The sequence below is a fragment of the Anomaloglossus baeobatrachus genome, chromosome 10 (assembly GCF_048569485.1).
Source record: "Anomaloglossus baeobatrachus isolate aAnoBae1 chromosome 10, aAnoBae1.hap1, whole genome shotgun sequence".
In the NCBI taxonomy this organism is placed as follows: Eukaryota; Metazoa; Chordata; class Amphibia; order Anura; family Aromobatidae; genus Anomaloglossus; species Anomaloglossus baeobatrachus.
In genome coordinates this window covers 48039835-48184013 of record NC_134362.1, presented here as the reverse complement: position 1 = coordinate 48184013, position 144179 = coordinate 48039835, and the positions used below count along the sequence as shown (strand labels likewise).

At 47.9% G+C, this 144179-nt stretch overlaps 1 protein-coding gene across 1 annotated transcript; it reads right to left on the bottom strand.

Annotated features, from left to right (window-relative positions):
* Window positions 1-36268: 36268 nt before the first annotated feature.
* LOC142255116 (ribosomal protein S6 kinase alpha-4-like) lies at window positions 36269-140303 on the bottom strand. The gene is made up of 17 exons (XM_075326568.1): window positions 140114-140303; window positions 125487-125558; window positions 121375-121593; window positions 108224-108339; window positions 108036-108143; window positions 107876-107956; window positions 107674-107777; window positions 106168-106312; window positions 105894-106055; window positions 99006-99125; window positions 98789-98922; window positions 92002-92095; window positions 89922-90092; window positions 89640-89831; window positions 83974-84133; window positions 71032-71195; window positions 36269-48912 (listed from the first exon to the last, which is right to left on the bottom strand). The coding sequence occupies exons 1-17, from the start codon at window positions 140160-140162 to the stop codon at window positions 48697-48699; spliced, it is 2307 nt and encodes a 768-aa protein (XP_075182683.1). The 5' UTR covers window positions 140163-140303; the 3' UTR covers window positions 36269-48696.
* Window positions 140304-144179: the final 3876 nt, after the last annotated feature.

The window sequence follows — 144179 nt, the reverse complement described above, 5'->3', positions numbered from 1 at the left end:
GTTTGCAATTACAGCTAATAATCGTCTTTTAGAAGACCTGATCAGGCCGGCACAGGTCTCTGGAGTTATCTTGGCCCACTCCTCCATGCAGATCTTCTCCAAGTTATCTAGGTTCTTTGGGTGTCTCATGTGGACTTTAATCTTGAGCTCCTTCCACAAGTTTTCAATTGGGTTAAGGTCAGGAGACTGACTAGGCCACTGCAACACCTTGATTTTTTACCCTCTTGAACCAGGCCTTGGTTTTCTTGGCTGTGTGCTTTGGGTCGTTGTCTTGTTGGAAGATGAAATGACGACCCATCTTAAGATCCTTGATGGAGGAGCGGAGGTTCTTGGCCAAAATCTCCAGGTAGGCCGTGCTATCCATCTTCCCATGGATGCGGACCAGGTGGTCAGGCCCCTTAGCTGAGAAACAGCCCCACAGCATGATGCTGCCACCACCATGCTTGACTGTAGGGATGGTATTCTTGGGGTCGTATGCAGTGCCATCCAGTCTCCAAACGTCACGTGTGTGGTTGGCACCAAAGATCTCGATCTTGGTCTCATCAGACCAGAGAACCTTGAACCAGTCTGTCTCAGAGTCCTCCAAGTGATCATGAGCAAACTGTAGACGAGCCTTGACATCACGCTTTGAAAGTAAAGGTACCTTACGTGCTCGTCTGGAACGGAGAACATTGCGGTGGAGTACGTTACTTATGATATTGACTGAAACCAATGTCCCCACTGCCATGAGATCTTCCCGGAGCTCCTTCCTTGTTGTCCTTGGGTTAGCCTTGACTCTTCGGACAAGCCTGGCCTCGGTACGGGTGGAAACTTTCAAAGGCTGTCCAGGCCGTGGAAGGCTAACAGTAGTTCCATAAGCCTTCCACTTCCGGATGATGCTCCCAACAGTGGAGACAGGTAGGCCCAACTCCTTGGAAAGGGTTTTGTACCCCTTGCCAGCCTTGTGACCCTCCACGATCTTGTCTCTGATGGCCTTGGAATGCTCCTTTGTCTTTCCCATGTTGACCTAGTATGAGTGCTGTTCACAAGTTTGGGGAGGGTCTTAATTAGTCAGAAAAGGCTGGAAAAAGAGATAATTAATCCAAACATGTGAAGCTCATTGTCCTTTGTGCCTGAAATACTTCTTAATACTTTAGGGCAACCAAACAGAATTCTTGTGGTTTGAGGGGGTTGAATAATAAATGACCCTCTGAATAAACTTTTCACAATTTAAAAAAAAAAAATAAAAAAAGAAATAACATTCTTTTTTGCTGCAGTGCATTTCACACTTCCAGGCTGATCTACAGTCCAAATGTCACAATGCCAAGTTAATTCCGAATGTGTAAACCTGCTAAATCTGCAGGGGGTTGAATACTACTTGTAGGCACTGTATATAGCTCTTTCCAAGTCAAGTCCAGCAATATCATTACAGGGCCAGTCCGTTCCTCCGTTACTGCGAAATCAGCGCTTGAATTAATATGCAAAGAGGCTAAAGATCTATGCATAGATCTGAAGCCTCCGTCACTCCACCTCTATTCCCTGCCCAGCGCCGCCTCCTGCTTGACTGGTGAATCCTTTGCCTGAAGTCACAGCATAGAGGCCGTCAGTCATACAGGAGGAGGCGGCGGCGCTGTTATGGGAAATAGAGCTGGAGTGACAGAGGCTCCAGATCTACACATAGCTTTTCAGCTTAATTTGCAATCAAACACTGCTTTCTCAGTAATGGAGGAAAGGACTGGTTATGTATAAACATTTCTCGACTTGTGCATATAAATAGTTTTTTGGGAAACCCCTTTTAAATTAGCTGGTGCTACATATATTTTTAGAACACGGAGCAATATTTTTCTTTTTTCATATATTGATCTTCATTAAAAAAAAAAAAAAAAATATTGGTAATGTCAATTTTCATGCTGGCAGCAGTTTTTTATTTTAACATTTATTTATTTTTTTATATTTTAATATTTTTTTATATTTTATTTTTTTAACATTTATTTTTTTTATTTTAACATTGTTTAAGTTTGAGTTTTTAGCACACTTCTTATCATCAGAGGCAGGATTATAATGACAGTTTAAGATAACGCAGCATCCACCAATCACAAAGGGCGATATCACAGCTGACACCTCTCCCCCTCTCTTCACAATGCCTTTTGCACACGCCCATTAGATGCTTCTTCAATAGAAAAGATAGGATGGAATCTGACCATTGTGGCTAATGTACATGTGTTGTTTCCTGGAACAACAGGAAGCTACAGTCTAAAATAGCCCAAGTGTCCAGTGGGAAAATGGCAAGATTTATAATTTTTATTTTTAATACAGATTATGACTTGAGATTAAAAAAAAAAAAATCATGTTTTAAACACTTTTAAATACAAAAACCTGTCAGCGAAGCTCAGGATTTGATTTACAAACCCTTGGTATACGGACCAAAAAAGTCCTCTCCCTGCAGTTACCATGAATCCGGATTTTCAGGCAGCCATACACTGACACCTGGAAATCCTGCTCTACCAGGCAGACATGTAGGCTAAACGCTCTGCCATCTAGTGGCAGAACGGAAAACTTCATACAAGAATTTTCTATACATAATCATGACAAAGCAAAATAAAAAACATATGGTTATCGACACGTAAAGAGTTGCAAATATTTCCCAGTAACAATCAGCCCACTTTCGCAGCCATGATGAAATTCTCCAAATCGTAGAAACTAACCGAACAGATGTCACGCTAAGTACCAAGCGAAAGGAAAACCCTGTGTCTAGGGAAGGGGAAGATGGTGACCCCTGACGAAACCTACTGCTGGTCCCTGGGGTCCCTCACCACCCTAGATAGGTTCTGCACCCATGCACCAAACCGGATACCTAACCCTAGGTATCCCTAGTGCTGGACCCTGAATAGGGAACGGATGGGGTGAGCTCTTCATCAACTCCAGTAAACACTTTAGAAGACACAAGCGGGACACATAGGAGAAAAGCATGAGCTACTTATCTACAGATGATACCGGCAAAAGCTCAGCAAAGTTTGCAGCAATGAGACCACAGAGGAGTACAAGCCACCTGCTTGCAACCAGAGCTTGAATGAGCTGAAAAATATCACCAGTACCAGTCCAAGGAAGGAAGGGGCATATAAGCACCAAGAGAATACTGATGATCAACAGCTGGGTGGAAGTCGAGCTCCTGCTGGGTCCAAAAGGGGGAAAGATTAATCCAGCTGGAAAGCTACCTATACCAATGAATACTGACAGCAGGAACAATGGAAAGTCAGGGAGAATTCTGTACAGCCAAACACTGACCTTCTATGGCCAGAAACCACATGTCCCTCTGTCCCCTGTGACACCAGGGTTAAAGGGGTTTTCTCATCATCTAATATGGGTAAATTTGCAGTGTCAAGAAAAACTTCTCCTGCGTGTAAGATGCTCTGCTATACCACACCATCACATCTATACCGAACAGCAATCTAATTTATCTATAGATCTCAAGGTGACTTTGACAGTGTCACCATCTTAAAGGCATATCCCTACACAATAATCTATTGTGTCTGATGAAGACTCAAATATAGGGTCGAAACTTTACATTTTACATTTTTTTATTGCCTGTATAAAAAAGTCCTTATATTCAATTTTGGTGTGCCAGGTTCTCTTGTATCAAGAAAAACGATTAAAGATCTTCTCCGTTATCAAGAATGATTTTTTTTTTTCTTTACTGCTACTGTCACAGGTGTGTCATGGGTGACAGCCAGCCATGTGGTTTCTGCTAATAGAAGGTCACAACGTCTGGCTGCACAGAATGCTCCCTGACTTTCCATTGTTCCTGCTGTCAGTATTTATTGGTATAGGTAGCTTTCCTGCTGGATTCATCGCTCTCCCTTTTGGACCCAGCAGGAGCTCGCCTTCTACCCAGCTGCTGATCATCAGTATTCTCTTGGTGCTAAAATACTCCCTTCTTACCTGGACTGGTGCTGGTGATATTGTTCAGTTTATTCTAGCTCTGGTTGCAAGCAGGTGGCTTATACTCATCTGTAGTATTGTTGCTGAAGCTTTGCTGAACTTCTACCTGGCTCATCTGTGGATAGGTAGTTCATGTGTTTTCCCTGTGTGTCCCCCTTGTGTCGTCTATAGTGTTTAGTGGGGTTGACGAAGAGCTCATCCCACCTGTTCCCTATTTAGGGTCCAGAACTAGGGATCACTACGGTCAGGTAACTTCCTTGGTTCATAGGTATAGAACCTATCTAGCTGGTTAGGGTCCCCAGGGACCAGCTATATGTTTGGTCAGGGGTCACCATCTCTCCCTTCCCTAGACATGGGGGTCCCCTTCCCTTACCCTTTGGTACTTTGTTGTATCTAGCGTGAAAGCAACCAGACACCTCTGCTGTGTATCAGCGATGGTCAGTCTCTTAGACAAGGAGCGCAGCACTTACCAGCTCTTTTCTATAGATCTTTTAAGCGCTGCTCTAAAGCCAACTATATCAATGGATCTCATCTTCAGTGTCCCTACGCGCATGACAGATCCCCTTATTGGAACGTGTCTGTGTACTGAACGTATTGTACACATGCGGATTATAAAAATCTATCCTAGTCATATGTGGATCACATAGGTGCATTGTTTATTACCATATAGTTATCAGAGCCCTCTCTTGAAATGAGCTGTGAATCTGTAATCACATGACATACAGTTTTAAGCACCGTGGCTGAAGAAAAAAAAAATTGCCATAGAAAGCTCAGGCAACATATTTATTTCTGCAAATTTAAATAAAAAAAGCCCAGAATTCTAGAGATGTTCCTGGTGACAAAAACTGCCACCTAATAAACCTGTTATTCAGCAAAGGTGTATTGCTAAAGTTTTGCCATCTAGTGGCAAATATAAAAACTGCAGTCACATATGAATATTATGTGCATAATCATGACCAAGCAAAATGAAGAAATATTCGCTAGTAATACAAATAATTGTAAATATTTACATTTTAATCAATCATGATGTATTTGTCAAAACCATATAAGATTGGTTACCAGATTGAGAAAGGTTTAGGGGGTGGGAGCATATTTATTTTTCACTAAGTGTTTGTCGTTTTGGGCTAAAAATATATTTTGCATTTGGGTCCCACTAAAAAGTTTACACTATTTAACTTTTATAGTGTCTACATTGTGTCACTATTGCTGGCTGCAGAATGAGTTAACTTACAATCACTTAGGCTAAGTTCACATGAGGGCTATGTGTGGCCCATTCTGTATGGAGGGCTATGTGTGGCCCATTCTGTATGGAGGGCTATGTGGGGTCCATTATTCTGTATGGAGGGCTATGTGTGGCCCATTATTCTGTATGGAGGACTATGTGTGGCCCATTCTGTATGGAGGACTATGTGGGGTCCATTATTCTGTATGGAGGGCTATGTGTGGCCCATTCTGTATGGAGGGCTATGTGTGGCCCATTCTGTATGGAGGACTATGTGGGGCTCATTATTCTGTATGGAGGGCTATGTGGGGCCCATTATTCTGTATGGAGGACTATGTGGGGCCCATTATTCTGTATGGAGGACTATGTGGGCCCATTATTCTGTATGGAGGGCTATGTGTGGCCCATTCTGTATGGAGGGCTATGTGGGGCCCATTATTCTGTATGGAGGACTATGTGGGCCCATTATTCTGTATGGAGGGCTATGTGGGGCTCATTATTCTATATGGAGGACTATGTGGGGCCCATTATTCTGTATGGAGGACTATGTGGGGCTCATTATTCTGTATGGAGGGCTATGTGTGGCCCATTCTGTATGGAGGGCTATGTGGGGCCCATTATTCTGTATGGAGGGCTATGTGTGGCCCATTCTGTATGGAGGGCTATGTGGGGCCCATTATTCTGTATGGAGGACTATGTGGGCCCATTATTCTGTATGGAGGACTATGTGGGGCACATTATTCTGTATGGAGGGCTATGTGAGGCCCATTATTCTGTATGGAGGGCTATGTGGGGCCCATTATTCTGTATGGAGGACTATGTGTGGCCCATTATTCTGTATGGAGGGCTATGTGGGGCCCATTATTCTGTATGGAGGGCTATGTGGGGCCCATTATTCTGTATGGAGGGCTATGTGGGGCCATTATTCTGTATGGAGGACTATGTGGGGCCCATTATTCTGTATGGAGGGCTATGTGGGGCCCATTATTCTGTATGGAGGGCTATGTGGGGCCATTATTCTCTATGGAGGACTATGTGGGGCCCATTATTCTGTATGGAGGGCTATGTGGGGCCCATTATTCTGTATGGAGGGCTATGTGGGGCCCATTATTCTGTATGGAGGACTATGTGGGCCCATTATTCTGTATGGAGGACTATGTGGGGCACATTATTCTGTATGGAGGGCTATGTGAGGCCCATTATTCTGTATGGAGGACTATGTGGGGCCCATTATTCTGTATGGAGGACTATGTGGGCCCATTATTCTGTATGGAGGGCTATGTGGGGCCCATTATTCTGTATGGAGGGCTATGTGGGGCCCATTATTCTGTATGGAGGGCTATGTGGGGCCCATTATTCTGTATGGAGGACTATGTGGGGCCCATTATTCTGTATGGAGGACTATGTGGGCCCATTATTCTGTATGGAGGACTATGTGGGGCACATTATTCTGTATGGAGGGCTATGTGGGGCCCATTATTCTGTATGGAGGGCTATGTGGGGCCCATTATTCTGTATGGAGGGCTATGTGGGGCCCATTATTCTGTATGGAGGGCTATGTGGGGCCCATTATTCTGTATGGAGGACTATGTGGGGCCCATTATTCTGTATGGAGGACTATGTGGGCCCATTATTCTGTATGGAGGACTATGTGGGGCACATTATTCTGTATGGAGGGCTATGTGAGGCCCATTATTCTGTATGGAGGGCTATGTGGGGCCCATTATTCTGTATGGAGGGCTATGTGGGGCCCATTATTCTGTATGGAGGGCTATGTGGGGCCCATTATTCTGTATGGAGGGCTATGTGGGGCCCATTATTCTGTATGGAGGGCTATGTGGGGCCATTATTCTGTATGGAGGACTATGTGGGGCCCATTATTCTGTATGGAGGGCTATGTGGGGCCCATTATTCTGTATGGAGGGCTATGTGGGGCCCATTATTCTGTATGGAGGGCTATGTGGGGCCATTATTCTGTATGGAGGACTATGTGGGGCCCATTATTCTGTATGGAAGGCTATGTGGGGCCCATTATTCTGTATGGAGGGCTATGTGGGGCCCATTATTCTGTATGGAGGGCTATGTGGGGCCCATTATTCTGTATGGAGGGCTATGTGGGGCCCATTATTCTGTATGGAGGGCTATGTGGGGCCCATTATTCTGTATGGAGGGCTATGTGGGGCCCATTATTCTGTATGGAGGGCTATGTGGGGCCCATTATTCTGTATGGAGGACCATGTGGGGCCCATTATTCTGCATGGAGGACTATGTGTGGCCCATTCTGTATGGAGGGCTATGTGTGGCCTATTATTCTGTATGGAGGACTATGTGGGGCCATTATTCTGTATGAAGGGCTATGTGGGGCCCATTATTCTGTATGGAGGACTATGTGGGGCCCATTATTCTGCATGGAGGGCTATGTGGGGCCCATTATTCTGTATGGAGGACTATGTGGGGCCCATTATTCTGCATGGAGGGCTATGTGGGGCACATTATTCTGTATGGAGGGCTATGTGGGGTTCATTATTCTGTATGGAGGGCTATGTGGGGCCATTATTCTGTATGTAGCACTATGTGTGGCCCATTATTCTGTATGGAGGGCTATGTGTGGCCCATTATTCTGTATGGAGGGCTATGTGGGGCCCATTATTCTGTATGGAGGGCTATGTGGGGCCCATTACTCTGTATGGAGGACTATGTGTGGCCCATTATTCTGTATGGAGGGCTATGTGGGGCCCATTAATCTGTATGGAGGGCTATGTGGGGTTCATTATTCTGTATGGAGGACTATGTGGGACCCATTATTCTGTATGGTGGGCTATGTGGGGCCCATTATTCTGTATGGAGGATTATGTGGGGCCCATTATTCTGTATGGAGGACTATGTGTGGCCCATTATTCTGTATGGAGGACTATGTGTGGCCCATTATTCTGTATGGAGGGCTATGTGGGGCCCATTATTCTGTATGGAGGGCTATGTGGGGCCCATTATTCTGTATGGAGGACTATGTGGGGCCCATTATTCTGTATGGAGGGCTATGTGGGGCACATTATTCTGTATGGAGGACTATGTGTGGCCCATTATTCTGTATGGAGGGCTATGTGGGGCCCATTATTCTGTATGGAGGGCTATGTGGGGCCCATTATTCTGTATGGAGGGCTATGTGGGGCCCATTATTCTGTATGGAGGGCTATGTGAGGCCCATTATTCTGTATGGAGGGTTATGTGGGGCCCATTATTCTGTATGGAGGACTATGTGGGGCCCATTATTCTGTATGGAGGACTATGTGGGGCCCATTATTCTGTATGGAGGGCTATGTGGGGCTCATTATTCTGTATGGAGGGCTATGTGGAGCCCATTATTCTGTAAGGAGCACTATGTGGGGCCCATTATTCTGTATGGATGGCTATGTGGGGCCCATTATTCTGTATGGAGGGTTATGTGGGGCCCATTATTCTGTATGGAGGGCTATGTGGGGCCCATTCTGTATGGAGGGCTATGTGGGGCACATTACTCTATATGGAGGTCTATGTGAGGCCCATTATTCTGTATGGAGGACTATGTGGGGCCCATTATTCTGTATGGAGGACTATGTGGGGCCCATTATTCTGTATGGAGGACTATGTGGGGCCCATTATTCTGTATGGAGGGTTATGTGGGGCCCATTATTCTGTATGGAGGGCTATGTGGGGCACATTATTCTGTATGGAGGGCTATGTGGGGCCCATTATTCTGTATGGAGGACTATGTGTGGGCCCATTATTCTGTATGGAGGGCTATGTGGGGCCCATTATTCTGTATGGAGGACTATGTGGGGCCCATTATTCTGTATGGAGGGCTATGTGGGGCTCATTATTCTGTATGGAGGGCTATGTGGGGCCCATTATTCTGTATGGAGGGATATGTGGGGCTCATTATTCTGTATGGAGGACTATGTGGGGCCCATTATTCTGTATGGAGGACTATGTGGGGCCCATTATTCTGTATGGAGGACTATGTGGGGCCCATTATTCTGTATGGAGGACTATGTGGGGCCCATTATTCTGTATGGAGGGCTATGTGGGGCCATTATTCTGTATGGAGGACTATGTGGGGCCCATTATTCTGTATGGAGGGCTATGTGGGGCCCATTATTCTGTATGGAGGGCTATGTGGGGCCCATTATTCTGTATGGAGGGCTATGTGGGGCCATTATTCTGTATGGAGGACTATGTGGGGCCCATTATTCTGTATGGAAGGCTATGTGGGGCCCATTATTCTGTATGGAGGGCTATGTGGGGCCCATTATTCTGTATGGAGGGCTATGTGGGGCCCATTATTCTGTATGGAGGGCTATGTGGGGCCCATTATTCTGTATGGAGGGCTATGTGGGGCCCATTATTCTGTATGGAGGGCTATGTGGGGCCCATTATTCTGTATGGAGGGCTATGTGGGGCCCATTATTCTGTATGGAGGACTATGTGGGGCCCATTATTCTGCATGGAGGACTATGTGTGGCCCATTCTGTATGGAGGGCTATGTGTGGCCTATTATTCTGTATGGAGGACTATGTGGGGCCATTATTCTGTATGAAGGGCTATGTGGGGCCCATTATTCTGTATGGAGGACTATGTGGGGCCCATTATTCTGCATGGAGGGCTATGTGGGGCCCATTATTCTGTATGGAGGACTATGTGGGGCCCATTATTCTGCATGGAGGGCTATGTGGGGCACATTGTTCTGTATGGAGGGCTATGTGGGGTTCATTATTCTGTATGGAGGGCTATGTGGGGCCATTATTCTGTATGTAGCACTATGTGTGGCCCATTATTCTGTATGGAGGGCTATGTGTGGCCCATTATTCTGTATGGAGGGCTATGTGGGGCCCATTATTCTGTATGGAGGGCTATGTGGGGCCCATTACTCTGTATGGAGGACTATGTGTGGCCCATTATTCTGTATGGAGGGCTATGTGGGGCCCATTAATCTGTATGGAGGGCTATGTGGGGTTCATTATTCTGTATGGAGGACTATGTGGGACCCATTATTCTGTATGGTGGGCTATGTGGGGCCCATTATTCTGTATGGAGGATTATGTGGGGCCCATTATTCTGTATGGAGGACTATGTGTGGCCCATTATTCTGTATGGAGGACTATGTGTGGCCCATTATTCTGTATGGAGGGCTATGTGGGGCCCATTATTCTGTATGGAGGGCTATGTGGGGCCCATTATTCTGTATAGAGGGCTATGTGGGGCCCATTATTCTGTATGGAGGGCTATGTGAGGCCCATTATTCTGTATGGAGGGTTATGTGGGGCCCATTATTCTGTATGGAGGACTATGTGGGGCCCATTATTCTGTATGGAGGACTATGTGGGGCCCATTATTCTGTATGGAGGGCTATGTGGGGCTCATTATTCTGTATGGAGGGCTATGTGGAGCCCATTATTCTGTAAGGAGCACTATGTGGGGCCCATTATTCTGTATGGATGGCTATGTGGGGCCCATTATTCTGTATGGAGGGCTATGTGGGGCCCATTATTCTGTATGGAGGGCTATGTGGGGCCCATTCTGTATGGAGGGCTATGTGGGGCACATTACTCTGTATGGAGGTCTATGTGAGGCCCATTATTCTGTATGGAGGACTATGTGGGGCCCATTATTCTGTATGGAGGACTATGTGGGGCCCATTATTCTGTATGGAGGACTATGTGGGGCCCATTATTCTGTATGGAGGGTTATGTGGGGCCCATTATTCTGTATGGAGGGCTATGTGGGGCACATTATTCTGTATGGAGGGCTATGTGGGGCCCATTATTCTGTATGGAGGACTATGTGTGGGCCCATTATTCTGTATGGAGGGCTATGTGGGGCCCATTATTCTGTATGGAGGACTATGTGGGGCCCATTATTCTGTATGGAGGGCTATGTGGGGCTCATTATTCTGTATGGAGGGCTATGTGGGGCCCATTATTCTGTATGGAGGGATATGTGGGGCTCATTATTCTGTATGGAGGACTATGTGGGGCCCATTATTCTGTAAGGAGGACTATGTGGGGCCCATTATTCTGTATGGAGGACTATGTGGGGCCCATTATTCTGTATGGAGGACTATGTGGGGCTCATTCTGTATGGAGCGCTATGTGGGGTGCATTATTCTGTATGGAGGAGTATGTGGGGCCCATTATTCTGTATGGAGGGCTATGTGGGGCCCATTATTCTGTATGGAGGGCTATGTGGGGCCCATTATTCTGTATGGAGGGCTATGTGGGGCCATTATTCTGTATGGAGGACTATGTGGGGCCCATTATTCTGTATGGAAGGCTATGTGGGGCCCATTATTCTGTATGGAGGGCTATGTGGGGCCCATTATTCTGTATGGAGGGCTATGTGGGGCCCATTATTCTGTATGGAGGGCTATGTGGGGCCCATTATTCTGTATGGAGGGCTATGTGGGGCCCATTATTCTGTATGGAGGGCTATGTGGGGCCCATTATTCTGTATGGAGGGCTATGTGGGGCCCATTATTCTGTATGGAGGACTATGTGGGGCCCATTATTCTGCATGGAGGACTATGTGTGGCCCATTCTGTATGGAGGGCTATGTGTGGCCTATTATTCTGTATGGAGGACTATGTGGGGCCATTATTCTGTATGAAGGGCTATGTGGGGCCCATTATTCTGTATGGAGGACTATGTGGGGCCCATTATTCTGCATGGAGGGCTATGTGGGGCCCATTATTCTGTATGGAGGACTATGTGGGGCCCATTATTCTGCATGGAGGGCTATGTGGGGCACATTATTCTGTATGGAGGGCTATGTGGGGTTCATTATTCTGTATGGAGGGCTATGTGGGGCCATTATTCTGTATGTAGCACTATGTGTGGCCCATTATTCTGTATGGAGGGCTATGTGTGGCCCATTATTCTGTATGGAGGGCTATGTGGGGCCCATTATTCTGTATGGAGGGCTATGTGGGGCCCATTACTCTGTATGGAGGACTATGTGTGGCCCATTATTCTGTATGGAGGGCTATGTGGGGCCCATTAATCTGTATGGAGGGCTATGTGGGGTTCATTATTCTGTATGGAGGACTATGTGGGACCCATTATTCTGTATGGTGGGCTATGTGGGGCCCATTATTCTGTATGGAGGATTATGTGGGGCCCATTATTCTGTATGGAGGACTATGTGTGGCCCATTATTCTGTATGGAGGACTATGTGTGGCCCATTATTCTGTATGGAGGGCTATGTGGGGCCCATTATTCTGTATGGAGGGCTATGTGGGGCCCATTATTCTGTATGGAGGGCTATGTGGGGCCCATTATTCTGTATGGAGGGCTATGTGAGGCCCATTATTCTGTATGGAGGGTTATGTGGGGCCCATTATTCTGTATGGAGGACTATGTGGGGCCCATTATTCTGTATGGAGGACTATGTGGGGCCCATTATTCTGTATGGAGGGCTATGTGGGGCTCATTATTCTGTATGGAGGGCTATGTGGAGCCCATTATTCTGTAAGGAGCACTATGTGGGGCCCATTATTCTGTATGGATGGCTATGTGGGGCCCATTATTCTGTATGGAGGGCTATGTGGGGCCCATTATTCTGTATGGAGGGCTATGTGGGGCCCATTCTGTATGGAGGGCTATGTGGGGCACATTACTCTGTATGGAGGTCTATGTGAGGCCCATTATTCTGTATGGAGGACTATGTGGGGCCCATTATTCTGTATGGAGGACTATGTGGGGCCCATTATTCTGTATGGAGGACTATGTGGGGCCCATTATTCTGTATGGAGGGTTATGCGGGGCCCATTATTCTGTATGGAGGGCTATGTGGGGCACATTATTCTGTATGGAGGGCTATGTGGGGCCCATTTTTCTGTATGGAGGACTATGTGTGGGCCCATTATTCTGTATGGAGGGCTATGTGGGGCCCATTATTCTGTATGGAGGACTATGTGGGGCCCATTATTCTGTATGGAGGGCTATGTGGGGCTCATTATTCTGTATGGAGGGCTATGTGGGGCCCATTATTCTGTATGGAGGGATATGTGGGGCTCATTATTCTGTATGGAGGACTATGTGGGGCCCATTATTCTGTATGGAGGACTATGTGGGGCCCATTATTCTGTATGGAGGACTATGTGGGGCCCATTATTCTGTATGGAGGACTATGTGGGGCCCATTATTCTGTATGGAGGGCTATGTGGGGCCATTATTCTGTATGGAGGACTATGTGGGGCCCATTATTCTGTATGGAGGGCTATGTGGGGCCCATTATTCTGTATGGAGGGCTATGTGGGGCCCATTATTCTGTATGGAGGGCTATGTGGGGCCATTATTCTGTATGGAGGACTATGTGGGGCCCATTATTCTGTATGGAAGGCTATGTGGGGCCCATTATTCTGTATGGAGGGCTATGTGGGGCCCATTATTCTGTATGGAGGGCTATGTGGGGCCCATTATTCTGTATGGAGGGCTATGTGGGGCCCATTATTCTGTATGGAGGGCTATGTGGGGCCCATTATTCTGTATGGAGGGCTATGTGGGGCCCATTATTCTGTATGGAGGGCTATGTGGGGCCCATTATTCTGTATGGAGGGCTATGTGGGGCCCATTATTCTGTAAGGAGGACTATGTGGGGCCCATTATTCTGCATGGAGGACTATGTGTGGCCCATTCTGTATGGAGGGCTATGTGTGGCCTATTATTCTGTATGGAGGACTATGTGGGGCCATTATTTTGTATGAAGGGCTATGTGGGGCCCATTATTCTGTATGGAGGACTATGTGGGGCCCATTATTCTGCATGGAGGGCTATGTGGGGCCCATTATTCTGTATGGAGGACTATGTGGGGCCCATTATTCTGCATGGAGGGCTATGTGGGGCACATTATTCTGTATGGAGGGCTATGTGGGGTTCATTATTCTGTATGGAGGGCTATGTGGGGCCATTATTCTGTATGTAGCACTATGTGTGGCCCATTATTCTGTATGGAGGGCTATGTGTGGCCCATTATTCTGTATGGAGGGCTATGTGGGGCCCATTATTCTGTATGGAGGGCTATGTGGGGCCCATTACTCTGTATGGAGGACTATGTGTGGCCCATTATTCTGTATGGAGGGCTATGTGGGGCCCATTAATCTGTATGGAGGGCTATGTGGGGTTCATTATTCTGTATGGAGGACTATGTGGGACCCATTATTCTGTATGGTGGGCTATGTGGGGCCCATTATTCTGTATGGAGGATTATGTGGGGCCCATTATTCTGTATGGAGGACTATGTGTGGCCCATTATTCTGTATGGAGGACTATGTGTGGCCCATTATTCTGTATGGAGGGCTATGTGGGGCCCATTATTCTGTATGGAGGGCTATGTGGGGCCCATTATTCTGTATAGAGGGCTATGTGGGGCCCATTATTCTGTATGGAGGGCTATGTGAGGCCCATTATTCTGTATGGAGGGTTATGTGGGGCCCATTATTCTGTATGGAGGACTATGTGGGGCCCATTATTCTGTATGGAGGACTATGTGGGGCCCATTATTCTGTATGGAGGGCTATGTGGGGCTCATTATTCTGTATGGAGGGCTATGTGGAGCCCATTATTCTGTAAGGAGCACTATGTGGGGCCCATTATTCTGTATGGATGGCTATGTGGGGCCCATTATTCTGTATGGAGGGCTATGTGGGGCCCATTATTCTGTATGGAGGGCTATGTGGGGCCCATTCTGTATGGAGGGCTATGTGGGGCACATTACTCTGTATGGAGGTCTATGTGAGGCCCATTATTCTGTATGGAGGACTATGTGGGGCCCATTATTCTGTATGGAGGACTATGTGGGGCCCATTATTCTGTATGGAGGACTATGTGGGGCCCATTATTCTGTATGGAGGGTTATGTGGGGCCCATTATTCTGTATGGAGGGCTATGTGGGGCACATTATTCTGTATGGAGGGCTATGTGGGGCCCATTATTCTGTATGGAGGACTATGTGTGGGCCCATTATTCTGTATGGAGGGCTATGTGGGGCCCATTATTCTGTATGGAGGACTATGTGGGGCCCATTATTCTGTATGGAGGGCTATGTGGGGCTCATTATTCTGTATGGAGGGCTATGTGGGGCCCATTATTCTGTATGGAGGGATATGTGGGGCTCATTATTCTGTATGGAGGACTATGTGGGGCCCATTATTCTGTAAGGAGGACTATGTGGGGCCCATTATTCTGTATGGAGGACTATGTGGGACCCATTATTCTGTATGGAGGACTATGTGGGGCTCATTCTGTATGGAGCGCTATGTGGGGTGCATTATTCTGTATGGAGGAGTATGTGGGGCCCATTATTCTGTATGGAGGGCTATGTGGGGCCCATTATTCTGTATGGAGGGCTATGTGGGGCCCATTATTCTGTATGGAGGGCTATGTGGGGCCCATTATTCTGTATGGAGGACTATGTGGGGCCCATTATTCTGTATGGAGGGCTATGTGTGGCCCATTATTCTGTATGGAGGGCTATGTGGGGCCCATTATTCTGTATGGAGGGATATGTGGGGCTCATTATTCTGTATGGAGGACTATGTGGGGCCCATTATTCTGTATGGAGGAGTATGTGGGGCCCATTATTCTGCATGGAGGGCTATGTGGGGCCCATTATTCTGTATGGAGGGCTATGTGGGGCCCATTATTCTGTATGGAGGACTATGTGGGGCCCATTATTCTGTATGGAGGGCTATGTGTGGCCCATTATTCTGTATGGAGGGCTATGTGGGGCCCATTATTCTGTATGGAGGGCTATGTGGGGCCCATTATTCTGTATGGAGGACTATGTGGGGCCCATTATTCTGTATGGAGGGCTATGTGGGGCCCATTATTCTGTATGGAGGACTATGTGGGGCCCATTATTCTGTATGGAGGGCTATGTGGGGCCCATTATTCTGTATGGAGGGCTATGTGGGGCACATTATTCTGTATGGAGGGCTATGTGGGGCCCATTATTCTGTTTGGAGAACTATGTGGGGCCCATTATTCTGTATGGAGGGCTATGTGGGGCCCATTCTGTATGGAGCGCTATGTGGGGCACATTATTCTGTATGGAGGGCTATGTGGGGCACATTATTCTGTATGGAGGACTATGTCGGGCCCATTATTCTGTATGGAGGACTATGTGGGGCCCATTATTCTGTATGGAGGACTATGTGGGGCCCATTATTCTGTATGGAGGGCTATGTGGGGTCCATTATTCTGTGTGGAGGGCTATGTGGGGTCCATTATTCTGTGTGGAGGGCTATGTGGGGTCCATTATTCTGTGTGGAGGACTATGTGTGGCCCATTATTCTGTATGGAGGGCTATGTGGGGCCATTATTCTGTATGGAGGACTATGTGGGGCCCATTATTCTGTATGTAGGACTATGTGGGGCCCATTATTCTGCATGGAGGACTATGTGGGGCCCATTATTCTGTATGGAGGACTATGTGTGGCCCATTATTCTGTATGGAGGGCTATGTGTGGCCATTATTCTGTATGGAGGGCTATGTGGGGCCCATTATTCTGTATGTAGGACTATGTGGGGCCCATTATTCTGCATGGAGGACTATGTGGGGCCCATTATTCTGTATGTAGGACTATGTGGGGCCCATTATTCTGCATGGAGGACTATGTGGGGCCCATTATTCTGTATGGAGGACTATGTGTGGCCCATTATTCTGTATGGAGGGCTATGTGGGGCCCATTATTCTGTATGGAGGGCTATGTGGGGTCCATTATTCTGTATGGAGGACTATGTGGGGCCCATTATTCTGTATGGAGGGCTATGTGGGGCCCGTTATTCTGTATGGAGGGCTATGTGGGGCCCATTATTCTGTATGGAGGACTATGTGGGGCCCATTATTCTGTATGGAGGGCTATGTGGGGCCCATTATTCTGTATGGGGACTATGTGGGGCCCATTATTCTGTATGGAGGACTATGTGGGGCCCATTATTCTGTATGGAGGACTATGTGGGGCCCATTATTCTGTATGGAGGGCTATGTGGGGCACATTATTCTGTATGGAGGGCTATGTGGGGCTCATTCTGTATGGAGGGCTATGTGGGGCTCATTATTCTGTAAGGAGGGCTATGTGGGGCCCATTATTCTGTATGGAGGACTATGTGGGGCCCATTATTCTGTATGGAGGGCTATGTGGGGCCAATTATTCTGCATGGAGGACTATGTGGGGCCCATTTTTCTGTATGGAGGACTATGTGGGGCCCATTATTCTGTATGGAGGGCTATGTGGGGCCCATTATTCTGTATGGAGGACTATGTGGAGCCCATTATTCTGTATGGAGGACTATGTGGAGCCCATTATTCTGTATGGAGGACTATGTGGGGCCCATTATTCTGTATGGAGGGCTATGTAGGGCCCATTATTCTGTATGGAGGGCTATGTGGGGCCCATTATTCTGTATGGAGGACTATGTGGGGCCCATTATTCTGTATGGAGGGCTATGTGGGGCCCATTATTCTGTATGGAGGGCTATGTGGGGCCTATTATTCTGTATGGAGGGCTATGTGGGGCCCATTATTCTGTATGGAGGACTATGTGGGGCCCATTATTCTGCATGGAGGACTATGTGTGGCCCATTCTGTATGGAGGGCTATGTGTGGCCTATTATTCTGTATGGAGGACTATGTGGGGCCATTATTCTGTATGAAGGGCTATGTGGGGCCCATTATTCTGTATGGAGGACTATGTGGGGCCCATTATTCTGCATGGAGGGCTATGTGGGGCCCATTATTCTGTATGGAGGACTATGTGGGGCCCATTATTCTGCATGGAGGGCTATGTGGGGCACATTATTCTGTATGGAGGGCTATGTGGGGGTTCATTATTCTGTATGGAGGGCTATGTGGGGCCATTATTCTGTATGTAGCACTATGTGTGGCCCATTATTCTGTATGGAGGGCTATGTGTGGCCCATTATTCTGTATGGAGGGCTATGTGGGGCCCATTACTCTGTATGGAGGACTATGTGTGGCCCATTATTCTGTATGGAGGGCTATGTGGGGCCCATTAATCTGTATGGAGGGCTATGTGGGGTTCATTATTCTGTATGGAGGACTATGTGGGACCCATTATTCTGTATGGTGGGCTATGTGGGGCCCATTATTCTGTATGGAGGATTATGTGGGGCCCATTATTCTGTATGGAGGACTATGTGTGGCCCATTATTCTGTATGGAGGACTATGTGTGGCCCATTATTCTGTATGGAGGGCTATGTGGGGCCCATTATTCTGTATGGAGGGCTATGTGGGGCCCATTATTCTGTATGGAGGGCTATGTGGGGCCCATTATTCTGTATGGAGGGCTATGTGAGGCCCATTATTCTGTATGGAGGGTTATGTGGGGCCCATTATTCTGTATGGAGGACTATGTGGGGCCCATTATTCTGTATGGAGGACTATGTGGGGCCCATTATTCTGTATGGAGGACTATGTGGGGCTCATTCTGTATGGAGCGCTATGTGGGGTGCATTATTCTGTATGGAGGAGTATGTGGGGCCCATTATTCTGTATGGAGGGCTATGTGGGGCCAATTATTCTGCATGGAGGACTATGTGGGGCCCATTTTTCTGTATGGAGGACTATGTGGGGCCCATTATTCTGTATGGAGGGCTATGTGGGGCCCATTATTCTGTATGGAGGACTATGTGGAGCCCATTATTCTGTATGGAGGACTATGTGGAGCCCATTATTCTGTATGGAGGACTATGTGGGGCCCATTATTCTGTATGGAGGGCTATGTAGGGCCCATTATTCTGTATGGAGGGCTATGTGGGGCCCATTATTCTGTATGGAGGACTATGTGGGGCCCATTATTCTGTATGGAGGGCTATGTGGGGCCCATTATTCTGTATGGAGGGCTATGTGGGGCCCATTATTCTGTATGGAGGGCTATGTGGGGCCCATTATTCTGTATGGAGGGCTATGTGGGGCCCATTATTCTGTATGGAGGGCTATGTGAGGCCCATTATTCTGTATGGAGGGTTATGTGGGGCCCATTATTCTGTATGGAGGACTATGTGGGGCCCATTATTCTGTATGGAGGACTATGTGGGGCCCATTATTCTGTATGGAGGGCTATGTGGGGCTCATTATTCTGTATGGAGGGCTATGTGGAGCCCATTATTCTGTAAGGAGGGATATGTGGGGCTCATTATTCTGTATGGAGGACTATGTGGGGCCCATTATTCTGTATGGAGGACTATGTGGGGCCCATTATTCTGTATGGAGGACTATGTGGGGCCCATTATTCTGTATGGAGGACTATGTGGGGCTCATTCTGTATGGAGCGCTATGTGGGGTGCATTATTCTGTATGGAGGAGTATGTGGGGCCCATTATTCTGTATGGAGGGCTATGTGGGGCCCATTATTCTGTATGGAGGGCTATGTGGGGCCCATTATTCTGTATGGAGGGCTATGTGGGGCCCATTATTCTGTATGGAGGACTATGTGGGGCCCATTATTCTGTATGGAGGGCTATGTGTGGCCCATTATTCTGTATGGAGGGCTATGTGGGGCCCATTATTCTGTATGGAGGGATATGTGGGGCTCATTATTCTGTATGGAGGACTATGTGGGGCCCATTATTCTGTATGGAGGAGTATGTGGGGCCCATTATTCTGCATGGAGGGCTATGTGGGGCCCATTATTCTGTATGGAGGGCTATGTGGGGCCCATTATTCTGTATGGAGGACTATGTGGGGCCCATTATTCTGTATGGAGGGCTATGTGTGGCCCATTATTCTGTATGGAGGGCTATGTGGGGCCCATTATTCTGTATGGAGGGCTATGTGGGGCCCATTATTCTGTATGGAGGACTATGTGGGGCCCATTATTCTGTATGGAGGGCTATGTGGGGCCCATTATTCTGTATGGAGGACTATGTGGGGCCCATTATTCTGTATGGAGGGCTATGTGGGGCCCATTATTCTGTATGGAGGGCTATGTGGGGCACATTATTCTGTATGGAGGGCTATGTGGGGCACATTATTCTGTTTGGAGAACTATGTGGGGCCCATTATTCTGTATGGAGGGCTATGTGGGGCCCATTCTGTATGGAGCGCTATGTGGGGCACATTATTCTGTATGGAGGGCTATGTGGGGCACATTATTCTGTATGGAGGACTATGTCGGGCCCATTATTCTGTATGGAGGACTATGTGTGGCCCATTATTCTGTATGGAGGACTATGTGTGGCCCATTATTCTGTATGGAGGGCTATGTGGGGCCCATTATTCTGTATGGAGGACTATGTGGGGTCCATTATTCTGTATGGAGGGCTATGTGGGGCCCATTATTCTGTATGGAGGGCTATGTGGGGCCCATTATTCTGTATGGAGGGCTATGTGGGGCCCATTATTCTGTATGGAGCGCTATGTGGGGTGCATTATTCTGTATGGAGGGCTATGTGGGGCCCATTATTCTGTATGGAGGGCTATGTGGGGCCCATTATTCTGTATGGAGGACTATGTGGGGCCCATTATTCTGTATGGAGGGCTATGTGGGGCCCATTATTCTGTATGGAGGACTATGTGGAGCCCATTATTCTGTATGGAGGACTATGTGGAGCCCATTATTCTGTATGGAGGGCTATGTGGGGCCCATTATTCTGTATGGAGGACTATGTGGAGCCCATTATTCTGTATGGAGGACTATGTGGAGCCCATTATTCTGTATGGAGGACTATGTGGGGCCCATTATTCTGTATGGACGGCTATGTAGGGCCCATTATTCTGTATGGAGGGCTATGTGGGGCCCATTATTCTGTATGGAGGACTATGTGGGGCCCATTATTCTGTATGGAGGGCTATGTGGGGCCCATTATTCTGTATGGAGGGCTATGTGGGGCACATTATTCTGTATGGAGGGCTATGTGGGGCCCATTATTCTGTATGGAGGGCTATGTGGGGCACATTATTCTGTATGGAGGACTATGTGGGGCCCATTATTCTGTATGGAGGGCTATGTGGGGCCCATTATTCTGTATGGAGGACTATGTGGGGCCCATTATATTGTATGGAGGGCTATGTGGGGCCCATTATTCTGTATGGAGGGCTATGTGGGGCACATTATTCTGTATGGAGGGCTATGTGGGGCACATTATTCTGTATGGAGGGCTATGTGGGGCACATTATTCTGTATGGAGAACTATGTGGGGCCCATTATTCTGTATGGAGGGCTATGTGGGGCCCATTCTGTATGGAGCGCTATGTGGGGTGCATTATTCTGTATGGAGCGCTATGTTGGGCCCATTCTGTATGGAGCGCTATGTGGGGTGCATTATTCTGTATGGAGGGCTATGTGGGGCCCATTATTCTGTATGGAGGGCTATGTGGGGCCCATTATTCTGTATGGAGGGCTATGTGGGGCCCATTATTCTGTATGGAGGGCTATGTGGGGCCCATTATTCTGTATGGAGCGCGATGTGGGGCACATTAGTCTGTATGGAGGGCTATGTGTGGCCATTATTCTGTATGGAGGGCTATGTGGGGCCCATTATTCTGTATGGAGGACTATGTGGGGCCCATTATTCTGTATGGAGGATGTCAGGGCCAGGTGGACGGGTAGACCCAGGAGGTGGATCCACTGGGCCGAACTCCTAGATGGTGGTAAGGGGTCCGGTAGCTGGAGCACTATAGGCAGCTGAACAGTCCGTGCATATGAGTTTAACGGAGAAGTCCCTGGGACTACGGAGTCACTGTAGGTAGTCCGGGTGACGTAGCTCAGGTTCGGAAGCCGAGAAGATGTCAGGCGGGGTCCGGAACCTTCGGAGCGAGATGACGGGTCACCGCAGGGATCCGAGATGGTACGGACTGTCAGGATGGCAGATGGACAGCGTTCGGGGTTCGGGATTCGGCAGGACAGGATGGCGAGGCAGGCACGGCTCTACAAGAGAGATAGGTGAGTATATCATATAGACACCAGGAGACCTGACTCCTAGCTTGGGAAACATGAAGATCAGGCCCCGCCCCCTTGGACATTAAACCCCTTTATACCCTGTACCTGTTTGCATCATTTCCTGTTAATGGACGCTGGCCCTTTAAGAAAGGGTCAATGACCGCGCGCGCGCCCTAATGCGCATGCGCGCGGCCCGAGTGCCAGAAGCCAGGGCAGGAAGCTGCGAGGAGGAAGCAGCAGGGCTGGGCTGGGGCTGAGAAGCCGACGGGCGCCGGGAGCGGGGACCAGGACGCCGGGGACGGGCTGGCAATGGATGCTGAAGAGCGGGGAGCGGCGGTGACCGGACCAAGGAACCGGGAAGCGAGGCAGGGGAGCCGGGACGCGTGACAGGTGAGCCGGGGGACAGCGCAGGGGACCCGGGGAGCGTGACAGTACCCCCCCCCCACGCCCCCCTCCCCGCAACCGGGACAGGAAGGCACGGATCAGCGGAGTACCCACATTCTCCCGGGGCTCCCAGGATCTATCCTCAGGACCATACCCTGCCCAGTCCACCAGGAAGAACTGTCGACCCCGGACGGTTTTCATGGCCACGATATCCCTTACCGCATATATGTCGTCATCGGCAATAGGAGGAGGAGCCGAACTGGCAGCAGCGGAGAAGGGACCAAGGACAACCGGCTTGAGCAGGGAGACGTGGAAGGAATTGGGTATCCTCATCGTGGCCGGGAGCTGTAGCTTGTAGGAGACCTCATTGATCTTGTTGAGGACTTTAAACGGCCCGATGTAGCGAGGACCCAGCTTGTAGGATGGTATCTTCAATCGGACGTACTTGGAAGCAAGCCAGACTAGATCTCCAGGAGAGAAACACGGAGGGTCCAGACGTCTCTTGTCTGCGTGTCTCTTCATCCGTAGGGAAGCACGCCCAAGGGACGCCTTGACAGAGTCCCAAATGGTTGCAAAGTCACGGGCTACAGTATCGGCAGCAGGGACATCCGAAGAAGGGGATACAGGCAATGGGACGGAGGGCTGAAGTCCGTAAACGACATGGAAGGGAGAACTGGAGGAGGACTCACTGATGTGGTGGTTATGGGAGAATTCAGCCCAAGGAAGAAGCTTAGACCAGTCGTCGTGATGGGCGTTGACATAGTGACGTAAGAAGGAGGTCAAGATTTGATTGACCCTCTCCACTTGGCCATTAGACTGAGGATGATAAGCAGAAGAAAAGTCCAGAGTCACTCCCAGATGTTTGCAGAGCGCCCTCCAGAAGCGGGAGGTGAACTGAGTTCCTCTGTCGGATACGATGTGTGATGGAAAGCCATGCAGGCGGAAAATGTGATGTATATAGGCGTCCGCGAGTTCCTGAGCAGAGGGCAGTCCAGTCATAGGGACGAAATGTGCCATTTTAGAGAAACGATCCACCACGACCCATATGACTGTGTGTCCGGAGGACAATGGCAAGTCCGTAATAAAGTCCATCGCTATGTGTTGCCACGGAACTGAGGGTATCGGCAGAGGCAGAAGACGGCCATATGGCAGGTGTTTGGGCGTCTTGTTCCTGGCACAAGAGGAGCAGGCAGAGACAAAAGCAGCGACGTCCGTGCGAAGAGATGGCCACCAGTAGTGACGTACAATCGTGCTCCATGTTCTCTTTTGACCAGCATGACCGGCTGTTTTCGAGGCATGGCCCCAGTGTAACACCTTTTGCCTGTTAGTCTCAGAGACATAGGTCTTCCCGGGCGGTATCTGGGCCAGGGTGACAGGGGCCACCGGAATGATTTTGCTAGGACAGATGATGGGTTGGGTAGTCTCCTCCTCCTGCTCCATGGGCATGAAAGACCTGGACAAGGCATCAGCGCGTACATTCTTGTCCGCAGGTCGGAAATGGAGCTGGAAATCAAACCTGGCAAAGAATAAGGACCACCTGGCTTGCCGTGGGTTCAGTCGCTGAGCGGACCGCAGGTATTCCAGGTTCTTGTGGTCCGTGTAAATAATCACGGGGTACACTGCTCCCTCCAGAAGGTAGCGCCATTCCTCCAGAGCCAGTTTGACTGCCAAGAGCTCTCGGTCACCGATGGTGTAGTTGCGTTCAGGCGCAGAGAAGCTCTTGGAGAAGAAACCGCAAGTCACCATCTTCCCGGAGGAGGACTTCTGCATGAGGACTGCTCCGGCTCCCGAGGAGGAGGCATCCACCTCCAAGGTGAACTGGCGGTTTAACTCCGGACGGTGGAGTACCGGAGAGGAGGCAAATGCCCGCTTCAGAGAGCAAAACGCGGCGTCGGCCGCAGGTGACCAGTCCTTTGGATTAGCCTCCTTCTTGGTCAAAGCGGAGAGAGGTGCAGTCAGAGCAGAGAAGTGAGGGATAAACTGGCGGTAGTAGTTGGCAAATCCCAGGAAACGTTGGATTGCCTTCAGTCCAGAAGGAGGAGGCCAGTTGAGAATGGAGGAGACCTTCTTTGGATCCATCTGCAGTCCGGTATCAGAGATGATGTACCCCAGGAAGGGGAGAGAGGACTGCTCAAAGACACACTTCTCGTACTTGGCGTACAGACGATTCTCTCTCAGTCTTTGTAGAACCAGCTGTACGTTCTCTCTGTGGGTCTGGAGGTCCGGAGAGAAGACAAGGATGTCATCCAGATACACTACCACACAGACGTAGAGAAGGTCCCGGAAAACGTCGTTCACCAGTTCTTGGAAGACGGCTGGGGCGTTACACAGGCCGAAGGGCATCACGCAGTATTCATAGTGCCCATCGCGAGTATTGAACGCAGTCTTCCATTCGTCCCCAGAGCGGATGCGTACCAGATTGTAAGCACCCCGAAGATCCAGCTTGGTGAACACACGAGCTCCCCTAAGCCGGTCAAACAATTCGGGGATGAGCGGCAGAGGGTACTTGTTTTTCACGGTGATCTGGTTCAATCCCCGGTAGTCTATACATGGGCGTAGGTCGCCTTCTTTCTTCTTCACGAAGAAGAAGCCTGCTCCAGCAGGAGAGGAGGATCTCCGAATGAATCCCCTTGCCAGGCTCTCTGTGATGTAAGTAGACATGGCCCTTGTTTCGGCTGGAGACAATGGATATATCCGTCCTCGAGGTGGTGTTGTTCCTGGGAGCAGGTCAATGGCACAATCGTAAGGACGATGTGGCGGAAGTACCTCAGACTCCTTTTTATCAAAGACGTCTGCGAAGGACCAATAGGCCGAGGGCAGTCCCGGTAGGTTCTCTGGAACCGGAGGCCGTCGGATGGGTTGTATGGACTTCAGACACTTCTCATGGCACGAAGAGCCCCATCGGGTGATTTTGCCAGTGCCCCAGCTGACTGATGGTTCGTGTGTCCGCAACCAGGGAAGTCCCAGCAGGATCTGATGGGACATGCGTGGAAGGACATAGAGAGCGATGTTCTCGGTGTGCAGGGCACCGATACGCAGTTCGACCGGCCTGGTGACCCAGGAGATGGTGTCAGAGAGGGGTCTCCCATCCACAGAGGCAATCACTAGGGGCTTGTCGAGTGGAGTAACAGGCACCTGGTACTTGTCCACCGTGGCCTGCTGGATGAAATTGCCTGCTGCCCCGGAATCGAGGTATGCTTCAGCCGTGAACCGCGTCTCTCCCGTTGTCACTTGCACAGTCCACGTAACCGGGTCTGAGAGAGTCCCAGCACCTAGGGTGGCCTCTCCTACCAACCCTAGGCTTTGGAGTTTCCCGGCCTCTCTGGACAGGAGCGTAGCAGGTGTGTGCCCTCTCCGCAGTAAAAGCAGAGACCCTTGGCGAGCCGCTCTGCTCGACGTTGTTCAGATTGCCGCACTCGGTCGATCTGCATGGGCTCGTGGACGGGGGCCCCAGCTGTCGATGACTGAAGTACGGAGTACTTCTGCGGAGGAGAGGAATGCCGTACCGGTCGTCTCTCACGGGACACTTCCTTGGCTCGCTCCTGAAAGCGAATGTCTACTCGTGTCGCTAGGGCAATCAGGGCATCCAGGGTGGTCGGTACGTCACGACCCGCCAGCTCATCTTTAATTCGCCCCGAGAGTCCTTCCCAGAAGGCGGCGGTTAGGGCCTCGTTGTTCCAGCCGAGTTCCGAAGCCAGGGTGCGAAACCGGACTGCGTACTGACCCACCGTCAGAGTCCCCTGACGCAACCGGAGAAGAGACGAAGCAGACGCGGAGGCGCGTCCGGGCTCATCAAAGGTGCCACGGAATGCCTGCAGGAACTCTTGGATGTTCGTGGTCACAGGATCCCCCTTCTCCCACAAGGGGTTCATCCACGCCAGTGCCTCACCCTCTAGATGGGACATGATGAAGGCGACCTTGGCTTGGTCGGAGGCAAACAAATGCGGCAGCTGCGTGAAATGGAGGGAGCATTGGTTTAAGAATCCCCTGCAGGTCTTGGGGTCTCCGGCGTACCGGGGTGGTGAGGCCAAACGAAGTCTGGAAGTATCTGACGAAGTCGCCACGGGAGCTGGAGCCGTGGCTTGACTAGTGGAAGCCCGGGATGTTGAAGACGCAACTGCTGCTTGTAGCGTGTTCAGGCGGGCGTCCACAGAAGACATGAACTGCAGCATGCGGGTCTGAGTCTCACGCTGGCGTGTGAGTTCCTCCTGTACGGCTGCTAGTGCTGCAGCGGGATCCATGGCCTGATCTTACTGTCAGGGCCAGGTGGACGGGTAGACCCAGGAGGTGGATCCACTGGGCCGAACTCCTAGATGGTGGTAAGGGGTCCGGTAGCTGGAGCACTATAGGCAGCTGAACAGTCCGTGCATATGAGTTTAACGGAGAAGTCCCTGGGACTACGGAGTCACTGTAGGTAGTCCGGGTGACGTAGCTCAGGTTCGGAAGCCGAGAAGATGTCAGGCGGGGTCCGGAACCTTCGGAGCGAGATGACGGGTCACCGCAGGGATCCGAGATGGTACGGACTGTCAGGATGGCAGATGGACAGCGTTCGGGGTTCGGGATTCGGCAGGACCGGATGGCGAGGCAGGCACGGCTCTACAAGAGAGATAGGTGAGTATATCATATAGACACCAGGAGACCTGACTCCTAGCTTGGGAAACACGAAGATCAGGCCCCGCCCCCTTGGACATTAAACCCCTTTATACCCTGTACCTGTTTGCATCATTTCCTGTTAATGGACGCTGGCCCTTTAAGAAAGGGTCAATGACCGCGCGCGCGTCCTAATGCGCATGCGCGCAGCCCGAGTGCCAGAAGCCAGGGCAGGAAGCTGCGAGGAGGAAGCAGCAGGGCTGGGCTGGGGCTGAGAAGCCGACGGGCGCCGGGAGCGGGGACCAGGACGCCGGGGACGGGCTGGCAATGGATGCTGAAGAGCGGGGAGCGGCGGTGACCGGACCAAGGAACCGGGAAGCGAGGCAGGGGAGCCGGGACGCGTGACAGGTGAGCCGGGGGACAGCGCAGGGGACCCGGGGAGCGTGACAGAGGAATATGTGGGGCTCATTATTCTGTATGGAGGACTATGTGCAGCCCATTATTCTGTATGGACTATGTGGGGCCCATTATTCTGTATGGAGGGCTATCTGTGGCCCATTATTCTGTATGGAGGGCTATGTGGGGCCCATTATTCTGTATGGAGGGCTATGTGGGGTCCATTATTCTGTATGGAGGACTATGTGGGGCCCGTTATTCTGTATGGAGGGCTATGTGGGGCCTATTATTCTGTATGGAGGACTATGTGGGGCCCATTATTCTATATGGAGGGCTATGTGGGGCCCATTATTCTGTATGGAGGACTATGTGGGGCCCATTATTCTGTATGGAGGACTATGTGGGGCCCATTATTCTGTATGGGGACTATGTGGGGCCCATTATTCTGTATGGAGGACTATGTGGGGCCCATTATTCTGTATGGAGGACTATGTGGGGCCCATTATTCTGTATGGAGGGCTATGTGGGGCACATTATTCTGTATGGAGGGCTATGTGGGGCTCATTCTGTATGGAGGGCTATGTGGGGCTCATTATTCTGTATGGAGGACTATGTGGGGCCCATTATTCTGTATGGAGGGCTATGTGGGGCCCATTATTCTGTATGGAGGACTATGTGGGGCCCATTATATTGTATGGAGGGCTATGTGGGGCCCATTATTCTGTATGGAGGGCTATGTGGGGCACATTATTCTGTATGGAGGGCTATGTGGGGCACATTATTCTGTATGGAGGGCTATGTGGGGCCCATTATTCTGTATGGAGAACTATGTGGGGCCCATTATTCTGTATGGAGGGCTATGTGGGGCCCATTCTGTATGGAGCGCTATGTGGGGTGCATTATTCTGTATGGAGCGCTATGTGGGGCCCATTCTGTATGGAGAGCTATGTGGGGTGCATTATTCTGTATGGAGGGCTATGTGGGGCCCATTATTCTGTATGGAGGGATATGTGGGGCTCATTATTCTGTATGGAGGACTATGTGGGGCCCATTATTCTGTATGGAGGACTATGTGGGGCCCATTATTCTGTATGGAGGGCTATGTGGGGCCCATTATTCTGTATGGAGGACTATGTGGGGCCCATTATTCTGTATGGAGGACTATGTGGGGCCCATTATTCTGTATGGAGGGCTATGTGGGGCACATTATTCTGTATGGAGGGCTATGTGGGGCCCATTATTCTGTATGGAGAACTATGTGGGGTCCATTATTCTGTATGGAGTTCTATGTGGGGCCCATTATTCTGTATGGAGGACTATGTGGGGCCCATTATTCTGTATGGAGGGCTATGTGGGGCCATTATTCTGTATGGAGGACTATGTGGGGCACATTATTCTGTATGGAGGGCTATGTGAGGCCCATTATTCTGTATGGAGGACTATGTGTGGCCCATTATTCTGTATGGAGGACTATGTGTGGCCCATTATTCTGTATGGAGGGCTATGTGGGGCCCATTATTCTGTATGGAGGACTATGTGTGGCCCATTATTCTGTATGGAGGGCTATGTGGGGCCCATTATTCTGTATGGAGGGCTATGTGGGACCCATTATTCTGTATGGAGGGCTATGTGGGGCCCATTATTCTGTATGGAGCGCTATGTGGGGTGCATTATTCTGTATGGAGGGCTATGTGGGGCCCATTATTCTGTATGGAGGGCTATGTGGGGCCCATTATTCTGTATGGAGGACTATGTGGAGCCCATTATTCTGTATGGAGGACTATGTGGAGCCCATTATTCTGTATGGAGGACTATGTGGGGCCCATTATTCTGTATGGAGGGCTATGTAGGGCCCATTATTCTGTATGGAGGGCTATGTGGGGCCCAATATTCTGTATGGAGGACTATGTGGGGCCCATTATTCTGTATGGAGGGCTATGTGGGGCCCATTATTCTGTATGGAGGACTATGTGGGGCACATTATTCTGTATGGAGGGCTATGTGGGGCCCATTATTCTGTATGGAGGGCTATGTGGGGCCCATTATTCTGTATGGAGGACTATGTGGGGCCCATTATTCTGTATGGAGGGCTATGTGGGGCCCATTATTCTGTATGGAGGACTATGTGGGGCCCATTATATTGTATGGAGGGCTATGTGGGGCCCATTATTCTGTATGGAGGGCTATGTGGGGCACATTATTCTGTATGGAGGGCTATGTGGGGCACATTATTCTGTATGGAGGGCTATGTGGGGCACATTATTCTGTATGGAGAACTATGTGGGGCCCATTATTCTGTATGGAGGGCTATGTGGGGCCCATTCTGTATGGAGCGCTATGTGGGGTGCATTATTCTGTATGGAGCGCTATGTTGGGCCCATTCTGTATGGAGCGCTATGTGGGGTGCATTATTCTGTATGGAGGGCTATGTGGGGCCCATTATTCTGTATGGAGGGCTATGTGGGGCCCATTATTCTGTATGGAGGGCTATGTGGGGCCCATTATTCTGTATGGAGGACTATGTGGGGCCCATTATTCTGTATGGAGGACTATGTGGGGCCCATTATTCTGTATGGAGGAATATGTGGGGCCCATTATTCTGTATGGAGGACTATGTGCAGCCCATTATTCTGTATGGACTATGTGGGGCTCATTATTCTGTATGGAGGGCTATCTGTGGCCCATTATTCTGTATGGAGGGCTATGTGGGGCCCATTATTCTGTATGGAGGGCTATGTGGGGTCCATTATTCTGTATGGAGGACTATGTGGGGCCCATTATTCTGTATGGAGGGCTATGTGGGGCCCGTTATTCTGTATGGAGGGCTATGTGGGGCCCATTATTCTGTATGGAGGACTATGTGGGGCCCATTATTCTGTATGGAGGGCTATGTGGGGCCCATTATTCTGTATGGAGGACTATGTGGGGCCCATTATTCTGTATGGAGGACTATGTGGGGCCCATTATTCTGTATGGGGACTATGTGGGGCCCATTATTCTGTATGGAGGACTATGTGGGGCCCATTATTCTGTATGGAGGACTATGTGGGGCCCATTATTCTGTATGGAGGGCTATGTGGGGCACATTATTCTGTATGGAGGGCTATGTGGGGCTCATTCTGTATGGAGGGCTATGTGGGGCTCATTATTCTGTATGGAGGCCTATGTGGGGCCCATTATTCTGTATGGAGGGCTATGTGGGGCCCATTATTCTGTATGGAGGACTATGTGGGGCCCATTATATTGTATGGAGGGCTATGTGGGGCCCATTATTCTGTATGGAGGGCTATGTGGGGCACATTATTCTGTATGGAGGGCTATGTGGGGCACATTATTCTGTATGGAGGGCTATGTGGGGCACATTATTCTGTATGGAGAACTATGTGGGGCCCATTATTCTGTATGGAGGGCTATGTGGGGCCCATTCTGTATGGAGCGCTATGTGGGGTGCATTATTCTGTATGGAGCGCTATGTTGGGCCCATTCTGTATGGAGCGCTATGTGGGGTGCATTATTCTGTATGGAGGGCTATGTGGGGCCCATTATTCTGTATGGAGGGCTATGTGGGGCCCATTATTCTGTATGGAGGGCTATGTGGGGCCCATTATTCTGTAAGGAGGGCTATGTGGGGCCCATTATTTTGTATGGAGCGCGATGTGGGGCACATTATTCTGTATGGAGGGCTATGTGTGGCCATTATTCTGTATGGAGGGCTATGTGGGGCCCATTATTCTGTATGGAGGACTATGTGGGGCCCATTATTCTGTATGGAGGACTATGTGGGGCCCATTATTCTGTATGGAGGAATATGTGGGGCCCATTATTCTGTATGGAGGACTATGTGCAGCCCATTATTCTGTATGGACTATGTGGGGCCCATTATTCTGTATGGAGGGCTATCTGTGGCCCATTATTCTGTATGGAGGGCTATGTGGGGCCCATTATTCTGTATGGAGGGCTATGTGGGGTCCATTATTCTGTATGGAGGACTATGTGGGGCCCATTATTCTGTATGGAGGGCTATGTGGGGCCCGTTATTCTGTATGGAGGGCTATGTGGGGCCCATTATTCTGTATGGAGGACTATGTGGGGCCCATTATTCTGTATGGAGGGCTATGTGGGGCCCATTATTCTGTATGGAGGACTATGTGGGGCCCATTATTCTGTATGGAGGACTATGTGGGGCCCATTATTCTGTATGGGGACTATGTGGGGCCCATTATTCTGTATGGAGGACTATGTGGGGCCCATTATTCTGTATGGAAGACTATGTGGGGCCCATTATTCTGTATGGAGGGCTATGTGGGGCACATTATTCTGTATGGAGGGCTATGTGGGGCTCATTCTGTATGGAGGGCTATGTGGGGCTCATTATTCTGTAAGGAGGGCTATGTGGGGCCCATTATTCTGTATGGAGGACTATGTGGGGCCCATTATTCTGTATGGAGGGCTATGTGGGGCCCATTATTCTGCATGGAGGACTATGTGGGGCCCATTATTCTGTATGGAGGACTATGTGTGGCCATTATTCTGTATGGAGGGCTATGTGTGGCCATTATTCTGTATGGAGGGCTATGTGGGGCCCATTATTCTGTATTGAGGACTATGTGGGGCCCATTATTCTGTATGGAGGAATATGTGGGGCCCATTATTTTGTATGGAGGGCTATGTGGGGCCATTATTCTGTATGGAGGGCTATGTAGGGCACATTATTCTGTATGGAGGGCTATGTGAGGCCCATTATTCTGTATGGAGGACTATGTGTGGCCCATTATTCTATATGGAGGACTATGTGTGGCCCATTATTCTGTATGGAGGGCTATGTGGGGCCCATTATTCTGTATGGAGGACAATGTGTGGCCCATTATTCTGTATGGAGGGCTATGTGGGGCCCATTATTCTGTATGGAGGGCTATGTGGGGCCCATTATTCTGTATGGAGGGCTATGTGGGGCCCATTCTGTATGGAGCGCTATGTGGGGTGCATTATTCTGTATGGAGGGCTATGTGGGGCCCATTATTCTGTATGGAGGGCTATGTGGGGCCCATTATTCTGTATGGAGGACTATGTGGGGCCCATTATTCTGTATGGAGGGCTATGTGGGGCCCATTATTCTGTATGGAGGACTATGTGGAGCCCATTATTCTGTATGGTGGACTATGTGGAGCCCATTATTCTGTATGGAAGACTATGTGGGGCCCATTATTCTGTATGGAGGGCTATGTAGGGCCCATTATTCTGTATGGAGGGCTATGTGGGGCCCATTATTCTGTATGGAGGACTATGTGGGGCCCATTATTCTGTATGGAGGGCTATGTGGGGCCCATTATTCTGTATGGAGGGCTATGTGGGGCACATTATTCTGTATGGAGGGCTATGTGGGGCCCATTATTCTGTATGGAGGGCTATGTGGGGCCCATTATTCTGTATGGAGGACTATGTGGGGCCCATTATTCTGTATGGAGGGCTATGTGGGGCCCATTATTCTGTATGGAGGACTATGTGGGGCCCATTATTCTGTATGGAGGGCTATGTGGGGCCCATTATTCTGTATGGAGGGCTATGTGGGGCACATTATTCTGTATGGAGGGCTATGTGGGGCACATTATTCTGTATGGAGGGCTATGTGGGGCCCATTATTCTGTATGGAGGGCTATGTGGGGCCCATTCTGTATGGAGCGCTATGTGGGGTGCATTATTCTGTATGGAGCGCTATGTGGGGCCCATTCTGTATGGAGCGCTATGTGGGGTGCATTATTCTGTATGGAGGGCTATGTGGGGCCCATTATTCTGTATGGAGGGCTATGTGGGGCCCATTATTCTGTATGGAGGGCTATGTGGGGCCCATTATTCTGTATGGAGGGCTATGTGGGGCCCATTATTCTGTATGGAGCGCTATGTGGGGCCCATTATTCTGTATGGAGGGCTATGTGGGGCCCATTATTCTGTATGGAGGGCTATGTGGGGCCCATTATTCTGTATGGAGGGCTATGTGGGGCCCATTATTCTGTATGGAGGGCTATGTGGGGCCCATTATTCTGTATGGAGGGCTATGTGGGGCCCATTATTCTGTATGGAGGGCTATGTGGGGCCCATTATTCTGTATGGAGGACTATGTGGGGCCCATTATTCTGTATGGAGGACTATGTGGGGCCCATTATTCTGTATGGAGGACTATGTGGGGCCCATTATTCTGTATGGAGGGCTATGGGGGGGTCCATTATTCTGTGTGGAGGGCTATGTGGGGTCCATTATTCTGTGTGGAGGACTATGTGTGGCCCATTATTCTGTGTGGAGGACTATGTGGGGCCCATTATTCTGTATGGAGGGCTATGTGGGGTCCATTATTCTGTGTGGAGGGCTATGTGGGGTCCATTATTCTGTGTGGAGGACTATGTGTGGCCCATTATTCTGTATGGAGGACTATGTGGGGCCATTATTCTGTATGGAGGACTATGTGGGGCCCATTATTCTGTATGTAGGACTATGTGGGGCCCATTATTCTGCATGGAGGACTATGTGGGGCCCATTATTCTGTATGGAGGACTATGTGTGGCCATTATTCTGTATGGAGGGCTATGTGGGGCCCATTATTCTGTATGGAGGACTATGTGGGGCCCATTATTCTGTATGGAGGAATATGTGGGGCCCATTATTCTGTATGGAGGACTATGTGGAGCATATTATTCTGTATGGACTATGTGGGGCCCATTACTCTGTATGGAGGGCTATGTGTGGCCCATTATTCTGTATGGAGGGCTATGTGGGGCCCATTATTCTGTATGGAGGGCTATGTGGGGTCCATTATTCTGTATGGAGGACTATGTGGGGCCCATTATTCTGTATGGAGGGCTATGTGGGGCCCGTTATTCTGTATGGAGGGCTATGTGGGGCCCATTATTCTGTATGGAGGACTATGTGGGGCCCATTATTCTGTATGGAGGGCTATGTGGGGCCCATTATTCTGTATGGAGGACTATGTGGGGCCCATTATTCTGTATGGAGGACTATGTGGGGCCCATTATTCTGTATGGGGACTATGTGGGGCCCATTATTCTGTATGGAGGACTAGGTGGGGCCCATTATTCTGTATGGAGGACTATGTGGGGCCCATTATTCTGTATGGAGGGCTATGTGGGGCACATTATTCTGTATGGAGGGCTATGTGGGGCTCATTCTGTATGGAGGGCTATGTGGGGCTCATTATTCTGTAAGGAGGGCTATGTGGGGCCCATTATTCTGTATGGAGGACTATGTGGGGCCCATTATTCTGTATGGAGGGCTATGTGGGGCCCATTATTCTGCATGGAGGACTATGTGGGGCCCATTATTCTGTATGGAGGGTTATGTGGGGCCCATTATTCTGTATGGAGGGCTATGTGTGCCCCATTATTCTGTATGGAGGGCTATGTGGGGCCCATTATTCTGTATTGAGGACTATGTGGGGCCCATTATTCTGTATGGAGGAATATGTGGGGCCCATTATTCTGTATGGAGGACTATGTGGGACCCATTATTCTGTATGGAGGACTATGTGGGGCCCATTATTCTGTATGGAGGGCTATGTGGGGCTCATTATTCTGTATGGAGGACTATGTGGGATCCATTATTCTGTATGGAGGACTATGTGGGACCCATTATACTGTATGGAGGGCTATGTGGGGCCCATTATTCTGTATGGAGGACTATGTGGGGCCCATTATTCTGTATGGAGGACTATGTGGGGCCCATTATTCTGTATGGAGGACTATGTGGGGCCCATTATTCTGTATGGAGGACTATGTGGGGCCCATTATTCTGTATGGAGGACTATGTGGGGCCCATTCTGTATGGAGGACTATGTGGGGCTCATTATTCTGTATGGAGGACTATGTGGGGCCCATTATTCTGTATGGAGGACTATGTGGGACCCATTATTCTGTATGGAGGACTATGTGGGGCCCATTATTCTGTATGGAGGTCTATCTGGGGCCCATTATTCTGTATGGAGGGCTATGTGGGACCCATTATTCTGTATGGAGGGCTATGTGGGGCCCATTATTCTGTATGGAGGGCTATGTGGGGCCCATTATTCTTTATGGAGGGCTATGTGGGGCCCATTATTCTGTATGGAGGGCTATGTGAGGCCCATTATTCTGTATGGAGGAATATGTGGGGCCCATTATTCTGTATGGATGACTATGTGGGGCCCATTATTCTGTATGGAGGACCATGTGGCGCCCATTATTCTGTATTTAGGGCTATGTGGGGCCCATTATTCTGTATGGAGGGCTATATGGGGCCCATTATTCTGTATGCAGGACTATGTGGGGCCCAGTATTCTGTATGCAGGACTATGTGGGGCCCAGTATTCTGTATGCAGGACTATGTGGGGCCCATTATTCTATATGCAGGACTATATGGGGCCTATTATTCCGTATGGAGGACTATGTGGGGCCCAGTATTCTGTATGCAGGACTATGTGGGGCCCAGTATTCTGTATGGAGGGCTATGTGGGGCCCAGTATTCTGTATGCAGGACTATGTGGGGCCCATTATTCTGTATGTAGGACTATGTGGGGCCCAGTATTCTGTATGGAGGGCTATGTGGGGACCATTATTCTGTATGCAGGACTATGTGGGGCCTATTATTCTGTATGTAGGACTATGTGGGGCCCAGTATTCTGTATTGAGAACTGTGTGGCCCGGAATTTGGTGGTTCCACGACTTTGTCCAAGTTTTTAACTTTGCCCTTTTGAGTATTTCAGGTTGACATCCTTGCTATAGAAGAAGAGCAAAATATATTGAGTCTGCCAATGAAAACAAGAGCACCAGGTCACAGTCATTGTGGAAAAAAAAGTTTATTCCATAAAAACAAGACATCTTAAATAATACATTCTGGCTCCGAGTTCATTGCACAATGCTTTATTATGGTATATTGGCTAATGTCCATGTTTAGCACGATAGGTGATCAGATCTATGAAAATCTGAACCACACTATGTGACAGTCAGAGAGACATTGCCAATTACATTCAAGAGATGCCCCTCATGACACCATATCACGGCCATTACATTGTAAATAATATCCCTCAACCGTTACATTTCCTACAATTTTTCAGTCTAGATATAGAGAAAAATGCGAATGACCCAACTCTTCAAAATGTATCTCAAGTCACAAAAAGTAAATGCTACCTCTGTATTGTTAGCCATCTGCCTAGAAAAGTGCTTGTAAGGCAAAATCACCAGCAAAATGACTAGTGATACCATGTAAGAAATAGCTACGCTGATGGCCAAGCGTTTGGAGACACATTTTGGTTTTCACACTTTGCTGTTTGTGTTTTTAGATCGTTTAGTTGAATGTTTCTATTGTTACTGAAATACAATTATCAGCATTTCAGAAGTCTATAAAAACTTTCATTGACAAAATAAATTAAGTGTCAATATCTAAAGTGTTGTCCCTCATTTTTTCTTCTCCCCTTCGCAGCTAGATATCATTTTCTCGGCCAAATCTTGACTAATGGCCCATTCTTGTCTAACCAGTGCTTGGAGTTTTTTGTGCTTTTTTTTGTCCTCCCACTCTTTGAGGATTGACCAAAGGTTCTCCAAGGATTTGAGACGTTGGGAGTCTCCGAGCCACAAACCTAAAAATGTATTGTTTTGTTCACGGAGCCACTTAGTGATCACTTTTGCCTTTGTGGCGTGGTCTCCATCGAGTTGGAAAAAGCATTGTTCATCACCAGATTGCTCCTGGATTGTTGGGAGAAATTTCTCTTGGAGGCCGAATAGATATGAATAGTGAATTGTATCACTGTCCTTTGAAGGAAAAGCCCCCGTACATGAAGTTTAAAAGCTTATGAAATGCTTAGAATCTTACATACAAGGAAAAGATCTAAAGTCACTTAAAAGGGAACCTGTCACCAGATTTGTCCCCTATAAGCTGTGGCCACCACCAGTAAGCTTCTATATACAGCATACTAGAATACTGTATATAAGTAACCAGGCCGCTCTGTTTACGTAAAAAAGACCTTTTATTATACTCACCTGTGGGCTGTTCTGGTCCAATGGTTGTTGCTGGTCTGGGTTCAGCGCCTCCCCTCTTCCATCACTGTCCTTTTTCCCGTGGATGACGTGTCCTACGTCATCCACATAGAGGGCTCTGTTGCGCTCCTGAGCATGCACATTTTTCTCATTGAGGGTAGAGCAAACTATTGTACTGCGCATGCGCGGGTGGTCTTTGACCTTTCCCCGCACCTGCGTATTACAGTACTTTGCTCTGCCCCCAGCAGTGCAGAAAGAAGTGCACATGCGCAGGAGGACAATGGAGGCCTCTGTGTGGATGACATAGGACGCGTCATGCTCATGGAGCTGGGAAGGAGGACGGCGACTGCACAAGAGAAAGGAGGATAATAAAGAAAGAACTCCGGCACACTACCCCAACTACTACTTTGGGGTAGTGTGCCGGAGTTCTCTCTTTATTATGGTATGATTTTATAGTCACTTTTTCCTTAATAAAAATTATACTTTTTTTTTTTTTACATATGCAAATCAGGGTGCAAGTGCACTGGGGGCGAGTGAATGCATTGGGGCGTGTCAGTGCACTGGGGGCGTGTCAGTGCACTGGGGCTGATTCTTCCAAGTGCATTGACACCCCCTGTGCACTTTCAGCATAAACTGAATTTGGCTTTCATGCAAGATTTCTCATGACTGCCACATCAGATCTCTATAAAGGTATCATTTTCATAAGGGGCTATGTGCCTACACAACCATACCACTATTTCCATATACCAAGTTCCCTTTAACAGTTTACTGACCTAGTACATACATCCCATAGGAGAAACCCGATAAGCAGCTCTCTATATAGATGTTTCTGCTTGAGAAAGTGCAAATTAGTAGCAATAGGATCCCTTCTGCAAGGCCCACTGGTATAGTAAGTCTCTATAAACCTTTCCTGGGGGGCTCTAAGGCCGGTTTCACACTGTGTCCCGATCTCCGTTCAGTGGTCCAGTCAGGGCTTGTGCCCAAACCTCCCGCAAAACGGGTTTCGGATGTATGCGCCGACAGGGCCATTGACTATAATGGTGCAGACGGAGTCACCGTGTGCTCTGTTGTGCACCATTTTCAGTAGTGTACGTTTTTCGGAAGTGGACACCTAGGCACTGTCTACTACGGTTTTGGATGTATGTGCAGACGGGCCATTGACTATAATGATGCAGACGGAGTCACCGTGTGCTCTGTTGTGCACCATTTTCAGTAGTGTACGTTTTTCGGAAGTGGACACCTAGGCACTGTCTACTACGGTTTTGGATGTATGTGCAGATGGCCCATTGACTATAATGATGCAGACGGAGTCACCGTGTGCTCTGTCATGCACCATTTTCGGGAGTGACTCCAAATGGATCCCTGCATGGTGATATGGTTGGTCTCCTAAAACAAAGAGGTGAGCTGGACACACCCTTGTATATGCTCCTGTACATGTTTTGGACGTATGCGCCGACAGAGCCATTGACTATAATGGTGCAGAGGGAGTCACCGTGTGCTCTGTTATGCACCATTTTCAGGAGTATACTGGAGACGGACACCCAGGCGCAGTCTACAACATCTGGGTGTCTGCCTCCAGTAAGCGTATACTCCCGAAACTGGTGCACAACACAGCACTCGGTGACTCTGTTTGCACCATTATAGTCAATGGCCCCGTTGGCGCATACATCCGAAACCTGTTTTGCGGGTGGTTTGGACGGAGGCTGTAACGGGACCACTGAACGAAGATCGGAACGCAGTGTGAAAGCGGCCTAAGTGACATTGTGTTACTTTACATAGCGGGTAGATAAAATTTGCCGATGCAACAAGTCTCATAAGACACAATATCACCAATACCACACTAAATATCTATATGGAGAGACACATATGCAGCTTGTAGCTCCAAAAATATTAATGCAAGATGGTTCACAAGTGGCGTGTGCCAAAAAGACCAAGCAGCCGCGCCGATTTTACAGTAATTAAGTTTATGACACCCCTTGAAAAGTAAAGCGAAGTAACTAAAAGGAGTGTGTTCTGCCTGGTGCAAGTGCTGCACCAGATTTACTAGGCTAATACATACATGTTACTGTGCATAATATTGATATAAAAGAACGTCACCAAATGTACTAAGTCGTCTGTAACATTTAATTACACTAGTTGCAATTTGCGTATTTGCAATATGTCTTTCCCAAGGTGCTATGGATAAACGTGGCCAAATATATTCATTGCTACAATACATTTTTTCTCGCATGTAACCAGAATACAATTCCGGATACAATTGGAGTCTGCGTAGAATTAATAGCAGCAGTGATAACTTTTCAGCACCGCACAGTAATTTATTCTGCCATTCTTATGGGTTTCTTATAATAATACGTGAAGTAAGCTCCTTCCTATTAAATAAAAATCTGTTCCTGGAAGCATAGGTGACTCTGGAATAACACCACTCACCGCGAAAACGAAATTAGCTAGTGCATGGTGCAGTCTCCATGATATATGGTTACTAGATTCTGCTTTGGCTACAAACTGTTGCAGTCGGATCTTTCACTCTCTTAGAGAATACAAACTATGGGGGGAAAATGGATCAGTTTATGCCAGAAGACTAGAACATAAAAGTCGTAACATTTCTAGTTGCCTCCATCTTTATTAAGGGGGTTTGCTGTGTCCTGCTTTTGTATTAGTTTCTGTGACGTGGGCAGGTACAGTAAATACTGTTGCCCTTTTTTGCGGTGTCAATTACCGTATTTTTCATTTTATAAGACGCGCCAGATTATAAGATGCACCCCAGCAGCAGTGGTGGAGTGGGGTCACAGGAGGCTGGAGTAGGGCGATGTGGCGAGTGTCTCGGATGCTCGCTGTGAGGCAGGAGGAGCATTAAGAAACAGTCGGCAGGGCGGACTTCAAAGAAATGGTGCCCAAGTCGGTGCATGCGTAAATTGAGCTATCGGCTAAATGACGAGCCGAGATCTCATCTACGCATGCGCCAACTCCGGGTGCCATTATCCTTAAGTCTACTGCTTGGAAATCAATGGACCGTAAGCAGAGCATGTGCAGATGAGATCTTGAGGCAAGAGCTGAATCTGCACACGTACCGACTCTAGACGCCATTATCTGAAGCCCGCACCGCTGACATTTTCAGGATGGCTCCTACCTCACCCCCTGCAGTGAGCTCAGCCCAACATCAGCACCGCCTACAGAACGGTGCACAGCCCGCCTCATCGCCCCTGCCTCCTGTGACCCTTCTCCACCATCCCCCGGTAAGCTATATTCGAATTCAAAGAGGCACTCCCATTTTCCTCACAAATTTTTGAGAGGAAAGGTGCATCTTATAATCTGAACAATACAGTATTTTTGGGGGGAATTTTTAATTCCTATTGCTGTGGTTTTGCTTTTAATTTTAGTGTAGGAATGCGCAAGAGAGTGAGCACCCTTGACGTGAGTTACAAGCTTGCGTAGTTTGGACAAAATATTAACCAATACCTCATATAATTGCACGTGATCTTTTTATGTAGCGTATAGCCGAGCCCTTTAATGTTTCCCGTGTAAATTTAGGGTGTCTGTCCCGGTGGGGTGCACTTATATAATGCCGGACAGCCCACCTAGTATAATGGTATGTGCATCACTAATAGGCTGTAAGCCAGACACGGGGTACCTACACGTGTGAACTTCACCCTATACAAGCCTTTTTGTGTGCAATTTTAATACTAAGCAATCACCCCCTCCATAAATTGGTAGGTTGCGAGAGGTTGTCTCATCAATATTTTGCCTCCATCTTTAAGGGTTTGCGTCCTGTTAGTGCATTAGTTTCTGTGACCGGGCAGGTCAATACTGTTGCTCTATATTGCTGTGTTAAGATGTAGTTGTACAAACTTTTTGCAGCTTTGGTATTGATATTATTTGAAAAGTGGGGGAAATTTGTGGCAATGGGCATGGTCAACCGGCGCGCAACTGATTCCCTATAATTTACACTAGAAAGTGTCCTAATTTGTATAAGAAATCTACGCCTGCTGCTGAACAAAGAACATTTGTTGACTCTGGCACATAGGCAACATTGATTAGTGTAGAAGATTAGCTAAAGGAATTGTCTCAGGATCTTCCAGAGCACACTGTTCCCCTGCCTCCAGGCTTCCTACTTACAGGGGGGCGGTGTGCTCCTGAATGATTAACAGTTCAGATCAGTGACACGCTCGCATCTCTGGTCTCAATTGTGTGCAAGCAGCATAGGAGAAGCGCAGGGGCACTGAAGACGGCCGGATACAGCAATCTGTTTGCTCCAAAGCAGCACTTGCAAACTGTTTAGCCAAAAGTTTGAAAATTGTCACTGCTTTCATCTAGGATCTGATACACGGCAGAGACCTAGGCAATTAGCATTAACTTCTAGAATTAAAAATCCATCCAAATTATTAAGGGAATTTTTAATAAGAGGTCAATTGCAAAGTTGCTAGTTTTTACAATTGCAATTTTATCAATTAATGAAGATAAGGCAACCCCTTTAACGTGAAGGAAGATTAACAAATTCCTAAAAGTTGGCTTTCAGTCACAGATTTATTCTTATAGTTAACGGGATCGGTTATTCTCCATGATCTATGCAGCAGCAAGAAAACAATGTGCTGCCTAAAAAAAAAAAAATACCGATAGTCTACATCTCTTTGGTTTGTAAGAGGCAAAAAAGATGCATTACTGGGTTTCCATCAGATATAGAGATTAGAGATGAGCACTGAGATTCTAACAATCCTGATCCGGCCTCCACTTTGACACTCAAGTGCAGTGTGAACTTCCACGGTCGGCACTCGAAACCCAACATCCTAAGGGCCTCTTGCAATTCCAAGATCATCAAGACGTCTTGTGAGGCCTGAGGACAAAGTCGCATTTGTGACTCCATAGCGTTGCAAGAGCATAGTTATTGTTAGAACACTTGAGTGTTCGCCAAGGAAATCTGCACTGCCCTGGTTTGGCCACGGAAGCCAATGGATACCTCGGATGGAAGCCTGTGATATCTGCCAGAGTTTAGTCATACAGTAGCATAAATCAGCCATTGACTTCCATTGTTAAAAAAAAAAAACCTCTTATGGCGAATGCTACCTATTTTTTATGTGTAGTTCTGTATAGGAAGCTGTAGTAGACTATCATATGTTATGATATAGGAAAAAAAGAGATGCTGAAGCATACCGTCCTTGTGTATGCCAAAAGGGCCACTTTTGGCACATGCTGGTTGTATGGGGGCCTATAAAATGTTTAGCATTTGCGCTTTCTTGTACATGTACATGTTAGGCTGCTTTCACACTACGTTTTTTTAGCATGCGTCATGAATGGTTTTTTGCTGCAAAAGCGGATCCTGTTTTTGCAAAGAAAAACGCATGCAAACGCATGTGTTATTTTGCAGGATCCTGTCACTTTAAGTTTATGGGCGGGCATTGGAGTCATGTGATCGGGAGTGAGGGGAACTGAACGTGAAAGACGGATAGCCGACATCTGCGGAGGCTCGTAACCAAGGTAAACATCGGGTAACTTGCTTGGATACCCGATATTTACCTTGGTTACGAGCATCTGCAGCTGCTAGGAGCCGGGCTCCCTGCTCCCTGCACACGTAACCAAGGTAAACATCGGGTAACTAAGCCTGCGGTTACCCGATATTCACCTTGGTTACGAGCGTCCTCCACTCTCAGGTGGGGGAGAGAGGAGAGAGAGGGAGGGGGAGAGAGGGACGGGGAGAGAGGGAGGGGCAGAGAGGGACGGAGAGGGAGGGAGGGAGGGAGAGAGAGGGAGGGGGAAAGAGAGACTGATCACGTGAGGCTGGTTTCTGGGCATGCTCAGTAGAGCAAGCAGGATCCTGTCTATCAGCATGCCAGCGTTCACATGCGTTTGCGTGCAGTATAGTCAGGATCCAGCAATTTGCAGTATTTGGATGCAGCTCAAAAAAGCTACAAGTAGCGTTTTTGAAAAAAGTTAAAAAACTGCAAGTCGCTGGATCCGCACTATAACGCACGCAAACGCAGGTGAACGCATGATGACGCGAGTCCATTGCAAATGCATTGAAATGAAAACGCATTTGCACTGGATCCGTTTTTGCGTTAAAAAAAGTTCATGACGCATGTTAAAAAAACGAAGTGTGAAAGCCGCCTTAAGTTAAAACAAAATGTAAAAAAAGCTGTAGACTAACGGGGAATTGAGTCAACCGTAATAAACGGTTTGTGTATGGATTGTGATGCAGGTAGGGGCCACAGGTCTCTTAACTTCATATGACAGCCTCAAGACATATATGAGAGTGCTGAGTTCAGGCCGGGAGACCCATGGCTAGTCCATGCATCATTGTCTGATTGGCTCTGTACCTTGTAGACCGGTCACATCGGCAAATTGTGGACAAAACTAGCTCTGTGTCCAACTCTGGGCGCTCTTCCACATAGTGGATGGGTATAGGAGCTGCCTACTATGTACATGCATTACTAGATTAGGCTGTGATTTTTTTTCCATGTCGGCCTGAGGTCCATGAAGAAAATAGACCTGGCACTTAAGATAACATTGATCTTTTGTACAGACAGTCCGAAAATACACCTGTATGATTGAGGATAGAAATAATATGATCTGCAGATAGTAAGATTAATGCGGAGTACTAACTAGTGATGGGCAAGCGTGCTCGGCACTACTCAGCACTCAATCGAGTATCAGGATGCTCGGCACTACTTGGTACTCAATCGTGTATCAGTGTACTCGGCACTCGACCGAGTATCAGGATGCACAGCAATGCTCGGTACTCAATCGAGTATGGTGCTCGGCACTGCTCGGTACTCATTTGAGTATGAGGGTGCTCGGCACTGCTCAGTAGTTGAGCATCAGGGTGCTCGGTACTCAATTGAGTATCAGGGTGCTCTGCAATGCTCAGTACTCAATCGAGTATCAGGGTGCACGGCACTGCTCGGTACTCAATAGAGTATGAAGCTCGGCACGGCTCGGTATTCAATTGAGTATCAGGGTGCTCGGTACTCAATCGAGTATCATGATGCTTGGCAATGCTCCGTACTCAATCGAGTATCAGGGTGCTCAGCAATGCGCGGTACTCGATCAAGTATCAGGGTGCTCAGTGTTCGATCAAGTATCAGAGTGCTCGGTATTCGATTAAGTATCAGGGTGCTCGGCACTGCATCGAGTATCAGGGTGCTCAGCTATGGTCGGTACTCAATTGAGTATCAGGGTGTTCGGCAATGCTCGATACTCGATCAAGTATCAGGGTGCTCGGTATTCGATCAAGTATCAGGGTGCTCGGCACTGTTCGGTACTCAATCGAGTATGATGCTCGGCACTGCTCGGTATTCAATTGAGTATCAGGGTGCTCGGCACTGCTCAGTACTTGAGTATCAGGGTGCTCGGTACTCAATCGAGTATCAGGGTGTTCGGCACTGCTCGGTACTCGATCAAGTATCGGTGCTCAGTATTCGATCAAGTATCAGGGTGCTCGGTATTCGATCAAGAATCAGGGTGCTTGGCACTACTCAGCACTCAATCGAGTATCAGCTTGCTCAGCTATGCTCAGTACTCAATTGAGTATCAGGGTGTTTGGCACTGTATGATCGAGTATAGTGCGGGTGCTTGATTTTCTGGCTGGTATATTCTCTTTCATTTTTCCGGAAGCCCCCTAACAGAATGGAAGTGAGAGAGAGAGATCTCTCGTCCACGGCCCTCCTGTTAGGGGTTTCTGGAAAAATGCTTGAGTTTCCCATTGACTTCCATTATGTTCATTACTTGAGTCAAGCCTATCTGGTGTCCAACCTGCTCGATTCGAGTGCTGAGCATTTTAGTGCTCGCTCATCATTACTCCTGACATAATGTCCTGAAGGCATGGTGGGGTGATCTTCTGCAGTGCTCGGCCTGAATATTTAGGGTGTTCTGCCACATATAAAATAAAATGGAGCAATCTTGATGCCCCAAATGTGATAACAGTCACTGTGCTTACTAGTAGCGAGGATATCCTCCCAATAGTAAACCTTTACGTTCCAAGCATAGATAATCTGCAATGCTGCGTTGCATTAAAATACATATACTGTACATTTCAGTTACTATATACAATACATCTGTGTCTTCCTATTAGTAAGTGCTCAGTTTATACACTGAATATGAGCCAACACGAGATCTATCTATAGACCGCACAATGATATATAATGCTCTGCATATCTATACAATGGCCTGCACCCAACTCCGGACAAACACAGCTCTGCAAAGAGAGATGCAGGCATGGATCCGGGGCTTCACATGATACATACATCGCTCATCAAATCTAGAAATAACAGTATCCTCAAAATGGATAGCAAAAACACACACTCCATGCATGCAGAGGACACAACGTAAAAACAGCCGGATAAACAAGAAATAGAGAAATAATAAAGAAGTCACAGTTTGTATATAGAGGTGGCCTGCTGAGGCTCGGTGACGTTGGGGCAATCTGATATGTAATGCCCTCGACTTCGGTTGTGGGTAAGACCATGATCACACAGTAAAATTTCGGAGCCAATGGGTGGGAAGACCACAGTACGAACTCCTGGTGGGGCTTCAAGATGTTCTGCCAAGAAACCATCAAACATGGTCCATAGAAATGAAGACATTTAAAGGGCTTGTCCATTGGCAGAAATATATATATTTTTTCTTGATAATGGATTTGTCTAATCTTAAAGGGATTGTCCACTACTAGGAAAACCCCTTCTCATTCTCCATGTTTACCCTATTAAAATAAAAAAGCTTATACTCCCTTCCAGTGCCAGAGCCATCCAGCGATGCCAATAGGCTTCCTTGATTTTAATGGGGACAAACAAGGGTAATGAGAAGGGGTAAAATTGCAAAGTGCTTGTAAAATCGAGCAACCTCTTAATTTACCACTTATTAAAAATCCTTTCTGTTATCAAGAACTGAGGGATTTTTAATTATTTAGGTAGCTCATTACCTATGTTTCTAGCCACTGAAGTCTCAGTGTGGCCGGTTACCTAGGCTTGAAGGCTCTTTGGTTGACAGCCAGCCAGTGATGCTCTTCAGCTGACCAGATCACTAGATCCAGACAAGTTCAGAATCCCTGCTCCTCTCCGATACTATTGGGATCAGTGGTGCAGCAATATCACTGGACTGGACTGTCAATCATCAGGAGTGAGCCGCCCCCTTCCCCCAGGCAAACAGGAAGTCGGGAGGCAGAGGAGCAGTGCGCTCCTGAAGAATCAACTGGAGACAAACCCTTCAATAAAAGAACCACATCTGACATTTATGGCATATACTATCGATAGGTGATAAATGCCCCAAAATGGAAATAAGTCAGATACTAAAATGGTACAACACCAATGGCCACTTTAAGGGCAAACTCCAGAAAAGAAACTGAAAATTCCCCCATGTCACACAGTGGTTCTATAAGCTGTGAAATGGGTTGCTGTCTATAAAGTTCTGACATTTTGATTTGTAATCACTTCAGGGATACTACTGCTAAAATACAGTGCCATTTTCTGGGAAAACGTATATACACATGGAACAGGAACCAAACATATCTGACCAACACCTATACAAGAAAATAACCAGTAACCTTTACTTGTGCAACTCTGTCACCTCCCCTATATCTCAGCTTCATGCCCTATGTGTCAAAAGGGGGAAGGAATGCACACTTCTGATCACTGCAGTCATATCTGAATTTTCAGGCGTTAAAGGGTTATTCCCAAAATAACAAGTTTTACCCTATAGCCGATAATTTGCTGATCACTTGAGGACCAACTTATAGGATCCCATGCGATCCAGTGAACAGGGCTCTGGAACCCCTAGATCAGGGCTCTGAAAACCCCCAGAACAGGGCTCTGGAAGCCCAAGAACAGTGCTCTGGAACCCCAAGAACTGGGCTCTGGTATCCCAAGAACAGGGATCTGGAATCCCAAGAACAGGTCTCTGGTATCCCAAGAACAGGGCTCTGGAATCCCAAGAACAGGGCTCTGGTACCTAAAATAACAGGGTTCTGGTACCCACAAGAACAGGGCTCAGGAACTGCAAAAACTGGGCTCAGGAAGCCCAAGAACAGGGCTCAGGAACCACAAGAAAAGGGCTTAGGAACCCCAGGAACATGGCTCTGGAACTCCAAGAGCTGGGGCTCTGAAACACCAGGAACAGGGCTTCGGAACACCAAGAACTGGGATATGCAACCGCAAGAACTGGGCTCTGTAATCCCAAAAACTGGATCTGGAACCTCAAGAAGATGGCTCTGGAACCCCAAAAACAGGCATCTGGAACCCCAATAACTGGGATCTGGACCCTCAAGAAGATGGCTCTGGAAACCCAAGAACAGGGATCTGGAACCCCAAGAACAGGGCTTTGGAACCTTAAGAACAGGGCTCTGGAACCCTGTCTGCAGAAAGAGCAGAGTACAGTCCCACAGATAACAAGTGGAGCTGAGGTCCAGCATGCACCCCTGTACTCCATTCAAAAGGGGGCCGCAGAGCCACTTTTTCAGGAGCGTTGCAGGTCCAAGTGATCGAATAGGGACGGAGGGGATAACTTGTTACTTTGGGAATGACCCTGTAAAAGGAGTTGGCTTTTAAAGCTGACCCAAAATCTATGCCGACAAATTCTGGTTACCGCACCCATCTGCCCTGAATTCTCTTCTGCATTGCGGTCAATAGTAGAAATCTCAATTGAAAAATCTAAAAAAAAAATAAAAACACAAATGGGAATCTATATCTGCTGTCTGAAGATGAAAATAAATCTTTTTTCCTTTAGAAATTAATCCAGTTTTTTGGCAATATATATAAAAAATACATATGGACGGGAACACAGGACTCATACACACCCCAAGCTATCTGGTATCAAAGCACACTAGGCCCTTAAAAAGCTTGAATACAAGCTTGTTCATAAAATCTCATTGTTAAAAACATATATATGTAGATATTGTATATACACATATTTATAAAGGGGGAAAATAAAAGACATCAATCTGGAAAAATGAGGAAAACAGTAAATGCCGGTGCAGGGACCCAATGGTCCTAAATATCCTAAAACCTTCCCAACAGTAGCACATTTAGACCGGGAGGGAAGACTTACATTCACTGATACGTAGAAAATGGCTAGTGTCTATGTCCTTACTATATACAAAAGTGCACTGGGCAGTGATCCTGCCGCTACCTCTCCAAGCTCCGCACACATGAAGCAAATATGGTACACGATTAAACGACAGAAGGTGCTCCTTTTTTTTTGGTCCTCCTTTTGCACATGATAGCCGGGCCTGTAGTGTAATCGATATAAAGCAAATAGTTATGAATTTGCAGGCCTGTGACTTTGTGGGGGTGCTCTAGATTTGGGGGATCGAGCCGCAGCGTTAGCAGATGAGGATGATGATGAAGAAGATGAGGAGGATCCACTGCGAGCGTCGCCTCCTGTGCTGCACTGCTTCAATTTGCGTCTTTTAGCCAATGGAGCATTATCCACACTCTTTAGAAAGACTCCTTCACGCTTTCCACGATTAAATGCCTGCAAAAAAATATACATATAATACCTAGTAAGCTAATTTCTAATCAGCACTCAGTGCTCCGAACAATTTGTATATTACTAAAAGGATAAAGAGTGGACAAAAATTGTGGAAGTGTTGCAGGCACATGATCACTGCAGGTCACCAGTATCATCAATGGACCCCCATTACCACTTACATTCCTATCCCCCTCACTTTTAGGGTATGTTCCCACATTGCAGATTTGAGTGCAGATTTTCTGCATCAAAAACTACATCTTTTGGCAGGAAAACCGCTGCAGAAAACCGCCTGTGTTTTTGCTGTTTTTCAATGTGGGGTTTTTTGCCCATTCTGATAGGAAAAATGCAGAAACAATTGAAAAGCCAATTGTTTGAAACAATTGAAAAGTCAATTGTTTGGTGCAGATTTTTTCTGCACCAAAATCTGCAAGGAAAAAAAAAAAAATTATTAACAACACTTGCGGTCATAATGTATCAAGGACACGCCTCCTCAATAATTTAAACAACAAATTCAGAAAAATTCTGTTTTACAATTTTTCAAAAAAAAATAAGGAGCAACAAGTCCAATTAAATTATTACATTTTTATTAATAAAATTATTAAAAAACATCCAATAGATTTAAAAAGAGATGCTCACAGAATAGAAAAGAGGATGCAACGTTGAAGCAGGGTTAAGCGAAACGTACGTCGGGGTGAGAGGATTGCGGCACAAACCTATTTTTGACCCAGGTAATCATTGTTTTGCCTTGTTGTGGTGTATTCTTGTGCTCTCTGAGGTTTACAATGACGGCAGTCAGTAACACGCTTAGCACAGTACTTTATAGGGTGGAGCTCCACCTATTGTTCTGAATTGGTATTACAGCCACAACATGGTAAATATATATATATATATATAGCAGGGCTGTGGAGTCGGTAAGCCAAACCTTCGTCTCTGACTCCGACTCCTCAACTTCTCTCGCACCGACTCCGACTCCGGCTCCTACATATATTGCTTATAGTTAGGTGAAAAATTTATTGTAGTACATGACCATGTGTATGTGAACATCAGACATTTAATAATTTTTATGATACAATAATCAAGATATTTGGATAGAACATAAAATATATTTATTGGATACAACTTTAGAACACAAAAAACTGTAATAAATTGTAAATATGTAAAATACAGTAGATTACATATATATCTTGTGTGTGTATATACAGTGCTGGCCAAAAGTATTGGCACCCCTGCAATTTTGTCAGATGATACTCTGTTTCTTCCTGAAAATGATTGCAATCACAAATTCTTTGGTATTAATCATCTTCATTTATTTTGCTTGCAATGAAAAAACACAAAAAAGAATGAATCAAAAATCAAATCATTGATCATTTCACATAAAACTCCAAAAATGGCCCGGACAAAAGTATTGGCACCCTCAGCCTAATACTTGGTTGCACAACCTTTAGCCAAAATAACTGTGAACAACCGCTTCCAGTAACCATCAATGAGTTTCTTACAATGCTCTGCTGGAATTTTAGACCATTCTTCTTTGGCAAACTGCTCCAGATCCCTGAGATTTGAACGGTGCCTTCTCCAAACTGCCATTTTGAGATCTCTCCACAGGTCTTCTATGGGATTCAGGTCTGGACTCATTGCTGGCCGCTTTAGAAGTCTCTAGTGCTTTCTATCAAACCATTTTCTAGTGCTTTTTGAAGTGTGTTTTGGGTCATTGTCCTGCTGGAAGACCCATGACCTCTGAGGGAGACCCAGCTTTCTCACACTGGGCCCTACATTATGCTGCAAGAGGCATTCAAAATATATATATATTATATACAGTGCCTACAAGTAGTATTCAACCCCCTGCAGATTTAGCAGGTTTACACATTCGGAATTAACTTGGCATTGTGACATTTGGACTGTAGATCAGCCTGGAAGTGTGAAATGCACTGCAGCAAAAAGAAGGGAATTTTGTTTACTTACCGTAAATTCCTTTTCTTCTAGCTCCAATTGGGAGACCCAGACAATTGGGTGTATAGCTTCTGCCTCCGGAGGCCACACAAAGTATTACACTTAAAAGTGTAAAGCCCCTCCCCTTCTGCCTATACACCCCCCGTGCCTCATGGGCTCCTCAGTTTTGGTGCAAAAGCAAGAAGGAGGAAAAGTTATAAATTGGTTTAAAGTAAATTCAGTCCGAAGAAATTTCGGAGAACTGAAACCATTGAACATGAACAACATGTGTACACAAAGAACAACAGCCCGAAGGGAACAGGGGCGGGTGCTGGGTCTCCCAATTGGAGCTAGAAGAAAAGGAATTTACGGTAAGTAAACAAAATTCCCTTCTTCTTTGTCGCTCCATTGGGAGACCCAGACAATTGGGACGTCCAAAAGCAGTCCCTGGGTGGGTAAAGTAAAACCTCGAAATAGAGCCGTAAAACGGCCCCTTCCTACAGGTGGGCAACCGCCGCCTGAAGGACTTGCCTACCTAGGCTGGCATCTGCCGAAGCATAGGTATGCACCTGATAGTGTTTCGTGAAAGTGTGCAGGCTCGACCAGGTAGCTGCCTGACACACCTGCTGAGCCGTAGCCTGGTGCCGCAAAGCCCAGGACGCACCCACGGCTCTGGTAGAATGGGCCCTTAGCCCTGAGGGAACCGGAAGCCCAGAAGATCGGTAGGCTTCGAGAATAGGTTCCTTGATCCACCGAGCCAGGGTTGATTTGGAAGCCTGTGACCCTTTACGCTGGCCAGCGACAAGGACAAAGAGTGCATCCGAGCGGCGCAGGGGCGCCGTACGAGAAATGTAGAGTCTGAGTGCTCTCACCAGATCTAACAAGTGCAAATCCCTTTCACATTGGTGAACTGGATGAGGACAAAAAGAGGGTAAGGAGATATCCTGATTGAGATGAAAGGGGGATACCACCTTAGGGAGAAATTCCGGAACCGGACGCAGAACCACCTTGTCCTGGTGAAACACCAGGAAAGGGGCTTTGCATGACAGCGCTGCTAGCTCAGACACTCTCCGAAGTGATGTGACTGCTACTAGGAAGGCCACTTTCTGCGAAAGGCGTGAGAGAGTAATATCCCTCATTGGCTCGAAAGGTGGTTTCTGAAGAGCCATCAGCACCCTGTTCAGATCCGAGGGTTCTAACGGCCGCTTGTAAGGAGGGACTATGTGACAAACCCCCTGCAGGAACGTGCGTACCTGTGGAAGTCTGGCTAGGCGCTTCTGAAAGAACACAGAGAGCGCTGAGACTTGTCCCTTAAGGGAGCCGAGCGACAAACCTTTTTCCAATCCGGATTGAAGGAAGGAAAGAAAAGTGGGCAAGGCAAATGGCCAGGGAGAAAAACCCTGATCAGAGCACCAAGATAAGAATATCCTCCACGTCCTGTGGTAGATCTTGGCGGACGTTGGTTTCCTAGCCTGTCTCATAGTGGCAATGACCTCTTGAGATAACCCTGAAGACGCTAGGATCCAGGACTCAATGGCCACACAGTCAGGTTGAGGGCCGCAGAATTCAGATGGAAGAAGGGAATTTTGTTTACTTACCGTAAATTCCTTTTCTTCTAGCTCCAATTGGGAGACCCAGACAATTGGGTGTATAGCTACTGCCTCCGGAGGCCACACAAAGCATTACACTTAAAAGTGTAAGGCCCCTCCCCTTCTGCCTATACACCCCCCGTGGGATCACGGGTTCCTCAGTTTTAGTGCCAAAGCAAGAAGGAGGAAAGCCAATAACCGGTTTAAGAACAAATTCAATCCGAAGGAACATCGGAGAACCGAAACCAGTCAACATGAACAACATGTGTACCCGAACCAACAAAAATCCCTAAGCAAACAGGGCGGGTGCTGGGTCTCCCAATTGGAGCTAGAAGAAAAGGAATTTACGGTAAGTAAACAAAATTCCCTTCTTCTTTGTCGCTCCTAATTGGGAGACCCAGACAATTGGGACGTCCAAAAGCAGTCCCTGGGTGGGTATAATAACCCCTCGTGATAGGACCGTAAAAACAGCCCTACCCTACAGGTGGGCCGTCGCCGCCTGAAGGACTTGTCTACCTAGGCTGGCGTCCGCCGAAGCGTAGGTATGCACTTGATAGTGTTTGGTAAAAGTGTGCAGACTCGACCAGGTAGTCGCCTGGCACACCTGCTGAGCCGTAGCCTGGTGTCGTAATGCCTAGGACGCACCCACGGCTCTGGTAGAATGGGCCTTCAGCCCTGAGGGAACCGGAAGCCGAGCAGAACGGTAGGCTTCAAGAATTGGTTCCTTGATCCACCGAGCTAGGGTGGATTTGGAAGCTTGCGACCCTTTGCGCTGACCAGCGACAAGGACAAAGAGTGCATCCGAGCGGTGCAGGGGCGCCGTGCGGGAAATGTAGATCCTGAGCGCTCTCACGAGATCCAACAATGCAAATCCTTTTCACATTGATGAACTGGATGAGGGCACAAGGAAGGCAAGGAGATATCCTGATTAAGATGAAACGGGGATACCACCTTAGGGAGAAACTCCGGAATAGGTCGCAAGACCACCTTGTCCTGGTGAATCACCAGGAAGGGAGATTTGCATGACAGCGCTGCTAGCTCGGACACTCTCCGGAGAGACGTGACCGCTACTAGAAAGGCCACTTTCTGTGAAAGGCGAGAAAGGGAAACATCCCTCATAGGCTCGAAAGGCGGCTTCTGAAGAACAATTAGAACCCTGTTCCGATCCCAGGGCTCTAACGGCCGCTTGTAAGGAGGGACGATATGACAGACCCCTTGCAGGAACGTGCGTCCCTGAGGAAGTCGTGCTAGGCGCTTCTGAAAAAAATACAGATAGCGCTGAGACTTGCCCCTTGAGGGAGCTGAGCGACAAACCTTTTTCCAACCCGGATTGCAGGAAGGAAAGAAAAGTAGGCAAACTAAATGGCCAGGGAGAGACTCCCTGAGCAGAGCACCAAGACAAGAATATTTTCCACGTCCTGTGGTATATCTTGGTGGAGGTAGGTTTTCTGGCCTGTCTCATGGTGGCAATGACCTCTTGAGACAATCCTGAACCCGCTAGGATCCAGGACTCAATGGCCACACAGTCAGGTTCAGGGCTGCAGAATTCTGATGGAAAAATGGCCCTTGAGACAGCAAGTCTGGTCGGTCTGGTAGTGCCAACGGTTGGCCTACCGCGAGGTGCCACAGATCCGGGTACCATGACCTCCTTGGCCAGTCTGGTGCGACGAGGATGGCGCGGCGGCAGTCGGACCTGATCTTGCGCAGCACTCTGGGCAACAGAGCCAGAGGTGGAAACACATAAGGAAGCCGGAACTGCGACCAATCTTGAACTAAGGCGTCTGCCGCCAGAGCTCGGTGATCGTGAGACCATGCCATGAAAACTGGGACCTTGTTGTTGTGCCGAGACGCCATTAGGTGGACGTCCGGCATCCCCCAGCGGCGACAGATCTCTTGAAACGCGTCCGGGTGAAGAGACCATTCCCCTGCGTCCATACCCTGGCGACTGAGGAAGTCTGCTTCCCAGTTATCCACGCCTGGGATGTGAACTGCGGATATGGTGGAAGCCGTGTCTTCCACCACGTCAGAATCCGCCGGACTTCCTGGAAGGCTTGCCGACTGCGAATTCCTCCTTGGTGGTTGATGTATGCCACCGCTGTGGAGTTGTTCGACTGAATACGGATCTGCTTGCCTTCCAGCCACTGCTGGAAGGCTTGTAGAGCAAGATACAGTGCTCTGATCTCCAGAACGTTGATCTGAAGAGTGGACTCTTGCTGAGTCCACATACCTTGAGCCCTGTGGTGGAGAAAGACTGCTCCCCACCCTGACAGAGTCGCATCTGTCGTCACTACTGCCCAGGAGGGGGGTAGGAAGGATTTCCCTTTCGACAATGAGGTGGGAAGCAGCCACCATCGAAGAGAATGCGCGAAAGGGAGTGCCCCTATTGCTGCCACCATCTTCCCTAGGAAGTGCATGAGGCGTCTCAAGGGGTGTGACTGACCGTAAAGGAGAGATTGCACCCCTGTCTGCAATGAACGTTATTTGACAAGCGGAAGCTTCACTACCGCTGAGAGAGTATGAAACTCCATGCCAAGATATGTTATCGACTGGGTCGGGGTTAGATTCGACTTGGAAAAGTTGATGATCCCCCCGAAACCCTGGAGGGTCTCCAGCGCCACGTTCAGGCTGTGTTGGCATGCCTCTTGAGAAGGCGCCTCGACCAGCAGATCGTCTAAGTAAGGGATCACGGAGTGTCCCTGAGAGTGTAGGACTGCAACTACAGCTGCCATGACTTTGGTGAAGACCCGTGGGGCTGTCGCCAGACCAAAAGGCAGGGCTACGAACTGAAGGTGTTCGTCTCCTATAACGAAGCGTAGAAAACGCTGATGCTCTGGAGCAATCGGTACGTGGAGATAAGCATCCTTGCTGTCTATCGATGCTAGGAAATCTCCTTGAGACATTGCGGCGATGACGGATCGGAGGGATTCCATCCGGAACCGTCTGGTTCTCACGTGGTTGTTGAGAAGCATTAGGTCCCGAACGGGACGGAAAGACCCGTCCTTTTTTGGTACCACAAACAAATTGGAGTAAAAACCGTGACCTTGCTCTTGAAGAGGAACAGGGATCACCACTCCTTCCGCCTTTAGAGTGCACACCGCCTGCAGGAGAGCATCGGCTCGGTCGGGAGGCGGAGACGTTCTGAAGAATCGAGGTGGAGGACGAGAACTGAACTCTATCCTGTACCCGTGAGACAGAATGTCTCGCACCCAACGGTCTTGGACCTGTGGCAGCCAAATGTCGCCAAAGCGGGAGAGCCTGCCACCGACCGAGGATGCGGAGGGAGGAGACCGGAAGTCATGAGGAAGCCGCCTTGGTAGCGGGTCTTCCGGCTGTCTTTTTTGGGCGTGACTGAGCCCGCCAAGAATCTGAACTCCTCTGATCCTTTTGAGTCCTTTTGGACGAGGATAATTGGGACCTGCCCGAACCTCGAAAGGACCGAAACCCCGACTGTCCCATCCTCTGTTGGGGTTTGTCTTGTCTGGGCTGAGGTAAGGATGAATCCTTACCCTTGGACTGTTTTATGATTTCATCCAAGCGCTCACCAAACAGCCGGTCACCAGAAAATGGCAAACTGGTTAAACATTTTTTGGAAGCAGAATCTGCTTTCCATTCCCTTAACCACAAGGCTCTGCGTAAAACCACGGAGTTAGCAGATGCCACTGCCGTACGACTCGTAGAGTCCAGGACAGCATTAATCGCGTAAGACGCAAATGCAGACATTTGAGAGGTTAAGGATGCCACCTGCGGAACAGATGTACGTGTGACCGTGTCAATCTGTGCAAGACCAGCTGAAATAGCTTGGAGTGCCCATACGGCTGCGAATGCAGGAGCAAACGACGCGCCGATAGCCTCATAGATGGATTTCAACCAGAGCTCCATCTGTCTGTCAGTGGCATCTTTAAGTGCAGCCCCATCCTCCACTGCAACTATGGATCTAGCCGCAAGCCTGGAGATAGGGGGATCCACCTTGGGACACTGGGTCCAGCTCTTGACCACATCAGGAGGAAAGGGATAACGTGTATCCTTAAGCCGTTTGGAGAAACGCTTATCTGGATAAGCGTGGTGTTTCTGGACTGACTCTCTAAAGACAGAATGGTCCAGAAAAATACTTAATTTCCGCTTGGGAAATCTGAAATGGAATTTCTCCTGTGAAGCTGACTCCTCCACTTGAGGAGCTGGGGGAGAAATATCCAACATTTTATTGATGGACGCGATAAGATTGTTCACTATGGCGTCACCATCAGGAGTATCTCGGGATCAGAATCCTGATCAGCTATTTCCGGCTCATCACACAGAGAATCCTCCTGCTGAGAGCCTGACCAGTGATATGATGTAGGGGGCCGCTCATAGCGAGCTCTCTTAGGCTGTCTGGGACTGTCGTCCGTGTCAGAGCCGTCACCCTGGAATGCATGGGACACCTCCGGAGCCCGGAGCTGTTCCAAATGAGGGGGACCAGGGGACAGTGATTCAACCGTGCCCATGGTCTGCGTTACTGGTCTAGACTGCAAAGTTTCTAGGATTTTAGTCATAGTCACGGATAATCTATCAGCAAAGCTGCAAACTCTGTCCCCGTCACCTGGACAGTATTCACAGGTGGTTCTCCCTGGGTCACCTCTAGCAGAGGCCCCGGCCGAACAAGTGCCACAGGGGCTGAGCACTGCACACAATGGGGGTCAGTGGAACCTGCCGGTAGAGTAGCCCCACATGCGGTACAGGCAGCATAGAAAGCCTGTGCCTTGGCACCCTTGGTTTTGCGGACGACATGCTGTTGTCTCAGAGCAATCCAAGAGGGTATATAGTGAAGAATTACCAGCGCCAGTACAGTGCAATGTATAGCATAAAAATACAAATGAACACTGCAGCACAAGTGGGGTAGGCACCAGAGGTGTCGCTTACCGCCCGCTGAAAGCGGGTGTGTGGTCGCTAGAATCCCGTGCCTGGGTCTCCCATAACTTGTCTCCCCTTCTCCAGCTCAAACAGCACGTCAGGAATGGCTGCCGGCGTTCAGTGAAGAGGGGCGGACCGTGGGCGTGCCTCAGACGAAGAGCGGGAAACCAGCGTCTCACTGTGTTCAGTGTGAGGGCTGGAGTATGTAAAGTAAACTCCAGCCCTCGGCGCTGACGTTCTGCACAGCGTCCCGCCCCCACTCTGACTGGCAGGCCTGGGGGCGGGAACGAAACGAACTAGGCCGGAAAAAAACGGGGACTGTAGTAGTAAGCGCGGCCGTCAAATATGCACGGCGAGCGCGGAAGTCCCCGGCGAACCACAAGTCCCAGCCGCGCCGCAGTTAAAACTGACAGCAGCGGCCGGCGCGACCGTTTCCAAACCATTAACTCCTTCAGCTAGCTGAAGATAGTGTGGCACACGCGCACAGCGCTATTGTCCCGGGCGCACTAACACACCCAGCAATGCTGATGTGTGTGTGCGCGATTTGCACGGGGACACAGAGTACCTTAATGTAGCAGGGCCATGTCCCTGACGATACTCAGCTCCATGTCCAGCAGATCCCAGGGGCTGTGGATGGAGCACGGTCTCAGTGCCTGGAGACCGGTAAAATCCCACTTCACCCAGAGCCCTAAGGGGGATGGGGAAGGATGCAGCATGTGGGCTCCAGCCTCCGTACCCGCAATGGGTACCTCAACCTTAACAAACACCGCCGACAAAGAGTGGGGTGAGAAGGGAGCATGCTGGGGGCCCTAGTATGGGCCCTCTTTTCTTCCATCCGACATAGTCAGCAGCTGCTGCTGACTAAACAGTGGAGCTATGCGTGGATGTCAGCCTCCTTCGCACAAAGCTTGAAAACTGAGGAACCCGTGATCCCACGGGGGGTGTATAGGCAGAAGGGGAGGGGCCTTACACTTTTAAGTGTAATGCTTTGTGTGGCCTCCGGAGGCAGTAGCTATACACCCAATTGTCTGGGTCTCCCAATTAGGAGCGACAAAGAAAAACGGTCCTTGAGTCAGCAAGTCTGGTCGGTCTGGTAGTGCCCACGGTTGGCCCACCGTGAGATGCCACAGATCCGGGTACCACGACCTCCTCGGCCAGTCTGGAGCGACGAGGATGGCGCGGCGGCAGTCGGACCTGATCTTGCGTAACACTCTGGACAACAGTGCCAGAGGAGGAAACACATAAGGGAGTTGAAACTGCGACCAATCCTGAACTAAAGCGTCTGCCGCCAGAGCTCTGTGATCTTGAGACCGTGCCATGAATGTCGGGACCTTGTGGTTGTGCCGGGACGCCATTAGGTCGACGTCCGGCATCCCCCAGCGGCAACAGATCTCCTGAAACACGTCCGGGTGAAGGGACCATTCCCCTGCGTCCATGCCCTGGCGACTGAGAAAGTCTGCTTCCCAGTTTTCTACGCCCGGGATGTGAACTGCGGATATGGTGGAGGCTGTGGCTTCCACCCATAGCAGAATCCGCCGGACTTCCTGGAAGGCTTGCCGACTGCGTGTTCCGCCTTGGTGGTTGATGTAAGCCACCGCTGTGGAGTTGTCCGACTGAATTCGGATCTGCTTGCCTTCCAGCCACGGCTGGAACGCCTTTAGGGCAAGATACACTGCCCTTATCTCCAGAACATTGATCTGAAGGGAGGACTCTGGCTGAGTCCAAGTACCCTGAGCCCTGTGGTGGAGAAAGACCGCTCCCCACCCTGACAGGCTCGCGTCCGTCGTGACCACAGCCCAGGATGGGGGCAGGAAGGATTTCCCCTTCGACAGAGAAGTGGGAAGAAGCCACCACTGAAGGGAAGCCTTGGCTGCCCGAGAAAGGGAGACGTTCCTGTCGAGGGACGTCGACTTCCTGTCCCATTTGCGGAGAATGTCCCATTGAAGTGGACGCAGATGAAACTGCGCCAAAGGAACTGCCTCCATTGCTGCTACCATCTTCCCTAGGAAGTGCATGAGGCGCTGCAAGGGGTGTGACTGGCCTTGAAGGAGAGATTGCACCCCTGTCTGTAGTGAACGCTGTTTGTCCAGCGGAAGTTTCACTATCGCTGAGAGAGTATGAAACTCCATGCCAAGATATGTCAGTGATTGGGCCGGTGTCAGATTTGACTTTGGAAAATTGATGATCCATCCGAAACTCTGGAGAGTCTCTAGAGCAATGCTCAGGCTGTGTTGGCATGCCACTTGAGAGGGTGCCTTGACAAGCAGATCGTCTAAGTAAGGGATCACCGAGTGTCCCTGAGAGTGCAGAACTGCTACTACTGTTGCCATGACCTTGGTGAAGACCCGTGGGGCTGTCGCCAAGCCGAAAGGCAGTGCCACGAACTGAAGGTGTTCGTCCCCTATGGCGAAACGCAGGAAGCGCTGATGCTCTGGAGCAATCGGTACGTGGAGATAAGCATCTTTGATGTCGATTGATGCTAGGAAATCTCCTTGGGACATTGAGGCGATGACGGAGCGGAGCGATTCCATCCGGAACCGCCTGGTTTTTACATGTTTGTTGAGCAGTTTTAGGTCCAGAACAGGACGGAAGGATCCGTCCTTTTTCGGCACCACGAACAAGTTAGAGTAAAAACCGTGGCCCTGTTGCTGAAAAGGAACAGGGATCACCACTCCTTCTGCCTTCAGAGTGCACACTGCCTGAAGAAGAGCATCGCCTCGCTCGGGGGGCGGAGATGTTCTGAAGAATCGAGTCGGAGGACGAGAGCTGAACTCTATCCTGTAACCGTGAGACAGAATGTCTCTCACCCAACGGTCTTTTACCTGTGGCAGCCAGGCGTCGCAAAAGCGGGAAAGCCTGCCACCGACCGAGGATGCGGTTTGGGGAGGCCGAAAGTCATGAGGAGGCCGCTTTGGGAGCGGTTCCCCCGGCGGTCTTTTTAGGACGTGACTTAGACCGCCATAAATCGGAGTTCCTCTGATCCTTCTGAGGCCTTTTGGACGAGGAGAATTGAGACCTGCCCGCGGACCGAAAGGACCGAAACCTCGATTGTACCTTCCGTGGTTGAGGTCTGTTTGGTTTGGACTGGGGTAAGGATGAGTCCTTTCCCTTGGATTGTTTAATGATTTCATCCAATCGCTCACCAAACAGACGGTCGCCAGAAAATGGCAAACCGGTTAAGAACTTTTTGGAAGCAGAGTCTGCCTTCCATTCACGTAGCCACATGGCCCTGCGGACTGCCACCGAATTGGCGGATGCTACCGCCGTACGGCTCGCAGAGTCCAGGACAGCATTAATGGCGTAGGACGCAAACGCCGACGCCTGAGAGGTTAAGGACACCACTTGCGGAGCAGACGTACGTGTGACTGCATTAATCTGCGCATGACAAGCTGAGATAGCTTGGAGTGCCCATACGGCTGCGAATGCTGGAGCAAAAGACGCGCCGATAGCTTCATAGATGGATTTTAACCAGAGCTCCATCTGTCTGTCAGTGGCATCTTTGAGTGAAGCCCCATCTTCCACTGCAACTATGGATCTAGCCGCCAGTCTGGAGACTGGAGGATCCACCTTGGGACACTGAGCCCAGCCCTTGACAACGTCAGGGGGGAAGGGATAACGTGTATCCTTAAGGCGCTTGGAAAAACGCTTATCTGGACAAGCTCGGTGTTTCTGGACTGCCTCTCTGAAGTCAGAGTGATCCAGAAACGTACTCAATGTACGCTTGGGAAACCTGAAACGGAATTTCTCCTGCTGAGAAGCTGACTCCTCAATTGGAGGAGCTGAGGGAGAAATATCCAACACCTGATTGATGGTCGCTATAAGGTCATTCACTATGGCGTCACCTTCAGGTGTATCTAGGTTGAGAGCGGCATCAGGATCAGAATCCTGATCTGCTACCTCCGCTTCATCATCCAGAGAGTCCTCCTGCTGAGACTCCGAACAGTGTGATGAGGTCGAGGGAATTTCCCAGCGAGCCCGTTTAGGCGGCCTGGGACTGCGGTCCGTGTCAGAGACCTCACCCTGGGACCTATGGGTCACCCCAGGAGCACTTTGCTGCTCCAACTGAGGGGGGCCTGGGGTCAATGATTGAACAGTGCCCGTGGCCTGAGTCACCGGTCTGGACTGTAAGGCTTCTAGTATCTTAGCAGACCATTTATCCATACTCTCAGACAGTTTGTCAGCAAATACTGCAAACTCCGTCCCTGTCACCTGGACAGTGGTAGCAGGTGGTTCCACCTGGGCCACCAGCAGCAGAGGCTCCGGCTGAGTAAGTGCCACAGGGGCCGAGCATTGCACACAATGAGGATCGGTGGAACCTGCCGGTAGTATAGCCGCACATGAGGTACAGGTTGCAAAGTAAGCCTGTGCTTTGGCACCCTTGCTATTTGCGGACGACATGCTGTTGTCTCCTCTGAGTACAATCCAGGAGGGTATATAGCCAAAAATCAACAGTGCGACCGTACAGTGTAAATGTATAGCATATAAGCATATATATATATATGTACACTTCGGCACTCAGTGGGGCCAGCACCCAGGTGCTGCTTACCGACCGCTCAAAGCGGTTGTGTGATCACCAGATTCCCTGCCTGGGCCTCCCAGAGCCGTGTTGTCTCTCCTCTCCAGCGCCAGAAGTGCTGACAGGAATGGCTGCCGGCGTTCTGTGGGGAGGAGGGGGCCGTGGGCGTGCCCTAGAAAGTGCGGGAATCTGATGCCCCACTGAGCTGAGTGAGGGGGGAGGAGGATACAGAGTATGCTCCAGCCCTCAGCGCTGACGTCCTGTGCAGCGTCCCGCCCTTCCCCTGACTGGCAGGCCTGGGGGCGGGAATATGCGATACTAGGCCGCAAAAGCCGGGGACTAAAGTTATAAGCGCGGCCGGCAAATAAGCGCGGCCGGCGCGGTAGTCCCCGGCGCACTAACACACCCAGCAGTGCTGCAGTGTGTATGGCACAAGCGCTCCATGCGCGGTCCCCCAGGGGGACACAGAGTACCTCACAGTAGCAGGGCCTTGTCCCTGACGATACCCGGCTCCTGTCCAGCAGATTCCCCAGGGACTGCGGAGGGAGCACGGTCCCAGTGCCTGGAGACCGATTAGGATCCCACTTCACCCAGAGCCCATTAAGGGATGGGGAAGGAAAACAGCATGTGGCTCCTGCCTATGTACCCGCAATGGGTACCTCAACCTTAACAGCACTGCCGACCAGAGTGGGGTGAGAAGGGAGCATGCTGGGGGCCCTGTTATGGCCCTCTTTTCTTCCATCCGACATAGTCAGCAGCTGCTGCTGACCAAGATGTGGAGCTATGCATGGATGTCAGCCTCCTTCGCACAAAGCATAAAAACTGAGGAGCCCGTGAGGCACGGGGGGTGTATAGGCAGAAGGGGAGGGGCTTTACACTTTTAAGTGTAATACTTTGTGTGGCCTCCGGAGGCAGAAGCTATACACCCAATTGTCTGGGTCTCCCAATGGAGCGACAAAGAAAGAATGTTATTTCTTTTTTTATTTTTTTTTTTAAATGGTGAAAGGTTTATTCAGAGGGTCAGTTATTATTCAACCCCTCAATCCACCAGAATTCTGTTTGGTTCCCCTAAAGTATTAAGAAGTATTTCAGGCACAAAGAACAATGAGCTTCACATGTTTGGATTAATTATCTATTTTTCCAGCCTTTTCTGACTAATTAAGACCCTCCCCAAACTTGTGAACAGCACTCAAACTTGGTCAACATGGGAAAGACAAAGGAGCATTCCAAGGCCATCAGAGACCAGATCGTGGAGGGTCACAAGGCTGGCAAGGGGTACAAAACCCTTTCCAAGGAGTTGGGCCTACCTGTCTCCACTGTTGGGAGCATCATCTGGAAGTGGAAGGCTTATGGAACTACTGTTAGCCTTCCACAGGCTGGACAGCCTTTGAAAGTTTCCACCCGTGCCGAGGCCAGGCTTGTCCGAAGAGTCAAGGCTAACCCAAAGACAACAAGGAAGGAGCTCCGGGAAGATCTCATGGCAGTGGGGACATTGGTTTCAGTCAATACCATAGGTAACGTACTCCACCGCAATGGTCTCCGTTCCAGACGAGCACGTAAGGTACCTTTAACTTTCAAAACGTCATGTCAAGGCTCGTCTACAGTTTGCTCATGATCACTTGGAGGACTCTGAGACAGACTGGTTCAAGGTTCTCTGGTCTGATGAGACCAAGATCGAGATCTTTGGTGCCAACCACACACGTGACGTTTGGAGACTGGATGGCACTGCATACGACCCCAAGAATACCATCCCTACAGTCAAGCATGGTGGTGGCAGCATCATGCTGTGGGGCTGTTTCTCAGCCAAGGGGCCTGGCCATCTGGTTCGCATCCATGGGAAGATGGATAGCACGGCCTACCTGGAGATTTTGGCCAAGAACCTCCGCTCCTTCATCAAGGATCTTAAGATGGGTCGTCATTTCATCTTCCAACAAGACAACGACCCAAAGCACACAGCCAAGAAAACCAAGGCCTGGTTCAAGAGGGAAAAAATCAAGGTGTTGCAGTGGCCTAGTCAGTCTCCTGACCTTAACCCAATTGAAAACTTGTGGAAGGAGCTCAAGATTAAAGTCCACATGAGACACCCAAAGAACCTAGATAACTTGGAGAAGATCTGCATGGAGGAGTGGGCCAAGATAACTCCAGAGACCTGTGCCGGCCTGATCAGATCTTATAAAAGACGATTATTAGCTGTAATTGCAAACAAGGGTTATTCCACAAAATATTAAACCTAGGGGTTGAATAATAATTGACCCACACTTTTATGTTGAAAATGTATTAAAATTTAACTGAGCAACATAACTTGTTGGTTTGTAAGATTTATGCATCTGTTAATAAATCCTGCTCTTGTTTGCAGTTTGCAGGCTCTAACTTATTTGCATCTTATCAAACCTGCTAAATCTGCAGGGGGTTGAAGACTACTTGTAGGCACTGTATATAATTAAATATTGTATTACATATTTACAATTTATTAGTTTTTTGTGTTCTAAAGTTGTATTCCAATAAATATTTTATGTTCTATCCAAATATCTTGATTATTGTATCATAAAAATAATTAAATGTCTGATGTTCACATTGTACTACAATAAATTTTTCACTTAAATATAAGCATTATACTTAATGTTATTATTTAGTAAAATATTCAGCACATTCTGCATTGTACTACTGTCCCCAATTTATTATATATTTTAGGAGTCGGAGTCGGTGCATTTTATACCGACTCCACCAAAATGAGCTCCGACTCCACGACTCTGACTCCACAGCCCTGATATATAGATAGATATAGGTAATTGCTATTAATACCCATATTGCTATTATATTTATTCATTATATATTATATATATATATATATATATTCATACACACATACAATTATTTATTGGACTAGATCACTTTACATTTATTGACATCATTATACATTTTGGAGTATATTAGCAAAAGGGAATAATATATATTTATTTTTTGCCACCATTTAACTGAATTTTGTATCATCACTATGTGTAATTTTGCTATTTATGCTGATATATCCTCTTTTTTATTCTGTGAGCGTCTCTTTTTAATTCTATTGGATGTTTTTTTAATAATTTCATTAATAAAAATGTAATAATTTTATTGGACTTGTTGCTCCTTATTTTTTGAAAAATTGTATACAGAATTTTTTTAAATTTGTTGTTTAAAGGAAAAAAAGTCTGCAACGTGTATCCAGCACTTTAGGATTTTCATAGACTTTGATTAAAATCTGCAAGAAAAAACGCGAAAAAAAATGCAGCGTGTGCTCACGGCTTTACACACTGCTTGAGCTGAGGCTGCTGTAGTTACAAGACTATCAGGGCCTGTGCACATGCTGCGTTTTTTGGAGAAATCTGCAGCAAAATCTGCATGGTTATCTTGAAGCCAGAAAAGTGTATGAAATTTCTGAAGTGCTGTGTGCACATTGCTTTTTTTTCCTTCCAGATTTGGTGCAGAAAAAAATCTGCAGCATGTCAATTGGCGTTTTTTCCTGCATATTTTTTTAGCCATTCCAGCCATTGACTTCATTAAAAAAGCGCTTGGGGAAAAAAAAAACGCACAAAAAAAGCATATTTTTGGTGCATTTTCCTGTCAGAAGGTGCAGATTTGATGCAGAAAATCTGCAGTGTACGAACATACCCTCACAATCAGCGTATTCTCTATATACCTCAATAGCTTGCAATTACCTGCTTAGGTAAGATATTGACATTATTTCAAGTTTACAAGAGTTATCCTCTACCTTAATTGACGTAATAAAAAAACCTATACACCCCTACTGGACCTGGGCTGCTCCTTTGTACGGTGTACTATATCTCTTGCCAATCTCCAGGCATGGACTTCTGTCAGGGGCGTCACATGAACGCTACAGCCAATAAGAAGCTGCTGATCGGCTGCAGTTTTCACATGGAATGTGAAGGCTGCTGACGATCAGAAACCACTGATTGCCTGCAACACACACATAACTTCTCCTGTGGAATGATAATGCCAGGCGACTGGTGGGGGACACAGTACCAAGTGTGGAGCAGTGGTGTGGTGATGAAAGGAATCTGTCAGGTAATTTTATAGTACAATACTAATGTTATCTTTAAATAGGGCTTCAGAAGACATTTCAGAATCTTCTTTATTGTTCTACCTTATCCTGTTATCTTGCTGTAAGCTCCTTAGAATTCATTGTCTCCTGTACATTAAGGTACCGTCACACTAAGCAACTTACCAGCGATCCCAACAACGATAGGGATCGCTGGTAAGTTGCTAGGAGGTTGCTTGTGAGATGTCACACTGCGACGCTCCAGCGATCCCACCAGCAACCTGACCTGGCAGGGATCGCTGGAGCGTCGCTACACAAGTTGCTGGTGAGCTCACCAGCAACCAGTGACAAGCCCCCAGCGCCGCGTGGAAGATGCTGCGCTTGGTAACTAAGGTAAATATCGGGTAACCAACCCGATATTTACCTTGGTTACCACCGCACGGAGCTACACGTGCAGAGAGCATGAGCAGCGCACACTGAGCGCTGGCTCCCTGCTCTCCTAGTTACAGCACACATCGGGTTAATTACCCGATGTGTACTGCAGCTAAATGTGCAGAGAGCAGGGAGCAGCGCACAATGCTTAGCGCTGGCTCCTTGCTCTCCTAGTTACAGCACACATCGGGTTAATTAACCCGATGTGTGCTGCAGCTAAATGTGCACAGAGCAGGGAGCAGCGCACAATGCTTAGCGCTGGCTCCTTGCTCTCCTAGTTACAGCACACATCGGGTTAATTAACCCGATGTGTGCTGCAGCTAAATGTGCACAGAGCAGGGAGCAGCGCACAATGCTTAGCGCTGGCTCCTTGCTCTCCTAGTTACAGCACACATCGGGTTAATTAACCCGATGTGTGCTGCAGCTACATGTGCACAGAGCAGGAGCCGGCACTGACAGTGAGAGCGGAGGAGGCTGATAACAAAGGTAAATATCGGGTAACCAAGGACAGGGCTTCTTGGTTACCCGATGTTTACATTGGTTACCAGCCTCCGCAGAAGCCGGCTCCTGCTGCCTGCACATTCAGTTGTTGCTCTGTCGCTGTCACACACAGCGATCTGTGCTTCACAGCGGGACAGCAACAACTAAAAAATGGCCCAGGACATTGAGCAACAACCAACGACCTCACAGCAGGGGCCAGGTTGTTGCTGGATGTCACACACAGCAACATCGCTAGCAACGTCACAAAAGTTGTTCGTTAGCAGCGATGTTGCTAGCGATGTTGCTTAGTGTGACGGGGCCTTTAGTCAAGTGTATGTAAATACAATTTGCATATTGACTACTCCCCCTCCCACCTCTCAGACCATTCACTATCACTGCTGAGAGGTGGGAGGGAGTATGGGTGGGGGCAGTAGTGCAAATTCAGTTTAGATTTACTATCACTGATGCCAGAACTGAGAAATGGGAGGGGGGTGTAGTGGAAAATGCAATTTGCATTTACATATGCTTGACTATTTAATACATCACACTGAATTCTACAAAGCTTACAACAAGATAACAGGATAACGTAGAGCAATAAAACTTACTGATCCTGCACCCTATTTAAAGATAACATTAGTATTCTACTAGAAAATCACTTGACAGATTCCATTTAAGATTAACTTTTCAACTACTGGACAACCCTGTTAAACCAGTCATCTACTCCTACAATTGACATTAGCAGGGAGGAAGTAAAGTGCTTCAGAAATCAAAGTCTCCTCCTACTCTGCATTACAGATTGTGTTGGCTTCAAATGAATGAAACTAATAATAACACTATTTATTTTTACTTTCAATTAGATATTTTAATTTACAAGATAATATACATGCTGGCAATTACTGGAAGGCAGATCTAATCCTTAAACCTTTGCCAATGTGTCTTTATTGAGATAGCTGTTATAACAATGGGACCCTCTGTTATACATCAAAGATTTGTGCATAAATAAATGAAGGTCAAAGTCCTATAAGGTAATGACTAAAAGTTGATTAGCTAAACTATATTGATCCCTTAAGGCCCAGTCACACTAAACAACTTACCAGCGATCCCAACAACGATACAACCTGATAGGGATCGCTGGTAAGTTGCTAGGAGGTCGCTGGTGAGATGTCACACTAAGCGACGCTCCAGCGATCCCACCAGCAACCTGACATGGCAGGGATCGCTGGAGCGTCGCTACATGTGGAGGCATGCTGCGCTTGGTAACTAAGGTAAATATCGGGTATCCAACCCGATATTTACCTTGGTTACCAGTGCACACCGCTTAGCGCTGGCTCCCTGCACACCTAGCCACAGTACACATCGGGTTAATTACCCGATGTGTACTCTGCTACGTGTGCAGGCAGCAGGGAGCCAGCCTCTGCAGACGCTGGTAACCACGGTAAACATCGGGTAACCAAGAAGCCCTTCCCTTGGTTACCCGATATTTACCTTCGTTACCAGCGTACGCTGCTCTCACACTGCCAGTGCCGGCTCCCTGTTCCCTGCACTCCTAGCCACAGTACACATCGGGTGTGTACTCCAGCTACGTGTGCAGGGAGCCGGCACTGACAGCTGAGAGCGGAGGACGCTGGTAATGAAGATAAATATCGGGTAACCAAGGGAAGGGCTTCTTGGTTACCCGATATTTACATTGGTTACCAGCGTCCGCAGAAGCCGGCTCTCTGCTGCCTGCACATTTAGTTGTTGCTGTCTCGCTGTCACACACAGCGATCTGTGCTTCACAGCGGGAGAGCAACAACTAAAAAATGGTCCAGGACATTCAGCAACAACCAACGACCTCACAGCAGGGGCCAGGTTGTTGCTGGATGTCACACACAGCAACATCGCTAGCAAGTTGTGCCTCAGCAGCGATGTTGCTAGCGATGCTGCTTAGTGTGACGGTACCTTAAGGTGTTCTGTGGGTGATTGCCATATATACAGGGTGGGCCATAAGTATAGATACACAATAGGTGGGCCATAAGTATAGATACACCCTGGGTGGGCCATAAGTATAGATACACCCTGGGTGCGCCATAAGCATGGATACACCCTGATAAACCCATGGCGTCACCCGGCCTCAAATGTTTTGCCCCTCCCATATACTAATATGCCACAAACGGTAAGGAGATATCAGCAACCACTTCCATTTTATCAGGGTGTATCCATACTTATGGCCCACCCTGTAGTTTGTCTGAATAGAGTACGGTGAGCTGGAAAAATTGAAGGGGAAATAATCATTACAGAACTGTAGCTTATACGGATCCTGACAGCAGGTACTTGCTAGCCAATAGATCTACAGAAATCAGACATCGACTCCATTATTGTAGCAGTGTATGTTTGACACAGATGCATCTCTGATGACTAGTCCTTGGTAGGTCCCCCATCAAAATCCCCCCCGCCCCACTCTCCTGGACTGACAGGTCTCTCCTTATGTGTGTCACGCTAAATAAGAGGAAGTACCAAGCGAATGGCGAAAGGGAAGGGAAACCGTGTGTCTAGGGAAGTGGGAGATGGTGACCGTTGACCAAGCCTATCGCTGGGCCCTGACTTCCCTCACCACCCTAGATAGGTTCCGCACTTATGTGCCGAGTCGGATACCTGACCCTGGCTGACCCTGAAGTAGGCCCTAGGTAGGGAGTGGATCAGATGAGTGCTTAGTCAACCCCACTAAGCTCTAAAAGAAGACAGGGATAACAAATGGGGGAAAGAAAACATATAACTTCTCTCCAGATGACTCATATATAGGTCAGGTAAAGAGAAAACCGGTTTAAGTGCCGCACTAAAAACCACTGATGCTGTAGATGAAAAAGATTTCCTTTATTTCATAATTCTACGCGTTTCAGAGACATCTCCGTCTCCTTCCTCAGGAAAAGAAATCATATTACAAAAAAAAAGGGCAACAGAGCCTATATCTCACGGCACTCACATGCGATCATAAGGAGTTGTGACTTGCACAACCCTACCAGGTGAGTGTACCTCTTTCTGTCTCTCTACCCTCATACCGGGTAAGACCCTATTGCGCGTTTTCCCCCTACAGCTCTACAAGTTCTCCAGATGACTCAGGGAGAGGAACTGCAACAACCACAAGGTTCCTCCAGATGTATACAAGCCGACTGCTTGCACTGAAGACTTGTTAAGGGTATTAGACCTATCACCAGCACAGGGTGCTTCACACATAGCGAGATCGCTACCAAAATCGCTGCTACAGCATGGTTTTGGTGACGCAAAAGTGACCTCATTAGCGATCTCGCTGTGTGTGACACTGAGCAGCGATCTGACCCCTGCTGTGAGATCGTTGCTCGTTACACACAGCCCTGGTTCGTTTTTTTATTGTCGCTCTCCCGCTGTGACGCACACATCGCTGTGTGTGATAGCGAGAGCGACGAAATGAAGCAAGCAGGGAGCAGGAGCCGGCATCTGGCAGCTGCGGTAAGCTGTAACCAGGGTAAACATCGGGTAACCAAGGTGGTTACCCGATATTTACCTTCGTTACCAGCCTCTGATGCTCTCACGCTGCCAGTGCCGGCTCCCTGCTCTCTGCACATGTAGCTGCAGTACACATCGTGTAATTAACCCGATGTGTACTGTAGCTAGGAGAGCAGGGAGCCAGCGCTAAGCAGTGAGCGCGGCTCCCTGCTCTCTGCACATGTAGCGACGTGATGATCGCTGCTGCGTCGCTGTGTTTGACAGCTATGCAGCGATCATAACAGCGACTTACAAGGTCGCTGTTACGTCACAGAAAATGGTGACGTAACAGCGACGCCGTTATCGCTGTCGCTATGTGTGAACCCAGCCTAAGGGGAAATGAGGGTATATAAAGCCACCAAGGCAAGTGCTGATTAAAAACAGATAAAAGACTGAGGGACTCCGCACGGTCCTAAAAGGAAAGGGATGAAAACCAAGCAGAGGAGATACCTAGGATACCAAATACACTAAGTAGGAATAATGGAAGGTCAGGGAGCAGTTTGCACAGCCAAACGCTGTGACCTTCAAAATTATATCCCCTATATCTCGGTAATAAAATTCCTTTTATACTGTTAAATTACACTATGCTGGAGTGGGTGCACATCTTTTTTAACATATGATCATACACCCTTGGTTAAAGTGTTTCACCTTGAGCCATGTGGGTGGAAGAGACTAAAGGGGTAGAACACCTTTAACACAGTGAAAATCTTTTGAGCTCAAGTCACTGAGACTTAGGACTTGATTAATGTCCTTACCATGAACGTGGCGTGCACACAGGTTTTGGTGGCCATCCCACTAGATTCCAGAACATCTGGTGTCATGAGCGGAGTCGATGACAGAGGTCTTCCGCCACGCAGCCAATCGCTTTCTTGCAGTTCACTAAGGCTGAGTCGACAAGATGGATCTACAGTCAGCAATCCTTAAAAATAGTAGGAAGAGGCTGTGTAAATGGTGCAAACTACCATAATTAATAATCAGAGCGTTTTTCTGGGCAGGACACACAATAGATAGATTTTTGTGTACTCACCGTAAAATCTCTTTCTCTGAGTCTTCATTGGGGGACACAGGACCATGGGTTATGCTGCTGTCACTAGGAGGCTGACACTAAGTAAACAGAAAAAGTTAGCTCCTCCCCAGCAGTATAACCCCTGAGCCAGAGGCGGACTCAATCAGTTTAGTGCACAAGCAGTAGGAGGAGAACCAAACAATCCGGAATAAGACAAGGAAAAAACCTTAACCAAATAGACGTGCGACCAATGGCCTGGGAATAAGGCCACTGAGGCAACAGACCGGTAAAATGTAACTCAAACAAAACACAAGCAGGGTGGGTGCTGTGTCCCCCAATGAAGACTCAGAGAAAGAGATTTTACGGTGAGTACACAAAAATCTATCTTTCTCCATCGTTTCATTGGGGGACACAGGACCATGGGATGTCCAAAAGCAGTCCCTGGGTGGGAAGAGAACCATCACCGGAGATCGGTAGGAAACCGCTACCTCCAGTCGGGCTTGACCCAGACCTACAATTACCTACCTTGATACAGGTGTGCTACTGCCGCCCGCAAAGATAACGGCAAGACTGGCCACTGCCAAAGCTTGGGTGTGACCTGATAGGAACTAGGAAAGGTCTGCCTACTAGACCAGTAGGGGGCCCGGCAGACCTCGGTCCGTCAACGTCTGTAGTCCAATCATCCAAGAAACTCTCCTTGGACGGTAGAAAAAAACGGCGGAGGTCCGTTTTCCATGCGATAGGCTTCACCTATGACGGAAGGATCTCTATGGAAATCTTAGCCCTGGGCGCCAGCATGCGCCTCCTGGGACCGGATGAAAGGAGGAACTGTCCTGAAAGATGAACTGACTGTCGGAGTATACCGAAAAGTGCGGTCCGGACTAGGCTCTTTTCAGGCTGAGAGAAGGTACTAGAACCGAACTCGAAACCCCAAACACCTTATCTGGAAGGAAGGCGGGCTGCCTTGGACCGAAGGGAGGGTAGTGGCCGGAGCACCCCCCTTGCCCTACTGGAGGACCTGGAAAAACAGGGGGGGAACAAAGGCAACAAGAGAGAGATGTCCGCCCTGATGCCCCTTGAGACAAGGAGACGGTCACGAGGAGCCCACCTATCCAAACATGTGGGAGTAAGAAGCCCTCGGAAAAACTCAAACCGAGAGCCGTGAGGTGAACCCATCGCTATATTAAGGTCCCACGTCACTAGTGGACGGCGATGCCGCTGAGCCAGATGGACGCTTCTCTGCGTGAAACACCTTGGTCGTGGGACGATAAGTGATAAGCCTCTGAACTGAAATGACCGCGTCGACACCAGGCCCCTAGAGGGACGCGCTAGAAAGCCGCATCCAGATCTGACTGTCAGCATGGCAGTAGTGCAGGAAAGGAGCGAGAAAGAGAGAGGAAAGAAGATGTGCTCTTTTACCCCCCGGATGAATGCCACACGTGTGGTAATACATTTTCGAGGGAACCAGCTCCCCGGTCTCCAACATTGTCTGCATCCTTCTTGCCAACCGGCCTGTGCGAGCAAGAACCCGGGATCCGCTCTTAAGGTCGGGAAACTTAGGGCTTCTAAGTCCTGGTGTCAGAGCGGGCTCGACACGGAAGAACTGGACGGTCTGGAAAGCGCCACAGGGCCTCTGCGAGTGGATTGAGTGACTTCTGTGAACTATGCTCGCCTGGGCCCCACCATAGCCACCCTCTGCCTCGGTCCCTCTTGAGAAGCTCGAGATCATGGGAAGCCGTAGGCAGATGCCCAAGAAAATGAAAAAAAAATGAACCGGCCTCACAGCCGGGCGAGGGCGTCGTCACCTAGCGCAGAAAAGGGGGGCACCCTAGTTGCGCCGTTGACTAGAAGCTGGATCGGGGGGCAAATAGGACCACTACTGGAGGTCTTCCTTCGTCGTAGATCTGGCTGGAGACTACCCGGTTGAGGAGCCATTCTGCCTAGGCGAGGCCCCTCCTGCTGAGAAAAGAACGGCCGTCCAAACGTCCACGGTAGGGAAGTGGACTGCTGAGATTAGAGAGCGCGAGATCCGGCCCAGAGCAGGATCTTCTTGACCTCTTCCTTATTCACGACACTTCCTGCGTCTCCCTGGTGGATGATGCACGCCACCGCTGTGGCATGGTCCGACTGGGACCTGACCGGAACAACCTCGCCCCAGTGAAGAAAACGTAACCAGTCTAACCGGATGGATCTGAAATCCTGGAATGCTGAAGGGGAGACCACACATAGGGGGTGTTCCTAGGGATCGTGCTGTGGAAAGTGGACAAGCCCACCCTAGCATAGGAGACTGGTAATGGCTGATGCTACTCGCCAGAGGAGACGGAGAGGGGATCTTCCCAGGGACCGGACACGAAAGCTGGTCCACTAGGAAGGGAAAGGCGGATCCCCCGGGGCAGACGGAGGTTACTTATCTCCGTTCTTCAGTGGGGACCTCTGGAAGGGCAAGGATGAACACCGGTAAGTGTACCACCGCTATCACCTCCCCCAGCCGCTGCGGAGTAACTTATCGAACCTAACTTGGTGCGGGGAAGGAAAAACTACTCCAGCGTGAAGAGTAACTTCCCTATGGCGGACTCGAAAAACATGCCTAAGGGGATGATCTACCGGGCCGAGATCTGAAAGGACTCCAACCGGTGGAACAGCTGCCCTAGAAGCGAGAAATGACGATGAGAAATAGAGGCGCCCTGACGGTTGCGGCTCGAACGGACAGGAGCCGAGCGGTGAAGGCGACGATCCTGAGCGTCTGGGCCGATGCTGGGAAGAGATGTGCCCTTCCCTCACGTAGCCTATGGAGAGATGTACACTTCCCTCACGTAGTCTAGGGGATCCACTGGACTAACCTATGTCCGAAGGTACGTTCACCTAAAGGCGGAAGGAAGGTCAGCGACTCTTTAGATGTCGCCTCCGCGATCCCGCTCCTGAGGCAGAGGCCTCGACGTGTGGTCACACTGCTGCTATAGGCTCAGACCGTGAAGCTGTGAAAGTGCCAGGGCTATGATGAGAAGGGACTTACCGAAGATGTCAACCAGTTCTGATCGGCAGATATGGAATGTAGTCCTCTGCGTAGGGAGACCGTGTGGTCCCTGAGAGACGTCACCTTAGGGATGATCAGCCAAGAGGCAACCTGGCGAGTCGATCGCAGGGGGGCATGCCACTTCTCTCCGGAGCCCCTTGGAGAATGAATAAAGAGAATAACAAGACTTACCGCTGGTAACGTCCAGTCTGGCTGATGTCTGTGAAGGAGCAGTAGCTCTGCGAACTATTGGATGTCCACTGACAAACATCCTGGGTCCTCTAGAAAAGTCTTCAAGGAGACCTGTGTGCTCAGAGAGGAGAAGAGAACTATCCGTGGCCTTATGGTCTGACTCACCGTATCTTCCAGGCTAATCGTCATGCGCTGAACCTCGGCGCTTGCCCGGAATCCAGCAGAGGTGGTACGTCTGGGTCATCCCCAGAGAGGTCGGAAGGCTTCTGGACGAGCGGGAGCTTTGGACCTGGGAATGAAGGAAAAACCAGGGGGAGGCGCCGAAGGCGAGACCTGGCGGGTACGCTTCGAGCAGCGGGTGAGGTCCCTGGTACGGGACTCACCTCCCCCGGTGCGTGCACGTAGAGAAGGACTGTCCGTACCTTTAAGGCTTGACTCACCATCCTTACCCGGCTATTAGTCATGCGCCAAACATCCCGGTACTCCTGCTCGAAGTCCAGCAGAGGTGGAAACGCCTGGGCCATCCCCGAAAGGTCGAAAGACTACTAGAGGAGAGGCAGTCTGGACCTGAGGAGTAAGGTGAACCCTGGGAGCGCAGAAGACGAGACCTGGCGGGTCCGCCTTGGGCAGAGGAAAAGATCCTTAGTACGGGACCCAACTCACCGGGGGGAAGGCGCCAGTCTTGCGGACGGTTACGGCAGAGCGACAGCCCGGGGGCGCAGCGCATGCGCACCCACCCGAGGGACGTCAGCACGGGTATGCGGGGTCTGAGAGAGAGAGCGCCAACCCGCCTGCCGGTGCGGGATACCGGTGCGTGCAGTGCCAGGGCCCGCGGAAGCTGGAGTACTAATGTGACAACGTTCGGGGCAATTCATAACTGAGAGAACAGCCCTAAACCAACTGTACCTCTTATGCAAATCAAGAACCCGAATAAGATCTCGTAAGAGTTAATATACATAATCTATATATATATATATATATATATATATATATATATATATATATATATATATATATATATATATATATATATATATGTACATAGAAAAACCACTTCCAGATTTCCATTATTTAGAACTTATATTGCAGACTCAAACAATAACCTTGAACACAAAGAAAAAAGGGGGAGTCTAGAATGCAACCATGTACTTTTTGCAAATATCAAAAAGTATGTTCTTACTAAGAATAAAAAGAGCAATTTACAACCATCATAAAGAAGCACCTGTAGGATCTCACACAATGAGTCATGATGCAAGAAAAGACAGGTTCAGACATTATGCTGCAGAAAAAAATGCAGAAAAAAATTCCCATTGAATCAAACCAATCCCATAATTTTTAATTAGATTCTCAACCTGTATTGTGCTCGTAATAGTTAATATACATATATGTCTACCTTTACATATTGAAATAAACTGAGCCCATGACAAAAGAACAGAACAACCACTACCGTTCAGTGGCTAATGTTGGCTACTTTTCCCCCCTATGAGTGGTTGCTGTAGCCTCAGCAATCCGCAGACTAGGGAGACTGCTATAATCAGTCTCTTCTTTTTTTTTTTTTTTTTTTTTTTTCTAAAATGAATGCTGGGGTGGGAGTGGGGGGGGGGGCCGAGGAGAGCGGGAAAAAAACCTCCACCGCCCCCTCCTGTGATGCCTGGGGCTGGGAGGAGGGTGGAGACTGAGCGGCCGGCGGCCAATCGCGCTGCGGCAGGAGGCGGGCCTAGGACGCCGGGGACAAGGCCGAAGCCGGGGCCTAAATTTTGAAGGCTGCCGGAGCATGGAGGGTACCGGCCGGCTGTCCGGTGGCTGCGGCGCAGCTGCGAAGACCGGATGGCGGCAGTGCGTGCGCTCTGTCGCCCGATGCGGCCCGGGGCGTCCGGTGACTAGGCCCAGGCCGGAGCCTAAAAGGAAGCAGCCAGCGCCGGATTATGTAGAAACCGGCGGTTCTACCTGTGGGGGCGGCGGCGCGGCAGCGACATCCGTGCACCGGCCGTCAGTGCGGACTCCAGCGCTGGGAGAGGACGTGGCCGGGGCGCCCGGTGAGTAGGCCCGGACCGGGGCCCATATTTTGTAACCGCCTGGGGGGAAGGTAGGAGGGGGTGTCCTACCTGGTCGGCGGCGTAGCCTCTGCCAGTGTGCAGGCTGCGGACCGCAGAAGGATGAGGCAGGCAGGCAGGCAGGCAGGGATGGTGGACGCCGGTGGGGGCAGGGAGCCCCCTGAAGCAGCGCTGCGGGCCCCATCATCATCCAGACGCGCTGTGAGGTCCAGTCCCTGCTGTATGCCCTTGCACCCTTTGGGGTGATACCGCAGGGTGAATAGGAGGTGCCCAGGAAGGATTAGCCCAGCGTGCCAACCCGGGAGTGGTACCGTGGAATTGGACGGGGGAGAGGGCCCGAGAACTCAAGCTTCTGCGACCCAGGGGAGCGGTACCCACACGGGCTGCGAGGGCTGAGGTAGAGAAAAGATACCTGCAGAAAAAGAAAATTCCAACAGATGAGAGCGACGAGCGTCGCCGAGAGAAAAAAGAAAAAATATACGCAAAAAATCAAGTGGCTGAAGAGGGCCCAGTCGGCCCACATCAGCCTCCTACGACACTAAGCAAAAAACTGATTGAGTCCGCCTCTGGCTCAGGGGTTATACTGCTGGGGAGGAGCTAACTTTTTCTGTTTACTTAGTGTCAGCCTCCTAGTGACAGCAGCATAACCCATGGTCCTGTGTCCCCCAATGAAACGATGGAGAAAAAGTATTCTATTCCATCGTATGGTTCTTTACCACTATCGATAACAAAATTGTATACAGTGCAAGGGAGAAAGCTGATTAGTGTCACTGGAATAAGAGAAATTTAGCAAAGTAAATATACTGAAAAGGTTTTTGATCCTCACAATTTAGGTCTTTACAGAGATTACTTACTTGATAAAATCACTTTAGAAGCAGTGAATAATTTTAAATTGAAATGTTTTTCACTGTTAATTTGCTTGCTAAATACAAAATTAAGCAACTTTCCAAACAGTCAATATAAAATATAATTTTGCTGTTGTATAGCCTGTGTAACTCCTTCACATAGGTGGCTGTTCTGCTGCTTCTGCCACAAATCAACAGCACTCTTTGCTCTCCCCTTTCCTTCTCTCACAGATAAAAACAGGGAGGTGGGGGAAGGCAGAATAAATACATCCAAGCCTTCAGAGAAGGCAGATCACTGCGGCTTTTCTGAATAAGAGTATAGATCAAAATAAAACACATACATGCCATTATCATTGTGTTGTTGTATACCCTGTGTAAGGCTATGTGCGCACTTACCGGATTTTGCCGCGGATTTTCTGCATGTTTCACTGCAGAAAATGTTCATAACATCTCTGCAGTGAATCACCAGCAAAACCTATGGGGAAAAAAAAATCCTGTGCGCACTGGGCGGATTTTGACAGCTGCATGTTTTGCTGCGGGATTCCCGCAGCAAAAACAATTGCATATCAATTCTTTTCCGCACATCGCTGCGGGATTTCACTCCATTGACTCCAATGTAATCGTGAAATCCCGCAGGGAATAACGCAGGCAGCAAATTCTGGGTGGTTCATTGCGTTTTCCTGCGTTATTCCCTGCGGTATGTCGCGGTTTACCTGCGGTATTGTACATCGCTTGCCTGCGGTTTTGCAGGGATATGATGTCATTATGACAGGAAGAGGAAGCCGTGCAGAGAGTAAACACACACAGATCACACACACACACAGACATAGAACACAGACACAGACACATAGAACACACATAGAAAGCAAACGGAAATATAGAAAACAAAACACGTGGGCTCCGCTGTATATTTACCGTCCAGCCGAGGTAAGCACACAGCGGCGGCCCGGTATTCTCAGGCCGGGGAGGGAGAGGGACAGGGTTAATGTCCCCCGCCTCCCTCCCACCTCCTGCAGCCGAGAATATCAGCCGCAGCTGCCCCGGGTCTGTCGCATGCATTATGCGGCAGTACCGGGGTGTCCCCGGCTCTTCCTGAAGCCGTGTAGCAGTGGCAGTCAGGGTAATACAAGGCGTTAATGGTGGCGGATCATCGCCATTAACTCCAGGCTTGATCATGGCAGCGTCTATGTGACAGCTGACATGATCAACCCGTAAGTAAAGTGAAAAAACACACACACAGAAAAATCCTTTATTTTAAATAAAACACAAACAAGCCTCGTTTACCCTTTTATTAACCCCTCTCGAAACAAAGCTCCGGCGTAATCCACAGCTCCGGCGTCCTGCGATGCTTGCATCCAGAAGCGAGTGACACACAGCGCTGAATGCAGCTTCGCAGCGAGACAGCAGAGGTAACTCCAGGGCATTTCCCACGGCCGGTAATGTGAACTCACTGCCGACCGTGAGAAATGCAGAGTGTGCTCACAGGGACTCTATCTATCCCTCTATCTATTCTTTTGTCTATTTCTCTATCTCAGAATGAAATGACTTTTTTTTTTTTTTCAATGTGCTTTATTGCATTGAATGCAATAAAGCACATACCAACCCGCACGCGGCAATACCACGAACAATTCCGCGGTAAAACCACAGCAAACCGCGGCAAACCGCATGTGGTTTTCGGGTGCGGTTTGCCGCGATTTTTTACAGCGGGTGCGGTAATCTTTGAATACCTGCGGAATTTTCTTGAGAAAATTCCATTTTCCAGTGCGAACATAGCCTAAAGGCCCCTTTACACACTGAGACTTTCTAGCGATCCCACCAGCGATCCCGACCTGGCTGGGATCGCTGGAAAGTCGCTGGTGAGCTGTCAAACAGGCAGATCTGGCCAACGACGCAGCAGTGATACGGACCTGCAGAACAACCTCGCTGGTCGTTGGGCACGTGTCACACAGCAGGGGACGCTATAGCACACTGGGTTCTAAGTCGCTAATGATGTCGTTGTAATGGTGTCAAACACACCGATGCATGCTACGCAGCGGGAAACAAAGGACCAAAAAATGGTCCTGAAAGATTTGTAGCGATCAGCGACCTCACAGCGGGGGCCAGGTCGATGATGCGTGTTACACACTACAATGTCGCTGGAGAGGTCACTATTACGTCATAAAACCAGTGATGTTACAGCGATATCGCTAGCAATGTTGCAGTGTGTAAAGGGGCCTTAACACTTTCACATAGCTGGCTGTCCTGCTGCTTCTGACATAGATTAACAGCACTCTTTGCTCTCACCTTTCCTTATCTCAGAGATAGCAAAAGGGATGTGGAAAAGATTGTATAAGGCTAGTTTCACACTTGCGTTGAACGGCATCCATTGCATTGCATTGTGTGAGGGATGCAACGGATGTGTTGCATCTAGTGGCACAACGGATGCAATGGATCATACAAAACAACGGAATCTGTTTTTTTTTTTCTTTACAGTTTTACCGGCGGCAGACTATTGTGAACGATCAGCTGATCACCTGGCTGCCGGGAGATCAGCTGATCGCTCACAGAAGCCAGTCGCCGGGTGATCAGCTGATCGCTCACAGCAGCCGGTCGCCGGGTGATCAGCTGATTGTTCGGCTGCCGAGAATGTGTGCAGGGGGTGGAGTGCCGGGTGGGTGGAGCTGAGCGGGACCATGGCGCTGAGGACATCAGTGCCGCGAGGATTGCATGGCTGGGGACAGGTGAGTGTGACTGTGTGTGTGTACATGCGGAGTGCGGCAGGGGGCGGAGCAGAGAGGGGAAGCGTCGGGCTCCCTGCACACGTAGCCAGGGTAAATATCGGGTAACTAAGCAAAGCACTTTGCTTGGTTACCCGATATTTACCTTTGTTACCAGCGTACACCGCTTAGCGCTGGCTCCTTGCACACGTAGCCAGGGTAAATATCGGGCAACTAGGCAAAGCGCATTGCTTAGTAACCCGATGTGTACCCTAGTTATGTGTGCAGGGAGCCAGAGAGAGCATGCGCAGCGAAATCCTACGGATTGCGCTGCTCAAAAAACGTTACATGCTGCGTTCCTTCTGCTCGGCGGAAGCAACGCAGCGTCGGCCACCAGAAGCAACGCAAGTCCATCACTCGCAATCTGTCGTCCATACAAGTCTATGGGAAGCAGCGTAATCCGTTAACGGATTCCGCTGTTTTCCAAAACGGCGGATTGCAACTGAAGGAAAACAACGCAAGTGTGAAACTAGCCTAAGGCAGAATGAAAACATCCAAGCCTTCAGAGAGAGCAGATCACTGTGGTTGTGCTGAATGAGAATACAGATATGAAATATAACACATACATGCCATTATCATTTTTATGTTGTATACCCTGTGTAACTCCTTCAAATAGCTGCCTGTCCTGCTGCTTCTGCCATAGATCAACAACACTCTTTGCTCTCTCCTTTCCTTCTCTCAGAGATAAAAACAGGGAGGTGGAGAAGCTTGTATAAAATTTGTAAAAAATTGTGATATGTAAAAGAAATAGCAAAAAGAAGGGAATTTTGTTTACTTACCGTAAATTCCTTTTCTTCTAGCTCTAATTGGGAGACCCAGACAATTGGGGTGTATAGGCTATGCCTCCGGAGGCCGCACAAAGTATTACACTCAAAAGTGTTAAGCCCCTCCCCTTCTGCCTATACACTCCCCGTGCTCCCACGGGCTCCTCAGTTTTGGTGCAAAAGCAAGAAGGAGGAAAAAGAATTATAAACTGGTTTAAAGTAACTTCAATCCGAAGGAATATCGGAGAACTGAAACCATTCAACATGAACAACATGTGTACACAAAAAAACAGGGGCGGGTGCTGGGTCTCCCAATTAGAGCTAGAAGAAAAGGAATTTACGGTAAGTAAACAAAATTCCCTTCTTCTTTGTCGCTCTATTGGGAGACCCAGACAATTGGGACGTCCAAAAGCAGTCCCTGGGTGGGTAAAATAATACCTCGTAAGAGAGCCGTAAAACGGCCTCTTCCTACAGGTGGGCAACCGCCGCCTGAAGGACTCGTCTACCTAGGCTGGCATCTGTCGAAGCATAGGTATGCACCTGATAGTGCTTCGTGAAAGTGTGCAGGCTCGACCAGGTAGCCGCCTGACACACCTGCTGAGCCGTAGCCTGGTGCCTCAAAGCCCAGGACGCGCCCACGGCTCTGGTAGAATGGGCCTTCAGCCCTGAGGGAACCGGAAGCCCAGCCGAACGGTAAGCTTCGATAATTGGCTCCTTGATCCACCGAGCCAGGGTTGATTTGGAAGCCTGTGACCCTTTACGCTGGCCAGCGACAAGGACAAAGAGTGCATCCGAGCGGCGCAGGGGCGCCGTACGAGAAATGTAGAGTCTGAGTGCTCTCACCAGATCTAACAAGTGCAAATCCTTTTCACATTGGTGAACTGGATGAGGACAAAAAGAAGGTAAGGAGATATCCTGATTGAGATGAAAGGGGGATACCACCTTAGGGAGAAATTCCGGAACCGGACGCAGAACCACCTTGTCCTGGTGAAACACCAGGAAAGGGGCTTTGCATGACAGCGCTGCTAGCTCAGACACTCTCCTAAGTGAAGTGACTGCAACTAGGAAAACCACTTTCTGCGAAAGGCGTGAGAGAGAAATATCCCTCATTGGCTCGAATGGTGGTTTCTGAAGAACCGTCAGCACCCTGTTCAGATCCCAGGGTTCTAACGGCCGCTTGTATGGAGGGACGATGTGACAAACCCCCTGCAGGAACGTGCGTACCTGTGGAAGTCTGGCTAGGCGCTTCTGGAAAAACACAGAGAGCGCCGAGACTTGTCCCTTAAGGGAGCCGAGCGACAAACCCTTTTCCAGTCCAGATTGAAGGAAGGACAGAAAAGTGGGTAAGGCAAAAGGCCAGGGAGAAATACCCTGAGCAGAGCACCACGACAGGAAAATTTTCCACGTCCTGTGGTAGATCTTGGCGGACGTTGGTTTCCTAGCTTGTCTCATAGTGGCAATGACGTCTTGAGATAATCCAGAAGACGCTAGGATCCAGGACTCAATGGCCACACAGTTAGGTTGAGGGCCGCAGAATTCAGATGGAAAAACGGCCCTTGAGATAGCAAGTCTGGTCGGTCTGGTAGTGCCCACGGTTGGCACGGCGGCAGTCGGCCCTGATCTTGCGTAACACTCTGGGCAACAGTGCCAGCGGAGGAAACACATAAGGGAGCTGAAACTGCGACCAATCCTGAACTAAGGCGTCTGCCGCCAGAGCTCTGGGATCTTGCGACCGTGCCATGAACGCTGGTACCTTGTTGTTGTGCCGGGACGCCATGAGATCGACGTCCGGCACCCCCCAGCGGCAATAGATCTCCTGAAACACGTCCGGGTGAAGGGACCATTCCCCTGCGTCCATGCCCTGGCGACTGAGATAATCTGCTTCCCAGTTTTCCACGCCTGGAATGTGAACTGCGGAGATGGTGGAGGCCGTGGCTTCCACCCACAGTAGAATCCGCCGGACTTCCTGGAAGGCTTGCCGACTGCGTGTGCCGCCTTGGTGGCTGATGTATGCCACCGCTGTGGAATTGTCTGACTGAATTCTGATCTGCTTGTCTTCCAGCCACTGCTGAAACGCTTTCAGGGCAAGATACACTGCCCGTATTTCCAGAACATTGATCTGAAGCGAGGACTCTTGCTGGGTCCACGTACCCTGAGCCCTGTGGTGGAGAAAAACCGCTCCCCACCCTGACAGACTCGCGTCCGTCGTGACCACCTCCCAGGATGGGGGTAGGAAGGATTTCCCTTTCGATAATGAAGTGGGAAGAAGCCACCACCGAAGGGAAGCTTTGGTCGCCTGCGAGAGGGAGACGTTCCTGTCGAGGGACGTCTTCCTGTCCCATTTGCGAAGGATGTCCCATTGAAGAGGACGCAGGTGAAACTGCGCGAAAGGAACTGCCTCCATTGCTGCCACCATCTTCCCCAGGAAGTGCATGAGGCGTCTCAAGGGGTGTGACCGACCTTGAAGGAGAGATTGTACCCCAGTCTGTAGTGACCGCTGCTTGATCAGCGGAAGCTTCACTATCGCTGAGAGGGTATGAAACTCCATGCCAAGGTATGTCAGCGATTGGGCCGGTGTCAGATTTGACTTTGGAAAATTGATGATCCACCCGAAACTCTGGAGAGTCTCCAGGGTAGCGTCGAGGCTGTGTTGGCATGCCTCTAGAGAGGGTGCCTTGATCAACAGATCGTCCAAGTACGGGATCACGAGTGACCCTGATAGTGGAGGACCGCTACTACAGTAGCCATAACCCACAAAGCATAAAAACTGAGGAGCCCGTGGGAGCACGGGGAGTGTATAGGCAGAAGGGGAGGGGCTTAACACTTTTGAGTGTAATACTTTGTGCGGCCTCCGGAGGCATAGCCTATACACCCCAATTGTCTGGGTCTCCCAATAGAGCGACAAAGAAATATATAATTAACACAAAAACCTGATTAAAACAATTCTAATTTTCTAATGACTCATTCTCTCTAATGGTCTCTGATGATAAATAAATGAAGATACATAAGAAAATGCACTGTACAAATGACAGTATCATGTGTGAGCCCAGCCTGACCTCTCTCTTACCTTTCACCAGCTCCTTGGCTTCATCGCTCACATGATCCCAGCTCTCGCCCTGCATCATAAAGTCTCCCTCCTTGATCTTGTTAATGATGTCGGCAGCGCGGCTCTGAGGCGACCCTCCCCTGGCACCTTGGAAGGGAACCTGGCCGCACAGCATTGTATACTGCAAAATGGGGAGAACGAGAATGACCTCTCCATATCACAAAAAAAAAACAGTCACGTGGCACTGCTGTTAGTGACGCCTAACCACAAATCAATGTTATTACCAATAATTGTATGGTTACGTATAAGTGATCACTGAAATGAAAATCCTGGCTGATCCAACATGAAAAGACACCATATTATGTCAGCAAGTAAGTATATATGCCCTTTAATCTGGCCTAAGGATTACCGGGTCAAAGTGGTTTCTCGCTAATAGGCTTTGCAGACTTGTGCGGCGTGGCCGAGGCGCATAACTGTGAAATCATTTTTTTTAATTAATTCAATCAAGGATAATCCTGAGTAACAATTCTATATAATTCCGATCAATTTGTTGCTGTAAAGGTGATATAATCGCCTGTGGTGTGAAAACCTCTGGGTCTAATAGGTCTAGTAGGTCTATATGGATATAGTTTTTTTGATGCCTGAAAAACTCAAAAAGTGCTTGAAAGACCCTTATTTCTATTTCAAAACCACTTTGAAGGTCATAGACTCATAGAATGGTAGCGTTGGAAGGGACCTCAAGGGGCATCGGGTCCAACCCCCTGCGAGTGCAGGTTTTCCTAAATCATCCCAGCCATATGTTTATCCAGCTTCCGTTAATGGAAAGCTTATGTTCAGTCCTTTGATCAACGTTTTCCACTTCAGGTTTTGAAAAAAAACCCGGTGGGAAAAAAAAAGAAAGTGCACGTCACTTCTTCAAAGAGTCTCCTTTTGGGCTTCACTACAAATTAGGCACTATCCAATCAGAAGGCTACAAAAAAAAAAAAAACACATCAGGAAAAAAACTGTTCAAAACCGCTTCAGGAGACTAAAAACTCCTCCAAAAATGCCCGAAGGAGTATTTTTGCTGAGATTTTTTTTAGGAATTCTTTAATTTGGAAGAAGATTAAGGCTCTGTGCGCACTGGGAAATGAAATTTCCTTGCGTAAATTCCGCATGCTCTCAAAGATTAGCGCACCCGCGGTAAAAAACCGCGGGAAACCGCACCCGAAAACCGCATGCGGTTTGCCGCTGTTTGCTGCGGTTTTACCGCGGTATTGTTCGCGGTTTTGCCGCGTGCGGGTTGGGATGTGCTTTATTGCATTCAATGCAATAAAGCACATTGAAGAAAAAAAAAAAAAAATACATTTAATTCTGATAGTAGATAGACAGAAGAATAGATAGAGGGATAGATAGATAGACAGACAGATAGATAGAGGGATAGATAGAGGACAGATCGCTGCATTTCCCACGGTCGGCAGTGAGTTCACATTACCGGCCGTGGGAAATGACCGGTAATTACCTCTGCTGTCTGCTGCTTTCATTCAGCGCTGTGTCTGTGACAGTCGCGGCTGGATGGAAGCAGTGCAGGACCCTGTGGATTATGCCGGAGCTGTGGATTATGCCGGAGCTTTGTTTGGGGGGGGTTAATAAAAGGGTGAACGAGGCTTGTTGGTTTTATTTAAAATAAAGGATTTTTCGGTGTCTGTGTTTTTTTCACTTTACTTACGGGTTGATCATGTCAGCTGTCTCATAGACTCTGCCATGATCGAGCCTGGGGTTAATGGCGGTGGTCCCCCATCACCATTAACCCCTTGTATTACCTTGCCACCACTGCTACACGGTGGCAAGAAGAGCCGAGGACACTCCGGTAGTGCCGCATATTGCATGCGACAGTGCCGGGGCAGCTGCGGCTGATATTCTCGGCTGTCGGAGGGGGAGTGAGGCGGGGGACATTAACCCTGCCCCTCTCCCTCCCCAGCCTGAGAATACTGGGCCGCCGCTGTGTGCTTACCTTGGCTGGACGGTGAATATGCAGCGGAGCACACGTTCTTTTTTTTCTATATTTCCGTTTTCTTTCTATGTGTGTTCTATGTGTCTATGTGTGTGTGTCTGTGATCTGTGTGTGTGTGTGTCTGTGATGTGTTCTATGTCTGTGATGTGTGTGTTTACTCTGCACGGCTTCCTCTTCCTGTAATGACATCACTTCCCTGCAAAACCGCAGACAAGCGATGCACATTACCGGAGGTAAACCGCGAAATACCGCAGGGAATAACGCAGGAAAACGCAGTGAACCGCACAGAATTTGCTGCCTGCGTTATTCCCTGCGGGATTTCATGATTAACATTGGAGTCAATGGAGTGAAATCCCGCAGCGATGTGCGGAAAAGAAGTGACATGCACTTGTTTTTGCTGCGGGATTCCCGCAGCAAAACATGCAGCTGTCAAATTCCGCCCAGTGCGCACAGGATTTTTTTTCTCCATAGGATTTGCTGGTGATTCACTGCAGAGATGTTATGAACATTTTCTGCAGCGAAACATGCAGCAAATCCGCGAAAAATCCGCGGCAAAATCCGGTAAGTGCGCACATAGCCTTAAGGAGTTTCTGCTCAGTTTCCGCTTCAAATTCCACGTGCACATAGCCAAAAGAAGTAGCCTTTCCTGAAACGGCTTACTCTAGAAAACTTGTTGTTTTTGACCCCTTAAAGGGAACCTGTCATCAGATTTGGCGACTATAAGCTGCGGCCACCACCAGTGACCTCTTATATACAGCATTCTAACATACTGTATATAAGAGCCCAGGCCACTGTGTAGAACATAAAAATCACTGTATAATACTCACCTAAACGGTTGGTACGGTGCAGACTGGTCGGATGGGTGTCTCCGTTCTCCGGTATCGGCGCCTCCTCTTTTGGCCATGTTTGTCCTCCTCCTTCTGAAGCCTGGGTGCATGATGCATCCTACGTCATGCACACAGGCCGGCATTGGGGTCCTGCGCAGGTGCACTACAATACTTTGATCTGCTCTGGTCTGGGTAGATCTAAGTGCTCCTGCGCAGGACCTTAATGCCGGCCTGTGTGCATGATGTAGGACGTGACATGCACCGCGGCTTCAGAAGAAGGAGGACAAAGATGGCCGATAGAGGAGGCGCCGGTACCAGAGAACGGAGACACCCATCCGACCAGTCTGCACCGCACCACCCCTTAGGTGAGTATTATAAAGTGATTTTTACGTTCTACACAGTGGCCTGAGCTCTTATATACAGCATTCTAACATGTTATATATAAGAGCCCACTGGTGGTGGCCACAGCTTATAGGCACCAAATCTGGTAACAGGTTCCCTTTAAAAAATCTCCATGTGCACACACCTATGAAAGATGCAAAATTCACAGTAAGGTAATGATCACAGCTCACCTACTCCTCCTCCCTGCATAGGTCACAGAGCATGCCTACCACCGTGCTGTAAATCATATATCACTAAATGCTGTTAAAGGGTTCGTCTCATGATAATTAAGTAAAATTGCAAAACTGCTTGTGAAAATAAGAAACTTTGTGGTTATTAAAAATCCTTTCCTCTTAAGAATGGAATTTTCTTCAGTCTATGATTTACTGCTCATTGCCTAGGTTACTATAAAGCTTGCAATCACTGCTCTAAGTGGCCGAATCGCTGGATCTTCGGTGTCCCTGTGCTCCTCTGAAGCTGTATAGGCAAAGTTTCCTTTTCTAGGAGCCCTGGAGAACGGACAGCTTGGAACGGAGGAGCGACCAAGCCAAAAGTGTGAAGTGTCAATCTTCAGGAGCACTGTGCCTCCTGGCAAGCAGGGTGGAAGCTGAGCAGTGCGCTCCTGAGTAGGTCAGGCAATATGACCACACCATACCCATACATAGAAAGAAATACGAAGTCAGAAAATGAAAACAGAATATGTTCCAGTGTCTGGTGTAAAAATGCGTTGTCCGATGCCGCTCACTTCAACATCAGGAGTTGAGTGTATACACTAATAATGTATACCCATACCTACCAGGATACGAACAGGATCATTTTTCGTTGGAATTTTGACACATGCACAATACCCGCTGATTGTGCGTGTGTCCCAGCAGGTATGTGTAGTTGCAATATCATCGGTGCCACTCCGGTAGAACCAGATGATTGGCGTTGGAAATCTAACGACTTCTATCTCCCAACATCATCTGTGGTGGTTGAGTTGTGAAACCCAATACACATTAAGAGCCCCCTTCATACTTCAGTATAAAAACAAGTACATGTGCCACGGTCTGTTTTGGCCATCCGAGTTAATTTTTATTAACCATCCATGAGTATGTTTTTAAAGACGTGTGTCATCCTTGTTTTTCTGGTATGGATATGGAAAATGATATGAGAACATTTCTCCTATACTTTCAATGGTAAGCACGGACGGCACACAGACGATACATGGACGGCACACAAATGGCACACGGATGACACATGGATGGCACATGGATGTAATCCATGTGCTATATGTGTTTACACAGACCCATAAACTTGTATGAGGGGCTGCAGATAAGTCTTTGGCTTTACCCAGAAATAAACAAAATAGGATGATGAAACTTTACATTTATTCCACATACTCTCCACTGATGTCAGCACACTTCTTAAGATTTCGGTCGTGCCTCAAACCAGGCATCTGTAGCAGCCATGGCATCAGAAATGGTGTGAAATTTGGTACCCTTGAGGTGTTTCTTGAGGCTTGGAAACAGATGATAGTCGGAGGGAGCTAGATCTGGTGAATAAGATGGGTAGTCAACCAGCTGGAAGCCCAGCTCTGCCAGTTTTTCCGTGGTCGCTTGAGCAGTGTGAATGGAGGCATTGTCTTCCAGGAACAAGATTCCTTTGGGCAGCTTGCCGCGCCTTTTGGCCTTCAGAGCTGCCTTGAGTTGGTCCAAAAGTTCAATGTAATACCATGCATTGATGGTGGAACCCTTTTGAAGGTAGTCCACTAGCAGCACACCCTCTTTATCCCAGAACATAGACTCCATCACCTTAGTGGCTGATTTTTACACCCTGAACTTCTTTGGACGAGGAGAACCACTGTGCCTCCACTCTTTTGACTGCTCCTTGTTTTCAGGGTCATACAAATAAATCCAGGTCTCCTAGTGACCAGTCGGCATTGTAAACAGGACCTGTGTTGCCAAGAACAATGGCAGTCTGTAACAGATCGTTGTGATCGTAACACTATTAAGTGCAATGCCGGTGGGCAATTTTTTAACGCTGCGCATCAAGTCGTACTCGAAGATTGGATACATTTAGCGAGTCAAGCACCCCGATATGGAAGCCAAATGGACCCTGCATGTGGCGCACAGCAGGTACTATGTGCCTTTTACTTTCTTTAAATTATTTTGCACACTGATTTAGAAATGGTATACACAAGAATACAGAGAACCACAGGCTCCCTGCCCCTGACTGTTCACGGTGCGGAGAAGATATGTTCTAGATAACAGCTTGCGTGCCAATCACTGTCTGCACTAGGGTTGGTGATGGAGGCAGATGGCGGTGGGAAGCGTTCATGAGATGACTCTGCGGGAAATTAGGTCATCAGAGCACAGTACGTTTTATCCACATTGTCTTCAACTAAAATTGCCTAAAACTACCCAGTAACTACGAATCCAAGGTGAAATAATTACCTATTACATGAACAAACGCCGACCGGATAAATGAGGTCATGCGACACTTACCATGATTACACCGAGGCTCCATAAATCACAAGACTCATCATAGCCCTGACGAGACAGCAGTTCTGGGGCTGCGTAGTGCAGTGTAAAGCAAGGAGTGTGCAGGGGCCGGGACCCTGGCGGACGCAGCCTGGCAAATCCAAAATCTATCACTTTTAGGACCGCATTCTCACCGGGAGACGAAAGGAGCAGGTTCTGTGTAAAGCAATAGCAGAGTGATGTAAATAACAAATGTGTCGGATATCCAAAATTCTAAATGAGGTTTGGAATGTGCATTTGCGTCACCTCCGGTTTAAGATCTCTGTGCACCACCCCGGCTTCGTGCATACGGGCCACGGCGCTCACGAGGCTGCGCATCAGCCCGCTCGCTTCTACCTCGCTGAAGCGGGACTGCTTCTTGATTCGATCCAGTAGCTCGCCACCGTCCAGGAGCTCCATCACCAGATAGGAGTGATACTGCAACGCAGAAACGGTCCAATTACGCAAAAGACACGTGCATTTTACAAGTCCAGAGAACATTCTCGAGGCCGGTATTACAGAGTTGTAGTCCTGTGGTTTCATACTTTCTCAGACCTCCACTAAGTGATTGGAAAGTTTAAGACAAACTTCCTCTTAGACCATAAAACTGAGATTTCCTTTTTGCCTTGGCGCAAGTTCAAATTCCTTTCTATTGTGTTTTAAAGAGTTCTATGCATCTATAAAGTTGATTTGTTAAATATGTGAGAGTTAAAAATAATCTAATGCAAAAAATCCCTCCAATAAGCGTAAAAACTGGGATGTCACAAAATTTGGTCAAAGGGGACCTCTACTTTCTGTTAACGTTTCAGAATAAGCTTGTCTGTGTGTGTGTACAAGACAAGAGGAATAACACTATATTTTTCCTGCATTTTCACCAATTCTCTACTCTGCACACTCTAGATTTTAATTTGCAATTGACTCTGAGCTAGTGGGGAGAGACTAGCTGCTAGGATGTTTCCCATACACAGCACCCAGAGAGGAATTTTTGCTCTTTATTCCTTTTTTATCACACAGAGGGAAGCAACCGAGGCATGTAGGATGCTTTACAGGATTAATAATTATGAAGATGTGAATCCAGCTCTGGGATGAGGGAAAAGACTTGTTAGAAAGCTCAGCACGATGTTTGGGATGAGGGAAAAGACTTGTTAGAAAGCTCAGCACGATGTTTGGGATGAGGGAAAAGACTTGCTAGAAAGGTCAGCACGATGTTTGGGATGAGGGAAAAGACTTGTTAGAAAGCTCAGCACGATGTTTATACTTCTTCCTCTAAATATTTTCTCACTCTGTTCTTTACCTGTCCATAGACTATAACCTGATACCTCAGTGTGACAGTCTGTCTTGTCTTTAACAATATGAATTTGAGCTGTTTTTTTCAGAGTGGTTGGGGAGGAGATGGAGAGGAGGCAGGTGGAGGGGAAGAAGGAGCTCATAAGTGGGCGAGGAAGCAGATTTCTCTGCTAAAATCTATTACAAAGTTTCTTCTATTAAACGTATTGTCCACTACTACTACATAGATGGCTTATGCTTAGGATAGGTCATCAGTGTCTGATCGTCCGGGGTCCGACACCACGCACACCAGCAGGCAGCCGGAAATGTTCAGTTCCGGAGCTGTCCCATCTTCTAATAGTGGCCATGGCCGGGTACTGCACATCCGCCTCCTATTGATCAGAATGGGAGGTGGTTTTGCAGTGCGGCGGCCACTATCAGGAGATGGAGCAGCTCCAGAACTGAGAATGTCTGGCTGCCTGTTGCCGCCGGGATCGGGAACAGTTGATCGGCGGGGTTCGTGGTATTGGATCCCGGCCAATCAGAAACTGATGATCTACTGTATCCTAAGAGTAAGCCATCAATTAACCTGTTTATTGATTCATACAAAGTTTATTGAAAATACAGTTTCCTTTTAACGACAGGAATTGTCATCTCCCTCTCCTATAATACCGATAAGCTGCACCTACCGTTGGCCTTAGTAGTGATACTGGCACATAATCATTGAATCCACAACTGTCTGCAGCGGTCATGTGAATTATGTACATGATGGAGCCTCCGTTCTAGCTCGGGTCAGAATTTTAGCCAAAAACTTAAAACTTTACACTTTGATGCAAAATTGCACAATTGTAAAATTCCCCAACTTGTTTTATGTCTACGCTCAAAAGAAATATTGGTCTCGGAGTAAAGTATGATTTTTTTTTATTGCAATTTTTCTAATCCAGGTTTTTATTCTGTCCAAGGATTAAAAGCGAAATATGGACCTTTGTGGTTCTGAGCTGCTTTACACATCAAATGTAGCAAGACAGAAAGGATGAACATTGGAAATATGTTTTCTGTTTCTTGCTAAAGAAAAGCAAACCTGGTCATGGAGAACATCGTGAAGATTTACAATGTTCGGGTGCCCCTGACATAACTTCAGAGCCGCCACTTCCCGTTGAGTGTTCACCTCCATCCTATGAAAATGGATAACTGGATTAATGAGGTTTTAGGGTAAGACTTTGCATGATACGTCTAAATTTGACAAACATTTAGGACTTTCGGACTCTTTTTGACAATAAAAGTGACAAGAACCTTAGGAGTGCTATAGTTAGTGACCAGGAACCTGACATTTCTCGGACCTCCTAAAAAAACAGAAGTGTAAGGCCCCATGTGCATGCTGCTTTTTTGGATGTTTTTTCGGTGCATTATGTGGAGACCTTTTAGTCACCACAAACTACATGCTTTTCGTTCCCCAGCAAAGTCTATGAGATTTCAGATTTGCTGTGCGCACGTTACTTTTTTTCTGGCCTGCATTTTGTGGTGACCACAAAAAAAGGGAATTTTGTTTACTTACCGTAAATTCTTTTTCTTATAGTTCCGTCATGGGAGACCCAGACCATGGGTGTATAGCTACTGCCTCCGGAGGACACACAAAGTTACTACACTCAAAACGTGTAGCTCCTCCCTCCCAGTATATACACCCCCTGCTAGCCAGTCCTAGCCAGTTTAGTGCAAAAGCTGAAGGAGGACATCCACCCACAAGAAGAGACAGAGTAAAAACCGGAAGAACCGGAACCTCTGTCTACAACAATAACAGCCGGTGAAGACACCGGAACAAGAAACCTGCCAACAGGCAATAGGGAGGGTGCTGGGTCTCCCATGACGGAACTATAAGAAAAAGAATTTACGGTAAGTAAACAAAATTCTCTTTTTCTTTATCGTTCCTATGGGAGACCCAGACCATGGGACGTTCCAAAGCAGTCCATGGGTGGGAATAAACAGACAACTGAGAAGCAGGCAAAACCTAACTTCACAAATGGGCGACAGACGCCTGAAAGATGCGTCTGCCTAAGCCCGCGTCTGCCAAAGCATAAGCATGCCTTGGATAGAGCTTCGAAAAAAGTATGCAGACTAATTCGAGCTGCAGTCTGACAGACCTACTGAGCCGTAGCCTGGAGCCTGAAAGCCCAAAAGGCACCGACAGGTCTGATCAAATGTGCTCTGATCCCCAGCGGGGAAGGCACTTGAGTACACTTGTTGGGCCTCGGAAATGGCCGACCTAAGCCAACGAACCAGGGTCGGCTTAGATGCCGAGAGACCGCTACGCTGACTAGCGGTCAGCACCAGAGAGAGGTGCACTGCCTAATAACGGCGGTACAAGACACATAGATCCGGAGCGCCCGCACCAGATCCAGGATATGCAACGCTTTCTCAAGCGATGAACAGGAGCCGGACAAAAGGAAGGCAGGAAAATTGCCCCGGATAAGGTGGAAGCAGTAACCACCTCAGGGAAAAAAGTCCGGAGTCGGACGGAGACCACCTTGTCTTGATGCAAAAGGCCAAGAAGGGGGTGACTCCGAGAGAGTACAGCCAGAACTCTCTGGCGGGAAATTATAGCCACTAGAAGACTACTTTCTGTGAAAGATGAAACAAAGAAACCTCCCTAAGAGGCGCAAAGGGGGGTTTCCGGGAACCGAGAGGACCGGATTAAGGTCCCAGGGCTCCATAGGCCGCAGGAAAGGCGGAATAATGTGAGATGCGCCCTGAAAGGAGCGCACCGGAGCCAGCCGGACGATACGCCGCTGGCACATACTGACAGAGCCGAGACCTGTCCCTTAATGAGGGATAGTCCTAGCTGTAAACCGGACTGTGAAAGAGACAGGAGGGTCGGCAAAGCTAAAAGGTCAAAGGACACTTTGAAGCTCGAGTCATAGCGGAGATGACTTCAGGAAGGATACCAGAAGTCGCCAAGATCCAGGACTCAAGAGCTACGCCGTCAATCTGAGAATCCAGAATTCTGACGGAAAAAACGGACCCTTTTGAGAAAAGGTCTGAACGGTCCGGAAGATGCCATGGCAACCCAACGGACAGAAGGAGCAGGTCAGGGTACCAAGCCTGCCTGGGTCAGTCTGGAGAATGAGAATGACCCGACGGCCCCCTTAACTGATCTTGCGCAGGACTCTGGGCAAGAGGTAGAGACGAAGCTGGGATCAAACATGAACCAGTGTGCCTACCGCAAAACCTGAGGATTGTGGACCACGGTTGGACAGCTGAAATAGTCTGCCTCGCAGTTTTCACATCTAGGATGTGGGCTGCGGATATGGTGGACTAGGAGTCCCTTGTCCACTGAAGAATGATGAGCCGCCAAGATTGCCAGGCGGCTGAGTGTCCCGCCCTGGAAGTTGATGTAGGAAAACGCTGTCACGTTGTCCGACTGGACTCGAATGTGCCTAGCCGCCAACAGATGGTGAAGGCTTAGAGAGCTAGAAATACAGCTCTGATTTCCAGCACATTGAACCAGAGGGCTGATTCGGACAGAGTCCAAGCGCCCTGCGCTCCACGGTGGAGATATACTGCTCCCAAGGCGGAAAGACCAGCACCCTGGTGAGGATCACCCGGGACGGGGCCAGGAAGGAGCATCCCTGAGACAGAGTGGCCGAAACCACCACTGCAACGAGCCCCTGGTCAGTGGCGAAGCCACCACTCCGAGAAGGAGGGAGGTCGCGTGTACAGCGGAAACCCTCCAGTCTCAGAGGACGCAGGAGAAACTGGGCAAGGAATCTCTTCCATTGACGCCACCGTCTGACCAGCACCTTATTTGGTGTCTGATAGAACGACGTCGACCGCCAGCGGAGGGACTACTGATCGACTAAGAGCAGCTTCACAAGTGCCGACAGAGTCTCGAATTGCGTCCCTGAAAACCTCTGGTGCGAAGTCAGAGTGGACCTGGACAGAATGACAAGCCACCCGAATAGATTAGAGTGGCGAGAGTAAGCGAAGTACTCTACTAAGAGTCTGCACTGGATGAAACCCCGAGAAGAAAACCGTCCAGGGCAAACGATCACTGCCAATCCCTAGGGGTGCAGGACCCTAATCACAGCAGCCCCAAGGAGAATACTCGAGGGGCCGTGGCTAACCCCAAGGGAAGAGCCACGAATTGGACCACTCCGATGGCAAAACGTAGTCAACGCTGGTGTGAAACTGCGATTGACCCTTGCCGAAAGGCATCCCTGAAGCCGATGGCTGCTAGGGAATCTCCTTGGGTTCTTGATTGATCCGGTGAAAAACACACGGAACAAGACCGAGACTCCATGTGAAAACGCCACACCTGACCATGCTTGAAAAGCTAAAGATCCAGGTCGGAAGGCACCGCCCTCTTCGGGGACTAGAAATAGATTTAAGCAAAAATCTCAGAACCGTTCCCAGTCGGGAACCGGAACAATTACTCCGTTGGCCTGCAAGAAATGCCACGGCCTGTGAGAAGGCGGCGGCCTTGGAGCCGGGAGGAGTTGACAGAAAAAATCTGTTTGGCGGGTGGACAGAATTCCATCCTGTAGCCATGGGAGATATAAACTCGCCCCCACTGAACGGAGACGTGGTAGAACCATACGTCGCCAAGTGGAGAGAGCCTGCCACCGACCAAGGAGGTGGTTGGCGTGGCCAGATAGCTCGGAGGAAGCTGACTCCGTGGTAGCATCTCCTGCGGTCTTCTGAAGACGCAGCTTCAAGCCATTTGGTTCTATGAACTAAGGCCGAGCTAGAGGACGATCAGAAGGAGGAACGGAAACCACCGAAACCTCAACTGATTCCTGCCCTGGTTTAGGTTTGTGGCAAGGAAGAACTCTCGTCGCCGAGAGCTTCCTAAATTTCATCTAGTTGGTTCCGAAGAGACTGGTCCCACCAAAGGGGAGCCCAGCAAGGAACCTCTATAGAGGCATCGGCCTTCCATTGCCGAAGCCACACCTGCGGATAGCGAGGAAGTAGCCAAAACCACCGCTGTGCGGTGTCCAGCATGGCAGACTTGGCAGAGGATGGAAAGATTGAAGTCTGGAAGTTCAGGCAACCGTCTTGGGCATAGAGTCCCTGTGAGGGAATGCATCTCCTCTGAGGAGCCATCAGCCACTGACATAACGGTCCGGGCTGAGCCACCTGAGGTGAATGAGCCCACCTCTTGACCACCATTGGTGGACGGGGGAAACCCAGTCCTCAGAATCACGCTTCATGGGAAGCGACTGTCAGAGCGGACCCTGGGCTGGTCACAGGGGCCTGAAAACTGGAGTGGTTAAGGAACACACGTTGTGTTCACCTAGATAAGGTAACTCCGGCGGATTGAGGTCCAGTACAAAATTAATGTACCGTGGGATCCTTATAGAGGTGCCGTCAGCCACTGATACAACTATCCGGGCTGAAAGTCTGGACACCGGAGTGGCCACGCTTGGCGAATGAGTACACTCCTTGACCACCTCTGATGGGAGGGGGAGACAGGCAGCAGAACCCCGCTGTGGGATCTGCAGGACAGGCTGCGGGCTTGGACGCAGCGGGCTGAAAACTGGAGTGGTTAAGGAACACACTCCTCGTCTTGTTAAAGGTATACTGATGCCTTTTTGCCAGCGGGGAATACTCCCCTGATACAGGCGGATGGAGGTCCAATACAAGTATAATGGACGCAATCTAATCATTCGCATCCCCGTCATCTACGGACGGATCAAAGTACGTAAAGCAGCGTCCGAGCCCCTGATAGAGACATCCTCCTCGTCCAGTGAGTCAGCTCGTATCGGAGCTGCGGGACGGGGAGGACAGGGGACCCTGCGTCTCCCTGTCAGGAGGACGGGGTCTGTGAGCTTTGCTGAGCAAGCAGAAAACGCCCTGAGAAGGGGGTTGCATGCTCAGCGGATGCCGGGACAGCCGACCCCTGGAAAAAGAGATTCCCCCAGGGGTCAGCCACCGAACCCGGAGCAGCTGGAGGGACCATGCATGAGCCTCCAAGCTGAGGGACCACAGCGGTTATGAGCTCGGTACAGCCGTACGAGACTACCAGCAGTGGATAATAAAAAACAGCCTGCAGCCTCGCTCTGTGAGACCTGCTGCAGAGGTGGGGGGCTCTGTCTAGAATGTCTAGAAAACACAAGACAGGGGTTCAGCCTGGGGAGACTCCAGGCTGAGGCACCACCACCTAAGAACCATTACAGTATGGGTCTGTGCCGGTTCAGGCAATATGAGCCTACATGCAGAACATGTAGTGTACAGCCTTGGAGCTTTGCTCCTAGTGAGACATGCTGCTGAGGAGGAGGTTCTATAATAAAGAATTAACTCCTTCACAATGCCCTGATAGTATATAAAAGTGCACAACCAGAGGTTGTGACTTGTCAGGCCGCTATTGTGAGTGCCCCCCCAGGTTCCAAGCCTGGACCCCCAGCCAGATATTCACTCCCTCTGCACTGCAGAGCAGCCAGCGCCGATCAGCGTACTAAGAACGCTGAGAAAATGGCGCTAGAGTGAGGGGGGAGGGCGGGGGTTAACCCAGGAGCGGGAATCGGAGGGCTAAGAAATGTACAGGGGAGGGAATCATCTCCTCAACAAGGAGTGTCCTCCCCTGTGCAGAGCGGCGGTTGGGCGGCGCTGCAGCGTCCCCCTGCATGACTGACATGCAGGGGAACGAGACGAAACTAGGCCGCGGCTGAAGCCGGGGCCTAGAGTTAAACATGCGGCCGAAAATCAGGCATCATCGGCGCGGTACACAGAAAAAAACAGTGGAACCGGCCGGAAACACAGTAAAAGCAGCATTATCAAAGTCAAACACTGTCCCCCTAATAAAGTGCCCCACATTGCAGAAGGACCCTCTGAATAACGTCTCTATACTTAGCTTTGAGACGCAGGGTCCAGTCCCTGGGTGGGGTGGGGGTCCAGTGCTCCGTCCAGCAGGGTCCTGTCAAAGGGCTGCGGATGGAGGCCGGTCTCCTGCAAAGCAGTGAGAACCGTGTTGGCTCCCACTTCAAGCCAGAGCCCCAGCATGGGATGGTGAAGGAGCGCGGCATGAAGGGCTCTTGCCCTGAATCAACCTTAACAGCACCGCCGCCAGGGGGGTGTGAAGGGACATGCCGGGGGTCCAGTGGACCCGCTTTTCTTCCAAATCTGTAGAAAAAATGAAAATCAAAAAAGGATGCATGTGTGTGCAGTGATCCTCCTGACACAAAGCATGAAAACTGGCTAGGACTGGCTAGCAGGGGGTGTATATACTGGGAGGGAGGAGCTACACGTTTTGAGTGTAGTAACTTTGTGTGTCCTCCGGAGGCAGTAGCTATACACCCATGGTCTGGGTCTCCCATAGGAACGATAAAGAAACACAGCATATGAATTCTTTTTGCGTTTTCCCTGCTTTTTTCCCCCCACTGGCATTGTTTCTACTTGAAAAAAAGCATCAAAAACACATGGTCAATAAAGCATCAAAAAAGCACCAAAAAAAGCACCAAATAGCATTAAAGAAGCATCAAAAAAAGCACCAAAAAAGCATAAAAGAACGAAAAAGCACCAAAAACCATAAAATAAGCATCAAAAAAGTGCCAAAATAGCATAAACGAAGCATCAAAAAAGCAGCAAAAAAGCATAAAAGAAGCATCAAAAAAAGCACCAAAATAGCATAAACAAAGCAACAAAAAAGCACCAAAAAAGCATAAAATCATCAAAAAAGCACCAAGAAATCATAAAAGCATAAAAAAGCACCAAAAAAGAATAAAAGAAGTATCAAAAAAGCATCAAAAATGCATGTGTTTTTGATGCTTTTTTTGCCATAAGATACGTTTTTTTGACCATAGGGTTTGTTTTTGGTGCATTTTTGTGGTCACCATAAAAATGTAGCGTACGGACATAGCCTAAATTGTTGAACTAACCTCTTACTGAGGATTTTCACAGCATACTCCTTCTTGCTCTGCCGATGTCTACACTTTCGGCACACCGAAAAACTGCCGGATCCAAGTGCAGGCTCTTGTAGATCCATCTCATATTGCTGGAAGAATGGAGAGTCCTAGGAATAAGAAAGAAAAAGAAGATGGGATGTGAGATATGGAATTAACTATAGAAAACAGAGGATATTGCAATATCTTTCACCTTCATAGCTGCGCTCAGTGCCAGTGTAGGGCTGCCCGGCTTGTCAGCGGATGGAGCTGGCATATCCGACATGATTGCATTTACACCGAAGAGGACGGAAGGTGCCACGAAGGAATAACCCTAACATAAAAGAAAAAGCAGCAAATATAAACATCCACATATATATTCTTTTTTACTAAAAAAAAAACCCCGAAATACCAATGCTTTTGTTTTCCGATAGTAGATTATTTTTTATAGTGGCATCTATCTTGCTTGAGATTTCTTTACAGCCTCCTGTTTCTGAAAATGACTTTATTGGGATTGTTTTGCGGGCACGCTCTGTGATCTGTGCGGAGGTTACTGGGCAGAGAGGGGGAGGAGGTGAGCTGTATCCATCAACCATTGTCAGTGGTAGATCTGTGTTTTTTTTGGCTGTAGTTTTATAATAGAGATATTACCTGTTGTTGCGATGATTAATTGACTACTTAGTCAATCTATTGTGATACTTAATGGCCAGAGGGAAAACAAGATCTGAGATTTTTTTTTGTAATATGCATCTAACAGAAAATTAGAGAACAACATATTTTTCTAAAAAAAAATATATTTAAAGGGGTTGTTCACTACTTTTACATTGATGGCCTATCCTTAGGATAGCTCATCAATGTCTGATGAGCTGGGGTCCGACACCTCGCACCCCGCCGATCAGCTGTTCTCGATGCCGGTGGCAGCAGCAGGCAGCCGGAAATGCTCAGTTCCGGTGCTGCCCCACCTCCTATTGATTAGAATGGGAAGCATACGTGCAATACCCGTCCGCAGCCACTATCAGAGAACAGAGCAGCTCCGGAATTGAGCATTTCTGGCTGCCTGCCGCCGCCGGGACCGAGAACAGCTGATCGGCAGGGGTGCAGGGTGTCAGACCCCGGCCAATAAAACTGATGACCTATCCTAAGGAAAGGCCATCAATATAAAAGTAGTGGACAACCTCTTAAACATAAAAACTTGTTGGTTTGTTTTTTACTATATATTTCATTTAAAGGTGTTGTCAACCTCTGGGGACAAGTCTTATTTATTTAAATGCTCATATTAATTACTAAAAATCATTTTTCCAAATGGGTTTCATTAAATATTTTACGCCATTTGTCTTCCATAACCTCTGTGTTGTACCATGTATTTCTAAGTGCAGGATAAGTTAACTGAGAATCTGTCAGTGAGCTAATTTGAATTGAATGGTTGGAGAGTTTGGATCTCTTATTTATCCTTTTTGTTCTGAGCTCCTCTCAGCCGATTTATGGCCACAGATTACGTCATCGTTCAAGGTACAACAAAACAAATCTAATATATAAAGCTGAGTGTGTGGGTGTATATATATATATATACATCTATATCTATATATATATATATATATATATCTATATATATAATTGCCTTATTCTGTCTGTCTGTCTGTCTATCTGTCTGTCTATCTGTCTGTCTGTCATGCTCCGAAATTGTGTACTTACGGTGACACAAAGCTGATTGGCCGCTGGGCTCGCCATGGCCCCGCCCCCCCACACGGATTGGCCTCTCGCCCCGGCTCTCTGCAGGCCCCGCCCCCCTCACGCAATGCACGCTCGCTCTGGCCCAACTGACACGGAGCCCCGATTCCCAGGTGAGTACACACACACACATCAGATCACACTCACTCTCACACTCACTCTCACACACCTCACACATCACAACATGCTGGGATATCGCTTGCTTCTACACCGGCTCCGTCAGGATCCCAGCAGCGCCACACATAACCTTGCGATGCTGGGATCTTCACGGAGGCCGTGAAAGCTGGTAACCATTATACACATCGGGTAACTAAGGTCCCTTAGTTACCCGATGTGTATCATAGTTACCAGTGTACACCGGCTCACACTCACTCTCATACACACCTCACACACACATCACATCGCATCCACACATCAAGGTCCTGCAGCGGCGGAAAATACAGACACATAACAGCACACACATAACAGCACACACATACACACACACAAATCAGATCACACTCACTCACACACACACATCACATCGCATCCACATACTCACAACATCCTGGGATATCGCTTGCTTCTCGGCCTCGATACTGTGCTGTTGTGATCTTCCAGGACCTGCCGGAGGATCACATGGCCAGAAGCATGTGATATCCCCGGATGTTGTGAGTATAAGCGCGTATGTGCGATATCATCAGTGTCTGTGTGTGTGAGTGTATGCGATCGGGTGTGTGTGAGTGGATGCGATCGGGTGTGTGTGAGTGGATGCGATCGGGTGTGTGTGAGTGGATGCGATCGGGTGTGTGTGAGTGGATGCGATCGGGTGTGTGAGTGTCGGCAGAGGAGCACGGCGTGCTGGAGGAGGCTGGGAGCAGAGAGGCTGATCATGGGGAAGGCTGGGAGGAGAGAGGCTGATGCTGGGGGAGGCTGGGAGGGGGAGGCTGGGACGAGGGAGGCTGATGCTGGTGGAGGCTGATGCTTGGGGAGGCTGATGCTGGGGGAGGCTGGAAGGAGAGAGGCTAATGCTGGTGGAGGCTGATGCTTGGGGAGGCTGATGCTGGGGGAGACTGGGAGGGGAAGGCTGATGCTGAGGGAGGCTGGGAGGAAGGAGGCTGGGAGGAGAGAGGCTGATCCTGGGGAAGGCTGGGAACGGGAGGCTGATGCTGAGGGAGGCTGGAAGGAGAGAGGCTGATGCTGGGGGAGGCTGGAAGGAGAGAGGCTGATGCTGGTGGAGGCTGATGCTTGGGGAGGCTGATGCTGGGGGAGACTGGGAGCGGAAGGCTGATGCTGAGGGAGGCTGGGAGAGGGAGGCTGGGAGGAAGGAGGCTGGGAGGAGAGAGGCTGATCCTGGGGAAGGCTGGGAAGGGGAGGCTGATGCTGGGGGAGGCTGGAAGCAGAGAGGCTGGAAGGAGAGAGGCTGATGCTGGTGGAGGCTGATGCATGGGGAGGCTGATGCTGGGGGAGACTGGGAGCAGAAGGCTGATGCTGAGGGAGGCTGGGAGGAAGGAGGCTGGGAGGAAGGAGGCTGGGAGGAGAGAGGCTGATCCTGGGGAAGGCTGGGAAGAGGAGGCTGATGCTGAGGGAAGCTGGAAGGAGAGAGGCTGATGCTGGGGGAGGCTGGAAGGAGAGAGGCTGAGGCTGGGAGGAGAGAGGCTGATGCTGGGGAAGGCTGATGCTGAGGGAGGCTGGGAGGGGAAAGCTGATGCTGGGGAAGGCTGGGAGGACGGAGGCTGGGAGGAGAGAGGCTGATCCTGGGGAAGGCTGGGAGAGGGAGGCTGATGCTGGAGGAGGCTGGAAGGAGAGAGGCTGATGCTGGCGGAGGCTGATGCTGGGGAGGCTGGGAGAGGGAGGCTGATGCTGAGGGAGGCTGGGAGGAGGGAGGCTGGGAGAGGTAGGCTGAGAGAAGAGAGGCTGATGCACACACACACACACACACACACACACACACACACACACACACACACGCGCACTGCACAACACACCACACACACACTGGGAACCACAAACAACTGCCCTACACAGACACCCACACACACAGACAACGCTGCACACACACAACACCCAACACACAAACACCGCGGCACACACAAATATACGCACATACCGCACAACACACACATTGCACAAAACATACCTCCCCCCAAACAACACCACACACACACAAACCGCGCAACACACACACAACGCTACAGACACACAGCGCTCCACAAACAACGCAACACACGCAACACACATACAACACCGCTCTCACCCCCCGTCACACCCAGACAACACCCAGAACATGTACAGCGCCTACACAAACACTTGGTAACTACAGACAACAACATCTCTCTCTATATATATAACAAAAATCATACATGAACTACACAATACGTAAATTCTAGAATACCCGATGCGTAGAATCGGGCCACCTTCTAGTATATATATATATATATATGTGTGTGTGTGTGTGTGTCTCTGTGTGTGTGTGTATGTCCACTAAAGAAATCTGCACCGTCGCATTTACAATCACGAATGTTTGCACAGTTGCCGCATGTAACCCAGGGAATATTATAGACTATGTTTTGACGGGAAATTTTAGCCCTGCGCTTTACAGTTATCAGCCGAAAAAAAAGCTTACTTACTGTTTGAATGTGTGAGGTAATATATTGGCTGTTTTGACAGTTACTGTTAATAGGAGGTGTGATTTATTGCTATAAGCAACAAAGGACATTCTTAGTATAAGAAGCTTACTGTATGTGTCAGTTAATATGATTTTGGTGGTGAGAGGGGGAGTGGTAGAGGGAAAGTGGGAGAATGGGAGAGTTGGAGAGTGGGTCAGAGGGAGAGTGGGTCAGAGGGAGAGTGGGTCAGAGGGAGAGTGGGTCAGAGGGAGAGTGGGTCAGAGGGAGAGTGGGAGAGACGGAGAGTGGGAGAGACGGAGAGTGGGTGAGAGGGAGAGACGGAGAGCGGGTGAGAGGGAGAGCGGGTGAGAGGGAGAGCGGGTGAGAGGGAGAGCGGGTGAGAGGGAGAGCGGGTGAGAGGGAGAGCGGGTGAGAGTGGGAGAGAGGGAGAGTGGGAGAGAGGGAGAGTGGGAGAGAGGGAGAGTGGGAGAGAGGGAGAGTGGGAGAGAGGGAGAGTGGGAGAGAGGGAGAGTGGGAAAGAGGGAGAGTGGGAAAGAGGGAGAGTGGGAAAGAGGGAGAGTGGGAGAGAGGGAGAGTGGGAGAGAGGGAGAGTGGGTGAGAGGGAGAGTGGGTGAGACGGAGAGTGGGTGAGACGGAGAGTGGGTGAGAGTGGGAGAGACGGAGAGTGGGTGAGAGGGAGAGTGGGTGAGAGTGGGAGAGACGGAGAGCGGGTGAGACGGAGAGCGGGTGAGACGGAGAGCGGGAGAGCGGGTGAGAGGGAGAGCGGGGGAGAGGGAGAGCGGGGGAGAGGGAGAGCGGGGGAGAGGGAGAGCGGGGGAGAGGGAGAGCGGGGGAGAGGGAGAGCGGGGGAGAGGGAGAGCGGGGGAGAGGGAGAGCGGGGGAGAGGGAGAGCGGGGGAGAGGGAGAGCGGGGGAGAGGGAGAGCGGGGGAGAGGGAGAGCGGGGGAGAGGGAGAGCGGGGGAGAGGGAGAGCGGGGGAGAGGGAGAGCGGGGGAGAGGGAGAGCGGGGGAGAGCGGGTGAGACGGAGAGCGGGTGAGACGGAGAGCGGGTGAGACGGAGAGCGGGTGAGACGGAGAGCGGGTGAGACGGAGAGCGGGTGAGACGGAGAGCGGGTGAGACGGAGAGCGGGTGAGACGGAGAGCGGGTGAGAGGGAGAGCGGGTGAGACGGAGAGCGGGTGAGACGGAGAGCGGGTGAGACGGAGAGCGGGTGAGACGGAGAGCGGGTGAGAGGGAGAGCGGGTGAGAGGGAGAGCGGGTGAGAGGGAGAGCGGGGGAGAGGGAGAGCGGGGAGAGGGAGAGCGGGGGAGAGGGAGAGCGGGGGAGAGGGAGAGCGGGGGAGAGGGAGAGCGGGGGAGAGGGAGAGCGGGGGAGAGGGAGAGCGGGGGAGAGCGGGTGAGACGGAGAGCGGGTGAGACGGAGAGCGGGTGAGACGGAGAGCGGGTGAGACGGAGAGCGGGTGAGACGGAGAGCGGGTGAGACGGAGAGCGGGTGAGACGGAGAGCGGGTGAGACGGAGAGCGGGTGAGAGGGAGAGCGGGTGAGAGGGAGAGCGGGTGAGAGGGAGAGCGGGGGAGAGGGAGAGCGGGGGAGAGGGAGAGCGGGGGAGAGGGAGAGCGGGGGAGAGGGAGAGCGGGGGAGTGGGAGAGAGGGAGAGTGGGAGAGAGGGAGAGTGGGAGAGTGGGTGAGAGGGAGAGTGGGTGAGAGGGAGGGTGGGTGAGAGGGAGGGTGGGAGAGTGGGTGAGAGGGAGGGTGGGTGAGAGGGAGAGTGGGTGAGAGGGAGAGAGGGAGAGTGGGTGAGAGGGAGAGTGGGTGAGACGGAGAGTGGGTGAGAGGGAGAGTGGGTGAGAGGGAGAGTGGGTGAGACGGAGAGTGGGTGAGACGGAGAGTGGGTGAGACGGAGAGTGGGTGAGACGGAGAGTGGGTGAGACGGAGAGTGGGTGAGACGGAGAGTGGGTGAGAGGGAGAGTGGGTGAGAGGGAGAGTGGGTGAGAGGGAGAGTGGGTGAGAGGGAGAGTGGGTGAGAGGGAGAGTGGGTGAGACGGAGAGTGGGTGAGACGGAGAGTGGGTGAGAGGGAGAGTGGGTGAGACGGAGAGTGGGTGAGACGGAGAGTGGGAGAGAGGGGGAGTGGGAGAGAGGGAGAGTGGGAGAGAGGGGGAGTGGGAGAGAGGGGGAGAGAGGATGACTGGGAGAGGGAAGTGGGAGAGTTGGAGAGTGGGTGAGAGGGAGAGTGGGAGAGAGGGTGAGTGGGTGAGAGTGGGAAAGAGGGAGAGTGGAAGAGTGGGTGAGAGGGAGAGTGGGAGAGGGGTGAGTGGGTGAGAGAGGGAGAGTGGAAGAGAGGGTGAGTGGGTGAGAGTGGGAAAAAGGGTGAGAGGGAGAGTGGGAGACACGGCGAGTGGGTGAGAGGGAGAGTGGGAGAGAGGGTGAGTGGGTGAGAGTGGGAGAGAGGGAGAGACGGAGACTGGGTGAGAGGGAGAGTGGGAGAGAGGGTGAGAGGGAGAGTGGGAGAGAGAGATAGAAAGAGGGTGAGTGGGTGAGAGGGAGAGTGGGAGTGTGGGAGAGAGGGAAGGTGGGAGAGAGGGTGAGAGGGAGATAGAGAGAGAGACTGTACTATCCCGGGCAACACCGGGTACTACAGCTAGTAGTCAATAAAAGCCAAATGTTATTCTAAAGCAAAATTAAGAGAAAACTAAGAGGAAATAATATAAAAATATTTTATGATTAACCCATTTAGAAAAAGTCAGTATTCAATCATATGAGTTAACACCTGGAATATTCGAGCTCCAGACGGTGGAGTAGCGGCCGGAGAGTAAACCGGGTCAAGACTTGTAAATTCATCAGAAAAATTACTGACATCGGTCTCACTGCGGATCGAGGGACGGAATGGAGGGTTGACCTTACGGAGAGACAGTAATTCCCAATCCAGTCCCTGCAAGGAGAAATGATTGGATAAGTAATGAAATGTAAAAGACATATACTGAACATAGAGAGGTAAGTAAATTGGCTTAACTCGTATGCTTTCAATGATGGAGGTCACTTACCCGATAAAAAGGATGCTCTTTAATTTGGGAAGCACCTCCTGCCCCAAGTCGTTTTTTTGGATCCTTGCGGAGCAGCTTCTGAAGAAGATCGCGAGCCTCCAGGCTCAAAGAGAAGGAATAAGAGGGCTCCATCTTCAGAATCCGCCTGCAGTGACAAACGTTTCCAGCTTCTTACACACACAACCATAGTATATTACCTTCTTATATTCTTTGTTTTCCCAGCGAATGCCAAAAATGCGTATTAAAATGTATTTTTGTTTTTACAACTCTTTATCGAGTATATTCTGTAGGTTCCTGAGAGCTTTACTTCCATTACAGACACCATTGAGGTCAATGTACGTCTTTTTAATTGTTCACTTGTTTCTTAAATGCAAAATGAAGCAGCTTTGTAAACAGTTTTCATTAGAGAACTAGTCCTCTAAAATCGGTCAGAGCTCTGCTCCTTGCTCTGATGGATCTTCAGATCCCTTCTCTCAGTGTTAGAGATAGGAGAAAGGTGGTGTTGGGGAAGTTGCTGATATCAGAGAGAAGGGAGCATAAAAATCATTCAAGTAAGCAGGGAGGACAGCTCACTCAGGTTGTTATTATATGGAGTTTTGCACAAACTTCATGGCGGCATTGGACTCTGTTCAGATTGCAAATTCTGACACTCCACCTAATGGTTTCCTGGTGTCTGGGATAAACACAGGCAGATTCGGCATCAACCTGCTGTGTGCTGATTAATAGGCAGGTTAGAAAGAGTTAATCTCTGGTGGTCTACTTGCTTCTTTAATCACATGTTGTGGGGAGACCTATCACATCTGCTCCGCTCCTATTTATGTTGGTGGAAACCGTTTACCCATGCCAGCTATAGTATATTCTATGTTGGTCTGTGATGTGTGGTGTCCCAGACTCTGGTGAAAGTTGTGCTTAAGTTGTGTCTATTGCTTTGAGCGGTTGTGGAGTTTACCCCTGTTGTTTTTTACTTCCATCATGTTCTGTTTTTTTTCTCCTGATTCTCTGCTTGTCTTTACGATTGTGCGAGCTGTGTGACATGAGTTTTTGTTTTTCCTTTGCCTGTCTTTATCTGTGGTTTTCAACACACTGCTGTCTTGTCTCTCCATAGGGGGAGGGGGAATCAGATCAGAACTGGTCAGGAGCAGGGCCAGGAAGGAGACTCTGGCCTCTCCACCATCAGGAGTATTCCTGAAATTAGTGATAGCACAGGGCCCCCTAGCTTGAGGGACAGATTAGGAGCCCTGGTTCCCCGTTATCCGAAAGTCATTGTGACTGTTATACACAGAGAGAAAAGCCACGTGATTCTCAATGAGCTGTAATAGGGAAAATCAGCAGAAATGAAGCTGTGCTAATAAATGAGATCTAAGGAAGCCGCATCACCCCAGACACCCAGACCTCAAATCCAACATGTATTACTGGGAAGGAAATTCCCAGAAGAGAAAAATCTGAAACCAGGAGCAGATTGGAAACTGTGTATCAGGGGTCTTAATATGAATGAGGGACTCTTACCTGGATACCTCACTTTGTGAGTTCTTCTCTCCTTCCAGTGTAAATGGAGATGCTCCAGTCAATAGTTCGTAAATGAGGATTCCTAGGCTCCACCAGTCCACAGACTACAATAACGGAGACACTAAATCTTACCAAGCTCCTTCCAATGATAGCAATGCCAGCAGAACAGATCAATGTACAGAGAAAGTAACCACTCCCTTACCTTGCCGTGACCTCCCTGCCCTCGTATTATTTCAGGCGCCATATATTCGGTTGTCCCACAGAAGGAATATGTGCGCTCACACTATTACAGAGACACAGATCCACTTTTTAGGAAAACATAAAAGTTTATCAGAAGCTTCTGATTCCCGACAGTTTCTCACCTCTTCGGCCACAAACTCCTTGCTTAGGCCAAAGTCGGTCAGCACCACGTGGCCTTCACTGTCTAATAAGATGTTCTCCAGTTTAATGTCACGGTATACGATCCCCAGCTAGAGAAGAAAGTGACGGAGTCAGAACAATCACTAAAAAGAAAGTCAAAAGTCAAGAAGAGCTGCCGGGCAGGTCTCACCTTGTGTAAGTGCTCAAGAGCCAAAATGACCTCTCCCGAATAAAACCGTACTGCATCTTCTGAGAAGTTATCCCGCTGATATAGGTGAGTGAAGAGTTCCCCGCCACTAACATAATCTGTAAGGATAACATAAAAGTAAGTGCACCCAATGAAGTGACTGTATGGATGAGATTGAGTGCCATTGCCCTGGTGGTCTTCAGGACTCTAAGTGATGGCTTCCGGCCCTGAAGACCACCAGAGTGGTGGCACTGGAGAAGAATGGGCTCACTAAGGTTAACCGTTCCTCTTTTATTATGCAACCTTCACTTAAAAATAAGGGATGGAAAACTCCTTTAACCTCAAGCCTAACACAAGGACTGCTGAATGTCTTGACATGGTGGATACTAGTGACTTTTTTTCCTTTGGGTTGTCCACTTTTTGGGAGATTTTTTTTCTTATATTGCGTATATGCATGTATTTTGGGTTAAAAATTTGCAATCTAGTTACATTAAGAAATTTGCACCATTTGCCTTCTGCACCTGCATCACACTGTCTATTGCTAGCTGCAGAATGAGCTAACTGATAATATGTCAGTCAGCCCACTATCATCATACTAACTCTTATTTGGCTGTTAGTGCTCACACTCACGAGCGATTACATAGTGGACGAGTGCTACCTGTGTTTCCCTGAAAATAAGACAGGGTCTTATATTGTTTATTGCTCCAAGGGCTTATTTTCAGGGGATGTCTTATATTTTCCCATGAAGAACAATTCACATTTATTCTTGAACAAAGAATCCACATTTATTCAGATATAATCATGTCATCACATTCTGGAACATCAGCATTTTGTGTTACTCCTATTCCTGGGTCAGATGCACATTTTCTTATCTGATCTGCTATTCTCATGGTACAGAACCAGTCCTATAGTTGAGGATACAGACTATATTTACAAATTACCTGCTTATATATATTATTCTCTATGTACTGCTAAGTTTACCCCGAAAAGAAAGCAAACACCCCCTAAAAGATTCGCACTTTACCAGATCCCAAACAATTAGAGTTGGCAAGTGAATGGCCTCTCACATACAAATCTGCGTCGCTGTCAGGTCCCCCTGCATTCTACAGTGGTTGTCTCCCCCTGGTGATTGGAAGCAGTATCATTCATGTGGAGTGATACTGGTACCCGATCTGTTTGTGAGAGCTGGAATGGCAAGGGACCTGAGAGCAACACAGATCTCTGTGTGAGAGCTCATCCACCATCGGTACTTGATTGGGGTCTGGTAAGTGCGATTCTTTTTTTTTTTTTTGGAGGGGGGGGAATGGGGGTGTCTGCTTTCTTTTGAGGGCGTCTGCTTTCTTTTAAGGGCGTCTGCTTTCTTTTAAGGGCGTCTGCTTTCTTTTAAGGGTGTCTGCTTTCTTTTCTTCGGGCCTGCATTCTTTTCTGGATGCCTGCTTTCTTTTGGGACTTTCTGTTTTCTATCGTGGGTCTCCGCTTTCTTTTGAGGGCGTTCGCTTTCTTTTGAGGGCGTTCGCTTCCTTTTGAGGGCGTTCGCTTCCTTTTGAGGGCGTTCGCTTCCTTTTGAGGGCGTTCGCTTCCTTTTGAGGGCGTTCGCTTCCTTTTGAGGACCTCTGCTTCCTTTTGAGGGCATCTGCTTGCTTTTGAGGGCATCTGCTTGCTTTTGGGACTTTCTGCTCTCTTTTCAGGGTGCCTGCTTTCTATGATGAAGAGTCCTGCTGTATTATTGAATTTTTCTAGCTTCTTGGACACTTTGCTATGGAACGGCAACTAGGGCTTTTTTGTGGAGTAGGGCTTATAATCTAAGCATACTCAAAAAGCCCCCAAAATCCTACTAGTGCTTTTTTTTTGAGGAAACAGGGTATCTGTTGTTTTCACTAATTGTACTCAGACCTATGATATTCTATGGGACTGGGCACACGTCAAATTTTTTTCTCAGACCACACAGTCCAAGGAAAAGATCAGTCACATGTTCAATTTTGATCCGAGTGTCAGATAAAAATCGGCAACGCAAGTTTATGGGTCCGTGAAAAACATCAGAGCGTACTCGGATGGCATCCGAGTGCAGTCCGATTTTCACAGACTGTTATGATGGAGAAGGAGGAGAAACTTTTTTTTTCCTTTCAACATCACAGAAAAACTGATGACACCCTGATCAATCTCGGAGCGTTTTCTTGGATGTAGAGAAAATGCTTGTGTGTGCTGAGCGCTGTCTCCTCTCTACTTAAAACACGGCTGCCTTCCTGTATGTGCTGATGATAGCTTCAGCGTAGCTCCAGAGATCCCGGTCTTGGTGATTTTCCTGTTTATGGTGATTCGCGCTGCACTTCTGAGTGGTATGAGCGCTCCCCTGTTGTGTGTTACTTCCTCCCCTTTTTCGTTGTTCCCCTTTACACATATTGTCTCTCTTGTGTGTTTGAGTGTTGTGTGTGCGAGTTTCCGTTCTCCCTTGTTTGTGTCATATTGTTTGGTTTTGTCTTTGTTTTTCCGGCCCGCCCCAAAGGCGGGGGAGAGGGAGTGCAAGATCAGGGCTTGGACATAAGTTAGGGTCACACTGGGGGCTCGGACCTGCCTACCATCAAACCTACCTCTAAGATAAGGGACAGCGCAGGGTCTCAAGTCTGAGGGTCAGCCTAGGGGCACCTGTCCTGTCATTACATACCCCGTGACACATAGGCCACATTAAAGTTAAATGTGCAAAAAAACAAAGAGTGTGTAAAAGACAAACAGTGGAAAATATTTAATAAAATCCAACTGCAAAAGTTATTTTTAGCCCAAAATAATTTAAGAAAAAAAAAAAAATCCTTCAAAACGTGGTCAACCCATTCAATTTTGGTTGACACTGAGAAGTTGCTATTCGGTCATTCTTTTTGCCAGTCAGGAAAATATAGTGAATTGTTGTCTTATAAAACAAGAAGAGCTAAATGGATTTAAAAAAAAAACAAAACAAAAAAAATAACCGCAGCCCTGGAAATCACAGCACGCAAGACACCGGAGAGATTTTCCGTGATATCAGACTGCACATTGCACAAATTGTTCATTTTTTTTTTTACAAATTTTTTATGGTTAAGTGGGAGACAGCTTATATAAGATGCGGTTTATCACCCCAAAGAGAAGATCTGTACAGAATGATATCAGCAATACGTACTATAGTAAAAGGGACGCTTTTATGCTGCATCTATGACAATTGAACAGGCATTAACTCTTCCTAGCTAAAGTAAAATGAGACTGCGGAGTAATTATGGAGCGGGGGAGGCAAAGACTGAAGTCGCTTCTGTGTCTTAGGAGGCCCATAGACACTTTCCCGCATGTACAAGGATGTAATCCCTGACCTGTGACATTACTGTGTGCATTATTCCCGCATTACAATGCTGCATCTGTTATTGCTGCGCTGGGACATGCCTGACATTATGGGATTACTATCCGCATTCTGTGATATCACTGAGCACATTATCCATATAATGTGACATAACTGTATAGAAAACTGCTTTCATAAGACTATAGAGTGTTTTATCCATGTTCTGTAACATCCCTGTGTTTGTTACCCCTGCTGTAGGAAGCATCATTCCTGCACCGGGACATCAATGTCACTATTATTCCTGTGTTGTCACTTCTCTTTGATGATTATTTGTACGCTGTGAAATCAATATTTTTGTAATGCCCTTTCAGAGATATCACTTTTTATTCATTGTATTATGACATCACTCTGTTTATTGCCACTGTAGTAGGACATCGCTGTGTGTCATCATTGTATTATGACATTACTGTTTACTACCACTGTATTATGACATCACAGTGTCTATCATTGCATCATGACATCACTGTGTCTATCATCCTTGTATTATGGCATTACAGTGTATTATTGTATTATGACATCATTGTATATATCACCCTTGTATTACGGCATTACAGTGTCTATTATTGTAGTATGACATCACTGTGTCTATCATCCTTGTATTATGACATTACTGTGTCTATCATTGCATCATGACATCACTGTGTCTATCATCCTTGTTTTATGGCATTACAGTGTATTATTGTATTATGACATCATTGTATATATCACCCTTGTATTATGGCATTACAGTGTCTATTATTGTATTATAACATCATTGTATATATCACCCTTGTATTATGACATTACTGTGTCTATCATTGCATCATGACATCACTATGTCTATCATCCTTGTATTATGGCATTACAGTGTCTATTATTGTAGTATGACATCATTGTATATATCACCCTTGTATTATGACATTACTGTGTATATCATTGTATTATGACATCACTGTGTCTATCATTCTTGTATTATAGCATTACAGTCTATCATTGTATTATGACATCATTGTATATTTTGTATTATGACATCACTGTGTCTATTATTGTATTATGACATCATTGTATATATCATCATTGTATTATGGCATTACAGTGTCTATCATTGTATTATGACATCACTGTATATTTTGTATTATGACATCACTGTGTCTATTATCATTGCATTATGACATCATTGTATATATCATTGTATTATGACATCACTGTGTCAATCAGCATTGTATTATGACATCATTGTATCTATCACTGTAACATTACTGTATCATTATAATATAAGATCGCTGTATTCACTACCTTTGTATTATGTCATCAATGTTTATGACCATTGTATTATGACATCACCGTCCTTATTAAATTGGTATTGTGATGTCACTGTGTCTATGGTCAGTGCAGTGTTTATTATTATTGTATTATGACATCACTTTGTGTATTATTGCTGTACTGTGACATCACTGTGCTTATCATGTCTGTACTTTGACTTAAAGATTAACCATTGTTTTAGTTTTTATTTCATAAATCAATAGCACACATGAAAATAAGCAGCTTTGTAATATATCTTATCAGACAAATCTGTTTATTTTCCTGGACTGACCTTTTACTCTCAATTCAGGGGTAGAATATGTTTTCAGTGAAGACAGATTTCCCCTTTAAGCTATGTGAACACGTTGAGTATTTGGATGCAGAAATTTCTGCACCATTTCTGCACCTCTTGGCAGGTAAAACGCAGCAGAAAATACGTGTGTTTTGCTGCATTTTCAATGTGTTTTGGGATAGCTATGAATGCTATAAAGATAGATAAGACAGACAGACATGCAATTGTACAACCCCCAACATATTATAAAATTGAACCCTGTGCAGCTTATTTAAACATTTTTTTATGATTAAATAAATAAATACTATGTGGAGTGCCCCCAATTTTTGTAACCAGCAAAGGTAAAGCAGACAGCTGGGGGCTGATATTATCAGGCTGAGAAGGTCCATCGTTATTGGGCCCTTCTCAGCCTAAAAATAGCAACTCATAGCCACCCCAGAATTGGAGCATCACATCATATATACCAATTCTGGGGCTTTACTCGATTGCCCTGGTGCGGTGGCAATCGGGGTAATGGTAGTTGGGATCGATGTCAGCTGTGAATAGTCCAAAAACCCAGCTGGCATCAAGCCCAGGGGTTAGTAATGGAGAGGCATCTATCAGACTCCTCTAATACTAACCCAGTAAGTAAAAAGAAAAAAAACACACACACAAATACTTTATTTAAATAAACACTGCCCCACACTTTTTCTGGTTCACCATTTTAGTATTAAAAACAAAAAAAAATTCCATACAGATCCAACGTAGTCCAGGGAATCAAAGGCAGTCCACAAATGAAAGTATAAAATAAAAACAAGACATTGTCCCTCGTTCACCAAGTTATTAGAAAGCAAAGTTCCCAAGCAAGTCTGACTAGTCCAGAGTGCAGAGTGAGCAGCAACTTCTGAAGACTAGAGACGTCACTGCACTACAGAGGCGCCACCGCTCTAAGGAGGCACCAGGTCTCGCGAGCAGTTACGGCACTGCCCTTCAGAAGTTACTGCTCACTCTGCGCGATGGACTACTTCAGATTTGGTAGACTACATCGTTGTGTGAAAACTTTGCTTTCTAGTAAATTAGCGAACAAGGGACAGTGCCTTGTTTTTATTTCTCTCTGTTTAGGATGTTATTTAGGGCTTCCATTTGTGGACTCTGTCGGATTAATCTGGACTAGGTCGGACCTGGGTGTATGGTGAACCAGGGAAAGTGTGGGGGAATGTTTATTGAAATAAAGTATTTTTGAGTGTTTTTTTTTTTTATTACTAGGTTAGTAATGTGGGTGTCTGATAGACGCCTCTCCATTACTAACACCTGGGCTGGATGCCAGCTGTATTTTTGGACAATTCACAACTGACATCAACCCCAACTACCATTACTCAGACTGCTACTGCACGAGGACAATTGGGAATCGCTGAGGCAAAGTGCCAGAACTGAAGCATCTTATGGATGCGCCAATTCTGTGTCAGCTGCGGGCTGCTATTTTTAAGGCTGGGAAGGGCCAAATAACCATGGACCTTCCCAGCCTGATAATATCAGCCCGCAGCTGCTTGATTCACCTTTACTGATTATGAAAAATAGGAAAGACCCCTCCCTCGTTTTTTAAATTCTATCTATTATCCATCTGTATAGAAAAAAGCGCATGCAAAAATGCAGCAAACCCGCAATCATTTTTATACATACGTTTTCATAGTGTTTTTGGCGGACTTTATTGAAGTCAATGGGTGAAAAAACGCTGCACAAATGCTGAAAGTATTGACATGCTGCAGGTTATTTTCTGCACCAAATCTGCAAGCAGAGAATACTCAACATGTGAACGAGACTTAATGATTCTAAACTTTTCTAGGACCAAGATTCCCTTCAGGGTTTGTGAGAAATCTACACTCAAAAACGCATCAAAAAACGTGGCAAAAGAAGGGAATTTTGTTTACTTACCGTAAATTCCTTTTCTTCTAGCTCCAATTGGGAGACCCAGACAAATGGGGTGTATAGGCTATGCCTCCGGAGGCCACACAAAGTATTACACTAAAAGTGTAAAGCCCCTCCCCTTCTGCCTATACACCCCCCGTGCTCCCACGGGCTCCTCAGTTTTGGTGCAAAAGCAAGAAGGAGGAAAAAATTATAAACTGGTTTAAAGTAAATTCAATCCGAAGGAATATCGGAGAACTGAAACCATTCAACATGAACAACATGTGTACACAAAAAAACAGGGGCGGGTGCTGGGTCTCCCAATTGGAGCTAGAAGAAAAGGAATTTACGGTAAGTAAACAAAATTCTTCTTCTTTGTCGCTCCATTGGGAGACCCAGACAATTGGGACGTCCAAAAGCAGTCCCTGGGTGGGTAAATAATACCTCATAATAGAGCCGTAACGGCTCCGTCCTACAGGTGTGCAACCGCCGCCTGAAGGACTCGCCTACCTAGGCTGGCATCTGCCGAAGCATAGGTATGGACCTGATAGTGTTTCGTGAAAGTGTGCAGGCTCGACCAGGTAGCTGCCTGACACACCTGCTGACCCGTAGCCTGGTGCCGCAAGGCCCAGGAGGCTCCCACAGCCCTGGTAGAATGGGCCTTCAGCCCTGAGGGAACCGGAAGCCCCGAGGAACGATAAGCTTCGAGAATTGGTTCCTTGATCCACCTAGCCAGGGTTGATTTGGAAGCTTGTGTCCCTTTACGCTGGCCAGCGACAAGGACAAAGAGTGCATCCGAGCGGCGCAGAGGCGCCGTACGAGAAATGTAGAATCTGAGTGCTCTCACCAGATCTAACAAGTGCAAATCCTTTTCACATTGGTGAACTGGATGAGGACAAAAGAGGGTAAGGAGATATCCTGATTGAGATGAAAGGGGGATACCACCTTAGGGAGAAATTCCGGAACCGGACGCAGAACCACTTTGTCCTGGTGAAACACCAGGAAAGGGGCTTTGCATGACAACGCTGCTAGCTCAGACACTCTCCGAAGTGAAGTGACTGCTACTAGGAAAACCACTTTCTGCGAAAGGCGTGCGAGAGAAATATCCCTCATTGGCTCGAACGGTGGTTTCTGAAGAACCATCAGCACCCTGTTCAGATCCCAGGGTTCTAACGGATGCTTGTAAGGAGGGACGATGTGACAAACCCCCTGCAGGAACGTGCGTACCTGTGGAAGTCTGGCCAGGCGCTTCTGAAAAAACACAGAGAGCGCAGATACTTGTCCCTTAAGGGAGCCGAGTGACAAACCCTTTTCCAATCCGGATTGAAGAAAGGACAGAAAAGTGGGCAAGGCAAATGGCCAGGGAGAAAAACCCTGAGCAGAGCACCACGACAGGAATATTTTCCACGTCCTGTGGTAGATCTTGGCGGACGTTGGTTTCCTAGCCTGTCTCATAGTGGCAATGACCTCTTGAGATAATCCTGAAGACGCTAAGATCCAGGACTCAATGGCCACACAGTCAGGTTGAGGGCCGCAGAATTCAGATGGAAAAACGGCCCTTGAGACAGCAAGTCTGGTCGGTCTGGTAGTGCCCACGGTTGGCCGACCGTGAGATGCCACAGATCCGGGTACCACGACCTCCTCGGCCAGTCTGGAGCGACGAGGATGGCGCGGCGGCAGTCGGCCCTGATCTTGCGTAACACTCTGGGCAACAGTGCCAACGGAGGAAACACATAAGGGAGTTGAAACTGCGACCAATCCTGAACTAAGGCGTCTGCCGACAGAGCTCTGTGATCGTGAGATCGTGCCATGAATGCCGTGACCTTGTTGTTGTGCCGGGACGCCATTAGGTCGACGTCCGGCATCCCCCAGCGGCAACAGATCTCCTGAAACACGTCCGGGTGAAGGGACCATTCCCCTGCGTCCATGCCCTGGCGACTGAGAAAGTCTGCTTCCCAGTTTTCCACGCCCGGGATGTGAACTGCGGAGATGGTGGAGGCCGTGGCTTCCACCCACATCAAAATCCGCCGGACTTCCTGGAAGGCTTGCCGACTGCGTGTTCCCCATTGGTGGTTGATGTAAGCCACCGCTGTGGAGTTGTCCGACTGAATTCGGATCTGCTTGCCTTCCAGCCACTGCTGGAACGCTTTTAGGGCAAGATACACTGCCCTGATCTCCAGAACATTGATCTGGAGTGAGGACTCTTGCTGAGTCCACGTACCCTGGGCCCTGTGGTGGAGAAAAACTGCTCCCCACCCTGACAGACTCGCGTCCGTCGTGACCACCGCCCAGGATGGGGGTAGGAAGGATTTCCCCTTCGATAATGAAGTGGGAAGAAGCCACCACCGAAGGGAAGCTTTGGTTGCCTGAGAGAGAGAGACGTTCCTGTCGAGGGACGTCGGCTTCCTGTCCCATTTGCGTAGGATGTCCCATTGAAGAGGACGCAGGTGAAACTGCGCAAAAGGAACTGCCTCCATTGCTGCTACCATCTTCCCTAGGAAGTGCATGAGGCGCCTCAGGGGGTGCGACTGGCCTTGAAGGAGAGATTGCACCCCTGTCTGTAGTGAACGCTGTTTGTTCAGCGGAAGCTTCACTATCGCTGCTAGAGTATGAAACTCCATGCCAAGATATGTTAGTGATTGGGCCGGTGTCAGATTTGACTTTGGAAAATTGATGATCCACCCGAAACTCTGGAGAGTCTCCAGAGTAGCGTTGAGGCTGTGTTGGCATGCCTCTTGAGAGTGGAGGACCGCAACTACTGTAGCCATGACCTTGGTGAAAACCCGTGGGGCTGTCGCCAGGCCGAACGGCAGTGCCGCGAACTGAAGGTGTTCGTGTCCTATGGCGAAGCGCAGGAAGCGCTGATGCTCTGGAGCAATCGGTACGTGGAGATAAGCATCTTTGATATCGATCGATGCAAGGAAATCTCCTTGGGACATTGAGGCGATGACGGAGCGGAGGGATTCCATCCGGAACCGCCTGGTCTTTACGTGTTTGTTGAGCAGTTTTAGGTCCAGGACAGGACGGAAAGACCCGTCCTTCTTTGGAACCACAAACAGGTTGGAGTAAAAACCGTGACCCTGTTGCTGAAGAGGAACTGGGACCACCACTCCTTCCGTCTTCAGAGTGCCCACCGCCTGCAGAAGAGCATCGGCTCGCTCGGGAGGCGGAGATGTTCTGAAGAATCGAGTCGGAGGACGAGAGCTGAACTCTATCCTGTAACCGTGAGACAGAATGTCTCTCACCCAACGGTCTTTCACCTGTGGCAGCCAGGTGTCGCAAAAGCGGGAGAGCCTGCCACCGACCGAGGATGCGGTGTGAGGAGGCCGTAAGTCATGAGGAAGCCGCCTTGGTAGCGGCACCTCCGGCGGTCTTTTTTGGGCGTGCCTTAGACCGCCATGAATCGGAGTTTCTCTGATCCTTCTGAGGCCTTTTGGACGAGGAGAATTGGGACCTGCCCGCACCCCGAAAGGACCGAAACCTCGACTGTCCCCTCCTCTGTTGGGGTATGTTTGGTTTGGCCTGGGGTAAGGATGTTTCCTTTCCCTTGGATTGTTTGATGATTTCATCCAATCTCTCACCAAACAAACGGTCGCCAGAAAATGGCAAACCGGTTAAGCACTTTTTGGAAGCCGAATCTGCCTTCCATTCCCGTAGCCACAAGGCCCTGCGTATTGCCACCGAATTGTCGGCTGCAACCGCCGTACGGCTCGCAGAGTCCAGGATAGCATTAATAGCGTAGGACGCAAATGCCGACGCTTGAGAGGTTATGGACGCCACTTGCGGCGCAGACGTACGTGTGAGTGCGTCAATTTGCGCTTGACCCGCTGAGATAGCTTGGAGTGCCCATACGGCTGCGAATGCTGGAGCAAAAGACGCGCCGATAGCTTCATAGATGGATTTCAACCAGAGCTCCATCTGTCTGTCAGTGGCATCCTTGAGTGAAGCCCCATCTTCAACTGCAACTATGGATCTAGCCGCCAGTCTGGAGATTGGAGGATCCACCTTGGGACACTGCGTCCAGCCCTTGACCACGTCAGGGGGGAAGGGATAACGTGTATCCTTAAGGCGCTTGGAAAAACGCTTATCTGGACAAGCTCGGTGTTTCTGGACTGCCTCTCTGAAGTCAGAGTGGTCCAGAAACATACTCGTTGTACGCTTGGGGGACCTGAAACGGAATTTCTCCTGCTGAGAAGCTGACTCCTCTACTGGAGGAGCTGAGGGGGAAATATCCAACATTTGATTTATGGACGCGATAAGATCATTCACTATGGCGTCCCCATCAGGAGTATCAAGATTGAGAGCGGCCTCAGGATCAGAATCCTGATCAGCTACCTCCGCTTCATCATACAGAGAGTCCTCCCGCTGAGACCCTGAACAATGTGATGATGTCAAGGGAATTTCCCAGCGACCCCGCTTAGGCGGTCTGGGGCTGCGGTCCGTGTCAGAGACCTCACCCTGGGATCTATGAGACACCCCGGGAGGACATTGTTGTTCCAACTGAGGGGAGCCAGGGAGCAATGATTCCACAGTGCCCATGGTCTGAGATACCGGTCTGGACTGCAAGGCTTCTAGTATCTTAGCCATAGTCTCAGAAAGTCTTTCAGTAAAAACTGCAAACTCCGTCCCTGTCACCTGGACAGTGTTAGCAGGTGGTTCCCCCTGGGCCACCCTTAGCAGAGGCTCCGGCTGAATAAGTGCCACAGGGGCCGAGCATTGCACACAATGAGGGTCAGTGGAACCTGCCGGTAGTATAGCCCTACATGCGGCGCAGGCAGCATAGTAAGCCTGTGTTTTGGCACCCTTGCTTCTTGTGGACGCCATGCTGTTGTCTCCTCTGAGCAATCCAGGAGGGTATATAGCCAAAAATCAACCGTGCACCATACAGTGCAAAGTATAGCCTATAATCATATAATCTATAAGTACACTTCTGCACAAGTGGGGCCAGCACCTCAGGTGCTGCTTACCGCCCGCTCAAAGCGGTTGTGTGGTCACCAGAATCCCTGCCTGGGTCTCCCTGAGCCTGTCTCCCCTCTCCAGCGTCAGAAGAGCTGACAGGAATGGTTGCCGGCGTCCTGAGGAGAGGAGGGGGCCGTGGGCGTGCCCTAGAAAGTGCGGGAATCTGGTGCCCCACTGTGCACAGTGAGGGGGGTGGAGTATGCAAAGCATGTTCCAGCCCTCAGTGCTGACTCCTGTACAGCGTCCCGCCCTTCCCCTGACTGGCAGGCCTGGGGGCGGGAAAGAATGAGACTAGGCCGCAAAAGCCGGGGACTAAAGTTATAAGCGCGGCCGGCGTATAAGCTCGGTCGGCGCGGTAGTCCCCGGCGTACTAACAGTCCCAGCCGCGCCGCAGTGTAAAAATGGCAGCGGCGGTCAGCGCGGTAGTCCCCAGTAAACTAACACACCCAGCCACGCTGCAGTGTGTGTGATGGCACAAGCGCGGTCAGCGCTGCGGTCCCCGGTGCACTAACACACCCAGCAATGCTGGGGTGTTACTGTGCGCGGTCCCCACGGGGACACAGAGTACCTCAAAGTAGCAGGGCCTTGTCCCTGACGATACTCGGCTCCTTATCCAGCAGAGTCCCCAGGAGCTGTGGATGGAGCACGGTCTCAGTGCCTGGAGACCGGTTAGGATCCCACTTCACCCAGAGCCCTAAAGGGGATGGGGAAGGAAAACAGCATGTGGGCTCCAGCCTCCGTACCCGCAATGGATACCTCAACCTTAACAACACCGCCGACAAAAGTGGGGTGAGAAGGGAGCATGCTGGGGGCCCTGTTATGGGCCCTCTTTTCTTCCATCCGACATAGTCAGCAGCTGCTGCTGACTAAGCTGTGGAGCTATGCGTGCATGTCTGCCTCCTTCGCACAAAGCATAAAAACTGAGGAGCCCGTGGGAGCACGGGGGGTGTATAGGCAGAAGGGGAGGGGCTTTACACTTTTAGTGTAATACTTTGTGTGGCCTCCGGAGGCATAGCCTATACACCCCATTTGTCTGGGTCTCCCAATGGAGCGACAAAGAAACTCACCGTGAGCACATGGTCTTACTAAGATAGGAGATGACAGTTGGTGCTTTCAATATTTTTAGGAGGGGGAAGAGCTAGAGGCAGACACAGACATTGTGCTGCAAATTATAATTATCCATAGAACATTATGAGCGCCAACTGTCATCTCCTATCCCAGTAATGGGGAAATGTGTATTCACTGAAGACAGATTTTACCCATGAATTGAGAGCGAAAGATCAGTCCAAATTTCCCATTTCTCGGAGTAGAAATGCACATGACACAGAATAGAGCGCACAAGCGCTAGTTAATAGTAAGTAAAGTATCACAATCGCCTACCTAGTATAAGGTGGAGTTTGGCATCTGTCTGGAAGGCATAATGAAGGGTCACAAGAAAGGGGCTCTGCCTCACGTGTTCCAGCACTGTGCGCTCCGTCCTCGTGTGTTCCGCAGTCTTCTCCTTCTGAACCAGCGCTGCTTTGCGCAGAACCTTCATAGCATAAAGACGCTTTGCATCTGGGCCCGTTACTTTACGTACAAGGAAAACTTTCCCATATGCTGCAAGAGGAATGAAAAAAAATCACAAGAAGCAGAAGTCACCTAGTGCAGAGATCAAGAGGGGAAAGTTAATTTTGTACAACAATCATGTTAAAGGGAACCTGTCACCACTTTTTTGGCCTATAAAGCTGTGGCCACCACCACCGGGCTCTTATATACAGTATTCTAACATGCTGTATATAAGAGCCCAGGCCGCTGTGTAGAACATAAAAAACACTTTAGAATACTTACCTAACGGTCGCGCAGTTGGCCATATGGGCGTCTTCGTCCTCCGATGCCGGCTCCGCCTATTTCGGCCATCTTCGTCCTCTTTCTGAAGCCTGGGTGCATGACGCGTCTACGTCATACACACTCGCCGGTCCTGCGCAGGCACACTACAATACTTTGCTCAGGACCGGAATGCCGGCGAGTGTGGAGGACGTCAGACCCGTCATGCACCGCGGCTAGAGAAGAAGGAGCACAAAGATGTCCAAAAGAGGCGGCGCCGGCACCGGAGAACGGAGACGCCCATATGGCCAACCGCGCAACCATTAGGTAAGTATTATAAAGTGTTTTTTATGTTATACTCCCAGCCTGGGCTCTTATATACAGCACGTTAGAATGCTGTATATAAGAGCCCGGTGGTGGTGGCGGCCACATCTTATAGGCCAAAAAAGTGGTGACAGGTTCCCTTTAAATCATACGTCATGTACTGAAGTAATTATCAAGGTACAGAACTCTGGAAAAGCCAAATAGCCAGAAATATAAGAATGGCTCACAGGTCTTCTATCACATCTATTTCTCAGTTATTTTGCTTCAAGAAATGATGCTAAATTCAACACACAAAGGGCTTATGGCCAAATATTTCCAGAGAATGTGAAATGCCCCCTACAGTAGGGTAAATAAGTATTTGATACTCTGTCGATTTTGCAAGTTTTCCCACCTACAAAGAATGGAGAGGTCTGTTTTATTGTAGGTAACTTCAACTGTGATATACAAAATAAAAAAAAAAATCCAGAAAAACACATTGTATGATTATTAAATAATTAATTTGCATTTTATTCCTTAAAATAAGTATTTGATCACCAACCAACCAGCAAGAATTCTGGCTCTCACAGACCTGTTATTTTTTCTCCTACTCTGCACTCATTACCTGTATTAATTGTATCTGTTTTAACTTGTTACCTGTATAAAAGACACCTGTCCGCACACACAATCAATCACACTCCAACCTCTCCACCATGGCCAAGACCAAAGAGCTGCCTAAGGACAACAGGGACAAAATTGTAGACCTGCACAAGGCTGGGATGGGCTACAGGAGAATAGGCAAGCAGCTTGGTGAGAAGGCAACAACTGTTGGCGCAATTATTAGAAAATGGACAGAAACACAAGATGACTGAATGTTACTTGGTCTGGATTTCCATTCAAGATCTTGACTTGTGGGGTAAGGATGATTCTGAGAAAAGTCAGGAATCACTCAAGAAATACATGGGAGGACTTGGTCAAGGAGAGCGAGGACCACAGTCTTAAATATTACAGTTAGTAACACACTATGCTGTCATGGATTAAAATCCTGTAGGGCACACAAGGTCCCCCTCCTCACCCCAGCACACGTCCAGGCCTGTTTGAAGTTCACCAATGACCATCTGGATGATCCAGGTGAGAAGGTCATATGGTCAGATGAGACCAAAATAGAACTTCTTAGTATCAACTCCACTCGCCGTGTTTGGAGGAAGGAGAAGGATGAGTACAACCTTAAGAACACAGTCCCATCCATGAAGGATGGGGTGGAAACATCATACTTTGGGGGTTATTTTCTGCAAAGGGTACAGGACGACTGCACCGTAAAAGGGAGGATGGATGGGGTCATGTATTGCGAGATTTTGGCAAACCTCCTTCCCTTGTAGATGGGTCTTCCAGCATAACAATGACCCAAAACACACAGCCAGGGCAATTAAGGAGTGACTCCGTAAGAAGCATTTCAAGGTCCTGCAGTGGCCTAGCCAGTCTCCAGATATGAGGACAATAGAAAATCTTTGGAAAGAGCTGAAACTCAATGTTGACCAGTGACAGCCCTAAAACCTGAAAGATCAGGAGAAGATCTGTATGGAGGAGTCGCCGAAATCCCTGCTGCAGTGTGGTCAAACCTGGTCAAGAACTATACGAAACGTCTAACTTGTGTAATTTCAAACAAAGGTTTTTACCAAATATTAAATTCTGTTTTTCTATTGCATCAAATACTTATTTCATGCAATAAAAGCAAATTAATAATTTACACAGCCATTAATCTCAAAATCGCACTAAATAGGAGGAGCGAAGGGGCACTGAAATAGGAGGCGTGAAAGGGCATTGAAATAGGAGGAGCTAAGGGGCACTGAAATAGGAGGAGCTAAGGGGCACTGAAATAGGAGGCGTGAAAGGGCATTGAAATAGGAGGAGCTAAGGGGCACAGAAATAGGAGGAGCGAAGGGGCACTGAAATAGGAGGAGCGAAGGGGCACTGAAATAGGAGGAGCGAAGGGGCACTGAAATAGGAGGAGCGAAGGGGCACTGAAATAGGAGGAGCGAAAGGACACTGAAATAGGAGGAGCGAAAGGGCACTGAAATAGGAGGAGCGAAAGGACACTGAAATAGGAGGAGCGAAAGGGCACTGAAATAGGAGGAGCGAAAGGGCACTGAAATAGGAGGAGCGAAAGGGCACTGAAATAGGAGGAGCGAAGGGGCACTGAAATAGGAGGAGCGAAGGGGCACTGAAATAAAAGGAGCGAAAGGGCCCTGAAATAGGAGGAGCAAAGGGCACTGAAATAGGAGAGAAAGGGCCCTGAAATAGGAGGAGTAAAGGGGCCCTGAAATAGGAGGAGCGAAAGGACACTGAAATAGGAGGAGCGAAAGGACACTGAAATAGGAGGAGCGAAAGGACACTGAAATAGGAGGAGCGAAAGGGCACTGAAATAGGAGGAGCGAAAGGACACTGAAATAGGAGGAGCGAAAGGGCACTGAAATAGGAGGAGCGAAAGGGCACTGAAATAGGAGGAGCGAAAGGGCACTGAAATAGGAGGAGCGAAGGGGCACTGAAATAGGAGGAGCGAAGGGGCACTGAAATAGGAGTGAAAGGGCACTGAAATAGGAGGAGCGAAAGGGCACTGAAATAGGAGGAGCGAAGGGGCACTGAAATAGGAGGAGCGAAGGGCACTGAAATAAGAGGAGCGAAGGGGCACTGAAATAGGAGGAGTGTCGAGGCACTGAAATATGAGGAGCGAAGGGGCACTGAAATAGGAGGAGCGTCGAGGCACTGAAATAGGAGAAGCAAAGGGGCACTGAAATAAGAGGAGTGAAAGGGCACTGAAATAAGAGGAGCAAAGGGGCACTGAAATAGGAGGAGCGAAGGGGCACTGAAATAAGAGGAGTGAAAGGGCACTGAAATAAGAGGAGCAAAGGGGCACTGAAATATGAGGAGCGAAGGGGCACTGAAATAGGAGGAGCGTCGAGGCACTGAAATAGGAGAAGCAAAGGGGCACTGAAATAAGAGGAGTGAAAGGGCACTGAAATAAGAGGAGCAAAGGCGCACTGAAATAGGAGGAGCGAAGGGGCACTGAAATAGGAGGAGCGAAGGGGCACTGAAATAGGAGGAGCGAAGAAGCCATGAAATACCATTGCCAAAATCAAACGTTCCCTATAGAGGCTTCAACATGAAAGGATTGTCTGTGGTGAGACGACCACTTTGACTCTGATAATATTTGTTTATGGGTTATTATTTTGTGGTAGTTGCATTAGAGGGAATAGTACTGATAATAACAAAAGAAAAAGAATATCACAAACCCCAGAGCAAAACACTCATATGTAGCATCAATCCCGCTATAATAGGAGGAGAAGGCGTAAAGGAAGGTATAATGGATATTACAGGTCAAGTCTTACCTCCAGTGCCCAGGATTTTTAACAGTTCAAAGTCTTCCATCCCGACTTTATCTTCATGTTCTGTTAGATTTACTATAATAAAAAATAATGTAATTAATGAAAATACACAAAAAAATCCCAAACGTTTGCAGGCGTTTGTCCTGCTGAAAAGACAATATCCATCTTTTCTAGAGCAGATATCTTCTGCCGGATACGGAGGTTTGCAGTTTTTTACAAAAATGGAAGTCAAAGACGGCAACTTCTGACACCCCGATTGTCCACGCAGATAGGCCTCGCTACAAAGCCTGCACCTTCAAAGACATTTTTTTACTCATATGCATGTATTTGGGTCTTAAAAAAAAAAAAAAAAAATGTTAAGATTGGATTTCATTAAATTATGATTTTTTTTTTTAATCCAAAATGCATGTATTTAAAGGGAATTTGTCACAAGCTTTTTGCTATGTAATCTGAGAGCAACATGAGGTAGGGGTTGAGATCCTGATTTCAGTGATGTGTCACTTACTGAGCTGATTGCTGTCATTTTGATACAATCACTGTTTTTTTCTGCTGCAGATCTAGCAGAGCTCTGAGTGCTGAGATGCATAACCCCGCCCACAACACTGATTGTCAGCTTTCACTGTATACCGTATATTGACAGCTGCACTGGTGAACACAAACAGAAAAGGGCCCCTGTGCAAGAAAAATTTATGGGCCTTTTGTAGCCCAAAATGTGCAGTTCCACCTGCTTTGGCGGTAGAAATGGGCCCCTCAACCTCTTAGGCCCCTGTGCGACCAAACAGGTTGCACCAATGATATGTCTCTGGCCATGGACAGCTGATAATCAGTGCTGGGGACAGGGTTGGACCAAGAGGCACAAGACACCTAGTCCTTCAGTGTTTTATCAGCAGATTATCACTAATTTTATTGAAACGGCAGGACACAGCCCAGTAAGTGAAACATCACTGGAATCAGGTTCTCAGCCCCTACATAATACTGCTCTCAGATTACATAGTAAAAACCTGCTGAGGCCAGTAGGTAGACTCTTTAAGAACAAGGCACCACCTTCCACTATGATAGATAGATAGATAGATAGATAGATAGATAAAAAAAAGCACAAATTAGAAGGTTTTCTTCTGGCTTCAGCTACTCACAAAAAAACAATATTGATAACACTCTCCAATCTGATGCCCGGAGTATATAGAGTATATAGGTGCAACATACGATGCCCATAAATTTCCCAAAGTATTATCCACGTGCGGCTCTTAGGTTTTCTTCTGGCTTTTATAAGAATCGCACCATCCATCCTAGCTGTTAAACACATGGTGCTAAATGCAAAGTAATTGCAAAGTGAACTCTAATTTGCATTAGTTAGTTACATAAATAGCATCACGAGGAAGCAAGCAGCGAAAAGATAAGAGCTGCTTATGCTCCTCTGCTGTCTGCTAAGATAAGGTTATATGTAATAAAACATATACAGTAGCAAGACTAGTAAGTGGACTCTTCCGAATCACATATATTTCTGCATTGATTATGAATTAAATATGAGCCCCCTTCCCCTCATGCCGACTACAACTCAAAAATATCTCCCGGATTCATACTTTCCTTAACTAAGAATCAGCAAAAACTCTAGTGCATGCCCTCATCATCTCCTGCCTGGACTACTACAACCTCCTGCTCTCTGCCTCCCTTCTAACAGTCTCGCACCCCTCCAAGCTATAAACTCTGTGGCCCAATTAATCCACCTCTCCCCTCGCTATTCCCCGGCCTCTCCTCTCTGCCAATCCCGTCACTGGTTTCCCATTGCCCAAAGACTCCAGTTCAAAACCCTAACCTTGACATACAAAGCCATCCACAACTTGTCTCCTCCCTACATCTGTGACCTAGTCTCCTTCAATTTCCCGATCCATTTACCCCTTTTTCCTTGTTTTTTCAGACCCATTTGCATCCATCAGAGCCATCTATTGACTTTCATATTAGTGCTCTAAATCACCTGTTACCAATCTTCTACTCTGAAGTTGAGGCTTCACCTTTTTCATTAGTTTCATTCAGAGTTCATTCTGACACCCTGTGGCGGTGGCTAACCTGAGTGATGTCGTGCTGATTGCAGGGCTCACATTAGTCACTCTGGTGACTTGCAACTGGAGTATTCCACCTGTGACCGCAAATCAGGCCGCGACTGAAGTGAGCCGCAGGTGGAGGATGAGTCACCTCACAGCGGGCAGTCATACTCTATGGCCGCTCGCTGTGATTGTCAGATGTAGCAGTGCTGGAATTGCCGTGGGACCTCATGTGCATTACGTAGGACTTGCAGCAATGTTATTGGGGTTAATAAAGTGGTAAAAGAGGGTGCTTTTTTGTCATTTATGTCAAATAAAGGATTTTTGGGGTGTTTGTGTTTATTTACTTTTACTTACAGATTATTGATGGGGGTGTCTGATAGACGCCTACCATCTCTAATCTAGGACTTAGTGGCAGCTATTAAATCTTTATTACCCCGATTGCCACTGCATCAGGGCAACGGGAAGAGCCAGGTCCAGAACCAGAATTGGATGCGCCAATTCTGGGGCGGTTGTGGGCTGCTTTTGTTAGGCTGGAAAGGGCCAAGTAACCATGGCCCTTCCCACCCTAATAATATCAGCCCCAGATGTCTGCTGTACCTTGGCTGGTTTTAAAAAAATGGGGGGGACCCCATGTCATTTTTAATTTTTTTTTTTTTTAAATAAATCAAATAATTAAAAAAGAAAAAAAGGGTGGGATCCTCTCAATTTTTCATAACCAGCCAAGGTACAGCAGAGAGCTGAGAGTTGCAGCTGTTGCTGTTCCTGTGCTGTATATAAAAAAATGAAGGGGGGGAGGAATCCCACTCTTTCGTTTTTACCAAAAAATAATTAAAAAACAGCTGGTCAAGCTATCTTACTATCTATCGAGCAATTCTGTTATTTCTTTCTATATGTTCTTTCTATTTTTTTTTCTATTTATTCTAGCTGTCTATCAATTATCCTATCCAATCATATTTTGTTTCTCCTTTAAAAAAACGCACCCAAAAATGCACCAAAATGCTGTAAAAACGAGTCAAAACTGCATTCATTTTTTGACGCAGTTTTCTAGCCAGAGGGTGCGTTTTTCGCTGGAGAAACAAAACTGCACTGTGTGCACATACCCTAAGAAAAATGATTATATTTTTTTGTGACGATGCTCCTTATTTAGGCTATGTGCGCACTAGAAAGTGACTATATCTTAAGAAAAAAATGGACCCTCTTAAAAGAATCCCGCACCCGCGGTAAAAAAAACGCACCAAAACCGCAGCAAAATCCGCAGACTGTTTTACCGTGGTTTGCCGCAGATTTTCCTCCATGTTGGTCCCTGTGAATTTTTACCATTAGCTATGGCAAAAACCGCAGGTGCCTGCAGAAAAGAAGTGACATGCTCATTAATTCCGCAGCGGAAAATCCGCGGGTATAAAAAAAAACACAGCGTGCGCACAGCATTTTCTAAAACCCATAGGATTTGCTGGGGAATGACTGCAGCAATGTTAGACACATTTTCTGCAGAAAAGCCGCGGCAAATCCGCGGCAAGATCCGCAGTAAATCCGCAGTGTGCGCACAGGTCCTTAGACAGGATTTGCAAGCAATGTATTTTAGCTGCAGCAAAAGAAAAAATTGCAATCTACTAATAGATCTAATAATGGAAAGGGGGACAGTGGGAGGAGGGGCTGTAGCGCCAAACACTGGGTCACCTGGTCCTGAAAAATTGAGAAAATTGTATCCTGGGTTATTCTTCGGAACACCTGTCGTTTCTCATTTCTAGTGAAAAGCTGAGTGGTAACTCATATTGAAACATGAGTGGCGAGCTCTATATCAGTGTTATTAGCTGGTGTGGGGCGCAGATGCGCTCGCATATCAAATATACAAGGCGACTCAGAGATCAGAGGAAAAGAGCAGCAAAGTAATTATCTAGCGCAATCGATAAAGGCGAGTCTGTCCAACTGTCCCATTCATCAGAAGAGGGTTTGCTGAAATGTATATTACGGCTGCAAAAAATCAAATCAATTCCATAGAATGAATTCCTAAGGGTGAAACACCACACGCTGCGTCTTGCTTTGTGGCTGAAACACAAATGCCAACGGTCACACCATTTTTGTCCTGAATTGTCTAGCCATTGGCCTCCACTGGGCGAGTGGATTTACCGCCGCGCAGCTTCCCCTAGGATTTGATTATGTGGTCTCACCATAAGGGTAAGGACATATTTTCATTATTTTTGAAAAATCACTTGATTTTTCAAAAAAAACAACTAGCAAAATCACTGACATTACAACCGGACTTTATTTAGCTGGTGAAACAGTTGTTCCCTTGCAAAATCAAGTGACTCCTTGCCACTAATGGCCACTGTCAAACTGGGCCCTATCCTTATTTTGCAAAAAATATCTGCAATTATTTTGCATGTGAACATTTACAGGCAGCAGATCAATCAGCTAAAAAAAAAAAAAAAACACTATAGGGTCACTGCATAAAAAGTGACTTTTGGAAATAAAGCAATTGCACATGTTGCTTTTTTCATGCTTCTTTCCTTGCAGATTTTACTCAATACTGCAAAAGCATCACAGCAAAGGCTAAGTTCACACTTCCGTTTTTTTTGGAGTTTTTGCTTACTTTTTAAATCAATACTTCAAGGAAAAACGGATCCCAGCAAAGTCTATGGGAATTGTGACTTGCTGTGCACACGTTGCTTCTTTTTTCCTTGCAGATTTTGTTGCTGAAAAAAAGAAGCAGCATGTCAATTGTTTCTGCATTTATTTTCTGTGTTTCTATAATCCCCTGCAATACTTTATCACTACAGGGGATTATATTGCAGCACTTGCCTAAAACACCATGTATACAGCATGGTGTGTGAGGCTCTCCGGAGCTCAGTAACCTGGGGTCATCATGGTGACAACCCAGAGTTACTGTGGCAGCGATCGGGTCCCTGTGATTGTATTCCAGGGATCTGATCGCAAGGGAGAGCTAAGTGATCCCTCTCCCTGCCTTCTTGAATGCTGTGATCGCAATATTCAGAGGGGTTAAACTGCCGGGAGAGGCGCGGGCACCGCTCCAAGCAGAGAGAGCCGGGTCCGGCTGTAAAATCAGCCGGAGACCCGGCGGCTAGCGTAGGGGTAAAGCACCCAAACACCCGCGGTCGTCATGATTAAAAAAAGCACAAAAAGAAGCATGGAAAAAAAAACATTTGAAAAAAACACGCAAACACAATAAAAAAAAAAATGGGTGTTTTTTCAGCTTCTTCTTTCCTGCCAAAACATGTATTTTTATGTGCCGAAAAGAAGTACACAAAAAAGCAACTTGGGCACATAGGCTTAAAGTTCTGAACATCCCCCCCAAGATGTCTCAACCTGAGTCCATGCTCGTTTTTCTCCCATATTATCTCCATTTGAAACTCCTATATGGATAAAACCTCATGATTTCTACTACGGATTAGTGGATTTATTGACCTGCATTAGAAGTTCTAGTTAGCGGACGCCATTTGCCACAGCTGGGGAGTAAACTGTGGATAAACGAGCGCAATAGGGTCTTATTCGATAAACCTGGAATTAAATAGGCTGGTTGCTCATCTTATGTGGTACTGCCTAACACAATCCTGAAAGGAGCTTGGAAAGTGGAAACAGGAGCTGTAGAAGCCACGAGCCCTAAGGCTGAGAAAGATCCGAACGGAACTGAAAAGAACAATGTGGTTGTCTCTGCGCTGCTGGAGAATGTGATGAGATAGCCAGTCTGCTGCATGTAGATGAAAGGTGGTTTATTACAACGCGTTTCAAGGTGATTCCAACTTCTTCTTCAGGAAAGCCACCTGGTTCCTTATCTTTCGCAGCCCTGCAGATTTGGGCAGAAGTGTTAGGTAGCCGAAAATGACATCCAGCCTGGTGTTACAGTTAATGAGTTTTCAACCTGCTGCAGTTATCCTGTCCTGGCTCTCGTTTATGTGGTTCTTTTATTGCATTTTGATTCATGGACCTCAGCCTTGTTCCTGATTATCCCGGTGCCTGATGTTTTCCTTTATGGCTTGGATCTCACCTCTGCTCCTGAGTACTTTCTTGTTTCGTCCTCCAGCATATCACACTAACTCTTAGTATCCTACATTTCTAATTGAAGGTATTTGCCAATATTATTATTACTACATCTACTACATATTGGGATAGGATCTTCGAGATGGTGATACCCCTTTATTATTTTCCATGCAGTACTGATCAATGGCAAATAACAATGGTACTGATATGCGATTCTACCTCTCTGGACCTGATATTACGTCCTTACTAACCAGAATCCCACAATGTCTGTCTGTTATTTCAGCCTTCTTTTCTGTTCGATTTCTAAAACTGAACATGGACAAAACAGAATTCATTAGGTTTCCCTCACTTTACTCTACCACTCCACCTGACCTATCCATCAAAGTCGACGGTTGCTAACTCTCATCAGTCCCGGGAGCTTGCTGCCTGTGAATAACCCTCGACTCTGCTATCTCCTTCAAGCCACATATCTATGTACTTCCACCTCCTGCTGACTCCAACTCAAAAATATTTCCCAGATCTGTACATTCCTTGACCAAGAATCTGCAAAAGCCCTAATGCATGCCCTTATTATCTCCCGCCTGGACTATTGCAACCTCCTGCTCTGTGGCCTCCCTTCTAAAAGTCTTGCACCCCTACAATCTATCCTAAACTATGCTGCCCGACTAATTCACCTGTCCCCCCGACCACTCCTCTCTGCCAATCCATTCACTGGCTTCTCATTGCCCAAAGACTCTGTTCCAAAACCCTAACCATGACATGCAAAGCCATCCACAACCTGTCTTCTCTATACATCTGTGACCTAGTCTCCTGGTACCTACCTGCACGTTAGCTCAGATCCTCACAAGACCTCCTTCTCCACTCCTCTCTTCTCTCCTCTTTCCACAATCGCATACAAGATATCTCCCGTGCCTCCCCCATACTCGTAACACTCTACCCCAACATATCAGACTTTCGCCTACCATGGAAACCTTCAAAAGGAACCTGAAGATCCACCTCTTCCAACAAGCCTACAACCTGCAGTAACCCTCAGACCATTATACCGCTGCGTGACCAGCTCTGCCCCCATCTACTGTATCCTCACCCATCCCTTGTAGATTGCGAGCCCTCGCGGGCAGGGTCCTCTCTTCTCCTGTACCAGTCTGTGCCTTGTATTGTTCATGATTATTGTACTTGTCTATGTATACCCCCCTTTCCCATGTAAAGTGCCATGGAATGAATGGCGCTATCGTAAAAAATAAAAATGGTGGCTCATCAGAGACAACCTCTCTAAAATTGCAAGTGCCGGAGGGATCAGTGTAATATTTAAGCTATTTCAACCTGGCTTTAAGGGATTGTCCATCAGGATAATACAAGTAAATGGGTAACACTGCAACTGCAAAAAGAAGTCCACATTTGTTCAGAACTTGCTTTTCTCATTCGAGATGCATAGACACCCAGAGAACTTTGGTCATAGGTCAGTTGTTGCGGCCAAACTCTTTATGTAACCCTAGTCTCAAGTTGTCTCCTTAATGCAACTTCTTGTGAACATGCCCCCCGGTAAGGGAAAATAAGGCCGAGCTTACATGTAGGGGACTCTTCATCAAGCAGTTAATGCCAGTTTTTAAAGATAAAACTGCTTGAAATGTCCCCACATTTTTATACACAAAAATTTGGGGACTTTCGGCGTTTGTACACTGGACCACCTTGACGAACTCTTTCCATTTTTGGAATAGTGGATGATGCTTTGACAGAGGGAGCGTGATGAAATGGTGCCAGCAAATTCATCATACTTTATAGCACAAAAACGCCGGAATTTACAAGAAAGACGTCGTCTTTCACTGGAGTGAATTTCTTCCTGCGGCACACGGCAGCTGGAAAGATGGGACAAATTCATTAATGGACACTTCATTAACTGGCGTGCAAAATACCAATCTGGATGAATTGGGCTCAGAGTTTAAATATTGAACAGACTTAGGGGTACTTTGCACGCTGCGACATCGCAAGCCGATGCTGCGATGCCGAGCGCGATAGTCCCCGCCCCCGTCGCAGCATCGATATCTTGTGATTGCTGGCGTAGCGAACATTATCGCTACGGCAGCTTCACATGCACTCACCTGCCCTGCGACGTCGCTCTGGCCGGCGACCCGCCTCCTTCCTAAGGGGGCGGGTCGTGCGGCGTCACAGCGACGTCACACGGCAGGCAACCAATAGCAGCGGAGGGGCGGTGATGAGCAGGATGTAAATATCCCGCCCACCTTCTTCCTTCCGCATTGCAGCCGGGACGCAGGTAGGAGATGTTCCTCGCTCCTACGGCTTCACACACAGCGATGTGTGCTGCCGCAGGAACGAGGAACAACATCGTACGTGTCGCTGCACCGGCATTATGGAAATGTCGGACCCTACACCGATGATACGATAACGACGCTTTTGCGCTCATTAATCGTATCAAAAAGGATTTACACACTACGATATCGATTGCGACGCCGGATGTGCGTCACTTTCGATTTGACCCCACCGACATCGCACCTGAGATGTCGTAGTGTGCAAAGCCCGCCTTCCTAAAAGGCTGGATTCATACGATTGTATGGCATTGGATGTGAGAGCATCGGATGTGATATGATAGTGACCCTTGGCTCCTGCTGTGCTGCCAGCGTGAGCCGAGTGTCATGTGACTGTGACCCGATCCTGGGATCAGATCACAGCTGCGGAGGAAAGGGAGGGATTATTCTCCCTTTCTCCTCCATTATCAGATGATACAATTATCGCACTGCACTCTGATGTCATCTGAGTGCAGTCAGATGTTTCACTTGAACCCATAGACTTGTATGGGTGCGGGTGACACGGCTCACGCTGACAATCGCAGCATGCTGCGAGTTTTCTCTTATCCAAAATCTGACCATCTGCTCTAACTCATTATATAAGATTGGTCAGGGTGCAATGCGAGCGAGATTTCCTTGCATTGTCCTCATCCGATTCATACGCTCGTATGAGCGTACCCTAGATCTATACCAAAATTCACATTGAGATCTGAAATTCTGGTGCAGGTACAGCTGAGGCTGCCTGTCTCTCCAATTAATAAATCTTTGGTACGTTCAAAACATAAATGACTGCACCCAATTATCAATGAAAGATGAGTGACGTGTGGACTTATTGTCTTTTAATTCAAGATTTCTCATATTGGACAGGAATATATTTGTATAATATAACATGGAATTTCTATAATTCTTTAATATATTCACATAGTATCAGAGAGGTGCAGTTAACCAATAATCCAGGTACTTCTGGTTAGGCTACTTTCACACATCCGGTTTGAGCCGTGCGGCTCAATCCGGCTGTGAAGCCTATGCAACGGATGCGGTGAAAACACCGCATCCTTTGCATAAGTTTTTTACATGCGGCCGGTCCGGTTTTTGCCGCTTGCGGCATGCTACTGAGCATGCGCAGTGGCAAAAACCGCATGTGGCGGCCGGATGCGGTTTTTGCCGCATCCGGCATCCATAGAGATGCATTGGGAAAAGTGCCGCATCGGCCGGATGCGGCGCGATGCGGTTTTTTTTTGCCGGAGCAAAAAACGTGCCAGGGAACGTTCCATCCGGCCGCCGCATCGGCTAAATCTGCCGCATGCGGCAAAAACCGGACCGAACGCAAGCCCATGCGGCACAATGCGGCACTAATTAAAGTCTATGCAGGAAAAACGCAACCGGCAGAAAAAAAAAACGGTTGCGGTTTTCCTGCAAAGTGCCGGATTGTGCCGCATTGCAAAAGCCGGATGTGTGAAAGCAGCCTTAGGCTACTTTCACACATCAGTTTTTTGCCATCAGGTTCAATCCGGAAAAAAACGGGTAAAACGGATCCAGTACCGCATCCGTTTTTTCCCCATAGACTTGCATTGTTACCGGATTGTACCGGATGGCTTTGCGGTGCATCCGTTTTTTTCCGGATGCGGCAAAATAAATAAATGCGGCGGCCGGAGGCAACGTAGCTTGCAACGTTTTTTTGTCCGGCAAAAAAAACGCATCGCGCCGGATCCGGCGCGATACGGCGTGTTTTACAATAGAAGCCTATGGACGCCGGATCCGGCGTAATGCGGTAAAAAACGGATGCGGCCGCCGGATCCGTTTTTGTTAACTGCGCATGCACCAATGTAATTAACAAAACGGATCCAGCCAAAAACCGGACGAAAAGGATGCAAAAACGGATGCAAACCGTATCCACCGGATCCGTTTTTTAACGGATCCGGCATAACGGATCCGTTAAAAAAACGGATCCGGTGGATACGGTTTTCACTTTTTTTTCAGGATCCGTTGGATCAGGAAAAAAAAGGACTGTGCCTGAATACAGAAAACTGATGTGTGAAAGTAGCCTTAGCATTCTGCATAATCTCTGACACATTCATCCAAATGTTGCCAAATACCCACACATCACATAGATACAAAATAAAAGTATCAATATCAGGCTGATCTAGAATGTGCATAAAATAGCAAAGTCTCCTGATGAAAAGCAATAGAGCAACGTCACATCCAGGATGGACACCCATTCAATCGCATGAGTTGTCACTGTTTCAGAAAGATTGAGGCTATGTGCGCACGTTGCGTATTTGCAAGCAGTTACGCTGCGAACTGCACCGCAGCGTAACTGCATGCGTCCTGCGTCCCCTGCATAATCTATGGAGATTATGCAGGAGACGTGCGCACGTGGCGTATTAGAGCGCAGCGCTTCGTCTGCTGCCCGAAGCGTGCTTTCTAAGAAGTGACATGTCACTTCTTTTGCGCGCCCTGCCTGCATGTCCCGCTCCGTCTATGGGAGGGGCTGCACTTAGAGCGCATGAAATCGGCTTTTTTTTTTTTTTTCATTACGTACTGTTTCTGCAGCGATTTGAAGCGCACGTGTGCTGTTCAAATTGCTGCAGAAATTTCTGCAGGGCCAGTACGCAACGTGCGCACATAGCCTAAATAATGTCTACATCACAATAAACGTTCACGTCAAAATGCTAGATTACGGCATAGTGCAAGAGAATGGGGTCAGACTGTGATCCACAATGTACTGCAACAAGCAAGCCGCAAAAAAGTCGGAACAATCCAGAATATTTGTAACGTGCCGGTTGCAGTACCTTGTTTGGCGGCAAAGCAACTCCATTCACTTGCATTATGCTGCAATGTAACAGCAGCGTACAGCAATCTTTGGCCGTGCAACCTTTGTTGTGGCCAAAGTCACTGTGCCGCCACAGACAAAAAGTGACTACAACCAATCAGTGCAGACATTGGACAAGACCTTGAAAGAAAGCCCTAAAATCTGCAAATATATATTTATATACATATACATATTTATACAAATATACAGTAGGTGAACCAAGTATTGAACACGTCAATTTTCTTGGTAAATATATTTCCAAAGGTGCTATTGACATAAATTTCTCATCAGATGTCAGTAACAACCCATCCATTCCACACAGGCAAAGAAATCAGAACCATAAATGTTCATAAATTTAGTGATGGTAATAATGAGAAATGACCCAGGGAAAAAGTATTGAAGACACTTACTGAAATGTATTTAATACTTTGTACAAAAGCTTTTGTTGGTGATGAAGCTTCAAGATGCCTCCTATATGGAGACATTTGTCGCCTGCATTGCTCAGGTGTGATTTTGGCCATTGTTCCACATAAACACTCTTCAATCCTGAAGGTCTTGTGGGCTCCTTCTATAACTTTCAGTTTTAGTTCCTTCTAAAAAATTTCAATTGGATTCCGGTGATCGGCCATTCTAGCAGATTTATTTTCTTTCTCTGAAACCAATTGAGAGAGTTTTCTTGGCTGTGGTGTTTGGGATCATATTCTTGCTGAAATGTCTATTCTTGTTTCATCTTCATCATCAGCAGATTCTTATCCAGAATGTCTCGGTACATTTCTCCATTCATCCTTCATTCAATTTTATGAATTTTCCCAGTGCAATCTGCTGAAAAACAGCCCCACACAATGATGTTCCCACCACCACACTTCACTGTCGTATGGTGTTTTTGGGGCGATATGTGGTGCTTTTTGGCCTACAAACATGGGTTTAATTTTGGTCTAATCTGATTAGACTATATTCTCCCAGTATTTCCCAGGTTTGTGTAAATGTTGATGAATAAACTTTAAACCCGGTTGAACATTTTTTGTTCAGCGTGCATACAGGCCATAGAGGCGGAGTGCATTACTTATTGTATCTTTGAAACAATTGTACCTGCTGATTCCAGGTCTTTCTGTAGCTCTCTACAGGTGGTCCTCAGCTCTTGGACAACTCTTCTGATAATTCTTTTCACTCCTCTGTCTGGAGTCTTGTGAGGAGCATCTGGTTGTGGCTGGTTTAATGTGAAATAATGTTTTTTTCACTTCCGCATTATGGCCCCAACTGGGCTCACTGGAGCCTTCAGTAGTTTAGAAATTCTACTGTAACCAATATCATCAGTATGATTTGCAATAATAATACTGTGAAGGTCTTGAGACAGCTCACTGGTTTTACCCATCATGAGAGGTTTCTTGTGTGGCATCTTAGTAATGAGATACCTTTTTATAAGCCATTTGTTGAACCAGCTGATATAATTTTCACTAAGTGGTAGAATTGCTTTCTAATTATTGGTACATTTCAGTTGGTGTCATGACTTTCCATGGCTTTTTGCACCTCTCAGTTGTGTTCAATACTTTTTCCCTGTGTCATTTCTTATAATTACTTATAACTTAATTTATGGACATTTTTGGTTTAATTTCTTGTCTTGTGTGAATTGGATGGGTTGTTACCAACATCTGGTGAGAAATTCATGTCAATAGCACCTTTAGGCTATGTGCCCACGCTGCGGATTTACCGCGGATTTGCCGCGGATTTACCGCGGATTTTCCGAAAATCTGCAGCAGCGGCACTTCCAAGCCATTTCAATGGCATTTTGGAAATGCTGTGTCCATGCTGCGGATTTTTCCGCGGCGGATTTGCCGCGGATTTTGATCCGGAAAAATCTGCAGCATGTCAATTATTGTTGCGGATTTTGGTGCGGATTTTGGGTATAGAATGGGGAAAAAAAAAAAATCCGCATCAAAATCCGCGGCAAATTCGCGGTAATCCGCGGCAAAAATAAGGTGCGGATTTGCCGCGAAAGTCGTGGATTTTCATGCAGAAAAATCCGCAGGTACATTCTACCGTGGACACATAGCCTTAGAAATAAATTTACTTAGAATAATGGTGACATGTTCAATATTTATTTCACCCGATGTATACATAACTATATAAATATTTCCACACAGACATATACAATCAGAACTATACACATACATAGCTATATACTCTACACACATACATAGATAGAAATATACATAAATATACACACACATAGCTATATACACACAAAGACATATATACATAGATAACAATACACATACATAAATAGATATATACATAACTACACACACATACTTAACTATATACACACACATATATACACACACACACACACACACACACACACACACAAACACATACATAACTACATGCACACACACTTATATAGATATATACATAATACACATATACATACATAATACACACACACATATATATAACAATACACATACATTACACACATAAATATATACACACATGCATATATACATAATACACACAAATAAATATATACATACATACATACATAATACACACACACAACTACACACACATATGTATGCATAACAATACACATACATAACTATATACACACACACACACATACATACACATTATATATATATATATATATATATACACACATACAGTACATAACTACATACAAAAGTATACACACATATATATATATACACACACCATATATATATATATATATATATACACACACCATATATATATATATATATATATATATATATATATATATACACACACACGCGCACATATATAACAATACACATACGTTACACACACACACATAACTATATACACACATGCATATATACATAACAATACACACAAATACATATATACATACATAATACACACATATGTATACATAACAATACACATACATAACTATATACACACACACACACATATACAGTACATAACTACATACAAAACTATACACACACAATACACGCAAATACACATACGTTACACACACAACTATATACACACATGCATATATACATAACAATACACATAACTATATACACACAAACTGTATATATACACAGTACATAACTACATACACATGTACATTTATATACACACACACATACATAACTATATACACATAACTATACAGACACACACATAACTACACACACACATGTAGCTACATGACCATACACACACATAGCTGCACACATACAGATCAGGAGCCTGTTGCTGCAGTGTGACATGTGTATATATGGCAGCTGTGTCCATGAGTCACAGTCACACAATCTGTCACACTGTGAGTTACGCAATGAGTCACACACATATAGAGGCAGAACATGTAAACATGTGTGCAGTGCCCGTGTGCGCTGTCTGTGCAGTGTCTGTGTGCGGTGCCTGTGCCCCCATTTCCGCAGTGATGAGGGTCGCGGTGGCCGGTGACGCTGCCGCCTTTACCTTGCACCCGTGTGTCGGTGTCAGGCGCTGCGCTGCCCGGATCTCCCATGTCCGGCTGTGCGGGGCCCTGGAATCCGGCGGCTGCTCCGGGTCCCTGTCTGTGGTATGAGGAAGATGGCACAACACGGAGATGAGGACTTCCTGTGGGCTGTGCGCTGTCAGCCTGTACTGTGGGCTGTAGTGTAGTGTGATGTGCTGCACTGGGTGTGTCGCTACATGCAGAGGGTGTGTCAGGCAGAACAGGCCGGGCACAGGGGACTGACGGGTGTCAGCAGGAGAGCCTGTAGGTGTGTATATGTAGGTGTGTCAGTGTATAGGTTTGTCAGTGTGTATATGAGTGTGTGAGTGTATATGTGTGTGTATATGTTTGTTAGTGTATGTATGTGTGTGTGTCTGTACATGAGTGTGTGTCTGTGTGTAAATGTTTGTATGTATCATGTGTATATGTGTGTCAATGTATGTACATGTGTGTCAATGTATGTACATGTGTGTATATGTGTCAATGTATGTACATGTGTGTATATGTGTCAATGTATGTACATGTGTATATGTGTGTCAATGTATGTACATGTGTGTATATGTGTGTCAATGTGTGTCAATGTATGTACATATTTGTATATGTGTGGAAATATATTTGTCAGTGTATGTACATGTGTGTTTGAGTGTATATGGTTTTATATGTATGTGTGTGAGCATGTGTGTTTATATATGTGTGTAAGTGTGTGTACGTCTGTCTATGTGAGTGTACATTTATGAGTGGGTACGTATGTGTGTGTGTATATATATGTGAATGAATGAATGTATGTTCATGCATATGTGTGTGTGTATATATATGTGAGTGTATATGTATAAGTGTGTGTGTGTATATGGGTGTTTGTGTACATGTGTGAGTGTACATACAGTGTCTCTCAAAAGTGAGTACACCCCTCACATTTTTGTAAATATTTTATTCTATCTTGACATGGGACAGCACTGACGATCTGACCCTGTGATGCAATGTGCAGTGTCAGTGTGAAGCTTGTATAACAGTGTAAATTTGATGCCCTCTAAATAAATCAACACTCAGCCATTAATATGTAAACAGCTAGCAACAAAAGTGAGTACATCCAAAAGTGAAAATGGCCAAATTGTACCCTATTAGCCGTTTTCCCTCCCCGGTGTCATGTGAATCATTAGTGTTACAATGTCTCAGGTGTGAATGGGGAGCAGGGCTGTTACATTTGGTGTTATCTCTCACACACTCTCTCCTACTGAAGTTCAGCATGGCTCCTCATGGCAAAGAGTTCTCTGAGGATCTGAAGAAAAGAATTGTTGCTCTGCATAAAGATGGCCGAGGCTATAGGAAGATTGTCACCACCCTGAGACTGAGCTGCAGCACGGGGGCCAAGACCATACAGTGGATTAACAAGACAGGATCCACTCAGAATAGGCCTTACCATGGTCGACCAAAGAAGCAGAGTGCACATGCTAAGTATCATATCCAGAGGTCATCTTTTCAAATAGACGTATGAGTGCTGCCAGGATTTCTACAGATTTCTACAGAAGTTACGGTTGGAGGGTCTACCTTGTCCCCTCCAATATCTATTCATGGCTAACAGGTCTGCCCCCTCCTCAACTATAGTTCCTGCAAGTGTGAGATACATGGCAAAAGTCTGACATCCAGTCCATAAAATAGAAAATAACTTCCTGATCACTGGGGCTCCAGCCGCTGACGCCCAATCCATCCTAAGTACAGAGCTCTGCTACGTATGACAGTCCCATAGAGAATGAATGGAGTGAAGATGTCCATGCTCAATGTATGTTCCATTCATATGGAAGTCACATTTTTGGGATTAGTGAATTCCCAGTCGTCTGACCTCTAAAAACGTGGAGTTACCCTAGTCTATCATTTCAGTAGGTACCCAATGCTGATTTTGCTATTTAAAAATGGATCGAGCCTTATGGACAGATTACTTTGAAAGCAGACATCCCTTTTAAGGACCCCATACACAGAGTTGGCTGATTTTGGCAAGACCAACCAACCAGGGTCTCTCCTCCTGATGTTCGGGCAAAAAAGTATTGAGCATGTTGAATTTCAATGCTCAATCTTCTTGCTCTCCTGGGAGATAAGATACCGTCAGCAGCTTCCTCCCTTTTTCCCTTTGAAAACACATGCACGCTCGGTCTTGCTGAGTGTGCATGCCTTCGTTCAGCCAAAGGCCATCAAAAGTGTTATAGCCAGACACCGAACAGTAGGGAGGGGAGCATGAGTGATCTCCTGGGTCGCGTACAGAAGATTTATTTATTTTATATATTTTATTTTATATATATATGTATATATACACTGCATATTAGTCTTAATTAAAATACGTTGATACAATTAAAATAGCAGACTAGCAATTTGATTTTCTTCGTTTATTGGTAATTTACCAGTAATATTCCAGCACTGTAATTTGTTAAATACAAGCTCAGTTGCATTTGTCCATTTTGAACCCTGTCATTATGCCATGTGATACCATTGTTCATCCGACTTCTTCCTGGCACAATGTAAGCAAAAATACAAGAAACATTTGTTTCTTTTGTAATACGTAGGAATCAGATACACCAACAATTCCTGGCACTGCTCAATGCTGGAGTCCACCTAGTATGAAGCTAAGCCCTCCATATGTTACCCGGTCACCACAGCCGGATAAACCAGACATCCCTTTGACAGCGCGGGTTACAAGTGTGAACATTCGTAATCTGAATATGGTATAATGTCTCCGCGCCATCTGTGATTGTTAAAATGCTGCTGTCAAACCTCTGACATCAGCATTTAATGAGCATCAGCATGGGGTGGTACACCATTCTATGCGCCCATCAGTGCCCCATGATGTAATCGCAAGGCATTGATGGGCTTGTATGACAGCATGGGGTCTATTGATGACCTCGATGCTTGTTATTACGGAGCCCCTTGAAACCTTGCTTGTGGCTTCAATGGAGACTGTGATTTTTTGCTATATAAAGCAATGCTATGGCATCACTGTATATAGCACAGACAATCACAGGATATAGTCCTTTAAGGGGACGACCAAATGCAGTTTGAGTGTTTATTACATCATATGACCAGTTTATATAGTACCTCAAACAAAGAAATACCTCCCTTGAACTATCACAGGATATAGTCCCCTAAGGGGACTAACAAATGCAGTGTGAGCATTTATTACATCATGTGACCATCTTATATAGTACCTCAAACAAAGAAATACCTCCCCTTAACTATGCACCAATAAGAGCTGCAGGGATGTGTGTAGAAATGTGAAATTTTCCCGCCCATCAGTGTTAGCTGAGCCCGATGACATCATTCAGTTATAAGACAAGATGGTTTCTGAAAGAACAAAATGGATTTTCTTCTCTCACAACAGTGAAAAGTAAAAAAAAAGGTTTTAAAAAATATGAAAAAACAAATGCAAGTTCAAGTCATAACGCTGTAAAAAGTAAAAGAATACACATATTTGGTATCGCCGCGTTCAGAAAAGTGTGATCTATCAAGATATAAAAATAACTAACCCAATCGGTAAACACCGTAAAAGGAAAAAAAATCAAAAACACCAAAAATTTAATTTTTTTTGGTCTCCCCAGTATGACAAAAAAATGCTGCAACAAGCGATCAAAACACCATATTTATCCCAAAATGGTATCAATAAAAACATTGTCTTGACCCACAAAAAAATAAGCCCTATAGCGGGTGTATCGACTAAAAAATGAAAATGTTACATATCTCAGAAAATAAAAACGCAAACCCCCCCCAAAAAATATAAAAATGTATTTATTTATTTATTTTTTTACAAACTTCTGGGTTTTTTTCACCATTGGAATAATAAAAATAATGGACGTTTAGTATCACCGTAACTGTACTGATAAGGAGAATCATATTTTCAGGTCATTTTTAGCACGGAATTCTACAAAAACAATTCCCTCCCAAAAATGATGTGATTTTTTTTTTTTTTAACCGCACTTGAAGATTTTTCCCTATTTTTAGTACATCTCTGAATTTATTCTGCAAAAGTAAAAATACTAAGAAATAATGTTGTGTGACTGATGGGGT

Bases quoted from the DNA above. Each gene is read 5' to 3' on its own strand.
- LOC142255116 (XM_075326568.1), bottom strand. From the start codon at position 140,162: ATGGGAGATCCGGGCAGCGCAGCGCCTGACACCGACACACGGGTGCAA. The intron at 108,340-121,374 runs GTAGGCGATTGT...TTATCCTTACAG, and splicing joins CAAACTCCACCTTATACTAG to ATTATGTTAGTGGCGGGGAA. The intron at 108,144-108,223 runs GTGAGACCTGCC...TTTCTTCTCTAG, and splicing joins CTCTTGAGCACTTACACAAG to CTGGGGATCGTATACCGTGA.